This window comes from Astyanax mexicanus, chromosome 19, assembly GCF_023375975.1.
Source record: "Astyanax mexicanus isolate ESR-SI-001 chromosome 19, AstMex3_surface, whole genome shotgun sequence".
NCBI lineage: Eukaryota > Metazoa > Chordata > Actinopteri > Characiformes > Acestrorhamphidae > Astyanax > Astyanax mexicanus.
In genome coordinates, this window is record NC_064426.1 from 3,055,912 (window position 1) to 3,200,090 (window position 144,179).

General features: G+C 37.9%; 6 protein-coding genes across 7 annotated transcripts in view; 2 read left to right on the top strand and 4 right to left on the bottom strand.

Moving 5' to 3' along the window:
- The first annotated feature begins 37,760 nt into the window (after nt 1-37,760).
- atoh1b (atonal bHLH transcription factor 1b) lies at nt 37,761-47,664 on the top strand. Its single transcript, XM_049468258.1, has 3 exons — nt 37,761-37,851; nt 43,892-44,353; nt 46,121-47,664. Exons 1-3 carry the CDS (start codon nt 37,761-37,763, stop codon nt 46,696-46,698), a joined length of 1,131 nt encoding a protein of 376 aa, XP_049324215.1. The 3' UTR covers nt 46,699-47,664.
- Nucleotides 47,665-47,845: 181 nt separating this feature from the next.
- Nucleotides 47,846-65,873, bottom strand: dok3 (docking protein 3). Its single transcript, XM_007245598.4, has 5 exons — nt 63,845-65,873; nt 60,451-60,744; nt 55,350-55,440; nt 52,153-52,322; nt 47,846-50,559 (listed from the first exon to the last, which is right to left on the bottom strand). The coding sequence occupies exons 1-5, from the start codon at nt 63,899-63,901 to the stop codon at nt 49,357-49,359; spliced, it is 1,815 nt and encodes a 604-aa protein (XP_007245660.3). The 5' UTR covers nt 63,902-65,873; the 3' UTR covers nt 47,846-49,356.
- Nucleotides 65,874-66,191: 318 nt separating this feature from the next.
- LOC103035623 (DEAD (Asp-Glu-Ala-Asp) box polypeptide 41) lies at nt 66,192-81,241 on the bottom strand. Its single transcript, XM_007245597.3, has 17 exons — nt 81,064-81,241; nt 80,186-80,278; nt 79,847-80,000; nt 79,682-79,756; nt 79,010-79,070; nt 78,431-78,567; nt 77,612-77,684; nt 77,353-77,506; nt 76,117-76,253; nt 74,529-74,691; nt 73,107-73,238; nt 72,107-72,178; nt 71,115-71,211; nt 70,263-70,412; nt 68,767-68,838; nt 68,051-68,161; nt 66,192-66,635 (listed from the first exon to the last, which is right to left on the bottom strand). The coding sequence occupies exons 1-17, from the start codon at nt 81,088-81,090 to the stop codon at nt 66,499-66,501; spliced, it is 1,845 nt and encodes a 614-aa protein (XP_007245659.3). The 5' UTR covers nt 81,091-81,241; the 3' UTR covers nt 66,192-66,498.
- A 3,630-nt stretch (nt 81,242-84,871) lies between these two features.
- On the bottom strand, nt 84,872-100,296 carry fam193b (family with sequence similarity 193 member B). 2 transcript variants are annotated; one of them, XM_007245596.4, is made up of 10 exons: nt 99,934-100,296; nt 97,278-97,553; nt 92,309-92,495; nt 91,291-91,485; nt 90,276-90,690; nt 89,095-89,281; nt 88,477-88,710; nt 86,570-87,695; nt 85,664-85,739; nt 84,872-85,520 (listed from the first exon to the last, which is right to left on the bottom strand). In XM_007245596.4, exons 1-10 carry the CDS (start codon nt 100,075-100,077, stop codon nt 85,424-85,426), a joined length of 2,937 nt encoding a protein of 978 aa, XP_007245658.3. In that variant the 5' UTR covers nt 100,078-100,296; the 3' UTR covers nt 84,872-85,423. The 2 variants fall into 2 exon arrangements, with proteins under 2 accessions (XP_007245658.3, XP_007245657.3); XM_007245595.4 differs by having other exon boundaries at nt 91,291-91,488; nt 99,934-100,292.
- Nucleotides 100,297-103,040: 2,744 nt separating this feature from the next.
- LOC111194308 (natterin-3-like) lies at nt 103,041-105,776 on the bottom strand. The gene is made up of 2 exons (XM_022678013.2): nt 105,679-105,776; nt 103,041-104,268 (listed from the first exon to the last, which is right to left on the bottom strand). The coding sequence occupies exons 1-2, from the start codon at nt 105,743-105,745 to the stop codon at nt 103,148-103,150; spliced, it is 1,188 nt and encodes a 395-aa protein (XP_022533734.2). The 5' UTR covers nt 105,746-105,776; the 3' UTR covers nt 103,041-103,147.
- Nucleotides 105,777-135,431: 29,655 nt separating this feature from the next.
- The window catches only part of LOC103034575 (catenin beta-1), a 21,440-nt gene continuing 12,692 nt past the window's right edge, over nt 135,432-144,179 (top strand). The window contains exon 1 of the mRNA XM_007245593.4: nt 135,432-135,597. The gene's annotated coding sequence lies outside the window, so the exon portion shown is untranslated. The remainder of the gene's footprint in view (nt 135,598-144,179) is intronic.

A 144,179-nucleotide genomic window follows, 5' to 3' on the forward strand; every position in this document is an offset into this window, starting at 1 on the left:
AATCACTTTTTACTGTTTACTATGTAATTCCATATGTGTCCCTTAATCGTTTTCATGTATTTAATATTAATCTACAATGTAGAAAATAAATTAAATAAATGTTGAATGAGAAAACCTTTGACTATTTGTACAGTATATCAATGAACCACTGTGTGTTTTGTTTTTGCTGTTGAGCTGCTAGTGAGGAGTAACCCATTTTTTTTACACAAATCTAAATTCTTTCTTCTTAATTAAAGACACATATTTGCAAAACACAATTACGCTGAATTGCTGTGTTCTTATGCTGCAGTTTGAACTCATTTGGTAAGCTGTTTGTTTGTGTGTCTGGGCTGCAGATCTCCAGCAGAAAGCACAAGTGGTCCTCAGTGAGGCTGGAAATGAGATTGCTGCTTCTCGCTAAATAATTGCACAACAGCAGGAGGAAGATCCAGCCTCCCAGTGGCGGCAGAACAGAACCACATCTTTACAGCGCTCACGTTCTCATACAATCACCAAGATTAATTAGTAATTCAGTCAATTACATTATTATTAACATCATTATTACTATTATTATTATTATTATTATTATTATTATTATTAAATTCAACAATGTTTTCTTCATTCTCTGGCAGGCAAAGGCTTTTTAGAGTACCGTATACCATTAAAATCTATTAGATGTATATACAGCTCTGAAAAAATTTTAAAACACTTAAAATTATGAGTTTCTTTGATTTTACTAAATTGAAAACCTCTGGAATATAATCAAGAGGAAGATGGATGATCACAAACCATCAAACCACCAAACTGAACTGCTTGAATTTTTGCACCAGGAGTAAAGCAGCATAAAGTTATCCAAAAGCAGTGTGTAAGACTGGTGGAGGAGAACATGATGCCAAGATGCATAAAAAAACAGGGTTATTCCACCAAATATTGATTTCTGAATTCCTAAAACTTTATGAATATGAACTTTTTTTCTTTGCATTATTTGAGGTCTGAAAGCTCTGCATCTTTTTTTTTTTTTGTTATTTCAGCCATTTCTCATTTTCTGTAAATAAATGCTCAAAATGACAATATATATTTGGAATTTGGGAGAAATGTTGTCTGTAGTTTATAGAATAAAACAACAATGTTCATTTTACTCAAACATAAACCTATAAATAGCTAAAGTTTTAAGAGTTCAGAAATCAATATTTGGTGGAATAACCCTGGTTTTTAATCACAGTTTTCATGCATCTTGGCATCATGTTCTCTTCTCTCCACCAGTCTTACACACTGCTTTTGGATAACTTTATGCTGCTTTACTCCTGGTGGTAAAAATCAAGCAGTTCAGTTTGGTTTGATGGCTTGTGATCATCCATCTTCCTTGCCTTCATCTTGACTTATGATTTTTAAGTGGTCTCTTATTTTTTACCAGAGCTGTATAAAGCCATGAATAAAAAAATATAAAAAATCATTGCAATTGCATAAGACTGCACAAAATATATTAAGAAAGAATGCTTTATATAAAGGAAATGGTACTGTACATGCATAATGCTTATTTTCCATAGTAAATTAAATGTCATGTTTATCCTCAAAATATACTTTTACATCGACAGACACTAAAAACGCATGTATGCATATAGTGTTGGGATTTTTCTACAGTGGTTCAGCTTCTCCTGAAGACCACCCGGGCTTTACTGGACACACACCAGCCAGGCCTGATAAAAACATCGGGGATGACGGCTCGTCTGCGTCTCATTCCCAACGCAAGCCTGTTTAAATAATGTTGCACTTCACAATTAGCATGTAATTACTCCCAGATCTCCGCTGACATGTGTTTGTCGTTTTCTTCCCGTCTTTCTCGCCGTAAGGATTTTACAAGCGCCCTTCTTCCCGTTCCGACACGACTGATGATCTTTCACACAGCATTAGCGACAAAGATGGGAAATATGACAACTTCACAAAGCATCTCCAGCAGTGTGTCCGCCGGCTGACGGAATCACTTTGCGGAACTTCATTTAGGGAGGTGATTTGCATTCTGATGTCGTTAGATAACAACCTTTCAGCGGAGGCTCGCTGAAGACAGGTGATTAGGGCGTCTCGTACGCTCGGCGGCGGATGAACCGGGGCTCGTCTGCGCTCGGTGCTTTTCTTAGAAGTCGTAATAACAGCATGCTGTAAAGTTATTTTCATTATTTATGACTTGCTGAAACAGAAAGCGCCAAATAAAAGTGTGCATCGTATCATTTCAATCAATCTTACACTGATCAAGCGTAGCACGCAGCATTATTTCCACATATTTCCTTGTTTTTCGTCCTATAGAAAGATGTTTCTACCAGTGGATCAGATATAGCAGCAGCAGCAGTGCTGCTGGAGTTTTTAAACACCTCAGAGTCACTGCTGCACTGAGAACTGCAACTGAGACTACAACACTTAACTTCCTAACTTTATCTACAAGGTGTTTCAGCTGTAGGTAGGAGTGTGTAATAATAGAGTGGAGGACAGTGAGTGATGAGTAAACACATTGTTTAAAAACTCCAGCAGCACTGCTGCAGTATCTGATCCACTCACTGTACCACCAGCACAACACATATTAACACCTCCTACGCCACCACTATCATGCTAATCAATGATAATAACTGCAGTTCTGAGAATAATAACGACCCACCACCCAAATAATAATAATAATAATAATAGCTGCTCTGTGGTGGTTTTCTCTCCTGTGGGTTCTGAGTATTAAAGAACAGAGTGAAAGGAGGATAATAATAAACAGATTGTAAAGAAACAGATACAAAACTAAAGTCTATAATTATAGAACTAACAATTAGGGCTGCACGATACTGAAAAAAAAAAACTATATTGCAAATATTTGTTTTTGATGATATATATCTCGTGATGTTGAACAATGCAGGGCCCATGACGCCAACAGCCCTGCCCCCACCCTCACGCTTCTCAGGCAGCAGCAGCCTGTCACTTACACAGACACAGAGACAGCACTGTGTATCAGTTTTGTCAAGAATCGAAACATTACAATCCGACGTGTTTGATTTATTTGCCTTAAGTGACATTGCACATCCTGCGATGTGACTACTGTGCATTCGCACAATGCTAAACAACATTTGTTATATACATTCAACATAAAAAAAAATAAAAAGCTCCACCCATTCAGCTTTTGTCTTGATGGAGATGGCTGAAAGTTGAATGGGGTTTGTTATAGGGCTGTGAATCAGGATACAGTGGTTATGATTCAATGTTTTGCAGTATAATGCGATACCGTAAATAACACATCATACAACAGTTAGTTCTGACCTCACAATCTGATTGGTTGAGAAGTGCTCTAGCCGTGATGATATTTCGTGATAACATCACGGCCTTCTCACACTAAACTTGTATCTCTCCGCCGGCGCGTTGCCGAGTAACGGCGTATACACACAGGACACCCGCAGCAGCGTAAGCTTAGCACAGACTAGCGCTCAGCCGCGGCACACAACGCTGGCTCGTCTTTCGTGGAAAAAAGGGAGCGAAAATCGCTTGGTTAACGCTGTCTTACAGCCAGAACGCTAACCAGCCAGGCTAGGCTAAGCTAAGTTAATGCTGAGCTAAAGCAAGCTACGCTAACCTAACCACAGTCCAGCCAGCTAGCTAAACCAACACCACCCAGGAAAATAAGCAGAAATGCTAAAATTCGCAGCTTTCACCTGAAGACGACTCCACGGAGCAGGAGAGGAGAGTATTAGTGTTATTTCACGCTCCTAACGCTTCCATCTTCACTTATTCCCAATTTAGATTTCAAGCTAACTTTCGTGGTGTTAGTCTGCCTGAACCATACACTGTATGTAGTTAAGTTGTGGTGGAACTACTTTTTGGCGGGAGGCTCAGTCCATATTAAAGCATATTCAAACCGAATTTCTTAAAGTTTGTTGATTTATTTTCTTTATTGATTTTGTAAAAATAAACTGTTGTATAAAAGCAATAGAACACTCGAGGTCGTGTGTTATCGCGAATAACATCACGGCTGTGATGATCTACAGTACTCGCCTTCGGCTCGTGCCTGCGACCAAATCACAGCCGTGATGTTATTTCGCGATAACACACTCCCTCTCGTGTTCTATTGCTTAAATATATTGCAATTCTTTTAAACTGATTTTGGTATTAAAAAACACAATTATACACAGTGTATCTTTTTCATCCAATCAGAACACTGGATGGATCTTATGACAGAGTACACCAGAGTTCACCCTCGTGGTGTTTGGGGGCATCACTAGTGATCACTAGGGGGAGTCTTAATGAGTGGGTTGGGTAATTGGCCTTGTAAATTGGGGAGAAAATTAAATAAAATTAGAAATAGAAAAATAAAGATTGTGATACTTCTATATATCGATATTTTCTTACATACCTAGTTTTTAATATCATACATTTAGAAGGCCTGGTGTCACCTTTAGTCATGATTACTAACACTTTTACAGTCCAACGTTACGTTAATGAGGTTATGCAAACAGTTTCTTAACATTTTCTGAACTATTTCAACAGGACAATTCCCATCCCCATACTGCTGTCCTCTCAAGAGCATGCCTTAAAAGACATTAAAGACACAGACAGATGCTATATCACGTCCTACTGCATCTCCTGACCAATCCCTGGCCTGTTGCATTATTACACATGTATTACACACTATTTGTGCATGTGTAGCTCAATAAATATGACCAAGAGTTCCAACATCAGTCTAAAATTCTTATCAATTATAGTTCTTTTATAGTATCTTTTGTCCTCCTTCAGAACAGCACTACAATCCCACACTTCCTCTGGGTGCAGTGATGTTGTTGTCAACAGTAAGTGTATTAAGCCTAGGACAAAGTTGTGTTGGTTGGTGTCCCTATAATGGCTGGCAACCAGTATTGGCTATTGGTCAACAGGCAGATGGTGGCCTTGGTTGGTGTTCCTTTATTTGGCTGGCAACCAATTCTGGCCACTGATCCTTTGGCAGACAATGGGCTGATGTTGGCCTGAGGTTGGCTGATGACCAGTGTTTGCTGACGTGTCTACCCAGCTGGCCCCCATGTCAACGGGGGCTGATATCTGGTTGAATTTATGTTGTGACATTGAGTGAGCAAACATTAACGTCAGGAATGAGGTATATTGCCAACTTTAATCTAGTGTAAAACAGGGAAAGACAGTAATAAACGGCCTTCACATTAGCAACTGACATTACTGTGTTCCCTAGTGAAAAAAGTCGATTAAAGTATATTAAGTATTGTTTCCCTGGTTACCCTGGGTATTGAGAAATGTCTAAATATTTATGTACTTACATAAAATATATTAAAAATACATTAATATTATGCTTTCATCAAGTGTTTGAAAGTAAACTTTGATCATACTTTTTTAAGTACAATATAATTTTAAATAAAAGATTCATTATCTACTCTGAATGATTCATTATCTACTATGAAAGATACAGTATCTACTCTGAATTATTTATTATCTACTCTGAATGATTCAGTATCTACTCTGAATGATTCAGTATCTAATCTGAATGATTCAGTATCTACTCTGAATGATTCAGTGTCTACTCTGAATGATTCAGTATCTACTTTGAATGATTTAGTATCTACTCTGTATGATTTAGTATCTACTCTGAGTGATTCATTATCTACTCTGAATGATTCTGTATCTACTCTGAATGATTCCGTATCTATTCTGAATGATTCATTATCTACTCTGAATGATTCATTATCTACTCTGAATGATTCTGTATCTACTCTGAATGATTCAGTATCTACTCCAAATGATTCAGTATCTACTCGGGATGATTCATTATCTACTCTGAATGACACATTATCTTCATTATCTACTCTGAATGATTCAGTATCTACTCTGAATGATTCAGTATCTACTCTGAATGATTCAGTATCTACTCTGAATGATTCTGTATCTACTCTGAATGATTCAGTATCTACTCCAAATGATTCAGTATCTACTCGGGATGATTCATTATCTACTCTGAATGACACATTATCTTCATTATCTACTTTGAATGATTTAGTATCTTCTCTGAATGATTCATTATCTACTCTGAATGATTCATTATCTACTCTGAATGATTCCGTATCTATTCTGAATGATTCCGTATCTATTCTGAATGATTCATTATCTACTCTGAATGATTCAGTATCTACTCCAAATGATTCAGTATCTACTCGGGATGATTCATTATCTACTCTGAATGACACATTATCTTCATTATCTACTCTGAATGATTCAGTATCTACTCTGAATGATTCAGTATCTACTCTGAATGATTCAGTATCTACTCTGAATGATTCATTATCTACTCTGAATGATTCATTATCTACTCTGAATGATTCTGTATCTACTCTGAATGATTCCGTATCTATTCTGAATGATTCCGTATCTATTCTGAATGATTCAGTATCTACTCTGAATGATTCAGTATCTACTCTGAACGATTCAGTATCTACTATAAATCATTCAGTATTTGCTAAATATATTTCAGTATTGACTAGGAATTATTGAGTATTTATTCAGAATTATTAAGTATCTACTACAATTTATTCAGTATTTACTCTAAATTATTCTGCATCTAATATGACTTAGTATCTAATCTACTATTAATTATTTTATATTCATATTCAAACTAATATGAATTATTTGTAACTGTACTATAGTGAATCAACTGTTAAAATACTAGAGAGTTTTTGCTTTAAGTTCTTTATTAGGTATTGTAAATGATTCAGTATCTACTATGTAATATTTGTTAACTGCTAAATATTATAATTGCTGTAAACTTCAGAAGGTTTTTCTTTCCTCGGTTGAGTTGCTAATTGTGGAGATGCAGATGTCTGTAAGTGATCAGCGTTCCTGTATCCGCTCGGGGATGTTTGAAGGCCTGTAAGAACAGCAGCAGCAGGAGCGGCGGTCAGCGTTCGGCTCGTCCACGCAGGAATACTGCTAAGCGAAAGCTGCAGGAGCTGCTGCAAAACAGAAATGTCTGAATACTTTATTTCACAATCCATTAATAATTTCAGCTCAGTTTTCGCCACAGCATGCTCATCATTTTTACAGGAGAAGCAAAGCGAAAAAAAAAAAGTAAAATAAATAAAAGAAGTGCGAGGAGTCGATAGAACATCGCAGTTCCCATACCAACAGCGCCGGGCTCTCCTCCGGGTCTACCTGCGCCGAACCTTCACGCCAGAACGTTCTTCAGAGCAGCTTCATTCCTCACATGTAACGCTGTCAATATATTCCTACAGCTCCAGCTTCTCTACACTCTAAATAAGTATTATTGCTACACTCATAATTGTGACGCCTCACACAGCATGGTGTTTACTGTGTGTGAGACGCCGTTTTTCTGCCAGAACTGTCTTCAAAAACGTGGGGTTGATAAACAGACCACAGGCAGGTGCTTGTGTATGGTATAGGGACTTTGAGGAACTTACTAATATAAAGAAAGATGCTGCAGAGGGTTCTTTACACAACGCCATAAAAAAAAAACACTGTTGCTCAGCTAAAAGCTACAGTCAAAAAAGAACACCCAATATCAGTCCAACATAAGCCTAAAACATCAGGCCAACATTGCAACCCAATGTCAGGCTAACATACTGTAGACCCAGCCTCAAACATTGGTTGACACCCAACATTAGGCCAAAGAAAACACATCATCAAACATTAGTGGACACCCAATGTCACTCAACCATATGCCCAAGGCCAATTATAGATTGGCACCCAACATCAGGCCAATGAAGGCCTAATGTTAAACATTGCTTGACAGCTAACATCAGTCCAACGTAGGCCCAATGACATACATCAATTAACACCTATTATCAGGGCAACTAAGATGCGCCATGCAAAATGACATCAGGCATCAGACAAATATACCTCTAGACCCGGCTTCAAACATTGGTTGACACCCAACATTACGCCAATATATGCCCAACATCAAACATTAGTGGGCACCCAATGTCACTCAACCATTTGCCCAAGGCTTTTGACATTCCATGTGAGGTCACTGTAGGCCTCAACGTTTGGCACCCAACATCAGGCCAAAGAAGGCCTAATGTTAAACATTGCTTGACAGTTAACATCAGTCCAACGTAGGCCCAATGACATACATCGATTAACACCTATTATCAAAATGTCAATGGCCTATCTTAATTTGCGAGTCTCATGCCAATGTAACATTAAGAGACACTGTTGCTCAGCTTAAAGCCACAGTCAGAAAAAGACACCCAATATCAGTCCAACATAAGCCTAAAACATCAGGCCAACATTGCAACCCAATGTAAGGCTAGCATACTGCAGACCCGGCTTCAAACATTGGTTGACACCTAAGATTAGGCCAATATATGCCCAACATCAAACATTGGTGGGCACCCAATGTCAGTGAACCATATGCCCAAGGCCAATTATTGGTTGGCACTAGGGCTGGCCCGAATAGCGTTTTTTGAGCTCCGGATATTCGGCACTGATTCGAAGCGAATATTCGAATATTCGTTTTTTTAAAAAAGAGGTAAAAAAAAAAAAAAAAAAAAAGCAAATCACGGCCCCTTTAATCCACTGAAAAATGTTCAATTTGCTCTGACCGACGAGACATATTCACCCCGGATTTTTGGTGTTTTTATCCCGGATTTTTGTGTTTTCACCCCATATTTTTTCTGTGTTTTTAGCCCAGATTTCTTTGTGTTTTCATCCCGGAATTTCTGCTGCCCCACACCGAGGCTGCTGCTGCACGGTTTCTCCGCTGCGCAAGCCAGCCCAGTAAATTGCTGTTTGTGTTTTCACACTTAGGTTATTTGCTTAAAAAAACAAACAAAAAAAAAACGTTTGTTCAGGAAGTATTTTATATTCTTAAACATTGTTGATTATATTAGAGGACAGTCATTGTAAACTGTACTTGGTCTATTTCGGTTAAAGGATTGTGCAGGGCATATTACTGATTTTGTATTTTTGCACTTGGGCTATAAGCTCAATATTAAATATTTCGTTTGTTTAGAAATTATTTTATATTTTTAAACCATTTTAAATTATATTAGAGTAGAGGAAAGTCATTGTTAATGACGTTATTGTACTTGGTCTATTTCGGTTAAAGGATTGTGCAGGGCATAGCCGTATTACTGATTTTGTATTTTTGCACTTGGGCTATAAGCTCAATATTAAATATTTCGTTTGCTTAGAAATTATTTTATATTTTTAAACCATTTTAAATTATATTAGATAAGAGGAAATTCGTTCAGACATCATTTTTGTAGGCCAGGCTTTTGTAACCGATTTAGCCCCTACTGTTGCCACATTACCCCTTACGTTTTATTATATAAATCAGTTTCGAAGAGCCTGCATTTTTTTTTATCATGTATAATAGAGGTCTGCGCGAGACTGATTTTTAAACCCACTCTTCCACGCTCCCGCGTTTCTGTCTCGTTACCGCGCCGCAAAAAAATTGCTTCTTTTAATCCCGCGCCCGCCCGCCACATACACATTTCTGCCGCTCCCGCCCCACGTTCCTAATATAAATTAAATAAACTACATTTAATGCTTCAAATTTACTTATATATTTATTAAAACAGCAGCGCTGAATAGTGTGGTCCCGTTCCTTACCCCAGTCCAAACACCATCGGTGTGTGCGTGTGTGTCGGTCCATCCTGCGCGTTGAGAGTTTTCTTTAGGTTTTTTTTTTTTTTACAATTATTACAGTTTTCTTAACTATTTATTAATTTGCTCCCGCATCGTCTGGATTAAACTCCCGCTCCAGCCAATAACAGTTCAGTTCTGTCCCGCGCGCAAGATATTCTGACGGGACCCGCGAGAACAGAAGTGGTTAGAGTGAGGTGGAACTCTGGAAAGGAGAAAAAAAACTAATATCCGAATACCAAAATTAAAAACCGAATACCTACTCAACGAACGAATATCCGAATACCCGAATATTCGGGTCCAGCCCTAGTTGGCACCCATCATCAGGCCAATGTAGACCCAACGTCAAAGATCTTTTGACATTCAATGTGAGGTCAGTGAAGGCCTAATGTTAAACATTGGTTGACAACCAACACAAGTCCAACGTAGGCCCAATGACATACATTGATTAACACCCATCATCAAGGCAACTTAGGTGTGCCAGGCAAAATGTCAATGGCCTACGCATCTAAAAGTAAGTAAATTGGAGTAAAGTCAGTATTCTGAAATAAAATAAAATAAATAAAATTTGTCTTATGAGAGATTGCATGTTCTGAGATGTGATTATTGTAAATGCCCTTGTAATTGTAAATGATACCGATGCTGAAATGATAAATTGTGCAGCTCTGTATTTTGTGCCGTCTTTATTTTTAAGAGAGCGGAGCTGAATTCTATCGACCGAGCCGTCGCCTAATGGTCTTTATAATTAACAACGTCAATTTTCCAGCGCCGGAGCCCCTGTGCTGAGTGTACAGTGGGCTACAGCCGGATTGAAGGTTGACATTTCTCAAATTGCACTGGATTGATCTTCTCCACCCCACTGTACTCCTGTAGAGCGGATGAAAGGAGGCGGAGGAGAAACTCCCTCCTTCTGCTGTTCAGAGAAACCCCTTTCAGCTCATCAATTAGACCAGAGAATTACTCCTTTACTGTGACTCCTTCAGAGCTTTCAGAACTACACATCTATACAACTACACAACTACACATCTACACAACTACACAACCACACATCTATATAACATACAATTAAACCAAAGAATTACTCCTTTACTGTGACTCCTTCAGAGCTTTCAGAACCACACATCTACACAACTACACAACCACACAACCAAACATCTACACAACTACACCTCTACATTACATACAATTAAACCAGAGAATTTCTTCTAAAGTGTAAAGGCGAGTGCTGTGCTGTTGTTTCAGAACGTAGAGTCTATTAATTAAAGAAGTCTTTATCCTCTACTCACATCTACTGTTTTTCTGCACAGAGTAGAATATATTCTATATTATCCCACAGTTTTTTACTGAGCAGAAACTGTCGCTGGGAATTACAGGTGAAAATCTGTCTCCACAGCGATCGTCTGCAATAACGGGGGGATATGTTTCTGATGCTTTCGGTCAGGCGAGGCGTCTCTCTCCTGGGCGTCTCGATAACATAAATCAAGGAGTATCCAGCCCATTACAGCCCGGCCGCGTCCGTCCCTCGCCGCTGCTTTGAGCCGCGTTTTCAACCTCCGACCACATCATCCTCCCATTAGCAACCCAAATAAACGCAGACAGGCTAAGCAGACTTCTGCATTCTGCCTCATTAAAACAGGAACTAATAAAAAGGCCTCCGCTAATAAGGTGATGAAGCCTTTAGAACAGCGTCCCTCCCGTTTGGTTAACGAGGGGTTTTGAATGTGTGCGATCGCAAATACCAAGCGGTGGCCTTGCAGTTGCTTAGCACAGGGGAACGCTGGCTTCCAGACAAAAAAGGAGCCTGTGCCCGAGCACAGTGTGGGCATACAGGAGTGCCCGGCATCTGAGGACTCGTTTATACTTCACAGAGCCCCCGAGAAACGGTTTCAGGGTAATTGTAGCTTGCAGATGAACCACCATGCCGAATAAATACATCTTGAAAACCTGCAAACTTCAAAAAAATATAATAAATAAATACACACCTCCAAAATGTCAGCCCACACCAGACTGGCTCTGGATTTTTTTGAGGCCTTAGGCATGGTTCCTCTACTATCAATTACCAGCCATCTCTGCCTCAGATTTCATAATACAACTTTATTTGTCCTTGAGATTCACTTGTGGAGATTTGAGTACGTAAATTTAGTAGAAACTTAAAACTCCTCCTTCTCCCAATTCCACCATAATATCTAGTAAACTAAAGTATAGCCATGAAAAAGTGTCAGTAGAGGAAGGAGAATTAGCCAAGTAGAGGCTAAAAGCACTAAAAAGAACTATAACCATACAGGAGACAAGCTAGCCAAATAGGAAACAGGGAACTGACTGACCAAAGGCTAAAACTAGCCATACAGGTGTAAAGATAGCCACGAAGGACAAAGGAAAATGACTGGTGAGAGGCTAAAAGCTAATGCAAGCCACACTTAAAAAGGAGAATAGCTATTTGAAATATAAACAACAGCTCTATGGCTTTATGTTAATGTTATGAGCAAATACAATATTTTGGTCGAACACTGTACTAGTATTATAGCGCTAATGCTATAACACCCCGCTAATGCTAATGCTAATAGAGCAGGAAGTGGATGATTAGCTCTTCAGCCGTTGTTAGTTAGAGAATTCAGCAGCATGTTTCCTGTGGGCGTGTCAGACAGGCGTACAGTACGGACTCTCACACACAGAGCAGAGTTTCTCCCTCTGATAAAAGATGTAGCAGCTGCTTCTCGGGGAATGAATGTGAAATGAAGCAAGCTGATTTGCTGTCTTCCTCCGGACCCCAGACTGACCCGCATCTGCCCTCTTTCCCCTACGCTAGCGCCAGAACCGCTACCCCAATCCCTCCTGGGTCGCAGGCGCTGACAAGATATCCCAAGATGCCTTTGTGTGTGTGTGTATGTGTGTGTGTGTGTGTGTGTGTGAGAGAGTATATCCAGGATGCTTTAGCTCAGGATGCTCTATATTAGAAAGTTACAGTATGTTTCCTACACCTTTTAAACTTATTAATAAAATAATTAATTGTACTTAATTGTACATATTGAGAAATGTCTAAGTATGCTGTAAATATACTAACAAATGTATGTACTTACTTAAAAATATATATATATTACAAGTACATTAATAATTAGTCTTTTTAAAAAGTACAATATAGTGTATTTAAAAAAATAGACAACTATGAAGAACACTTTTAGTTTAATGTAACTAAATATATACTTCTTAAATACTTAATCCATAATTTGATGTTGGTCAACATCAGTCTGCAGTGCCCAGCACAGATTGTTGTCCATTTGATATCAGAAAGAATCCATCCATCCATTCATCCATCCATCCATCCATCCATCCATCCATCCATCCATCCATCCATCCATCTATCCATCCATCCATCTATCCATCCATCCATCCATCCATCCATCTATCCATCCATCCATCCATCTATCCATCCATCCATCCATCCATCCATCTATCCATCCATCCATCTATCCATCTATCCATCCATCCATCTATCCATCCATCCATCCATCCATCTATCCATCCATCCATCCATCCATCCATCCATCTATCCATCTATCCATCCATCCATCCATCCATTCATCCATCCATCCATCCATCCATCCAATACTGTGTTGAAATTCAGCATGTGCCAGCAAGCTGATTTAGTTTTTTTGTCAAAATATTATCTATCAATGTAATGACCTTAAAGTACTGTATAAAAACCTTGTCTGGCTTATTCTTCTCCAAAAAGAGAAATGCGTCAGGTTGTAATTATTTCAGCACAAATCGACGCCCACAGTAAATTGGCTCGAACCCTTGTCCCTAAGAGGGCAGATCTAATAACCTTCTCCTGCTCTGCTAATACAGTAATGAAAAAGGCCTTCAGATGGACCCCTGAGGTGAAGCGGCGAGGCCGAGTTGAGGGGGATTGTTAGGGCTGCTATTGAAGCGAGCGGCTTATGTTGAAAGAAGAATGAAAATCAATAGGAATGATTGTTACTACCTAGAAACAGAACAAAGAGAGTTAGTGAGTGGCATCGCTGGCAAAGACCGAGCCCGTTTCACGAGGAGGGAAAAAATCATTTCACACCGCATTCGGAACACCACACAACTAGCGTATGACTAATCGCGTGACCAGCGACGGGCCAGCAATTCTCAGGAGTGAGCGAGCGGGATCCAATTTAGCACTCCCCATAGAGATATCACTCCTATCTGCAAGAAATACAGCCACTCGTTTAAAACTGCAGTAATCTGGGCAAAAATATATCCGCACTGCCGTAGGTAAATGGGAAAATGGGAATTCAGGAATGGGAAAAAGCCTTAAATTTAATGTATAGCCATAGTTTTTATTGTAAAGTAAATTTAGGCTGATTTATTGGTCCATATTTTGTGACAAATCATTGCCATAAGATAATCTAAACATTTTTGAACACCCACATGTAAGCCTTTAATCTTTATAATCTACTGTACTTTAGTATTATTGTCCAATCAAAGTCTCCAGCAGCATTATTATATATATATATGTTTTTTGTTAGGACATTACCTGCTAAGGATTACCTGGTTTTACAATCATTGTTCTGCTTTTTTATATAGGGTCATCCATAGTACTTTTTTTAATTATATTTTTCTGTGATGTATGTTGTAAAATTAAAGAATGGTTCCAAAACTTGTCATACTGTCATATTCTGGTCCTGTTCTGTGTCCTTCCTAGTCTGTCTTTGTCGTTTCGGCCCTCCTGTCTGTTTATTTTCCCTTGTTTTCATGCAGGTGTCTTTAGCTCCGCCCCCTAATTACCTGTTTCCCAAGGTGTTTTTTTTTTTCATTTGCGTTTTCCTTCTTGTGTATTTATACTCCAGTGTTTCTGTGGTTACTTTGTCTGTCTTTGTTTATTGTAGTTTCTATTTCGTTATCGTTATCTTGGTGATTCTCCCGTTATTCTCCTTTTTATTTTCCCAGTTTATTTCTTGTTTGCTTCTTGTTTTGAGGTTAGTTTTAGGTTCTTCTGTTGTTTTTTTGTTTAATACATTTTTAACCTTTTTACCTGCATTTGTGTCCGCTCTGCATCCTTCCTGATGTATTCCTGACACATACAGTGTGTACTAATTTTAACGTTAATGTTTTAGGGTTAATGGATTTAGGTGAACATTAGTTACCTACTTTAATCCAACTAGAGTTTTAGGATTTGCTCAATTTTAGTCACAAAAGGGTTTAGTGTAGCTCTATAAAAGTCATTTCATGCAGAAAAACACAACAATTCACTTATGTGGAACCTCTGTCTGGGCTTATTAATTAAGCACATTTAGCTCATTTAAAGATTGAATTTTTTGTAGTGCTGTTTTTTTTTTATTGCGGGAGCCGGTATGCTGGTTCAGGAAGCCGCTTGATGTGGTTTTGTACGAGCAGCCCGGCTGTAAGGTGGGTGGTCTGAGAATTTCATGCACGTCCACATTTCTACATCACTACTTCACAAACCGTTTCATTGCATTCACAGAGCTTTCCCGCGCCGAAACGTCCCTGAGAGGGAAGGCAGTAATCAGCGCAGCCACAGAGACCAGCCGTGCGCCAGCCTCCCGCGTACAAGAAACAAAGTGCCGGCCCTAATAACTAATGGTGCAGCTATGGCAACCTCGTTCTGCTGCCAGCCGCCGGACTCCCTCCCTCCCCTCGAGTGTTCGCCGCCGCCGCAGGAGGAGCTCCTGCATTATGGGAGCTTATTTTTCTCCAACTGAATCATCGCTACTGTAAGTCCATCGCTTTAGCGCTGATTGCTACAATGCTACCGCCGCCCGATGTTGACTCAAAGCAATTTCCTGCTCTGTATCGGCGTCCGGCTCTAAGTAAGTTGGGTTGGATTGGTGGGCCGGAGCACAGCAGAGCGGCGTGGTGTGGCGTGGCGTGGCGCGGCACGAGGTGCCAGCCGTGAGCGAGTAATGGCTTCCTCATTAGCTTTAGACCTGCGGAGATGCCAGAGAAAGATAGAACTCTTCCTCAGCCATTCCCTCTGATGTATCTGCCTTACCTCGAGGCGAGTCAAACCAGCAGATGAAAGGAACTGGGAAAGGTGAAGCCCCCCGGGACCTGTTAAACTACCCTGCCTGTACTAGTTACGCGGGGGTATGTATACACAATGGATCCCAGCGCAGGAGGTCTGTTTAAGGGTCGTGATGGTCATTATCTACTGTACTGAACAGCTCTGAAGACTCTGAAGTTGGAAGAAAAGAAAATACTCAGATACTCAACAAACAAACCCTCAAAAGATCAAAGTTAAACACAGTTAAATACTGTAGACTTTGGGCTCTAGCTTACACATGTTGCACAAGCTGCGTTGTGATGCTCATTGCTATCTTACACCCAGACAATAGTAGCCAATTTTCATTCTTTGCAACTGTATAGTTTAAACAGCAATGTTTAAATGAGTTTACAAACATGTCTACACAGATGGGAAGTGAGGTGTGTTCAGATACATTTCTGGCGTATTGCTATCTTGGCAACGCAAAAAAAAAAAACACACAGGTGCACCACTGACTGATTAAAACCCTGACAACAATCAACAGTCAACAATCAGACAGTCATTACTATCTAGTTAACACAGGCGCACTGGAAAAGGAAATGCCGCAGTGCACAAACTCAACTTTTACATCAACAATAAACTAAACAGAATATTAAATAATATAACGTTGCATTTCCCCTAAATGAACAAGTAATTTGTCAATAATTTTAGCTAGTTAGCTATGTTAGTTTGTTCTTAGTAAGCTAGCTTGTCAGCTAACTAGAATTCTACAATCCTCTACCCACTAATTTCCAATCATTATTGGATCAATTAAATTAGTTAAATTTCTCCTGAGTTGTTTAGGTTGTTAGTATCGATCTCTTGTGCTTTTATCTATCAGCATATGCTATTAATACAGACTGATACACATCGCATTATAAGAAAAGATACATCATCAATAAACGTCTATTTTCTTACACAAGACACACTGGAATATAAGGTTCTTGTTTGTAACACTTGTAAGGAACAGGGGTGTCCCCATGTTTTTCTTCTAATTCAGCAGGTCTTGCCATGGGGACAAGAATGGAGAGATCTGTAAATTAAGTAAACAAATCTGTAATTTAAAAAAAAAAAACATATCAGACCAGCACCAGCTGTTAATCTACACAGATTTCTCTACTGAAAACTGTTTATTTGGGTGAGTAAAGCGTTTCCGTTTTACAGAAAGCTTACAGTATTAGCATTAGCAGCTAACTGCTAATAGGATAATGCTAATGCTGCTCCAGCAGTGCTAGCCAGGGGTTAGAAGCTGGCTCCAGACAGATAATTCTCACCTCTGAACGGATAAAAAAGAGCTAGCACTTAGCATTGTTAGCAGATAATGCTAATATCGCTCAAGCCTTGGGGCTGGAAAACTAAACTGTACTTCAGTGGAGTGGCTTAACTGCTCCTTAATACCTGAGTACTAGATTATAAGGCACTCTGATGATTTTTTGGACAAAAATTAAAAAAATTTAAGTGCGTCTTATAATGCGAAAAGTGCAGTACATATTTTATTCAGAGTGATACAGAACAGTGTGTTAATGTAGTGTTAATAAGATGGAGATTTAAAACATTTTGATCACAATGTAACTGATGTTACAGCTTTTTAAGCAATTACATTAAATGTTTATATGAATACTTATAAATACTTAGTACTTTAAATATTTTGTTTGTTTACACATGGTTGACAATACAACATAGCTTAGCATTTTACATTTATGATAAAATAAGATATTTTTGAGAATATTTTATAGTGCAGCATGTATTTATCTAGTATGTTTTCATGCATTTAGCTCTGTTTAAAACACACCCTTGGCTGAGTATTCCCTCCAGCACCAGACGTTTCAAGCGACTGGTCAGTATTTACATTTCTCCTGTTTAAACCCACAGCTGATTGTTTTCTCATCAGTTAGATGGCTGCTGGCATGAAAACAGCTCTCCATACATCAATGCAGAGTTCTCACACTGTTCCATAGCAACCAGCACATCTCATAGATTTACAATCAGCCTGGAGCTACCACCACACTACCCATTCAGTTCCCATCTCACAGCTAACAGCTCAGCTCAGAGCAGCACCACACAATTACCAATAAATACATGCAGAGGTTTGATTACTTGATGTATTTATAGAATAACCAAAAATAACCAGCAAATAAACACAGCTACAGCAATCAGCCTTAAAGGGGACATTATATGATCTCTTTAACACAAGCTAGAATAGGTCTATGGGCTATACAAAAAAAAACATGTTCATAAAGTTGTTTGCACACAAAATCACTCCCACATAAAAAGATTCAGTCCTTTTTAATATGAGCCATTTAAAGGCTTTGTCACTTTTACGCAAATAAGCTATTGATGGCACAGCAGCACATATATTTGCGCTAAGTGTTCACCACAGGTTAGTTTAAGCTTGCACTGAACAAAACATAAACCAGCTAGTTCATGTTTAACAGTGAAACACGGACAGTAGGTACAGATTCCTCCCTCAGACAAAGTCTGCTGGCTAATCCTGCTGTGTACTGTGTGTCTGTGTTTCTCAACCAAAATTACAGAAATGGAGTTTCTCCAACTAGTTTAGTGTGTGGGCTCTGGTGAGTTTGACAGGTGAAAGGTGGAGCCATGGTGGTTCAATGTAGGTTTCATTATTGTGATGTCACAATATGGGAGGAGCATCCAAACGGCTCATAGAAGCCAAATTAACCCTTTCAGACCTGAACTATATTCTAGTGATGAAAAAAATATAAAAATGTTGTTTTCTGCCTGCAATGCATACAAAAGAAGAATCTAATTATTTAATATAAAGTCCAGCTAAATTTAAATAACTAAAATATTAGATCTTTTTTTATGTCCATTGTATTGAAGGCCTCTGTTTAACATTTTTTTTTTAGATTGGATATTGATCTACACAGTAAATATAATAAACATGAAAGGGTCTAAATCACATAAAATTAGCAAAATTTGTTTTTTAATTCTTTGCCCTGTTGGCTTGAAAGTCCTACCATGATGCTCTAACGCCTGAGCTGCTGTTTTTAAAGTGGGTGGGACTATGCTATTTCATGCTGTTTCATTAGCTTGTAGCTTATTCATTGGATGGTTCATGCTCTATTCCGATGGACAACAGTGAGTATCAGTTAGTATTATGTGTGATTCAACATTAAAAAAAGGGTTAAGGGAGTTAGGTAATAAAGTTAGGGTAAAGGTAAGCTCTACAGCTCATGTTGTTCTGCTTCGCCACAATGCTAGAGTTTGGCATTTGCCACGTTCTGCCAAACCCTGTCATCACCCTTTTCTTTCTCTATTCTCCATCTTATACTGTCAAACCCTCTTTTTCTTTCTCCAGTCCCACATTATGTATCTAAAGCAGGGCTGACGTTTGAGTGACGGCGAGATTCAGACAGAGTCGGAAATGCGAACTTCAAGAGCAATTGTTCTCCGGGTCTGCGGTCTTTGTAGCGCACAACAAGCCTCGGCGCGCGAAAACCAAAGCGCACGCCAGCCGACACCACACTTCCCTTCAGAGGAAGCCGGGGTTTGATGTTTGAATGCGTGGCTTTACAACGACTCCATGAAAAAAAAAAAAAAAACGAAGACATGCAAAAAAGAAAAAGGAGAAATCGCAGTAGTCCCGGGGAGCTGCCGCGGTTCTGTCTTTGGGTCGACCATCGTAAATTCGGGTTTTTGGTGCTAAGCGATGCATAAACGGTCGCGTGAGTCATTATGTGCGGTAATGTGAAGTAAAGATTGAGGTACTACAGCAGTATTAAATCCTTCTGGATGATTGAGACGCATCCATGCAAAATGGAACAAACGTATTCTAGTCCTTTTATTTTTCCTGCAGATTTTTTCCCCAAAACTCAATATAGAATAGCAAAGACCAAAAGACTCTGATGCTACCTTAAATATGCATGCAACTTTCTTTTTTTTTTAGCAGAGCTGCCTCCAGCCAGCATGGTCTGCAGCTAACATATCCACTTCAGCCTTGACACAGTAATCATCTGCTAAATATACACACACACACACACACACACACACACTGCCTGGTCAAAAAAGGTGACAACCTGGATTTAACTAAGCAAATAAGAAAGATCCTCCCATTGGATAATGATTACTGCATAGCTGGCAACAAGTTATATAACCCTAGTTGATGCAGTGAGTAGCTTCTCATTTGTTAAAAAAAAAACATTAGAACTGTCCAACTGTCCAATAATCAGATAAACGTCTTAAACGACAGTGACCAGTGATCACTTAAATGTTTGAAAAATATATAAATGGGAAAAAAAATCAACATTAAAACTAAAGCATTTGTTTAATAGTGAAAGTAAGAGCTTTACCACACACACACACACCATATAGTGAAGGGAACTCAAGGGATTAAATGGACTAAAAAGCTGCATAGTGTTAAGAAAATAACCTTCTATGCTTTTTATTTGTTCATTTTCTCCCCCCAAAAATATTATAGCATAGCAAAGACTCCCAGACTCTGATGCTTCCTTAAATATGCATGCAACTTTTCAGCAGAGATGCCTCCAGCCAGCATGGTCTGCAGCTAACATATCCACTTCAGCCTTGACACAGTAATCATCTGCTATATATATACACACACACACACACACATATATATATGCATGCTGGCAGTTCGGTTTCCACCGGATCTCAGAGCTGCAGTGTTTCTCTTCTATAATCCATCCCAATCCATCCGTAAAATTGTGTTTTACATAAAGACACCATGGTGGAAAAGCTGGCTCTCCCTCCTGAACATCCTCTCGCTGCGGTGCTACGACACTGCGCCGCTTGACTAATGCCACCACGGCTTTAATTATTCTATTTAAAACCAGCGACTTTGTGCAGAGGACACTTTTCCAGGATCTTCGGTGTCCGTGTGTCTGTCTGCGTGAGGCCACCAATTAATTCAGCTATAAGAATGTGGGGTGAGAAGCCACAGAGACTCGCAGCGGCGTTCATCATGCGGCGTGATGCAGTGCTCAGCCGCAGCCGGCAGGTAAGGACAGGGGACATGCGGCTCAGCACTGTGATCATTCTTACCTGGAAAAGACTTCTAGCTCTGCAGCTATATAGGGTAGTATAGGGAGTAAATGGTAGTAAAGGACAGTATACTCAGTAGCAGAGGGTAGTATAGGCAATAAAGGGAAGTATAGGGAGTTAATGGGGGTATGGGGTAGTATACTAGGTTGTAAATGGTTATATAGGATAGTATAGGAAATAACGGGTAGTGCAGGGTAGTATAGGGAATAAAGGGTAGTATTGGGTAGTATAGGGAATAAAGAGTAGTATAGGGTAGTATAGGGAATAAAGAGTAGTATAGGGTAGTACAGTGAGTAAAGGGTAGTATAGGGTAGTATAATAGGTAGTATAGGACAGTATTCTAGGTAGTAAAGGGTAATTTACTAAGTAGCAAAGAGTATTACAGGGAGTAAAGGGTAGTATAGGGAGTAAAAAGTAGTATGGAGTAGTATACTAAGTAGTAAATGGTTGTATAGGTTAGTATAACGAGTAAAGGAAAGTATTGGGTAGTCTACTAGGTAATAAAGGGTAGTATATTAGGTAGTATAGGGTAGTATAGTAGTAGTAGTACTAAAAGGCAGTATGGGTAGACAGTAAAGGATAGTATTGGGTAGTATACTGGGTAGTACTGGGTTGTATAGGGTAATATACTCGGTAGTGAAGGGTATTATAGAGTAGTATTGGGACTAAAGGGTAGTATAGTGTAGTATACTAAGTAGTTAAGGATAGATTTGGGCAGTATACTAAGTAGTAATATAGAGTAGTACAGGGAATAAAGGGTAGTACTGGGTAGTATAGAGAATAAAGGGTAGTATATGTTAGTATACTAGATAGTGATGGTTAGTATAGGGTAGTAAAGGTAGTAAATGACCGCACAACTTATGTAGTGGAATGTATTAGAAGGTTATAAAGAATAACAGAGCGCCCCCTACACTTTAAATTGTGTCTTACAGTCTGTCAAAATGAGACAGTGGATCATCACACTTCTTAAATTACAGAAAGAATCTGTAGCACCTCGTTCACTTTCTCTAGTGCACCTTCTCTGTCAGAGATGTTGAGAAAGTGAAAAGGTGGATCATATGAACACCACAGAGCCTCAAAGTGAAATCGACACTTTCTACCACATTAAAAGTTCTGATTGAAATTGATCCCTCTAGCTTCATTAGTGTTGCACTATAAAAAGAGTGACGATTTAGTTTAATAAGAAGAGCTGGAAGCAGAAGTGGAAAAGTGACCATTTGCTTTGTCAGTGTTTATTTTGATATTTTGAGTCATAATGCTAGTATTACAATATATGTTGAAATATATCTATATATTGTGTGGTTTTTGTATGGTTGTATCCAGTACACAGCTTCAGTCCCTACAGCTTCATCACTGCTTTGGAAAGTGGAAGTGCTGCACACTGACTCTATTTCAGCAGCTGTACTCTAGCCCTCGTGAGGACGTCCATTCAGCAGTGAAATCAGGATTAGGCAGGGCTGGAAGAAGACCTCAGCAGCTCACAGTCCCTCACACACACACACACACACACACTTTCACACAGCGCCCGTCTGTGCGTGCAGAAGTGTTATGAGTAATTAAGCCTTGGCTAGAAGTGGTTTGGTCCACCAGGGCACTGTAACTCTACACTTTCTGCTATTGACTGCGGCTGCTGCTGCCAAAAGGTTAGACGCATTACACGAGGCAAAAGAGCAATAATAACACAACGCGGAAAATCCAGAATTAATTTGGCCTCCTTTGGTGCCGCGGCTGCAGGAGCTGCAGGAGCTGCCATCGCGGCGCCGGTCGGCTAGAAACGGGCCGAACTCTGTCCTCAGATCAGCTCGTTCTGCGCGAGAGGGCCTTCAAAGGCTGAGCCTCACTGAGTTATAAAGTGAGGAAATTACGCCGCTCCCGCTTCGCCTTTACAAAGACATACTGGAGAGATCCTCAGCTCACAAGGACAGAAATGAAGCGTCTCGCTAGACACCAATCATGAGCTCATCTTAAGAGCGATGGCCTATTTAGCGCTAATGCTCCATACGTCTTTTCCAGTTTGACTTCCGCATACGGGCTCAGATCTGTCACTTTTAAGAGTAAGAGGCTGAATCATTTACATTCAGCGGCTCACGCTCTCACCCAAAGCACTTACATTATAGAAGGGCAGGGGCACTCCCCCGTAGAGCAGCGGAAAAAAGCTGAGGAACAATGGAAGCAGCCTTCAGCTACGCCCGACCTCACGACCTCTCGCTCATAAAACGTTCAGAGCGTCGGGCTTTAGGAGACGAGAGGCGGCGAACTGAATTTAATTCAGCGGGAACAAAAACACTAATTCAACTACAGCACAATAAAAAAAAAACAGAGTGACCTAAACTGTAAAGCTGTGACTCATTTAATGACTAGCATTTGACTAATTTACCAGTTTATACGAACCATTCTGCAGTAAAACAAGAGACCATATCACCCCCTACAGTTTCTCTTATATATTGCAACTCGTCAGAATTCTTTGTACACTTTTTAAATTAAACAAAAACAAAGCAGTTTTAGCACCCCTTATACTTCCTGTAGGGTATTACAGTCTTTCAGTAGAGCGAACGTGAATCAAATAAACATTATAGAACTTTTTAGAGCACTTCTAAAATAAAGAAAATATAATCTGTATTTCCCTCTACATTTCTGTGTTGTATAACAGCCAATACAATCAAAGAAAGTGGATTATATGGATTGTTAAAACATTATTGAGCATTATAGAGCACTGTTATGCTCATCCCCTTTTGTCTAGGGGTGAGGAGGAGTAGCAATAATGCATGTGATGAGGAGGAAGTGGGAAGACAACAATTGGCGGTAAAACAAAAGAATATTTATTACCAAAGTCAAAGTATAAATACAGAAATACAATGGATCAGGAAATAAGTCAACAAACTTTCACTTAAAGTTTAAAGAGAATAAAGCAATTAGATATATTGATAACAAAACTAGGTGTATCTTAAAGAGAAAATAAATCAACAAAAGCTGTAATGCCTAAAGGTGGACTAAAGGACGGTGCTAACAAAAAGAAAATAAATAAAACCAAACTAAACTACCTAACCAAAAACTAAACTAACCAAAATACAGAAGTACATCAGACAACAAAGCACACGTAACAAGCACCCTCAATGATTCATGCAGTGTGGTACACGGTCTTTCACAATGACAATATGAACTATATGGTTCACATTAAAGTAAGAGTATTATAGAGCAGTTCTAACAGAAAAAACGCTTTCTCTGTGTTGCACTCATGCAGAATGAGTATCTGGATCAGGTGGACATCACACAGCATTATAGAGCCCCCCCCCCTAAGCCTTATGTAGTGTATTACAGTCGTACAGTCGTAATGAGTGCTTCATAAAGCATTCTAGAGCCTTTGCTGTTGAGTATTACAATGATCCACATCATATAATCATTATAGAGCATCATAGAGCAGTTTTAAACTACATTAAACTACACTGATGCTTTTAAAATTAACGAAAGGAGATATATCGCCCCCTACACCTCCTGTAGTGTATTACAATCAGTCAAAATGGAACTTGTACTTCGCTAGTCACAGCATTATAGTGATCTTTTTAAACTTTTTTTAACAAAATAAGTAACTTTGCCCTCTACACATCATGTAGTGTATTACAATCTATGAGAATACTCGATGTACATTGGGGGTTGGCAATAGGCAAGCATGAAACATCTGGCCCATGAGGTTGTTTGAACTATAATGAACGATAATGGAAAACAATACGTAATAAAATGCTTCTCTGGTGAGCTTTTGTTTACAATCCTACCCTGTCTCTCTGATGCATGACTTTAGTTTTCACCCGTTCTCGATTTTCCACCAGTTCTTGAGCTCCCTATTTCCTTATAAGGGCGTTTTTTCCAGGCCGTGTCTCAAATCATTGGCCGGGTAAGCGCTACTGTATTGGACTGCGACCCTGACGACACAGGTTCGATCCCACGTAAGGAAGTGATGTGTTTATTTATTTATTTTTTCCTTTCTTCTTGGGTTTACCTGCTTTGAGATCAGCTGTTCTGCAATTGGGTTCAACAACCCTCTGGGCTGGAGAGCTACTAGTCTGTAGCAGCACTCCATCCCATTACACTTCATTACAGATCTGGTAAAACCAATGTTCAATAATTTTGCATCATCCTATTTTTTAGTACCTTTACTTCATATTGCAAAAATACTAGTTTTCTAAACGTATCAATGATTTAAGACAAAGTTTTGGGAGTATTGGCTTCAGCGACAGCTACACTTCACAGAACAGGCAGGCGTCGGGAAATAGCTCCTCATTTACACTCAGCAAATATGTGCTTAACCCGGGTCCAGCCGCCGACGCGCAGAACAAAGCGCCCGAGCCGAGGTCCACGATTGATGCCTGAAGACTCCCTGCAGACATCGCCGGCATGATATGATTTACAACGTTCATATTAAACGAGGGAGATTAATTACAGGAGTGTGATGCATCGCTCTACCTCTCTCTCTCTTTCTTTCTCTCTCAGTATCTCTCTCTCTCTTTCTTTCTTTCTCACTCTATCTCTCCGTCCGGAGGGCTTCTGAAGGGCACGGAGCTGCCAGCTCCTTACTACAGAAAAAGAGAGAGAGAGAATTTGAGAAGAAGGGAGAAGGAAAGTATGATAAGAAGGAATACAGAACAACAACAGGAAAAAAATAAAGGATGCTCCATGAAAAACCGCATATGTAAATATAAGTTGTTGGAATAAAGCTTTATTTATATGTGTGTGAATGTAATGATGATATATGTAAGATATATGTAAGAGTAGACCCTATTGGAGCTTCTACTCTGGATATAAGTTGAGATTGACACAGTTTGAGCATGGAGGTGTGTACAGTAAGTTCTATATGGATCCTGCATCATATTTTACCACAGATGTTGCTGCAGTTGGGCCTGTAGATCCTGTAGCACTACACTTGTAGATTGAAGCTAAAGCTGCAGCATACAAGCTGCTCCCATAAATGCTGGATTGGTGATAAATCTGGAAACCAGGCATTCCTATATTCCTGGGAAACAGGATTCTAAAGTGGTGCTGCCCCTTTGATCAGGAGATTGCTGTTTTTACTTTGAATCCCGGTTATGCAGCTTGCCGTCAGCTACCGAAGCCCTGAGAGAAAACAGAATCATATGGCCTTGCTTTCTCTGGGTGGGTAAAATCACTCTAAAAGGGTGATGTCAATCAGTACAAAGCATCTGTGAGCTGCTGTATCAGAAACCGAGTCACTGAGCTTTCCTCCGAGCGTGTTGTGATGCAGTTCAAAAAGAGGCGTTGATTGACTTCAAGGATTCAAGGATTTGAGGATTCAAGGATACTTTTTTGTCATTCGCATCACATGTGGTACATGAGGTGAAATTAAATTGTGATCTCACAATCCAGTTTACACCCAAGAGCAGTTGTTTAAATAGATAAAATAAGATAACAAAATAAAGGAACACAATAATAAAAAAAATAGAACGGGCGCCGAGTGGTCCAGTGGTATAAAGCTCTGCCACTATGAGCAGGAGGTCGCAGGTTCAAACCCCCACTCATACAGCTTTGCTATCAAGCTGCTGGCGCTCAGAGGGAGCAAAATTGGCCTTGTTCTCTCTGGGTGGGTGGGTACAGTAGATGGTGCTCTCTCCCAACTCCAAAAGGGTGATGTGGATCAGCACAAGGCTGCGTCTGTGAGCTGATGTATCAGAACCGAGTCGCTGCGCTTTCCTCCGAGCGTTAGCGCTGTGATGCTACTCAACAATGCTACAGCAACAGCAGCAGTTCAAAAAGAGGCGGAGTCTGACTTCACATGTGTCGGAGGAGGTATGTGCTAGTCTTCATCCTCCTTGTATTGAGGCATCACGAATAATGGGGGATATACAGCTGCCCATATAAATTGGGGAGACGAAGAAAAAAAGAGAAAATTAGATATAAAAAAAAGTTTTTGAAAAATCTCTCTACAAGAGGTCCAAACAAAGAGACCAAACAAGGCTGATTATCATGGGAGAGTCGGGAGGAGAAGACCGATGCTGTCAAAATAAATATATAATAAAGGCGAAGAGGATAACTGAGGACACTGAGAGCTAATGAGACTGGAGCGAGAGAGAGAGAGTGAGAGAGAGAGAGAGGATGAGCGCTTGTGCCAAAAACACAAGGAAAATAAACACATCTTAGTCTCTGAGTGGTCCATAGTGGGCTATGGCACTGTCGCTTTATGATCTGAGGATCATGCTGCTTCTCCATCAGCAGCTGGAGTCCGAGAGAGCACAGTTGATACTGCTCAATCTAAGTAGGTACAGCAGGTGGCGCTGTCTTTCCACTCTCCTTTTTCAATCACTCCTCGTGTGATTTTGATTAGTGCAGGCAAAATAAAAGGTAAAATAAAAAAATATATATTTAAAAATATATAAAAATGAACGCAACTAAAGCCTTTAGAAAACCTGCTGAGCCATCTGTGCAACCCACGGCAACCATTGCCTATCAATCCACTTGAGCTGGAGAACAGGCTGTTAAAAATGTAAAGTTTATACTATTTGTTTGAAGTAGTGTACAGTACAATATTATGGTAAAACATTTAAGTTAAAATCATATTATATAGTATAAATGAGGAATATACATAAATAAGTAGCTTAGTACTGTAATATAGACAGATATATATATATATATATATATATATATATATATATATATATATATATATATATACACTGCTCAAAAAAATAAAGGGAACACTCAAATAACACATCCTAGATCTAAATGAATGAAATATTCTCATTGAATACTTTGTTCTGTACAAAGTTGAATGTGCTGACAACAAAATCACACAAAAATCATCAATGGAAATAAAATTTATTAACCAATGGAGGCCTGGATTTGGAGCCACACACAAAATTAAAGTGAAAAAACACACTACAGGCTGATCCAACTTTAATGTAATGTCCTTAAAACAAGTCAAAATGAGGCTCAGTATTGTGTGTGGCCTCCACGTGCCTGTATGACCTCCCTACAACGCCTGGGCATGCTCCTGATGAGGTGGCGGATGGTCTCCTGAGGGATCTCCTCCCAGACCTGGACTAAAGCATCCGCCAACTCCTGGACAGTCTGTGGTGCAACGTGACGTTGGTGGATGGAGCGAGACATGATGTCCCAGATGTGCTCAATCGGATTCAGGTCTGGGGAACGGGCGGGCCAGTCTATAGCTTCAATGCCTTCATCTTGCAGGAACTGCTGACACACTCCAGCCACATGAGGTCTAGCATTGTCCTGTATTAGGAGGAACCCAGGGCCAACCGCACCAGCATATAGTCTCACAGGGGGTCTGAGGATCTCATCTCGGTACCTAATGGCAGTCAGGCTACCACTGGTTAGCACATGGAGGACTGTGCGGCCCTCCAAAGAAATGCCACCCCACACCATTACTGACCCACTGCCAAACCAGTCATGCTGAAGGATGTTGCAGGCAGCAGACCGCTCTCCACGGCGTCTCCAGACTCTGTCACGTCTGTCATGTGCTCAGTGTGAACCTGCTTTCATCTGTGAGGAGCACAAGGCGCCAGTGGCGAATTTGCCAATCCTGGTGTTCTCTGGCAAATGCCAAGCGTCCTGCACGGTGTTGGGCTGTGAGCACAACCCCCATCTGTGGACGTCGGGCCCTCATACCATCCTCATGGAGTCGGTTTCTAACCGTTTGTGCAGACACATGCACATTTGTGGCCTGCTGGAGGTCATTTTGCAGGGCTCTGGCAGTGCTCCTCCTGTTCCTTCTTGCACAAAGGCGGAGGTAGCGGTCCTGCTGCTGGGTTGTTGCCCTCCTACGGCCTCCTCCACGTCTCCTGGTGTACTGGCCTGTCTCCTGGTAGCGCCTCCAGCCTCTAGACACTACGCTGACAGACACAGCAAACCTTCTTGCCACAGCTCGCATTGATGTGCCATCCTGGATGAGCTTCACTACCTGAGCCACTTGTGTGGGTTGTAGAGTCCGTCTCATGCTACCACGAGTGTGAAAGCACCACCAACATTCAAAACTGACCAAAACATCAGCCAGACAGCATAGGTTCTGAGAAGTGGTCTGTGGTCCCCACCTGCAGAACCACTCCTTTATTGAGTGTGTCTTGCTAATTGCCAATAATTTCCACCTGTTGTCTATTCCATTTGCACAACAGCAGGTGAAATTGATTGTCAATCAGTGTTGCTTCCTAAGTGGACAATTTAATTTCACAGGAGTTTGATTTACTTGGAGTTTTATTGTGTTATTTGAGTGTTCCCTTTATTTTTTGAGCAGTGTATATATATATATATATATATATATATATATATATATATATATATATATATGTATTACAGGACAGTACAGTTAGTTGCTATAGAGTGTCTCTTTGTAGAGACAAACAGACAGACAGATAGACAAAGACAGACAGACAGACAGACAGACAGACAGACAGACAGACAGATAGATAGATAGATAGATAGACATTACAAAAGAGGATTATATATATATACATATATATATATATATATATATATATATATATATATACATTACAGTTAGTTGCTATAGAGTGTCTCTTTGTAGAGACAGACAGACAAACAGACAGACAGACATACAGATAGATCTATCTATCACAGTGAAGTTATTCAAGTAAGAATAGTATGATACAGTCCTAGAGCTATGAATACCATTCAATACCATTTGGAAAATATTGTGATGCTGAATTTTGTAATTTCATATCGTCCAGGTCTACAGTGCAGCTGCGTCCGTCTCCAGAACCCCACAGAGAGCTGGAGTCCAGCAGCTGATGCCGTTTGTTCTGAGAGCGATGGAGGGATCAGAGACGAGCGCTGGGGACGGATTAGGTGACTCACGCTCTGTGCCGTCCAGCTTTTAATGGTGTGGGTCGGCCCATTCAGAGCCCATTCAGAACCCATTCACAGCACTGTGGGTGAGTTTTGGAGCCAACCTTGAAAAGAGCCGGCGCTCCTGATTTAATCACAGCCTCTCTGTTGACTTTTTCACAGAGCAGGTTATTGATTAGTGATGTCATCCTGATAGACCGAGGGAAGAAAAAAAAAGAAAACGACAGAAATGGCAGCGAAAGACACACAGGAAGCTCACCTTCCTCTCAGTCAAACGAGGAGGGGGGTGTTTAGAGAGAGAGAGAGAGAGAGAGAGATAAAGAGAAATGCAGATAGAGAGAAAGAGCATGAAAGACAGAGAAAGAGTGAAATACAGACAGAGAGAGAGAGAGGTAAAGAGCGGATGAAAGACAAAAAGAGAGAAATACAGACTGAGAAAGCGAGGAGAGACCCTTCTCCCCAACTCACATGACTCCTTAACTCACCCCATCTCCTCAGCTCACCCTAACTCATCCCAACTCAACCCATCTCACCAACTCAATCCATATCCTCAACTCACCCCATCTCCTCAACTTAATCCATCTCCCCAACTCAATCCATCTCCTCAACTCAACCCATTTTCCCAACTCATCCCGACTCCCCAACTCAATCCATCTCCTCAACTCAACCCATTTTCCCAACTCATCCCGACTCCCCAACTCACTTCATCTCCCCATTTCACCCCAACTCACCCACGACTCCCCAACTCAACCCATCTCCATAATTCAACCCATCTCCCCAACTCAACCCATCTCACCAACTCACCCCATCTCACCAACTCACCCCGACTCCCCAACTCAACCCATCTCACCAACTCACCCCATCTCCCCAACTCACTCCATCTCCCCAACTCACCCCATCTCCTCAGCTCTTCTCATCCAAATGTACTGTACTGGATGGCAGCGAAAGACACACAGATCAAAGGATTCTCACCTTCCTTTCAGTCAAGGGTGGAGGAGGTGAGGAGTGTTTGAAGAGAGAGAGAGAGAGAGAAAGAGAGAGAGAAACAGAGGGAGAGAGAGATGAACAGAGGGAGAGGGAGGGTGAGCGAGACAGCTTTGAATGTCACTTTGATTCTCATTATGATCCTGGTCCCACAGGAAATGCACGATGACACCGACTAATAAACAATCAATGGCTGCCAATTAAAAAACTGCTATAAGTAATTGACAGTGTGATTGTAGCCGATGAAGTTATTAAACCCTGCGCTCATAACACCTTAATGGGGTGAAATATAAGCATCATTAAATGATGTAAATTAAACGTATCACACCCCTCGTACACGCCGAGCATCCCGAAACAAAGTAAACAGGATGGGATCGCTATTCATCCGCCGTTACATCAGTTTGCGTTAGCGCTAATTGCGCCCCCGGTGAGTTCCCACTGTCTGTCAGGTAATGTAATGAGGCTGTTAAACCATCTGAATCCAGGACAGAAACGCAAGACAAATTATGACAACGTAGGACGCGGGAGGCCGCCCACCTCCTTCCCCAGCACTCCCGGGATCAGAGGACACGGAGGGCCGGCTTCCGCCGCTAAGCCGCGACCTGCGACGCAGACATGCGCTTAGAGAGCCAGCGGCCGCACCCGTCATGCATCTAAATTTCAGGAACCAGCAGGACATTTTTCTTACCAAGCATTTAATTACTGAGGTCAAAAACAACAAAAGATTTACAATCGCAGACAAACAAAGAGCACTACTGCCCTCTGCTGGCTGCTGCTGCGCTACACACACACTCACATATTCACACACACACACACACTCTCAAACACTCACACACACGGTTTTCACTCTAATGAAGAGCAATGAACCACTTTATAGGACTTAATATGAGTGTAAGATATGCATATTTGAATTTAGCAGTTCAGCAGTTCATTTTTTGCACATCATTATTATTATTACTATTAATAGCTCACCATACGCAAAAAGAGTAACAAAACCCCTCTATTTATTCAAATATTATTCAAATGCACTGATTATAGTTATACGCTATTAAAGGTAATTGAGTGATTGCCAGTGTGCCAGGCGTTTGGTTAAATGATTGAGATGTAAATAAAATAATTTAAAATAGACTTTTTTTTAGAAAATTAGAAAATCCTTCTAATTCAGATTTCTGTACCATATCAAATTGCTATTTTATTTAAGATGGAAAGCCTTTACTGAATTCTAATTGTTATATGTAATATTGAATAGAATTAAATAGTGTAAAATCTGACAAAACTAACTTCTCCACAGGAACTATTTTGCTGCACATCACTCTACATGTATCCTTCCATGATATTTACACAATTAAAATGTAATTTAATTTTTTTTTCTTTTTTCTATAATTGGGCTTATGGGAAGGAGAAGAATTTAACACAACAGACAGCTTTAAAACTTACAGCTGACTGTAAGAAAGCAAGCGTTGTCCACCAACCACCAGTAGAGGGCCTGGAGACTGCATTGGAAGAGTTGGTGGATCTGGGCTAAAAAAGTAGCCTACAGTTCTGCAATCGAAAATTAGTGTACTTCAGTCAAATTTGATACCAGAACATAAATTTTGTGCAGACAAATTAAAACTGATTAATTTTTATGTGTTAAAGTTATTAAGTTAAAAAAGTTAAAAAGTTTACTTTAGTTATGTTAGCTTAGGTAAAAATAACTTTAACAGCTGCAGCAATTTTGCCAATTTTATATATATGTCACTCCTCAAAATGAATGTGACGTTAAATCTACTGTATATTTTAATCAAACTTAATATGTTTTTAAGCTACAGTTGGACACAGTTCACACAAATATACTTGAATTATATTAAATAGTGGCGAAAATAGCATATGACTGTTATACTCAGCATAAATTTAGTGCAAATTCATATAATTTTAATTACAAACAAGTAGAAATTATGTACAAATTAGTGCAGTAATAATTTAAGTATATATATTTTTTTCTCAGATAAAAGACGAGTAGTTAGTTATTTGTAATTTTGTTTTTCCTGTAAATGGTTTATTAAATGTATTAATTGTCTGTTGAACTGGGGCCTGTGAGCTCGGCTGTGTTTGTCTGTGTGTTAATGAAGCTCTTGAACTGCGTTTCTTTGCTTGTGGCACAGACAAATTAGAATCAGCACATTTGTACACAGGCTACATATCTATAATTAATCACAAGCAAATATTACATTTATTCCTGAATTCATTTCTGCTTTAGTCTGGAGCTGAATGCTGATGCATCAGTTCCATCTACTGGTTGGAGGGGGAACTGCAGGTGTTATTTAAAGGTCATGCTGTGTTTAATGATAAATTACACTTACTTATTCTTATAATATTATTATGATTATTAACAGATAAATGCTACAGTTTGTCACATCAGGTTTTTTTTTTTTGAAGGTTAAAGAGAAAGGCCATGTAATATATAATATTTATGTATTTAAAATAAAAACTGTGAAATAAAACAACATTATTGTGTTATTTCTACAAGAATTTTAATAAAAGCTTTTTAAAACAGCATTTGAGCAGCATTTTTGCATTAATCTAAAAAAGACCAAAAAAAAAGTTTTTTAAAGTTCTATAAATCAGTGAGGTATAAAGTTGATGGAGACAATTTCTATAGTTTAAGTTCTTGACGTTTATCCATCCTCATCATTAATCACTTAATTAAACAATAATATAATTTCTCTCATTTTTAATTTTTCTTTTAATGAAAAACAGCAGTTTATTAATTATTAATTAATTCTACAGCATTGCATCAAACACACTTACCCTGAGAAAAAAAACTGCAGAAACTGTCCTCCAGGTGAATCTGGAGAAACATCTGTTCACAGAATCGGGGAACACCTGAATCTGATTAACGTCAGATGCTGCGTTAGTTGATGCTCACGTCACTTAAAACTGCAGGGATTCAGAATAAACTCTTAAACACACAGCTGCTGCATAGCGTTCTTTAAGTGATGCCTCAGAAGAACTATTTATAATACAGAGAGATATAATAGTGCATACTTCTATACATGGGCGTGGTAGTGGGGGGAAAAGTGGACCTGACTACCCAGGGCCCGAGTAGGGAGAGGGGCCCATGAAAATCCTGATTTTTTTTTCGCTCACTTTCCTTTGTTTACTGGCATGGATAGGGGCCCATTAACATAGAGGGCGTACAGGGCCCAGAATTTGCTGCTACACCCCTGCTTCTATAGTGCATCTATAAAAATAAATAAAAATAGAATATTTTAAAAGAACAATTGGTAGTGGGCAGTGTGCCAAGACCTGCTGGAAAATGAAATCTGCATCTCCATAAAAGTTGTCAGCAGCAGAGGGAAGCAGTAAGATATGAAGTGCTGTAAGATTTTGTGGAAAAACAAAACTGCACTGACTTTAGACTTGATAATAAAACACAGTGGATCAACACCAGCAGATGACAGACATGTCTCTCCAAACCATCACTGATTGGTGGAAACTTCACACTAGACCTCGAGCAGTTTGGACTGTGTGTCTCTCCACTCTTCCTCCAGACTCTGATCCCTTGATTTCCTTTAAATGAAATGTAAAAATTACTGATGATCAGTGATGGTTTGGAGAGACATGTCTGTCATCTGCTGGTGTTGATCCACTGTGTTTTATTATCAAGTCTAAATTCAGTGCACTTCATGCTTCCCTCTGCTACTGACAACTTTTATGGAGATGCAGATTTCATTTTCCAGCAGGACTTGGCACACTGCCCACACTAGGCCAAAAGTACCAATTGGTCTTATATCAAAATAAAGTTTATTTATTTCTTTTGATGTTGATAATCATGGCTTACAGCTAATGAAAAGCCCAAAAGTCAGTATCTAAGAAAATTAGAATATTATATAAGACCAATTGGTAAAACATTTGGCAGTATGGTCAGTGTGCCAAGTCCTGTTGGAAAATGAAATCCTATAAAATGTCTTGCTAGAAGCTGCACTGACTTTGGACTTGATAATAAAACACAGTGGATCAACACCAGCAGATGACAGACATGTCTCTCCAAACCATCACTGATCATCAGTAAATTTTACATTTTATTTGTAAATAAAGGGAGCAGAGTCTGGAGGAAGAGTGGAGAGACACACAGTCCAAACTGCTCGAGGACAAGTGTGAAGTTTCCACCAATCAGTGATGGTTTACAAACATGGTTGGCATCACTTTAAGAACCCTGTGTAATAGCTTCATAGTTGTATATTATATATTTATATGTGAGAATCACCTTTAATCCACTGAAGAACCTTTACATTCACGTTTCTTAAATTTTTAAAAAATGTTCTGTACTCTTTAGTAGCACAGTAGATAAGGTGTAAATGTTGCCGTCTGCAGAAGAATTGATTGATTGAACATTATGAAGCTGATATATTGTGTTATTATTGTGTGATTATAGCTGCTGTATATCACTCCCCCCCCCCCCCCCCCCTCAGTGACTCTGGGGGGGGGGTGGGGGGGGGGGCGTGTCCCCGCTGGGCTGTTTGGTCACAGTGTTGCCGTACACGCGTTCGTCCCGCCAACCATATGCCGTCCCGAGCGTTCAGACGCTTACCCAAACACTCACTCCCTCACTCCCTCACTCCCTCCATCACTCACGCACTTCCTGACCTTTACTGCAGACCGTCTGACTGAATCCGCCACGACCGCTGAGTGCTGAGGAATGAAGCTCATTAAACAGACAATATAAGATCAGTTATTGATTAACTTCTGCTTAAATACACAGAATAAATCTATAAATCATCTATAGATTGTTTTAGATTGCATATAATTAGCTCACGATGTGTTGTAACAAAGTAACTGTAAAACATTAATTCAACAATGACTGTAGAAAACATGTCATACAACCATAATTCAGAAAAAAAGAAAACAGAAAAACAGAAAAAACATTTGACAAATATTTGATTGCATTTGTTATTATTAGTGGTGTCAATCAATAAAACAAATCTGATCAATCACAACAGTATTCTGTGATTAACTGCCATTAACTGCACTTGTTCTTCTTAAGACGGAAGTTTTTTTTATAGTGGATAAAGTCTTTAAATGTAAATAAAGAAATAAATGTAAGAAATAAAATGCAATTATATTTATATTAGTGGTGCTCATTAAAATACTAGTATATACTTGTATATTTGAAAGGAGATAAAGCTGTAATTTGGGGCGCTGGAATAAAGAATGCCTGATAAATTGGATACAGTAAACATTTTTGTTACTTATTTTTACTTACTTTTTTGCTGAGTCATAAACCCGTAAAAATGCGCACCAATAAACCATGCGAGCACATCGTCTCCTCTGATTGGTCATAGCACTGAGCAGTGAACGCTGCACATACCATGCTCAGTGTAAACAGCATGGAGCAGCAGAGACAGCGCTTGTTCATAGCAGTATATTGTTTGGCTAATATGTCAAAAATTAATGCAGAAAATTACGTTGAGAATTTTTCTTTAAGACTGTTAGAAGCTGTTAGAGCTGCAGAATAGACCAAATGCATTTTAATGTCTATGGGTTACAGTGTAAATTCTGTTTCCTGAACTTAAAGACCTGAGTTCGTCTCGGCTCCTCCCAGCAGATTAGCTCCAGCACTCAGAGAGTGTCAGGGCTCTGTGTACAGCTGGACCGGTTCTGAGCGGTCTCTGAGGTCAGTGTGGTGACTGGACCCGTCTGACGCCCCTGTTTAATATTCCAGTCACTGCGGTGGAGCCGTGGCCTTCACCATCTCCATCCGACTGCAAGTTCAGACAGACTGGAAGAATGGAAGTGCTCCCGCTGTGCGTCGGACTTTTACTCTCTACCCTTACACACACACACACACACACACACACACACACACACACACACACACAAACACACGCACACACAGTGCTTGATTGATACAGAGCTGGACTGGGAACACCAGTATCAAGTATTGGCATGACCATTCATAAACTTCTCTGATTTTGCTATTTATAGGTTTATGTTTGAGTAAAATTAACATTGTTGTTTTATTCTATAAACTACAGACAACAGTTTTAACAAATTCGAAATAAAAGTATTGTCATTTAGAGCATTTATTTGCAGAAAATGAGAAATGTCTGAATAAACAAAAAAGATGCAGAGCTTTCAGACCTCAAAGAAAACAAGTTCATATTCATAAAATCAATATTTGGTGGAATAACTCTGGTTTTCATGCATCTTGGCATCATGTTCTCCTCCACCAGTCTTACACACTGTGAAAATTCAAGCAGTTCAGTTTGGTTTGATCATCCATCTTCCACTATATTATATTCCAGAGGTTTTTTTTTAATTTGGGAAATAAAAGACACTCATTATTTCAGAGCTGTATATATGAAAAATATAGATATTTCTTTCTATTGATATCCATCCAGTTTCTATCTAGCTTACCAAAGACGATAATCATTTAACATGTGACACAATAATTACTATTCATGTTTTTTTGTTTGTTTTGTTAATTGCTCTATTGGGTTTTTCCTAGTGCATGTGCATCTTTGGCTGCACCAATAAACAACTTATTAATCACTTGGATCAGGTTCTATTTTCACTCATTATGGCTAGTTTATATTAGAACTAAGTAAAAAATATAATGAAACTGGCACTCATCAGGACTGCCTTAGGAAAGGGATAGCAAGAGTTTCCTCTGTTGCACAGGATAAGTTCATCAGAATTACCAGACAAGTTAACAGCTCTTTTGGTTTGTTTGACAAATGTTTTTTTTTTATAATTAAATTACTACATTACATTTTTAAGTTCCTTCATAGACTATATCACTTCACTATTTATTTATAATGTAGAGAACATATATAGACCCCTGTGCTGTTGTTGCTGTTGTTGTTATCAGCAGTGTGATCAGCTCTGGAAGTGGGCGGGGCTACAGTGAGGAAATGTTTGTCTGTTCTCCATTTCCCCTCCACACTTCACCCCTCAGTTAATGAAGGGTTAATAGTGATTATAACAGCTGATCAATTACCCCCACACCCCGTCTTACTGTAATGATCCCCCTGTCCCTCCCACTTCCCAGATTAATGAGCCTCATCCTTTCCTTCTTCATTTCTGGGTGAATCTGCCCCGCGCGCGCGGGTGAATGGGGGGGTAATTACACAGCTAAAACATCAAAGGGCCGCGCGCGAGACCGCCGCGTCCTCCTCTCATATAGGCTCCATTGTGTGGGAGGCGGAGGCGCGCGCTCCTTAACGCTCCTTAATTAACTTAAACGCGGAACGCACGAGAGCGCGCGCTTACACGCAGGTCTCTGGGCTCGCGCTTCAGTGGGTCTCGAGGAAGGATGCCCCCCGGTGGGAGACCTCGCGCCCGGGGCGGACACGGGGGCGGTACTGCGCGTGGCCAGAGGCGCAGCATGGTGCTGAAGCGTGCTCGTGCGTGCGTGCCTGCGCTGTTTCGGACAGGGGCCACGGGCCTCTGCAACAGGTGCACCTGAGCCAGTGCTCACCTGATCAGAGAAGCCCCCCTCCCCAGGACTGGGCTGTAGGGGTAAGAGTACTTGTGGGATGAAGCGGATGAGTGCTATACTGTCTAATCAGACTGATCACTAATAACTTCTATTATAATAGTTAATAATAATGGTAATAGCCTATGGTTTAATCTATAACATTATACCACAGTTAATTCTGGCCCTGCAATGTGATTGGATAAGAGGCCTTTTTAAGAGTGCTGTTATCAGCTGGTAATGCACTGTAACTAAAGCTCTCTAACTTGCAAAGTGTTTATGAACAAACAGATTATATCTTCTCAACCTTTTTCAACTTATAACGTGTAATATTTTCACTGCACCACACCTACGACTGCACCACAGCAGTGCCAATATTACGCATTATAGCACTTCCTCTCGTGTATTATGGCTTAAATAATAATAATGATAATATGCATAGCATTTTATGAGTGGAGCTTTCAGAGCTTAAATAATGTTAAGAAAACATTCATTCATTCATATTCATAAAGTTTTAAGAGTTCAGAAATCTATATCTTGGCATCATGTTCTCCTCCACCAGTCTTACACACTGCTTTTGGATAGCTTTATGCCGCTCCTGGTGCAAAAATTCAAGACGTTCAGTGTGGTTTGGTGGCTAGGGATCATCCATCTTCCTCCTGATTATAACTACAGTCAGAGCTGCAGTTATGCAGACATGAGAATCGACAGGTTGGACGATGACTGACGAGACAGCAAATTGAAAAAGAAACTTTAACCAGGCTAACAGTGCTAACATGCTAACGTGCTAACGTGTTTCGGGCCAGTTTGAAGGAAGGAGAGGGGCTTGATTCTCCCAATCGCAACAGTGCATTGTCCCGAATCATGGGACGCCCCTGTTCTGAGATTTGTGTTGAAAGGTCTGAACTGAGCAGATATCTGACCGAAGCCCGAGTGACTTATCGAGCGCTCCAGCCTGCAGTCTGTCGGGCCGTGGCTCCGGCCCAAGTGACCGTCTGCCCCAGTGTGCTCCAGCAGCAGCACCGCGGGGGGGGCGGGGGGGGGGGCGGACTGACCTTTGATGTGCTCCTGACACCTTCCCCGTCAGCCCCCCCCTCGCCGGTCCCGGGCCACAGCAGATGGGAAGTGTGTGCCAGGCTCCTCATTCTCTATGCGGCAGGGCTGCAGGCTGTTGCGCCAGCAGTGGGCTAGCGGGCATTAAATATGCATGGAGAAAAATGAATGGAGGGAGAGCGTGGCCATTTATTCAGCTCGGCCAAGCCTCATTAACCCTCTGACGGGGTAGCAGGTCACGCTGATTTCCTTACTTACACTTAATATTTACTGCCTGTCTAACACACACACTCACACACACACACACACTCACACACACACACCTCTGTATCAGTGTTTAGAAATGCAAATGTCCCTTAAGTAACTCTTCACACTTCAAACTCTTCAAACCCTGAACCATCAGATAAACACTAAAAACTTTCTAAACAAATATCTTAATTAAAGTAGTAAAATACTAATTAATAAACTAGAGTAAACATTAAATTAAATAAATTAAATAATACTTTGCAATAATAATACTTTACAAAATTACTTTTTTGTTAATAATTTGTATTATATTTGATAATTTTTTTTAAAACAAATTAAAACATACAAACAAAAAATACTATAGTTTGACCCATTTTGTTCTGCATGAGTTGCCAAGAAGTTATAAAGTTGTTATTAAGAGTAATTATGTGAATCTTTTATTTTATTTTTTTTTAAATATGCAGTGCACTTCAAAAAATAATACTTCAAAAAAACGAATATATGTATATTATTTTTTGTCTTTCTATTTATATCATTATTTATATATAATTAATAAATCATTTATATTATTATATATTATATATCCGCACTTTCACTATTATTATACATTATATTGTATCATTATACTGATCATTTTTAGAAATATTTTTTTAACACAAACATATTATATATAAAAATGATATTGGCATATCCATTAATGATATATCCATTATATCAAATATATCATTATATTGATCATTTTTAATCAATATTTTTTCACACAAACATATAATCCACCAAGAAACAATTATTATAGTATTTATTAATTAAGAATTATTATTATTATGTATGCACTTCATCATATCATCAAATAGTCATTTATATAGTATTTTATAGGTTTTTGTTTTAAATAATCACACTGATGACGTAGATGTCTCAAAAAACTAAAATATGAAAAAAACTGTGTTAAAATGTTAAGAAAAACTGTGAAATTAGCTTTTTAGTGAATTTGTCTGCATTATTAGGAGCACCTGCTGAATGTGGTAAATAAATAAAGCATAAATGGCATTTTATAATAATTAAAATTGTTAATAGTTAATAGTGGTTCATAAATAAATAATTAATAAATAAATGTATTTATTATGTTCTATGTTTATTGATTTATTTTAAACTATCACGCCAGTAGATATGAATAAACATTATTATTATGAATATTATAATGAGCCATAAACTGAGATATCTTGGCGATTTTCCCAAAAACAGACCCGAACCCCGTGGCCCCGGGGGGCCGTGGCCCCTCAGCGGGGTCTCAGTAGAAAGCAGTGAATCTGAAGTGTGTTTAGTGTGATTAACTCTTGGTCACGGCTGGAGCCGGAGTTAAACTGTCCCCCAGCGCCGGACGGCATATGGGAGACGTGCCGGGCCCCCGACCGAGTGACGGGTGCCAGGGGACAGCAGCCGCCGTGGCTGAGGCTGGCCCTCTATTCATCTCTCACTGAGAGACACCAGCAATGCTGGGGCCCACCAGCGTCTCCGCCCACCAAACAACTATCCCCACCCCCCAGCCATGCCACCCCTCTTCCAAATCACTAAAACAAGGCCGGTCTCTGATGCTGCTACTGATGATGATGATGATGATGATGAAGGGCCGGGTCTCCTATCTGCACATCTGAATGGAGATGCCAATACAGAAAAAAAAAATAAAGCAGTTTCTTTATTTATATATTTAACCCTCCTGTTATGTATAAAAATTAAAATTAAAAGGTAAAAGCATTTAAAACAAAAAAACTAGCAAACAGCATAATATTTAATTAAGAATAAATAAAATAATTCAGAATAAAATGATAAGTGGACAGGCTAAAATGTAAAGCAATAAAATAAAAAGATAAATAATTAGGATAGTAAAAAGGTATAAAATAAATGAAATGAAAAAGTAAAAGCCCAAAAATAAAACAAGGAAAACAATAAATAAAAGAAGAAAATGAATAAAATAAATAAAATGAAGAAAAAGGCTAAAATGTTAAACAGAAAATTAGATTTAAAAAAGAAATAATGACAGGTAAAAGAAAAACTCGACTAAAACTGACTAAAATGATTTAGTGACTCCAGTGAGCTGATTTTTTTGAGTTTTAGAGTTTTTTGTATTGAATGCTCTGTAGCTAAAAGCAGATTTACCCAGTTCATTCTGTTTAAAACTGTAGGATCCTAGGAATTTATACACTGAAAATAATCCGGTAAACACTGTAAAAACTTAACCCAACCTTACAAAAGTTAAAAATGACTTTTCAACTATTAAGGTCATTCAGCAAAAAAAATTTCAGAGCAAACAAAATGTTTTTTTTTTTTTAAGTAGAATTACCAAGAAAACATGTGTGGAAATACGGTAAAATTACACTTGGTAACGTATTAGCAAGTATAAGTAATTAGTAAGTTAATTTCCTTTATCATTTTCTTTTTTATAGCTTACTTCTAAACAAATGAACTTGTTTTTAAGTTTAAGGTTAATATATGTTTTTTTTTGTTTGTTTCTGGCCAGTATCAGTATTTCTAGATCATTACAGTTTTTTTTCAGTTGCTAACACGCTAAAATGAGATGTATAGCACAATTATTTAATATAACATCTTCTCAAGTCTCTTCTCAACACATTTTCTGTTTTACTCACATTTTAAAGTTTCAAACGCTCTTTTTTCTGCATAACACACAACAATCTGACATGAAGTCACAAGTTTCCATATCAAAACATCAAAAATCTGCCATTCAGAATCACACAGCATGAGCTGACCGGCCAATATATGTGCCAGCTGACCATAAACACCTCAATGGCTAATTGGTACCAGTTCAATCAGGAATTAAGCACTAAAAAAAAACACAGAAGAACAACAAGAAAGCATCTGTGAAAAGATGATAAACTTGTACTAAGTAATTAATAAGTTAATGTATTTTATTATTCTCCTTTTATAGCCACTTTTAAACAAATGAACTTGAAATCAGGGTCACTGATCCCGCAGCAGTCTGTTGTGACTGCATCCTTTACGACTTCCCCACGGTGGCCACGCCCCCTTCATATTATTCACCAAATATTGTTGCCATGAATGATTCATTGCTTGCCTGGAGTAAACTCAGGTGTGTGACAGGTGCGCTCCACCCGTACCTGCCTCCCACCTGCTGCTTTTACTGCCGCGAACAGGACACTCACTTTTACAGTTTATTTGAGAACAGATACAAACACACACACACACACACACACACACACACACACACACACACACACACACTGTTCTCTCAGCTTCTGTCTCAATTTTACTGCTCGCCAATTCCATTGCGTAAGCATAAGGAAGTCCTAACGAAGATTTGTTTTATTTTTGTATTTAACGCTTATTTTTCCTCTTTTTTTTAAACAGTTGTTTGTTTATCTGTAGTTTTGTTTAAGGACAATATATGTGTCTTTTTTCTGGCCATTATCTGTATTTCGTCGCTGTCCAATTAAAAACAAAATGAAGTCCTATCAGGATGGGATTTGTTTCTCAGTGGGGCGTCTGTGAAAAATATTCAACTTCTACTTCTATTCTAGTGATAAAACTCCTGCATCCAGACTGCAATTGAAAAAACAGGAGGAGCAGTGAGTTTTTAGGCTTTTTTCTCGGTCACATGACATCGCAGCGTTCAGTAGCTCCTCCATTTCCACTCGCTGTTGTGTTTACAGGGATCTCCGTGGAAACGGGCAGCCGAAGTGCAATTATTAAGAAATTATTAATTAATTAAATTAAGAATTAATTATTAAGAAAAACAGTAGATAATTCAGTCTGTAATTTTTTATCTCAGAGGACGTCTGAGAAAAAACATGTACATGGTCGTTCTGGATGAGAATAAAATCACAGAGTAAAAAAAAAAAAACAATAAAAGAGAAAATTACCTCAAAACCCCCTGAGAAACTAATCCCGTCTGGACAGGACTTTTCAATGTGCCAAAATTTCTTAATGAACTATTATGAATGAGAAATATAAAAAAAATACCCGAAATAAACTCTTTTTACATTGACTTCCATTGTTCCAAATTAAAAAAAAATAAGAGACCACTTAATGAAGATGACTTAATTGAAAACCTCTGGAATATAATCAAGAGGAAGATGGATGATCACAAACCATCAAACCACCAAACTGAACTGCTTGCATTTTTGTACCAGGAGTAAAGCAGCATAAAGTTATCCAAAAGCAGTGTGTAAGACTGGTGGAGGAGAACATGATGCCAAGATGCATGATTCCACCAAATATTGATTTCTGAACTCCTAAAACTTTATGAATATGAACTTGTTTTTTTTTGTACAATTATTTGAGGTCTGAAAGCTCTGCATCTTTTTTTTTTGTTTGTTATTTCAGCCATTTTTTGTTTATTTTCTGCAAATAAATGCTCTTAACTACAATATTTTTATTTGGGATTTAAGAGAAATGTTGTCTGTAGTTTATAGAATAAAACAACAATGTTTATTTTAATCAAACATAAACCTATACATAGGGTTAATCAGTCAGTCACTTATCTATTTAACTCAAGCTTTTGGGGGGATGTGGTTCGATCATAATGTAAAACAGTCCCTGAGCAGAACTTCTTACCTTCTAATTTAGGAACATCCATCAATCACCAGAGAACAATTGTCATCCTACAGTGTGAAAACACAGATCCTCCTTTCTTCCAGGGCCGGCGGAGAACTCCTGCTATTGGCTGCACCTCCCAGGGGAGGGGGTGGAGGTGGTGGGCGGGGGCACTAAAAAGGCAATCAAGGAACCTGGAGGGAGGCAAGACAGGACCAAGAGGAGGCAAGACAGGATCTCAGGAGGCTTCATCTTCACTGCAGGATCAGGAGCTGAGTTCCTTCAGAGAGTCAGAATCAGATCAGGCTGTTTTCTGTATTTTCTCAGTGTTAAAGTTCAGGCCTGGACATCTGTGGAGTTCACAGATCTGCTGCGTCTGCTGCTGTTCTTCACACCCTCTGCAGGAATGACTTCCAACACTAAAGTCCTGAGCTGGTCAGATGTGAACATGCCCAAACAGCTGGAGGCTTTCTCTCTGTCTGAACATCCCAGAGTGACCTGCGCTGACCTGCGAGGCTGGATCAGCCCTGCTGGACACTCCTATACACCCGCCGGACTGCGCTCAGGTCAGTTCACACAGAAACCCCACAATTTTTATTAATCAGCTTAAAAAAAGACTTTTTTAAAGAGATTTTGAGAGAAACAGACTCAACTCTAACCCAACACTAATAAAAACACTGATTATGACTATAATAATATATATAATTCTTAGTTCTAAAGGTAAATCATATTTTTATACATTATTCTGGGTATCAGAAAAAAAATCTGAATCAGTATCAGTATCTGAAGATCATTAAACACAGAAATCCCATGATTTTGATTAATTTCAGCTTAAAAAAAATACTTTTTTAAAGAGATTTTGTGAGAAATTGACTCAACTCTAACTCAACACTAATAAAAACATTGATTATGACTATAATAATAGTTATAATTCTTAGTTCTAAAGGTTTTTATAGTGTATGAGGAATGAACTGTATGAATTTTTAGTATTTTATAAGTTATTTTAAAATTATCAGTATTTGTAGATCATTAAACACAGAAATCCCTTGATTTTTATTTATTTCAGCTTCTAAAAAAATACTTTTTAAAAGAGATTTTGAGAGAAATTGACTCAACTCTAACTCAATACTAATAAAAACACTGATTATGACTATAATAATAGTTATAATTCTTAGTTCTAAAGGTTTTTATAGTGTATTAGAAATGGATCATAGGATGATTTTTTTATTATCATTATCATAAGTCATATTTTTATACATTTTTCTGGGTATCAGAAAATGATCAGTATTTGAAGATCATTAAACACAGAAATCCCATGATTTTTATTTATTTCAGCTTCTAAAAAAAAAAAAAAATACTTTTTTAAAGAGATTTTGAGAGAAATCAACTCAACTCTAACTCAACACTAATAAAAACACTGATTATGACTATAATAATAGTTATAATTCTTAGTTCTCTTTTTATAGTGTATTATGAATAGACCATATGATTATTTTTTTATAATTATTGTGATAAATAATATTTTATACATTTTTCTGGGTATCAGAAAATGATCAGTATTTGTAGATCATTAAACAGCTTTTTTTTGTATATTTCTTAAGGTGAACAAACCAAAATTGGAGAAAAAAAAACTAACATAATAGATATCTCGCCTCAAAGTATCGCAAAAGATTAATGTTAAAGTTTTTTTTTTCTTTTTATTATTATATAATATAATAAATACAGATAAAACAGCATGAACTATATTTTAAAAAAGACATATGCAAAAAATGAGGTACTATTATGACATCTTATTTTATTCATTAATTTTTTATGCCCACACAATTGGAGAAATTAATATTGTATATTGTATCGATATCTTGCATCTTGCAAGAATTGTAACATATTATTTTATTATATATATATTCGCCCATTCTTGCATTTTGCACCTTGTTTTTTTTATTTTATTGCATACTGAAAAATAGCCTTTTAGGATTAAAATAAAAACAAATTAAATCACTGCATTATGATTAAAGTTGCATAAAAGTAATAAAAACACGATTATGAATTATTAAAACACCTAATTGAACAAATTGTAGTATCAGAACTACTGTATAATAAATGGATACGCTGCAATGTAATAAGTAGCTGATGTCATAACAGGCTGCTTTCTCATTATTTTATTTTATTTATTTTTTTTGTGGTTCATAAATAACAGTTTTTTTAATCTATTTTACAATTTTAAAGTAATTTTTCATTGCAAAAAAATCAAAGAACCAAATATCACAATAGATATCTTGCATCAAAGTATTGTGATGTTAATTTTTTGTTTTTTATATCGCCCACCCTCACAGTGTACACCCACGCCTCGTTGGACGTCACGCTGGATAAATGTGCAGGAAGCCCCGCCCCTACTGTTCCAGAAGAGGAAAACAACAGAGACAAAGAGTCCGGGGCCAAACAGCAACAGCAGCAGCACCTGAGCGCCCCCCAGAGGCACCGGCGGGTGGCGGCGAACGCCCGGGAGAGGCGGCGGATGCACGGTCTGAACCGGGCTTTCGATAAGCTGCGGAGCGTCATTCCGTCTCTGGAGAACGAGAAGAAGCTCTCCAAGTACGACACGCTGCAGATGGCCCAGATCTACATCGCCGAGCTGTCCGAGCTGCTGGAGGGCGTGGTCAGGTCCGAGTGCAGGAGCCCCTATCAAACGGAGCGGATCATAAGGACATGTCCGGTGGAGACGCCCACTCTGGCTCCGGCGTGCCTCGAACGAGACGCCGGCGTCCCTGAGGGACGTCTGCTCATCCTGTCCACACCTACTGTCCACTACAGTCCAGAGAAGAAGAGCGAGGTCATCACACTGTCCAGCGCCAGCGACGGAGAGTCGTCCCACTTCAGCGACGCCGAGGACGGACAGTCCAGGGGGTGCTGACCCGGTGCATAGTGGTGCATACGTGCGAAAAGAGGCACTCTTATGATGATGTCATCTGATCTGTCTGTGTTTTAGTAGACGTTAAGAGGGACCAAATAGTGCGGGTAGATGTTTAGTAGACTATTGAGAATTATTACCTGAGAAAAATGGACAAAAAACTAAGAAAAAGAAAAGAAAAGAAAAGACGAACAACCTGCAACGGCACACAGAATGTTAACCATGGCTGCGTCCCAATTGCATACAATACACTTAGTCTGTTTTACATAAAATTGGATACTTCTAAACAATACTCAACTATATATTTTGAGTTAGTTGAACATTTGTGGGCACATATACTGTACTATTCAAACTGAGATCTTTGAGTTGAACCAACATGTTGAACCACAATAGTGGCAGCTTCTTTTTTTCATTGGCGTCCATTGGTCACAATCTATTTGCATACTGGGTGTGTCCAACAGTTTCTGACAGACTAACACTCACCATCAGTGTGTAGTGATTCCCCCTGGGCTAACTTAGAAATAAAAATCAACTTTCCCTTTAGTTGTACATCAATAACTTGATGTTCTAAGTTGTGCTAACTTTTATGTACAGTTTTCATTACCCCTTAACTCACTTTTAAGGCAACCGGTTTTCTCAATATTTTAAAAGTAAATTAAACTTATCCAGGCGCACAGTGTAATACGATAAAGACTATAAATTGACACTAAACTCATTTATTTTCTCATCACTTTTATCCAAACTACACTGCATACTTCATACTCCAACTAAATCCTAGCTAGTCTTACTAATTTGCTAATTCGTACGCATTTGGGACGCAGCCCATCTCTTCTCCAGGCCCTGTAGCTGCACTTTATTGGCTGAGCATAGCCTGCATTTTGATTGACATTTCCTTTTTTTTTTTGGATTTAAGTCAACTGCAAATGAATCAACTGCTATTTATGTACGTTCTTTGTATCTGTTTTTTTTATTTTTATTTTTAACAGGAAATGTGTTTAATAAAAAATAATTTAATAGTCAAAAAGCATTCACTGGTTTATTGTTTACAACATACAGTATATAATATATATTATATTTATTTACTCCTGGTCATCATGCTATATCATCATACACATACAGTAATAGAAAATGAGCCAACGCTGAAGCAACCTGATCTGTGCACTATGTGGACAGACATATGGGGACTCTTAAATTAACTTAAATTAAAGAGTATTAAAAAGAGTTTATCATAGTTTTGTTTTGTTAGTGAGGTCAGAATGTTGAAGGATAATCACCTCCTCAACTCAACCTACTGTTTTTTATAGGTGCACCTTATCATAAGGCTTGGTAAAAAATATATATATATATTTCTTTCAAAGTCAAACAAGCACTGGATATTAATCTACACAGATTTCTCTCCTGAAAACTGTTTATTTGATTGAGTAAAGTGTTTCTGTTTATTTACAGTAAGCTTAGATTTCCAATATTTTGTCAAAGGGTGAGTTTTCAGTAAAGTTTCTACAGAACTAAGGCTGGGTGAAGCAGCATTAGCATTAGCATAAGCCACTAACTGCAGCGTTTAGCACTAGTAAATGCAGCCTGATAGCTCTACACTGAGGAATCCTGATTGTTCATAACTTGTTTTAACACAGCAAACATGTAGACTACAGTCCAATATACTCACCTCTGAGCGGCGAAAGAGCTAGCGCTACAGTTAGCAGCTACTGCCTATATTGCTCCAACCTTGGGGCTGGAGAAACTTCACTAAGAACCCACCCTTTTATAATGCTGTACTTCAGCAGAGTGGCTTTACAGCTCCTTAATACCTGACTGATATAATTCATACATAAGACACAACAAATTATAAGGAGCACTGACAATTTTTTGTGGGGAAATTAAAGGATTTTGAGTGAGATATAGTGCAGAAAAATATGGTATTCTAAATTAGTGGATGGATCTTCATCATTCCACCTGTATTGTTTGAATAGCAACGGTGCGTACCTTCACAGCGTAAACAAGTTTCCTCTGATAAGAAGCGTTGGACACGACCAGGTAACTGCGCCATTAAAATAGCAATCTGCCAAAGTCAGAACTAACATGATTCTTTAAGGGAACGGCAAGTGACATTCTAATTGGTTTATTTCATGTTACGCCCAAACCACACCTACAGCTCTTTGATTTTACCAAATTGAAAACATCTGGAATATAATCAAGAGCAAGATGGATGATCACAAACCATCAAACCAATCTGAACGTACACATATCAAAATGTTTAACTGGCACGTCGCTACTCAGGTGTTATGTCTTTTCCAGCATTACTCTCAAAAATGGGCAACATAGATTGAGAGTCCAATGAGATGTTTTTGGAAATAACGTACAAATGTAAATTAATGTTTGGCCAGAACATTGTGAGCTTGCACGTGACATCATTTCCATTTCCGACCTCATACAAGTATCAGAATGTTTAGCTGAAACTGTTTAACTGGAATCAACGTGTGACACCAGAGAATTTCCCAGAGAAATTATTGACGATAAATAGTCAATAACGAAATGCATGCTGCAGAATTGGCCTTTATTGACTCCACTTATTGCATGACCATCTAAAAATGATATTATCATATCCATGTTTTCCCAAGTAGGCTCTCTTAATCTTCTGCTACGAAAAGTCAACACAACACAAGTTCATTTCGGGATATCGCAGTAATCCATATCGTCCAAGTCCAGTTTCGCTAAGTGATCGCTGCTGCCTCCGTACGATCCGGACGGCGTGATCCGGGCGAGGTCTTTGAAGAGGACGTTGGAGAGCATCTGTTTGAAGTTGGCTTGCATGTCGGAGGGGCTGCTGGCGGCAGTATTGTGGCTGGGTTCGGCTTGGTCTTGGCTGGCCTCCGTGTTTTGTTTGGTCCTGTTTCTGGGTGGAGGCACTACTATGCTGTACAGGTCCTCAATGTTGGGAGTGTCCTGGCACATTTCGGAGCCCTGCTTCCAGTTGCAGTAGTCGGAATCGGGGTCTTCATCGCTAGGGGATGAGTTATAGTCCTTCGTTTCCTTCTGTGGCTCCCACTTCTGCTTCGGCTGGGGTGGGCTGTAGCTGGGTGTGACGGGGAACTGGGGAATCTTTGGAGGGGCAGGCTTTACCCTGGGCTTTGGCTGAGGTTGTATGGTGGCGTATAGGACTTCTTCAGTGGTGTTGGTACTTGTCGGGGGTTTGCTGGAACTTGTTGGGAGGTTGCTGACACTCATTTGGGGTTTGCTGGCACTCTTCTGAGGTTTGCCGGCACTTGTCTGGAAGTTGCTGGCACTTGTCAGGAAGTTGCTGGCACTTATCGGAAGGTTGCTGGCACTCATCTGAGGTTTGCTTGGACTCGTCTGAGGTTTGCTTGGATTCGACTGAAAGTTGCTGACACTTGTCTGTGGTTTGCTGGCACTCGTCTGAAAGTTGCTGGCGCTTGGCAGTGGTTTGTTCCTCACTGCTACTCGTTTGGGGACGATCGCTGAGGGTTTATTAAAGGTTGCAGGAGGTGCTGGAGGTGCTGGAGGGACTGGAGGAGCTTGAGATGTCAGAGGTACTGGAGGTGTTGGTACAGGAGGAGCTGGAAGTGCTAGGTTTCGCCGTGAAGGCACTGGGTAAGGCCTGTCATGTACGCCCCTGGTTGGAGAACCTTGAGTAGCCTTTGCTAGGTCATTGATTGCTGGTCTCACTGGAAGCTGCTGGGTTGTCAATTCTTTTACTTCAGCAGTAGCTTTAGACAGAAGATCTTGAACACTCTGGTGCATGATTGCCTCCTCAATGGCCCTGTAGATCTGAGTTCCCTGCTTGGACAGGAAAGCGAAGTGGCCTTCACCTGTTTGACAGCGACGACCCGCCTCTATGGTGACGCCTTCCTGCAAAGAGATGAAGGACAGAAGAATTGTGGATGTTCAACCTTTACTAAAATTTACTTAAAGTGGCAGTCCATATTATTTAGTTTCTAAACTGAAAGCAAAGGCATTTCTGAGTGGAGAATGGATAAAATATTGTGTTTAATGGTAACGGTGTATTGAAACGACCATCCCTGCTAAACCTAATACTCTATAATCAGTCTAAAAACTGGGATGTTGGTTGCTTTTCGCGTGAGTTCTTCTTCTGGCCACATCACATACTTACGTCACATGTACAGCCTCTAAAAGAGGATCCGGATCAGTTTTACTAAATGCGAGTGGCTGGTGGAGCAATGGAGACTTCAGAAGGGGAAACTCAGAATCAGATTCATCTGCTCTAAAAGGAGACCGCATCACAACCGCTGTTTAAATTGATTCTTCCGCATGCTCTGTGCAATTACCCTTTCTCACCACAGAGGCACTAAATCCCCTAAATCTTTACAGACATCAGTTTTAATTATTATATTACACAAGTTGCACAATCAACCAGCTAACCAAATTTAGCGGCCAATTAAACCAGACATCTCCATGATTGATTACTGATGGCCCTGTTGACTTAAAGCATCAAATAAACAGACCTATACACATGAATAGAAACTATAAACATGAACCTATTGGCACCTATTGGCATGCCTAATGTCGGGTGGGGCCTAGAGGGCTATAAACCCCCCACCCATTGAGCTGTGGATCTGTGGAAGTGTGCTGGGAAAAGGTTTTGAGGTGAGGTGGTGACTATTGAACATCCTCTTGAATCTCACTTATTAATTATCTTTTTTGCTGAATGCAATCAGATGCTCACAGCAATGCTACAGACTATAGTAGAAAGTTTTCCTTGGACAGTACAGACAGTTACTCCAACAAAAGCAGCATAAACTCCTTTTAATTCCACAGAATTCATAAGAAGAAACAGCAATAAATGACCAGATGTCCCAATACGTTTGATGACATAATGTATGTGTGTTAATAAATTGCTATTAAACAGTGTTGAATAAGTCGTGACTCATGCAGGAAGTCAGAAAATAACTAAATGAAAACCACTGATGAGGTAAAAGTCTGACATAAAGCCAACACAGATTTAAACTAGATCATATTAGGGGTGTAACAGTATACAAAATTCATATTTCTTAATGTTATTTATTTATTTTCCTACATTGTAAATAAATACTAAGTCATCCAGACTATGAAGAACACATACGAAATCATGTAGTAACTTAAAAGTGTCAAACAAACCATTTAGGTTGCTCTAATCTGTGATCTGGGGAGCTGTTAACTTACAGTTTAAGAGCCTGATAACTCTGATTAACTCGGGCCTGATGAGTGCCAGTTCCATCATTTTAACATTTTTGATGGTCTTTATAGTGACTTGTTTGAAAAACACATTCAGAAAGATCTGATGTCTGATGATATAAATGAATGCAGTGTTGTGAAGTGCTTATAATTAACATTAATAAACTAGCAATAACTAGCATTTATAAACCCTTTATAAAGGAGCTTTATCTTAAAGTGGTACTGGAATCTTAAATAGATGCTCAAAGTTCTACAAGGACTTTTTCTTACCTTTATTTGTCCAAATCTGCGGAGGAACCGATACGGCCAGTAGAACACAGTCTTCCCAGTCCTCAGGTCCAGGAGACACAGGGCTTCTTTCTCCGGGGACAGCAGGTACGACCCAGACATGCAGCACCGCACCGACGCATCAGACTTCTGCACTGTTACCTGGAATTTACCTGCAGTCAAAACAACATCTCATGAGATACCATAGCACATGCAGTTCACCAAACATACCGTATTTTTTATGCACTATAAGGCACACTTAAAATCCTTTAATTTTCCCAACAATCTACAGTGTGGCTTATAATCCAGTGCACCTTATGTATGAATTCTACCAGTCAGGTATTTAGAAATGCAGGACTTTCAGTGAATTTTCTCCAGCACCGAGACTAGAGCAGTATTAGCACTAGCCAATAACCATGCTAAGTGCTAGATCTTTTGCCATTCAGAGGTAAATGTTACCAGACTCTAGCCTGCTGTTAATCTCGGCTAGCTTTTTTTTTTTTTTTAAGAATTAGTTTTATTTTAAAATGCACCTTTTAACCGGTGTCATTTCTCTTTAAATTCTATGTAATAGACAGTGTGCACATTTCAAACAATTACCTTAAGAATTAACAAAAAATATATAAAAATGTATTAAAAAAAAGTAACCAATCCATTGGGCAAATGCTGACAGACCTTGACTGTAATAGTTTTCATTCAAGTCATCCAATATAATCATCATTCCATCCAACATTCATCCTTATGGAATCTTGGGACATGATACTAGATTCTGTCCCATAACATTTGGTATATATGTCTTATAACATAGTACTAAAATATGACTCACAGTTCTTCTGGTAATGTGACACACACTCATTATCAGAAGCAGATCTTACTGAGCGTGCTGCAGGTTTTTGCAGGTTAATCTCAGATTGATCTGACCAACTGCACCACAGCCAATGGAAACTAACGTTAAGACATATCCTTTTGTAGAACACTGATAAGAATGATGCAATGATGAAGCCAAACCCAGATAATTTACTGAGAACATGTTCTCCTAGAAACAAAGCAGCTCCCGTCCTGCAAGAACTGAGACTAAATATAATATAACGATGAAACTCTAGACTTGTGTTGTAGTCAAGACCATGAAAACTGAATCAGATCAGAATTAAAACCGAGAACTGGACATGTCGAATCAGAGACAAAACCAGGATAGTAGTCAAGTCTAAGTCAAGAGCAAGACCTGGACAAATCGAGTCTGAATCAAGATCAAGATCTGGACAAATCGAGTCTAAATCAAGACCAAGATCTGGACATATTGAGTCTGAATCAAGACTAAGATCTGGACATATTGAGTCTGAGTCAAGACTAAGATCTGGACATTTCAAGTCTGAATCAAGTCCAAGATCTGGACATATCGAGTCTGAGTCAAGACCAAGATCTAGATATATCGAGTCTGAGTCAAGTCCAAGATCTGGGCATATTGAGTCTGAATCAAGACCAAGATCTGAACATATCGAGTCTGAGTCAAGACTAAGACTTGGACATATCAAATCTAAGTCAAGAACAAAGTCTGGACATATTGAGTTTTATTTAAAAGCAAGGTCTGGACATATCGAGTCTTAGTCAAGACCAAGACTTGGACATATCAAATCTCAGTCAAGAACAAGGTCTGGACATATCGAGTCTTAGTCAAGACTAAGATCCGGACATATCGAGTCTTAGTCAAGACTAAGATCCGGACATATCGAGTCTGAATCAAAACCTGGATAAATCTAGTCTGAGTCAAGACCAAGATCTGGAAATATCAAGTCCACGACCAATACATTAAGCACTTGAGTCAGTACTTCATTTTTACGGATTTTTACCACTTTTCTAACTGTACATTCATTCTTTCTTTCATCTTTCATTATGCACAATATATAATAAATATATTTCATTAAATAATAAATAGAACAAAAGGCAAAGGCAACTGACTCAACTGGTTTTGACAACATCACCCCAATGTAGCAGATTATGCCAATTTTCAATCTTTATAAAAAAAATCCTCCCTACCGACTCCTCAAACCATTTCCCAGCAATCAGCAGCCATGAGCTCCTCTAAGAAGCTGCAGGGAACCATGAACATTAACATAACTGATGCCCTCAAAGCAGCAGCAGCAGTTTCAGTCTCAGTTCATATTTTAATTAGGAAATGGCTGTTATCTGGAAGAGCTGAGGTTAATTTGGGGACCGAGAAAACTTTCAGAGAGAACTGATCATAGGATTACTACTAAGGCCATTCAGAATAAGTGTCTGAAGGCCCTGCAAGGTCAGTACTACTGAACTACTCAAATAAGTAAAGAAAAAATACTGAGAAATACTCATAGAAATGGAGGTCAGTCAATCTGAAACATTTAAAGATATTCTTAAGTGCAGGCACTGCAAAGACCATCAAACATTATGATGAAACTGGCTCTCATCAGGACCGCCCCAGGAAAGAAAGACCAAGAGTTTCCTCTGTTGTATAGGATACGTTTACTGGGAGGGGATGTAGTTGTTGAATATGTTTTGGAGAGACAGATGTGTGTATATATAAATACTGGAAAATACTGGGGAAAAAATGGAAAAAACTGTAAAAGACTGGAAAAAATGAAGAGAGCACTTCAGTTTCTGAATCAGTTTCTCTGATTTTGCTATTTATAGGTTTATGTTTGAGTAAAATGAACATTGTTGTTTTATTCTATAAACCACAGACAAAATTCCTCCCAAAGTACAAATAAAAAAAGTCATTTAGAGCATTTATTTGCAGAAAATGAGAAATGACTGAAATAACAAAAAAAAGATGTAGAGCTTTCAGACCTCAAATAATGCAACGAAATTAATTTCATATTTATTTTATGTCATAACCCTGGTTTTTAATCACAGTTTTCATGCATCTTGGCATGGGCATGTCCTCCTCCACCAGTCTTACACACTGCTTTTGGAGATAACTTTATGCTTTTGCTCCTGGTGCAAAAACTCAAGCAGTTCATCTATCTTTCTCTTGATTATATTTCAGAGGTTTTCACTTTCATAAATTTAAGAAACTCACAATTTTTAAGTGCTCTCTTATTTTTTCCACAGCTGTATATAAATATATAAATATATATGATCAATAGTAGCAGCCCTAGTTTTTTTCCTTTAGCTGAAGGCGTGGCTGATGCTTGGTAAAGCAGGTGCGGCCACACCCCACACCTCACCTGGACTCCAGGTGGAGTAGAGGTCGTTCTCAGACATGGAGGTGTCGTCGTCTCTCTGCGCTCGTCTGGAGTCTCCGCCCCCCTCGCTCCTCTGTGAACAGAGAGAGAGAGAGAGAGAGACAGTTAGAAACGGTCTGCAGCGGTAATTCCTCTTTCTCATACCTGCTGCTGCTGCTGCTTTATTAAACCAGATCTCAGGGCTTTGAAGAGCAGCCAGCAGTGGTCTTGTGCAATCAGACAGGAGATGTGTAGCAGAGATGCGGGTTATCAGCACTTCCTCATACGGCAGCAGCTTCAGTTATTGCGCAGGAACTCGGCCCAACCTCCCCTGCGGTGCAGTCAGCATGACATGACCTCTGAGACTTTCTGCTGTGTTATTATTAGAGCTGCTGGAAAAAACCGTCTGCTTACGCTTATCTGAGACGTACCAGGGTCCTGCACTGAAAGAAAAGCTTCTGCTAATGAAGACGAACGGACCAGGTTTATAGAATAAGGGCGTTTTCACACCTGTAGCTATTTTCTCTGGTATTAATCAGCTTGTGAGTTTGTTAACTTACAGCATTTTCCCTCTCGGTTTGGTTTGTTTTCACACAGGCACAAACCTAAATGCACCAAAGTGCACCCCAAACAAACCACAAAACCACAAGAGCTTGAAGTCTCTTCTGATTGGTCAGAGCATGAAAGTAAATACAGAAAGAAGGTCCTGTGTTCCAGACCAGCATGTACTGTATATTTGTGCAATGTGACAATGCTTTTACTGTGAATGCAGAAAATTTGCACACCTTTTTTTTTTTTTTAATGGCATGCATGGTGCGAATTTCTGCACAGTTGCATCAATAAGCAGATTTGCACACAGTTGTGTTCAGTGTAAAACAGCTCTGCAATGAAGCAGCAGCAAATATACACTAGTTAATTCTTCATTCTTTACATTATCGCCTCTCCAACCTTACTTACATTCAAGTACATTGGGTATTCACATATTCAACTCTCAGAACTATTTTGTAACGCATGCATATTTATTTTTATATTTCTATTCATTATTTAATGACCATTAGCAACATCTATTGCACTGCTTCGTATACAGATAGATCTTTATCTTGTATAGTAAGTGTTTTATAGCCTTATCTATCTATCTATCTATCTATCTATCTATCTATCTATCTATCTATCTATCTATCTATCTATCTATCTATCTATCTATCTATCTAGTAATTGTTTGGGTAATAAATCATGTTTAACTGCACCTGAACAGCCGTTTAGCTCAAACATGAGAAGTCAGGTTGGGTCGAGGTCAGATCACATTTTATTAGATCACATTAGTTTATTTGAGACCATACTGAGACCACCTCCTCTCACAGGTCTTGGTGCAGTGATTTTTGTCCAAACCATAGTGAGTTATTGTTTTCACACCTGCCCAAATCAACCGCAACAATAGTTTGCAAACAAACCAGAGTCTGTTTAATAGGAACAATAACATATTTTTGGTGCAGAACATCTGTAAAAATTTAGGTTTTCTGTTCACACAGAACAAGAAACTTGAGTATAAGTATACATGAAATGGGAGTGGCTACTCGATTTATGCACTGCCATTGCCTGAATGCTGATGACGAAGCAGCATAATAGGTCATTAAACTGGCCATCGTTAGATTATAATAAAAGGGCCTTATTCCACTGGATCACGATTATAAACCCATCCTATTATAGATGCACTTAAAGTAATAATTAACGTTTATTCTGAAAATTAGCAGCTACATGTTCATGACATGGCTTTTCCCACTCCTCCATGCAGAACTCTTTCAGCTGTGTAATGTGTGCTTCAGCTTTGGTTCAAGCTCTCTTTGATAAAACAAATCATTTTTATTAGATTGTATGTTGGAGAGCCTCCCAGGCTCTCTTTCAAATCTGCCCCAAACCATGATACTTTCACCCCCATGCTTCACAGATGATACCAAACATTTGTTTTATCACTGTGCTCAAATCATTTAACTTAAGACTAATCTGTCCAAAGCACATCTAGATGTTCTCTGGTAAATTTTAGTCGAGCTCTGAGGTTTTCTGGGGATTTTGATGTGTTTTTATTTTGTGGTTGACAGAAAGGGTTTCCTCTTTCTCTTGGTTTATGAATGTTGAATTTTAATTTATTACTCTTGTGGTTTGACCTGGGGCAGAACTTGCTATAAATTAAGACAGACAGACACCCAGAGCCTTTCCAACCAGGCTTTAATTATCTGTAGCTGACGTGCTGCAGTTCATCTTAATTTCACACACTTTTAGTAGTAATAAATAGCAATAGCAATTTTGAATTTCTAAAATTATTTTAGTTGCTGTGAAATTTTACAGCGACAGGGTGGACATCTTAAGCTTTATCTCTTTAAGCTCAGTGTGGAGAAATAAATAAATAAATGAATAAAGGAATAAATAATAAAGTATTAAAAGTCCTCCAAAGAAGAGGGATGGTGGGGAAAAAAGTATAAAGTATTCATTCTATATATATATATATATATTGTTACATATAGTTTGTATGATATTTAAACATTAAACAATATAACATTAAGCATGTTATATTGATACTGTCTCATATTTACAGAACCAGTCAAAAGTTTGGGCGCATCTTCTCATTCAATGTTTTTCTTTTTTCCTACATTGTAAACGATGAATAGTGAAGTGACGCAGTCTAACTTAAAACTGTCAAACAAACCAAAATACATTTAGGTGCTCTTATCTGTGCATTGTAACCTGTATAACAGAGGGAACTCTTGCTCTTCCTTTCCTGGGGCGGTCCTGATGAGTGCCAGTTCCATCATAAAAACGTTTTTTGATGGTCTTTGCCGTGACTGCACTTTAGGATACATTTTCAAAAGCGCTTATTTTTGTTAGTTGAGTAGTTCTTGTTTCATATAATATGGATTTTTAAAAGGCTAGAAATTCAAGTAATTAACTCTTGACGAGTTCAGCACAGCTGTTAACTGAAAGCCTGAATTTCAGCTGACTCTACCTTATAAATATAAAAATATAAAAAATATAAAAATTGATCATCTAAGAAAGAGCTACTTTTGTAGAAACTGTTTTTCTTCATAGTTTGGATGATTTTAGTATTAATCTACAAAATAATGAAAAACTACTGAATTTAGTGCGTCCAAACTTTTGACTTGTACTCTAAATGCCTCAAAATGATGGTCAGGGGTCATCAATCTTACTCTTGTGGTCTATTTGTAAAGATATAAAGGTGGAAATGTCCTTTGATCATGGTAAGTATGGTGAACAAGGCTCTGGTATTCACTACTGTTTGTTTGTTTGTTTGGCTGATTGCACTGAACAATGAATCCAGGGCTGCTTATCTCCTGTTGTGGGGGGGAGAGGTCTTTTCCAGTCCAGCCCAGTTTGGGGAGTTCCCTGCTGGAACACACTTGACATTCACTTGAGATGTTATCAGTAGATTAGTGGGCGTGGCTGACCTAGGAAATGACCAATTTGAACTGACTGAACCAAAGACCTCATTGATTCACTTACAAGCACAATTGTTGCAGGTCTGGGGGGGCAGTGGTGCACGAGCCAGCGGGGGGTTAAGTGCTTTGCCCAGAGCCACAACTACCAATACCCAGTCAGATCCTGGAATTTACAGGACAACTCCTAACAGATCAAAACTACAGCAGTTTTAGTTGGGGAATCTGTTAAAAAAATGTGTATGTCAACCATTTTTTTTCAGAGTGTCCCAATCGAAAATTGGAATAAGAGCGTTATTTTGAGGCCACTAAAAACTCCCATAATGCACTGCAATTTATGGTAAACATCACTGCATACTAAGCAAACTGAATGTTTCCCAGAATGCATTGCAAAGCCTCACTACTAAGCAACAAACAGCCGAACAAATGAAGTAGACAGCGAGCCACAAGGGTTGCCAGATTGTTACAGTTGGATTCAGCTTAAACCAAGTCAACCAGATAATCAAGTTTCAAATTCTCCAAAATGCAAAGAAAACCACCCAAAAACAAAAGAGCTGATTTTCAGTATATCAACATTTTTTTTTCAGAGTTTATTCCAACATGATCTTAAATAAAATACATTAAATACCCTAAAGATTACTAATTACAAACAAAAAAAAATACATTTAAAATGATTTATTTATTTATCTGAATGTGTGTATTATATATGTGTAATTACATAAAAACAACATAAAAATACAAATGCACTTGCAAGCAATCAAAGAATAAATACTCAGAGTTTTATAACCAACACAAAAACTGCTCATTTAAATTTCCATCAGCAGGACTTAGCTAGGACTTCATAGATGGGACATTTTGCGACATCACAAATACAAACCCTGAGCTAAATTAAATTGTGCAATTGTGTTTACATCATCAGTCCCGGTGATGTCATTGTGAACAGAAACCTCAAAAGAATATAAATATCATGGTGTTATTTAAACAAAGTGATCATAATAAGAGGGTGACATCATAAGAACATTTCCCAGTGGAATTAAGGAATGGCATTGTGACGTAACAAAGCTGTTGCTCTGCTCAAGTGACATCATCAGCCCAATTTCCAAGATACAATTGATGCCAGTGATACATTAGTGTGACATCACTAAAATATAATCCCTCTCAGCTTAATTTAACTGATGCTACTGTGAGCAAAGCTTTTAGTGGAGTAGTGGTGATTTCTGATCATCAAATAGATCAAAGCGATCAATCCGATGTCCCTCATTAAAGCGTGTTTATAAACCAATAATACACTCAAGGTTCGTGCTATAAGGTGTAATATTGGCACTGCTGAAGTTTATTTAAAGATTTTGTTCAAGTTAAAGACAATAAGATCTTTTTAACACTTGTAATACAAGTCTGTTTGTAGCTGCGCTGTTTGGTTCGTAAGCGCTGCATCATTGCTAGGTTGGTTACCTGTATGCAGCGGAGTAATACATGGAGAGAGCTTCGGTTACAGTGCCATTACCGGCTGATAACGGCACTCATAGAACGGCTCTCACATTGCCAATCACATTGCAAAGGTGGGAACTAACTGTGGTATACTACTACTACTACTAATAATAATAATATTAATATTGATGTCCAGTAATGAATGCTTTGGTGTTGCTTTAGACTGTTACCTGAAAGGCCAGCTGGCACAGGGTGGGCACCCACTCGTCCTGCGGGGGGTTTGCCAGGGTGTAGGTGCGCTGGGTGGTGTTCAGGTAGAAAGCGGCACAACCTGAGGGGCAGCTCTCCCCCGGGGCCGGAGTGATGCTCAGACAGTCGGTCAGCCGGACCACTCGCTTGTCGGCCTTCTTCAGGCCCGTGGGTTTGGCTCCTCCCCCTCCGTCTCTTATGTCGTACATCTCTATTCGTCCGATGCCCATGGCCGTGGGCTGGAACAGGATCACCCAGGTCTTCCTCCAGATCCTCTACAGGAAACAGAAACAAGAGCAGCAGTTAGTTATAGAGAGAGAGAGAATGAGCTCAGGGGCGACGAGACGCTTTACGCTTTAATTCAACATCGTTCGACATCAAACAGCCCCGATCCGCCGGGAACCGCTTCAGCTCCGGAGGTGAGCAGCTGAGAGGCAGGAGGCGCCGGAGAACAACCAGCTCCGCCCGCTCTCACATGCATGATTCATGCCCTGTAAACGCTGCCACGCTAATGGAGGTACCTCAGGTGGCAAAACAGCTGCGGCATTTCCTGTCATCAATAATGCAGAGTGTTAATATCACCCTGATGCAGCAGTTCTCACAGATCGGCCTGAATAATTTAGCACTACTTTAATTTCTGTGTGTTTAAGCAAGTGGATTTATAAGGAAAAAAAGAAAAACATACAACAGCGTTCCAGAGCATTCAACACGGGTACAATTAAAATGCCAAATATAAAACAAAACACTGTTTAAAACGTGTAAAAAAAAATACGTTAGTGCCTTTACATGCACTACATAATCCGATTACTGCATCTACTGCATCAGAACATCATGCACATGATGCACACAATAATCCAATCAAATCCAATCATCAGATAATAGGAAAACATGAGTACTTTATAATGAGTATCGTTAATAACTGTGTACTTACACAGTAATAATTATGTAATAACAGTGTAACTACTGGTAAAGTATGCATTGTTATAGAATATAATGGTCAGTTAGAAACAGCAGATCATTATTTCTTTTTATAATTACATCCCAGTACAGAATCTGTGACAGAACGTCTCAACTAACTTCACTAACTATTAATTGACACTAGTTAAAACATTATTAATATGTTTTTTTTTAAATAATGTCTCTATTCATTATCGATTAGAACATTTACAACAAAGCATAAAAATGTAGTAATGTTAAATAACATCTTAACTAATGTTAATTCATCATTATTTGAGATATTAATTTCAAAGCATTTAACCATTTTTATTACTGTGATGAATAACATACATAACAATGTTATTTGTGAGGAATGTAAATTAATTGTAAACTCAGAACACTTCAGTTTCTGAATCAGTTTCTCTGATTTTGTTATTTATAGGTTTATGTTTGAGTAAACTCAAAATGTTTCCAATTAAAAAATTCATTTAGATCAGAAATCAATATTTTAACATTAAGTGGAATAATCCTGGTCCTCTTGATTATATTTTACACATATATATATATATATATATAAACCTGGTCCTGTTACTTTCAGTCCTGTAACTCTACCATAAAACCATAAAAAGAAACAGGAGTGAGTTTCAGTAACAGGAGCGAGTTTCAGTAACAGGTGCCACATAAGTATTAATTATATGTTTATAATGCTTTATAAATGCATAATAACGTGTTATGTTAGCATGTTTATAAGGTATAATAAACATTCAATCATTCATTATATTCTAAGATTTTTGATATGAGCCACTGGAGCCAGATCATCTATTTCATTCACTTCAACTTGCAATGGTTGTAATGTTATGGCAAGAGCAAAAAAAAAAAAATAATTTAAAGGACCTTAATGTAATAAGATTAAAATCACTTCTTTTGTTCTGCTGTTTCCATTAGAGAGTATATACAGTAGTAATATAGAGAGTATATACAGTAGTAATATTAATATTTAATATACACCATACTATAAGAGGTTTGATCTAAAATAAAACTGGAAAGCTCACAATGAGACTAAAAAATCACTTCCTCTTTCTGAGTAAGTGAGAACTTTTACTTTTACTAGTTACCAAGATTGTTGCCAGATTGGGCAGTTGCATGCCAAATTGGGGAAAAAAAAATACATTTTTTTTAAGAATACTGACTTTTTTTATTATAATAACTAAATGACTATTTATGATATTTATATGGTTTTAGACTACATAAAATCATATTTTCCAGTTGAATATGTTTTTTTTATTATTATTTATTAAATTTTCTGTCATGCATGCATGCGTCCACCCTGTTATGGCAAGCTGCACAAGAGGGTATACAGTTGTATTTGCATTTAATTGCATTTGATGGAAAAGTGGTTGATCTAGAGCTGCGGACACGTTGAATTGCTCATGGTGACTGTTTGTTCTTGTTCTGTTTCAAACACACATTTACATTTTCTAAAATAATATAAATTAAATAATTATATATACCAATTATCTTGGTATTTTACCTCGACAGGGTGGACTAAAGCTTAAGTCTCACCTCTTTATGCCACTGTTAATTTGAAACATTTTAAATATTATTATTATTGTTGTTGTTGAATGTATAATTAGAATAGCACTGCTGAAGTACATTCATGATTAGAACAGCAGTGCCAAAGTTAAGTTAGAAAGTAAATTCATTATTAGAATAACACTACTGAGGAACATTTATATTTAGAATAGCACTGCTTAAGTAAATTCTTGATTAGAATAGCACTGCTGAAATAAATTCAAGATAAGAATAGCACTGCTGGGGTAAACGTATAATTAGAACAGCAGTACCAAAGTATAGTTATGTCGGAAAGTAAATTCATGATTAGAGTAGCACTGCTGAGGTAAATTCATGATTAGAACAGCAGTGCCAAGGTTAAGTTAGAAAGTAAATTCATTATTAGAATAACACTGCTGAGGTACATTTATATTTAGAATAGCACTGCTTAAGTAAATTCTTAATTAGAATAGCACTGCTGAAATAAATTCAAGATTAGAATAGCACTGCTGGGGTAAACGTATAATTAGAACAGCAGTGCCAAAGTTTAGTTATGTCGGAAAGTAAATTCATGATTAGAAAAGCACTGCTGAGGTAAATTCATGATTAGATTAGCAGTTCTGAAGTAAATTCATAACAAGAATAGGACTGTAGGCCATTTAATTTGTGCAATGGTGAAATAAAAAACTAAATTTTTAGTTTTACACTTTCACAGTCTTAATTTGGACATATATGCGCATATAAAACCAACTCTTTTTGCCTTGACCTCCACTGAGAACTAGGATGTATTTTTATCTTTCATTAACATATGCAATTAAAATTTTCTGAAACGTTTTGTCTCTAACAAACCATTTTTAGCAAATGATATAATTCAAATTAAATACTCACTTTTCCAAATTTGACCCCCTGCAGGAACAGGGAGCCTTCTTTAGCGACCACATCCATCACCCTGCTTCACTCCACCTCCTTCAGCTCAGGTTCTCACACTAACTACACTCTACTGAGAGAGAGAGAGAGAGAGAGAGAGAGAGAGAGAGAGAGAGAGAGAGAGGAACTCAACTCTGCGTCATGAAGTGGAAGTTGAGTGGAGAGACACACAGTCCAAACTGCTTCTACAATCAGTGATGATTTGGAGAGTAATGTCTGTCATCTGCTGGTGATGATCCACTGTGTTTTATTATCAAGTCTAAAGTCAGTGCAGTTTTGTTTTCCCACAAAATCTTACAGCACTTCATATCTTACAGCTTCCCTCTGCTGAGAACAACTTTTATGGAGATCAGGATTTCATTTTCCAGCAGGACTTGGCACACTTATAGAATATTATACATTTCTGAGACACTAATTTTGGGGTTTTCATTGGCTGTAAGGCAAACCATCAACAATAAAAGAAATAAACGCTTAAAATAGATCACTCTATATATACACAAACACAAGTTTCACATTTTGAACTAGAGAGAGAGAGAGAGAGAGAGAGAGCGATACAGAGAAAGAGAGAGAGAGAGGTAGAGAGAGAGGTAGAGAGCGAGAGGAGGGGAAATCAACCCTGCGTCATGAACTAATGGTCAAAAAAAAAACTTGCCTGAGTTTCCGCTACCTCTAAAAACGGTTACATCTCAGGCATTGCACCATCCATCAGACCCATAACCAGAGCACACCGCTTCCGTCCATCATAATAATCAACCTGGTTAAAACCACTTACTGAAACAGAGTATTAGTTTACATGGTTCTTAGTGGATTGACCATCATCTTTTTAGCTCCACTGATCATACAGAGCACTCTGTAGTCCTATATCTAAATCTCTGAAGTAGATTCTCTGTTTTTAGTAAGTAGAGCATTAAAACTGGGCTTTTAAATGAACATCTTGGGGCCGTTTGAATGAGAGAAATCTTATATTGTTAAATAACATTGCAACACTGAAGAAGCTCAGACCTAATAGAACAGATCTCCGAAAGATTAAAACACAAACAATGTGAACAATGATCCACAGCATGATGTCTGAATGACTTTCCTCTAATCTAATACAATTTAACATGGTTTAAGAAAAGATTCAATTAAATCAAATTTATTTCTAAACAAATTCTAAACAAGTGAAAGTTTTATATTGAGCTTATAGTCTATGCAAGTCAAGTGCGTAATACGGACAGTATGCACAGCGCACTTGTGCAACTTTTATTTTTAAAAAATGTAAAGGCACTACAACTATGATCAGGAGATCGCCAGTTCGAATCCTGTTCATGTAGCTTGCCATTTGCTACCAGAGCCCTGAGAGAGAACAATTGGCCTTGCTCTCTCTGGGTGGGTACAGTACAGTAGATGGAGGTCTTTCCCCTCATCACTCCTAGGGTGATGTGGATCAGCACAAGGCTGCATCTGTGAGCTGATGTATCAGAACTGCTTCAGTAGCAGCAGGAAAAAAATTAGACTCTGACTTCACATGTGTCGGAGGAGGCATGTGATAAGGGGAGTCCAAATGAGGGGGTTGGGAAATTAATTGGCTGTGTAAACTGCAAAAAAATGGGAAAATGCAATGGATTGGCAGCCTGTCCAGGATGTATACTGCCTTTCGCCCGATGGGACCCTGACGGATAAAGCAGATGATGATGGATGGATGGATTAAAAATGAGAAATAAAATTATAAAAAATAAAATAAACAAATAAAAAGTAGGGGGTCCAATATGTGTGTGAGAATGATGCACAAAGACAGATGTATGATGCGTGAGCAGAAGGTAGAAACGGTATTTATTGGAGGTTAGTTGTCCACCAGCATTGTGGACAACCTCACCCACCCCTCACACGGACTTCTCAGTCTGATACCGGAGCATCTGATCCTCCACTACCAGACTCTGCAACTGCTTCTTCCAACAGGCAGTCAGACTCCTCAACTCACAGAGACAGAGCTGTACTTTACGTTGCACTTTGTGTTCTCTGTTCCGGAGAAACATAATTCCGTTAAACTGTGTACCTGTACTCAGATGTAATGTCAGTAAAAGCTTCTTGACTTGACTTGACTTGAGGATGGGCTTGAGACATGTCCTCACTTCCAAAATGTTTATTTCATAACAGCAGTGAACACAGAAGGCATCGCTAAGTTCTTGATTTTATACATCTGAGGCAATGGGACTGAAATAAACATCTGTATTGAGTAACAATGATTCCTCCGGTCTCAGCGTGATTTTTAAGTTTCTTCTTGATCTGAGTGAGTCGTCTATTGAGAAAACAAGCCCAATACAGCCCGCATTGTGCTTTTGTTTTAATGATAATTACAATCTGCACTAGTAAGTTACAGACGCAGGACACAGAAAAGGAATAAATATATACAAGAAAAAACAGCTTTCAAAATAAAACTGATACGAAACCATCTATTCCTTTCCAATTTTCCAAAACATCAATATTAATCAAAAATCCATTCCTGTACAAGCCTGTAAAAGTCCGTAGTAAAAGCAGAATTCTTCCTTTGAACATTTTCTGACATCTGCCAATCGCTGGTCATCTCCATCCATGAAAAAATAAAAGTCCAGGCAGCAGCAGAAGAGTCCGAATGCTCAGAAATCCATGGAGCTGTTGGCCAGGCAGTCTCTGCGGCTGATGTTGGCCACCTGCCTGGTCTGCATGGTCTCCAGCTTGGGACAGTCTGTGATACGATGACCCAAACCACCGCAGAACGCACAGCCTCTCTCGCCTTATAAAGAAGAAGAAAAAAACAGAAAACAGGATGTTATAATGTGGAGAATTTTGAAATACATATAGAGCTCCATTTATACAGAAACTGAAAACTGTTCTAAAATTAGCTTTTGAATTGATGTAATCTGTTGTGTTACAGAATATTTTATATAATGTAGCATCGTCTCCCTGCATATGAACCCTTTGATGCTGAACATGAGTCAAAAATGACCTGCATTCAATTTTCTATGTTAATTCATATATGGCTGAGGGTTTCTTTAGCACATTTTTTATTTTTATTTTTATTTCCTTCCATCTTTTTTCCATTTATCTATCTATTCATCTATCCATCCATGCATTTTTCTTTCCATCGATCCATTCATCCATTTATTCATCTATCCATCCATTTATTTATCCGTCCATCCATCGATCTCTCTTTCTAACCATATAACCATCCATCCATCTCTCTATCCAACCATCTATCTTTCCATCGATCCATTCATCATCCATCTTTCTTTATTTCTATCCATTCATCTTTCTTTATTTCTATCCATTCATCCATCCATCTATTTATTCAACCACCCATCCATCCCTCTTTCTAACCATCTAACCATCCATCTATCCATCCACCTCTCTATCTAACCATCCATCTATCCATCCATCCATCTTTCTTTCCATTGATCCATTCATCCATCCATCTTTCTTTCCATCGATCCATTCATCCATCCATCTTTCTTTCCATCGATCCATTCATCCATTTATTCATCTATCCATCCATTCATTCATTCATCTATCCATCCATTCATTCATCCATCCATTCATCCGTCGATCCATCAATCTCTCTTTCTAACCATCTAACCATTCATCAATCCATCTCTCTATCTAACCATCTATCCATCTATCGAACCATCTTTCCTTCCATCTATCCAACCATCTTTCTTTCCACCCATCCATCCATCCATCCATATTTCTTTATTTCTACTTATTTATATCTATCTATCTATCTATCTATCTATCTATCTATCTATCTATCTATCTATCTATCTATCTATCTTTCCTTCCTTCCATCCATCCATCCATCCATCTCTCTATCTAACCATCTAACCATTCATCCATCCATCTATCCAACCATCTTTCTTTCCATCCATCCACCCATTAGTTTATTAGTCACATACATTTTTATACACAGTGCAGCTAGTAGTAAAATGCTTTACATTGAAATAAGACAGTTAAATAAAGGGATCAAAAATAAGATTTTATTTAATTATAATTAAATATGTAGAAAAACATAACAAAAATGTAATCTATTAAAGTGTTGAATAGAGTGACGCCTGGACTTTCCCTTTATTGTAATATAAAGAGCAGGTAGCGTGCTCACGAATGGAAATAAGAAAGCTGAGAGAGCACTGTGAGGCACTGAAGTGAAATTCTCACCTCCGATATCCAGCATGGCTTCATCCCCGGTCTGGAGGACCTGCAGCGGCAGAGGAACCTTCTGCTTGGCTTCAACCAGCAAGGCCTTCAGATCCATCAGCACGGACTCCTCTGTAACAGGAAGAGGACAGCAGAAAGACAGGGATTAGGATGGGAGGGGAGTTGTTTAAAATTCATCAAACAACTTAACATGCGTCAATGTGTTGCAAAGATGGCCGAACACCCCTTTTCCAATTTTCTTGTTTTTCATTTCTGCCCTTCACAATTTAAAATGGCACAAAATAATTAAGAAATATGATTTTATCCCCCAATCTGAAGGTATAACCCAACCTATTATTACAAGATATAAAAATGGAAAATTAAAGAATTGAGTAAAAGGTTCATTTTTTTCATTTTCACATTAAAAGCAAGACAAAAAAAGAAAATCCATTTAGTCTGATAAGCATTACACTGAACAATAAACAGCAAAAGTTCTTGATATTATATTTTTTTATATAAAAGGTTAAATACTAATGATACTGAATTGTTTTCCTAAATATATTAGTAGTTTTAAACATTCCAGTAACAATATTTCTCATTAGAGAATATTGTAATATATTTCTGGTTCTGCCTCATAACAGGAACTTCTTTAACTGTTCTCTGGAACAGCCAATAAAAAGAAAGTGAGCTCTGTTTCTTCTATTTCTAATGAATCTGCTTTTATACTTCATACTCACCACATCCTTTATTGATGAAAGTTGTGGCGACTCCAGTCTTGCCTGATCGACCCGTCCTACCGATTCTGTGGACTGTGGAACAGACAGTAAAAAATACATTTAAAATTAACTTATAATCATGAATAAGCCCCAAAACATACACATAAAAACACCTCCTAATAATCTACTGTCATGCAAAGGAGTGGGCGATATGGCCCTAAAATAGTATAACGATATTTCAAGGTATTTTTGCGATAATTATATATATATATATGGAAATGACAAAACATAGAAAAATATATATTTTTATTAGTTTTAGTTTTCAAATCTAAGCTTACTGTGAATAAACAGAAGCTCTTTACTCACTCAAACAAACAGTTTTAGAGATAAATCTGTGTAGATTACTGTGCGACACCTTTATTCCTTACTATTGCTACTTAAAATGCATCTTATAAATCACAGTGCGCCTTATAGTTCATAAAATACTGTGATGTGATTATTATTAAAAAGCCATTAAAGTTATTTAGAATAAATATAAGCGTTTTATACCTTTAGCACAAAACTAAAATATTTTTTTTCCATTTCATAAACAGTAACTTACCAATAAAATAATGTAATATAAAAAAACTACCACAAAACAAAAGTGCTGCATATTTAGTGCATGAAAACGGCAAACAAACAATTAAAATAATTAAATGAAAGTAAAACCAAAATTATTACAAAATAGAGGCTTTCAAGAATTTTGACTTTTTTAAGATATTAATAAAAAAAATTGATAACAACAAATAACCACAAAACAAAGGTGCCGTATATTCAGTGCACTGAAATGCAAACAAACAATTAAAATAAATATAGTTAAAAGCAAAATATATACAAAATAGATGCATTCAAGTATATACCACAATATCAAGATATGACTTTTTTTCCACTGTCAAAAAAATTAAGCTAATATTGCATGAAATATGATACAGCACTAGAGTTGGGCGATATGGCCCTAAAATAATATCATGATATTTCATGGTGTATAAAAAAAAAAAATAATTAAAAAATATTCAAGAATACACTACTGCAACTAATTTAAAATTCAATTCTACTACTGCATATATAAGAATATATAATATATTTTCTTATATATGCAGGAGAATAAAATATATTTAAGACATTAAGAAATACAAGAATTTTATCAGATTTATAACAGTCAAAAGTCAATGATTTAGAATGTCAAGATACTAATAATTGTAATAATACCCTAAAATATCTCCATATATCCAAGATTAAAGTAAAATAAATGATACTGGACAGATATAGTCTGTAGATATAGATATATGAAGGGAAATGAGAACAGTATGATAATTAGGGGTAGGTAATATGACGATATTTCAGGGTATAATATCGTTCACGATATTCAAAAATGTTTGCAATATTATTGTGTACGACATAATATTGCACACCACTATTAGGCACATCCCTAAGCATGCATTAATGCTGTGTGTTGAAGCTGAGAGCGTAACTCTTACCGTAGTTCTCGATTTCCTCAGGCATGTCGTAGTTAATCACGTGCTGGATGGCCGGGAAATCCAGACCCTTGGACGCCACGTCCGTGGCCACCAGAACGTCCTTCTTCCCCTCCTTAAACGCCTCGATGGCTTTCGTTCTCTCCTCCTGATCTAAAAAAACATCACCAGAGCATTTTCATTTACATGTGATTTATACTACATCAGCTGATTTACGTCTGATTTAGATTATTTAAGTATACACATTTTAATATATCCAGATATGGAAAATTAGAAAATTAAGAGAGCACTTCAGTTTCTGAATCAATTAATGAATTCTCTGATTTTGCTATTTATAGGTTTATGTTTGAGTAAAATGAACATTGTTGTTTTATTCTATAAACTACAGACAACATTTCTCCCAAATTACAAATAAAAATATTGTCATTTAAAGCATTTATTTGCATAAATTGAGAAATGGCTGAAATAACAAAAAAAAAAGATGCAGAGCTTTCGGACTTCAAATAATGCAAAAACATAAAAGTTCATATTTATAAAGATTTAAGAGTTCGGAAATCAATATTTGGTGGAATAATACTGGTGGTTTTTAATCACAGTTTTTTTCATGCATCTTGGCATCATGTTCTCTTCCTCCACCAGTCTTACACACTGCTTTTGGATAACTTTATGCTGCTTTACTCCTGGTGCAAAAATTCAAGCAGTTCAGTTTGGTGGTTTGATGGTTTGTGATCATCCATCTTCCTCTTGATTATATTCCAGAGGTTTTCAATTTGGTAAAATCAAAGAAACTCATCATTTTTAATTGATCAATTTTTTTTTCAGTGATATATAGATGTAATGGGAGCTCTCTAGTACCTTTTCCTCCGTGGATAGCCACTGCCTCCACACCTTTCAGCAGCAGGTACTCGTGTATGGCATCCACGTCTGCTTTCTTCTCAGCAAATATTAACACCTGGAAGTGAAAGACATCAGGAGGTGAGAGAAGAAGTGTGTGTAAATGTGTGTGTGTGTGTGTGTGTTGGGTTATAATGGGATCCTTCCTTTTTCAAAAGAACATATTCTGGACACTCTAAAACAGAAGTGTACCATTAGAGATCTATTTTTATTAACTGACTAATAAATAGTTCCCAGTTTATATGAAGGTATAATCTTAACAGTTCACAGGGGAAAAAGCTTAAACCGTAAATACACATTCTTTTTTTTACATTTTAGAAAATGTATGTATGTATTTACTTTAATATTAAGGGATACAGGGACTACTGAATCTATTTGTCTGATAAAAAAAAGAGATAAAATAACTACTAAATATATATATTTACATTGTGCTTTGTTGGTATGTCAGTTAGAATGCTACATTTGTTTCATGTGCACAGTATCTGGCAACCTGTTTTGACCTATATACATAAGATGGACTAATGTGGATTAGACAACTGATAATGACCCAGTTTGAAAACAATTTAATTTTTAATTTTATACTGTGATTTACATTTGTAAATGTATTTATGCACTTATATATGTGCTTATATAATCGTGGTTATATTTATATATTATCTAGGGATAGAGCTTGTTGGCCCTTCATACAGAGATTTTTCAACAGATTTCTTTATTGTAAAATGTCTAGACTAACTTACATCACCAGAAGTTTTACCAGGTTTGCTCAAACCTGTATTACGTCCTTTTATGTACCTATTACTAACTCTTTGATGTGGTGATGGATAACAGTAGATATATGTACTCTGTATCCTGACAGACGTTATTTGACCAAAAATCCCCACAATATTACTCTCATTCTATCAGTCATCACTTTCTCTCCAGCACACAGTGTTCACTGAAGTGATGCTACTTACTGGTGGTGGTGTTTTCTGCAAGCACTCCAGTAGATATACCATTTTGGCTTCCTCTTTAACATACTCCACTTCCTGTGGAAAAAACAACAACTTTTTTTAACATTCGCAAGATGTAATGATAGTGCATGATAAAGCCAAGCCCATCCTCTTTTATCATCCTCAAATTCTGATATATCAAGAAGAAGTTGATTTTTGGAATGTATTAATGTAATAAAGCTTTATATTAGTAAATGTAATGATGATATATTAAAGTGATTACAATTTTTTACTGGGGAAAACTGATGATAGCTAAAACTGAAAGGAGGCCCTAGTTTAGACCCCTTATTTAGGGGTGTCCTGATTCTTTATAGGCTGGAGGGGTAGGTTAGGGGAACTTGTTAGCCTTTCATACAGAGATTTTTCAGAGGCACACTTCAAACCGAGGTCTATGAGAATCACTGGTAAGATGACGGAACAAGCAACCAAAGAAACCCACAAATATAAAAAGTATTTTCCTTGTTGAAAGTGATGATTAGCACTATTTTACCATAGTTTAATGTGCAGTTTCAATGTTTTATGGCTGAATTCTTCATAACAAGCATAAAAAGCTAGTAATTTGACTCAGTAGCTTGCTTACTTTCCCGTTTCACCTTAAATGGTGCAACAGACAGTAAGGGCTGCAGCATTTAAGGCGGGATTAAAAAAATAAATAAATAAATAAAAATAAAAGCTAATCAAAGCTAATTTCAGCTCGCCATCACAGAGGAATTCAGGAAAGGACAATAATAATTCATTTCTGCAGCAGCTAGGTTACTGAATTTTAGCGCTCCTGATGACGTATTGTCAATGATCTCTCACAAAGAGGAACACTACCCCAAAGAAGCCTGTGGGAGTCTTTTTTATAGGGCAGCAAACCCAGTGTATAATCAGACCCCACCTGTAATGGTATACATACCTGCCTGAGATACAACTGAGTGCCAATGTCTGCAGCAATATATATTAGGACATATAAAGGTTTTACCTGAATGACGTCCAAGCTCGCAGCTCCAGCTCGGCCCACGTTGATGGTGATGGGTTTAACCAGCGCACTTTTAGCAAAGTTCTGAATCTTTTTGGGCATGGTGGCACTGAAGAGCAGCGTCTGCCTTTGACCCTAAACCACAAACACGTCAACAAATATTGAGCATTACTCATCAGAGAGAACCTTAAAATACAGAGACGTCATTCACCACAGGCTTTAACCAGCAGTTTAAGATCTATTAGCGAGAGGCAGACTATTTAAAAGTAGCTTCTAAAAGCTTTTAAAGGGCAGCATGGAAAGTGGTCAGAGCCCGTGTGTTATCAGACCACATCTGTAATCAACATTTTGCAGCAGTCCAGGGTGCATTTTTAGTCTATAAATGAAACTCATTCACCACAGGCTTGTACTGCACGCTAGGGGTAGGCGATATGGCCCTAAAATAATATCACGATATTTCATGGTATTTTCTCGGTAATGATATTCTTGGCCATATTTAAAAAAAAATTTAAATAAATAAATAAATAACATACTCCAAAAATACACTACTGTATTAACAAAATGCAAATTAAATTTTATTATTGTATACAATATGATATGGCACACCCCTAACTGAGATATAAAAAAATATATAAGAGTAAACAAAACAAGAGATTTGTAACAGAAGTCAATGATCCAGAATGTCATGATACTGGGGGTGGGCGATATGGCCCTAAAATAGTATCACGATTTTTCATGGTATTATCACGATAACGATACTCGTTACCGATAACGATACTCGCGATATGACAAAAAAATAAAGATATTAAAAAAAATACAAGAATTTAGCAGATTTGTAACAGAACTCTAAATATCTCCATATATCCAGGATTAAAGTAAAATAAATGATTATATATAAGATATAATCTGTCTTTAGTAGAAATTTAATAGAAAAAGTGAAATGTGTGAATTTTTCTTTTGCTTAAAACAGCTTTTAAAAAAAAAAAAAAAAAAAGTAGAACCCTGATGTGAGGGTATAATATCGTTCACGATATTCAAAAATGTTGGCGATATTATCGTGTAGGATACAATATGGCACACCCCTACATGATATAATTATAATAATGCACTACAAATATCTCCATATATCCAGAATTAAAGTAAAATAATTGATACTGAACAGATATAATATGTATCTAGTAGATATATAATGGGAAATAATGAGAAGTGTGAATTTTTTATTCACTAAAAACAGCAAAAATGTATTAGCCTGATGTGATAATTAGGGGTGGGTGATAGGACACGATATTTCAGGTTATATCATCGTTCAAGATATAAAAAAAATTGCCGATATTATTGTGTATGATACGATATAGATAAGATACGACACCCCTACTGTATGCTATCATTAACGTAAACAAAGACAAAGCACCATCCTGCTGTTACCTTAAAGTAAGAGAAGATGGTCCTAATGTCCTCCTCGAAGCCCATGTCAATCATCCTGTCCGCCTCATCCAGAGCCAGGTAACGGCAGATGTCCAAACTCACCATCTTCTTATTCAGCAGGTCCATCAGCCTGCCTGGGGTGGCCACCATCATGTGCACCCCACTGCAAAACACAACAGTACACTGAGTTATTAGGGCTTAATAAATGTATGCTCATTAACTGGCCTTCATATTTGAGTCTTAGCTAGTTATGTGGTAATCCAAATAGCCTCATTTTTCAGTGTCAGACCACAACATTTCATATGTGGCAGCCTAACCCACTTCCCCTGAAAGCTTCTGCAGGAAACAAAGCCTCAGGCTGAAAGTTGCTTCACATAATAGCAGCTGGTTTGTGCCTCTCTGAGCACGCTCTATATTGTGTGGAAGTGTTATTAAGTACAAACATATTTATTAAGAAAAAGTAGTAGTATTAGAACAAACACAGATTTTATTAACCTGATTAAAAAAAGGTTAGAAATATTGTTATGAAACCCAAAAATCAGTGTCTCGGAAAATAAGAATATCATACAAGATATCATATAAGGTATTTCTGGCACTAGTGTGTGTGGGCTGTGTGCCAAGTCCTGCTGAAAAATGAAATCCGCATCCCTATAAAAGTTGCCAGCAGAGGGTTTAGACGGTTTACTTTTTTTATCCCACAAAATACGACTTAAAAAAAACCTTAAAAACAGAGAGAGATATGCCAGAACTTCAGCCAGTATTTTCTTATTTGAACTGTACAACTCATGTGACTGTACGTCACAGAAAGCTGCCATTCCCTCAATTTTTCTAAACTCAGGGTTGCCAGGTATAGACAACAGCAGGTGAACAGTGTGCTGCAGTCATGAAAAAGGGAGATCTGGCTATTTTTATGCTGAACAAGTAATCACTGAGCTTCAGGAAGGTTTGCTAACCACAGCTGGGTAATTTACCTCTACGAGTATTTTGGACAGTAAAACATATAATACATATTTACTGATCAGCTCTAGAGTAAGACTCGCATGCCACTGCGTGTCATTCTGGCAACCCATGTGAGATCGGCATCTGGGGAGGAAAACTGCAGCCGTTTCACTAAATCATTTGCCTTTATAACTGATTGTTCCTTTAGAGTATTACAATGTTAATTGGACCAAATTCCCTTGGTTCACCAATTAAAAAATTAAATATTTCAAATGTCAATGTGGATTATTATTATTATTATCCTTCCAGCTCCAGTATTAAAGTACTCAGGAGGACCATACTGCTCTTATACTTAAGTACTTTCACACCTCGTTTCCAGCATTGTAGGGTGTTTTTTTTAAATGTTCTTTTTAGATTTTGATTTTTTCCTTTGTGTATTTTTACATACTAATGTACTACTAATGTACTAATGTACTAATCTACTAATGTTCTTATACACCTTCTTAGCAAGCCGTCATTAAACCTGGGGCCACTTTATCAGCAAATCTATATAAAAGGGTGGATTAAATAATTTGAGCTCATCAGCCGGACCTACAGCCCTGTAATGATCTAAATATAGAGTAAACTGCCTCTCAGGTTATAGACTTACTGCTTAACCACTTCCATCTGCTCTTTGACCGACATGCCTCCGATACACAGAGCCGAGCGCATCTGCGGCGCACCTTCATCCTCCAGCAGCTTGCAGTAATACTCTATGATGCTGTGGGTCTGCCTCGCCAGCTCCCTCTGCGGGCAGAAAGAGACACGGCAACAATCAACACCAGACAACTTTTAAAATTACTGTAAACAGCAATACAAAAAAGGAAACCAATGTGTCCAAACCATTGTGTTTACATACAAATCAGAAGGCAATACCAACCCTAGAGACACCATACATATATACATATGTATACATATAAAAAAACATAAATGAAATAAAATAAAACGTATTGGGACACCTATTCACTCACTGTATCTTCTGAACTCAAAGATAAAAAAAAAAAATCTCCAGGTTTTGTTGGAGTAACTGTCTCTTCTGGCAAGGAAAGTCTTTCTACTAAACTGTAAATCATTGTGAACTGTGAGGAGTTGACTGCATTCAGCATAGAGATATAAATCTGTTTTGTTGCTGTTATATTATATATTGCTATAATATTGCTATTCTATTGTGATTAGAAGCCTAAAATCACTGTACAGTATATGTATACAGGATATCTATATGTTTTAATTTTTAAAGTTTTAAGATTTTTTGAGATAAGAGTGTTATTCCTACTTGAAATTTACTCTAATATATGTGTATTTCTGTTATATTTATCTGTGTGTGCAGTTCATATGTATTTACTACTTTTTATTTTATTTTAATATGTTAAAATGATTTATTTTGCTATGTTTGTACTAAATGTTTAAAATGTTATACTTGTCCTAAATACAACCTTTATACTTTTTTTTTTTACTTTTATACAGTATAAATACAACTACAAAATTTATTTTGTGGCGATAGTACGTCATTACATTTCTTATTTTTTTTCCAATTGTCATTAATTGCAAAAATACTTTTGTATTTTACAATTATTTTAGCCATCCAGCATCACACTAAGAGTGATCATGAGGGAAGAGAGAACCATCTACTGTACTTCCCACCCAGAGGAACAGCATGACCTATTGTGCTCTCTCGGACTCCGGCTGCTGATGGAGAAGCAGCATGTCACAAGACTTGAATTAGCTAATAACTGATCTTTCTAAATTAATGTACCTGAACTTTTTAAGACTTTTGAGGATCCACAGGCACCCTGTGTATATGTGTGTGTGTGTGTGTTTGAGTAGGTGTGTGTGTTGAAATGCTTACAGAAGGACAGATGATGAGTCCATAAGGCCCCTCCCTCTTGCAGAAGGGCAGCCGCTTCTCCTGCTCCAGACAGAACATGATGATGGGCAGAGTGAACACCAGAGTTTTTCCCGAGCCCGTGAACGCAATGCCAATCATATCTCTGCCTGACAGGCTGCACAAAACAGAGAGACAGAACCCGTTAACTATTTACACGAAACACACACACACACAGGCTGTCTCTGCGTCGGGTTAATGTTCGGGGTCGAGCTGATCTTACATGGTTGGGATTCCTTGGATCTGGATGGGAGTTGGATGGACAATTCCTTTCTTCTTCAGGCCTTTCAGAATCGCTGTAAACAAAAAAACATTTAGTTTTAGAGCAAATATAACAATTAATAATATCAGTATAATTTTTTAATTACTAAAAAATACATATTGTTAGTATTAGTTGTACTCTGCCCTTTACTCTAACAAAATGTGCTCTAACATAAGGGTATTTTTGGTATATTTCTGTGTGTGTGCAGTTAATTTGCAAGCCCTAAATATTCTACAATTTAGTGTTGTGGTAGATTTTTTTAAGTTAAATGATTTTTTACTGTATGTTACAATTATTTATTTTGCAAGTTTTAAAGATTTTTCATTTGTTTTCCAGTTAATCTCAAAAATACTAAAAAAAAAGAAGAAAAAAAAAAATATATATATATATTTTTTTTAGATTAAGTGGAATACAAATGATAAATAAAAATGAAAATAACTTAACTTAATCTTAAATAATACAGAAAGAGAGATAGCGTAGGTCTTTTCTTGTATAACAGATGCTGCTCTTAGTAGTCCATTATTTCTACTATATGCAATAAAACTATTTACTTTTCTTTACTTTACAGTATTACTGCTTTAGTGCTACACTATGTGCAATATCTCAAATCACAATGCACAACATAATCTACAGCAACACTCGTAATTCTAATTTTCTAGAAAAATATATTTTTTTCTATATAGATTATATTGTATATTTCCTGATGTTTGTGTTCTGTCCTCTGCGCTGCTGAAACATTACAAATATTATATTATATTATAAACCAAACTCATGCATTACCTTGAGGGAACTTCATTTCTCTGAAGCTCTTTATAGGGGCAGGAATGCCGTCTCCCTCCACCAGGATGTGGTACTTCTTCCGCACTCGCTCATGCCTCGCTTTCGGCATGCTTAATATGTAGCGAGGAGCTTTCCAGCTAAAGATACAGAGAAACCATTACTTTCAGCATGTGTTCTTTATATAGCATTGACATTTTTTTTAACTATACTGTGAGATGGTAAATAAGAATCAGGGGAAGAAGAAGAAGATAAGCATGGTTGGAGAGGATGTGGGCGGAGTCTTTATGTCTTATTATTTAAAGCTCAGACATTATTTCGGGTCCATATTGTTCACAGGAAGATCAAATGTCCTAAATATTTAAATCTGTTCTAAATCACATGGGATTCATGGGGTGTTCTAATTATCTCACAGTACTGTGGCTGATTTACTGCATTTACTTAAAGTGTAAATAAATGTCCATCTAAAAATATACTTAGCTCAAAGTAAAAGCATATATATTAGTGTTTATTACACTAGTGTTAGAGTTTTAACACCCTCTGGTGTAAGGATGCATGAAATACAGCACGAGACTGACTTACCTTGTTTTAATTGGGTCTTCATATGTGATACCTTTGGCCATTTCCTTTACAGACATTAAAGCTGGAGGAATAAATGACAGACAGACGCGTTACAACACTGAGTTCTATGCATATTTATGTATGTAGATAAAACATTGAGACAAATTTAGTTTTCTTTTTTTTTTATGCATTTTTATTTACAAACTAGGCCTGTCTTGATAATTACATTCTTGACCTATATATTAAACTAAAGACTTTATTTGCAAAAACGGACAAAGAAATGTGTAAAGAATAGCACTTACTTGGTTTTGCAAATTAACAGTTACATTATTTACTTTAAAAGAGTTGTACTTTCATTATTATGTTATAAAAATTGTCTAAAATTACAATGTTGTTTTTCCACAGTAACTTTTTTAACAATATATGATTCAAATAATAGTCATTGTGACAGGCTTGCAATTATAAAAATGATGTAGTAACAGTAAAATGTTATATTATATTATAGATATAATACAGTATCTAATCATATACAAAAACTGACTCATTGGTTTAGAATAAGAGAAAATGTTTCTGATTCCATTTAATTATAATATTAACTGTTTCTGTTGCTTTAATGTTAAAGTAAGATGAAACACTGTGTATCTTATAATGTTAATGTTATTTTATAAAGTTAATCAACAGGTATATACTCACCTCTGCCTTCAGCCACGCTCTCCAAAATCTTCTCCTCCTCCTTCAGCTGTTTCTCCTTCGCCGACTCCTTACGAGCTACAAAAATAAAATCAGCAGATTTTAGATTAGATATCTAACTAACAGAAATACATTAAATAAAATAAAAACAGAAACTGCAGAACATACCTTCAGCTTTCTCCTTAAGGTGCTGGTGCTGATCCAGCAGGCTGACGTTGGATCGCGGCCCGAGACCCTCGTCCTCATCTTTCTGTTCTCCTCCGCTGTCCTTCTGCTCCTCCTCAGTCAATCCCTTCCCTCGCAGACGCATCATCTTCTGCATCTGAACCCAAAAACACACCACAGATTAACAGCAGAAATAAATCTTGAAATGTTTTACATTGACTGATCTTCATTTTTTTGAGTATTTTTTTTCTTTACTTATATATAGTTATATAGTAGTAGTTATCACCATAATATGGATTAAAACATTACTCACGTAACTGTAAGATAAAAACTAGAATTTACCATCTGCTGTTTTCTGATCTTAACAGGAACATATGGAACATAATCGTCGTCTTCTGAAGGCTCGGATGCGGACCTCTCTCCGGAGTAACTCCGCTGAAACATTAAATATGAATAATGAGATATTTGTAATTTACTACATGTCCAAAAGTAAGTATCAGTAAATTTTACATGTCATTTGAAAATTAAGGGATCAGAGTCTGGAGGAAGAGTGGATAGAAACACAGTCCAATCTGCTCGAGGTCTAGTGTGAAGTTTCCACCAATCAGTGATGGTTTGGAGAGACATGTCTGTCATCTGCTGGTGTTGATCCACTGTGTTTTATTATCAAGTCTAAAGTCAGTGCAGTTTTGTTTTCCCGCAAAATGTACAGCACGTCATGCTTCCCTCTGCTACTGACAACTTTTATGGAGATGTGGATTTCATTTTCCAGCAGGAAATTGGTCTTAGTAAGCCATATTTATCAACAATAAAAGAAATAACCGTCTAAAATAGATCACTTTGTGTGTAATACATCTATAATATATAAATAAGAGTTTCACATTTTGAACTGAATTACTGTAGTATAGAGTTAACTAGTAAAGCTACCTAAGTTAGCAAGTTAGAAAACAGTATAAACTAAAGTACTGAACATGTACCTTGTATACCCACATTAACCTATGTTACCTATTATTTAACTGAATTCATTTCTGGCTTAGAGACCTGAAACTTTGATTAATTTAATCAAGTTTAGGTGTTATCTCGCTAAAGTGGACTGTATCACAGTTAGTTAGCTAATTAGCTTAGCTGTTTGCTAGTGTGTATATAAACTAGCCTATTAGCACTAAAGCTAACCGCTGTTGCCCCCGCTGATAAACGGTTAAAGCCCGGCTGTAGCTCACCTTCCCCGGCCGGCTCTCCGCCTCCATGCTGCGGGCGGATGGTGGCTGTAGTGCGGGGCTGTGTTAAAAGAGGTTATTCAGGTTAAACTGAGTTAAAAAGGAGAATCTCCAGCTGCTAATGTTTACAACACCAGCGAAACAGCAGAAGCAGCAGCGCTCACCAACACACTACGCATGCGCTACGGCGCGCGACACGAGCCAAACCGCGAGACGAGAACGAACAACACGTGATCAAAAATCTAGCTTTTAACAGTCAGGCCAGCAGGGGGCGCTGCCGAGAGAGAGGCTGAAATTAGGCAAAATCAAGCAAAATCATATAAATAATGTATATAAATGTTTAATAATTTTATACAATCCGTGTGTCATGCATTCTTTTGAATTTCAACTGAAAATCCAAAATCGGAATATGAAAATATATTTTTATTTTTGGTTTTACTTAAACCACTCTTTAAAAAATCACTAAAAGAGTTCACTTCAAGAATAAGAAGTCATAATATTACAACATTAAAATAATAACATTAAGAAAAAATGAAGTCATAATATATATTGAGGGAAATGTAGTTCTAACTGTTGAGCTGCACGGAATGAGTAAAAGGAGCATTTTCTGCTCATGATCTGTTACAGGGCTGCTGTGATTATCCTCAGTTATCTATATTTATAACCTACTGATTTTTAATGCTCTAATGTTACAGTTCGATAACACAATGGTCAGATTTTGCTAGCTATATAGGCTATATTGTTACTGTCAGTAGGTTAAAATGACAATAATATACGTTTTTTTTTTATTATTTAAAAATATTTTAAGATTTAATATATAATCTTAATAAATTGTATTGTCATCACAGTACATTAGTTTACTATTTGGATACCTCAGCGTTTATAATATGCTTTGTATTGTTGCTAATTTTTTTTGTCGGTTTTTAGTTATTACATAATTTGGGCACAAACTGTCCCTTACACTCTCTCAATTTGGTTATGAGTGGATCAACAGAAATGATCCAAAATTACCTTAAATTAATTTTAGCAATTTTTACATTGACTTCCATTGAAAATTAAGAAGCTTCTGTTCTGGAGATGCATTTTTTCATTGGACAACAAAGATATATATTATTTTTGGCATCAATACAAGATGTGTGTTGGTTTAAAATAAAGTATTTAGAATTGTGCAGTCTCATTTTCTAAAATGAATTACTATGCTTAAATTACTGACATAAATCCAATATGCATGTATTTTGCAAATTGTTTGCAATTATCGAGGCGATTTTTCCCACATGTGGGGTTATTTTTTATTTTTATTTTTTTTTTAACCTAAGAACCTGATTAAACTTACCTTTATAAAGACCCTCCTGCACCTGCCGAGATTAAACACTGAGCACAGAGAAGCTAGAAAGCAAACATGACACTTTTCTTTTTTTTGTCAAAACTGTAATGTTTTAATCTTTCTGAACGAAAGATTTTCACAGTATCAAAAGTGAATAATAATAATAATAATTAAAAAGAAAAAAAAACAAAAAACAAAAAAAACAAGCAGAAAAAAAAACAGAAAGCCAACATACACTTGGCCATTAATGGTATAGTATAAATCTACATTCCAAACGTTTAAGATAATGTCTCCTAGTTGAATATAACCTGGATAGCATCAGAGATGTAGAATATGAAACAAAAAGCTCGAACAGATTTTTAAAAACCCATCTTAGTTTTTCATCTCAATACTTCAAAACAAGAAAACAAGTGGAAAAAAAATGGTACATCATTTCTCATCATATTCCCATTCGTCCCACTTCCCAACAGAACGCTTCAGGGTTATATTTCGGATTTGGACAGGGATCGGGGGGGTGTACGGGAGAGTACGTGCAGAGCGATGTCTGGGTCGGGGTTGGGGTCGGAAGGTCGTGGGCGCTGTAGTTGTACCATCGGGGGCGAAGCACAGCAGACTCCTCACATGTGAACAAAAAGAAAAAGGGGGAAATTGAACAAAAAGAAGAACGGTATTCCATACCAAACTGCAGAGACAAACATCAGGAAAGAGAAAGAGCGGAAAAATAAAGGGAGAAACAGAGAACATCCCATCCGAACTTGGAATTTGGAGCGAGCGCAAATGTCTATCCAAACTACACAAGCAGCACTACGGAGCGCAGCTGCAGACCAGCATTCCCGGCCTGCCGAAAAAACGGAAAACTACTGCCAGCTACGGAGCAACAGAGCCGGAAAATACGGAACTACATCCACAGGAATACGGAGGAGCAGGATTCTGAAGAGCACAAAGAGACAAGACTTCACCTGAAGTCGGGGAGAGTCAGAAAACTCTTCTAATTCTAACTGTCAGTACTGACCTGTACGGAAAAAAAATACGGAAAAGACAGAAAAAAAAAATACGTCAAAATTGGGAGCAAATCGGAATTGTGTCAGTTTCGAGCATGCAGGAATAATCTCGTCATTCTGTCCTCTATCAGAGGACGTCATGTAAATACATGTTCAAGTGTCAGAAAGTCGACTTAATACAGTTTTAAAAACCATAGCATACATTAGTGTTCAATTCTTCGCTGTTTGCATTTGGAAAATTAATAAAACGGAACCATTTCCGCTAACGTCGCAGATAAAAAATAAAATATTCCGTAGGTAAGCATTACCACAGTGTGACGTTCAGCAACTAACTCACACCTGGACCCATATTTATCCTACTTATCGTGATCTCAGAGACGTCAGATAAAATCAGAGCTCAGAACAGTTCACTCTACTCTGCGGCAAGAAGGATATAAAAAAAATAAATTGATGGAATTCATAAGAATTCAAGAATTGTAAAATGTGTCAGTGAATGTGTTTAAATGCACCTCATAATCTGTGGTCAGTAATCTGATTAACACGCTCACATGAACTTGGGTAATCAGATAAAGGGAAAACTCCAGATTTTATATAAATTAGGCAATAATCATATTTTTGTTTTGTAACCAGCTAATAAACTCATTTAATTAAAACATGATAAAACCTGAACTTTATGCTGCAGCTTTTTTAACACATCGAGCTGCAATATGATCATACATCAACTAGAAGATTATATAACTCCTTCAGTATTAGTGTCACTTCTAAATTATTGCGGGTGCTGTGCTGATAACTGCTGCTTGATTATTTCCGCTACCACTGTCTGTTTTCACTTATGCACAGACTGAGACTTCCCAGAACCTGATTATAAATAACTGCAGTACTCAGATTATAACTTTAGTGATCAGATTATAACTGCAGTACTATATTTTTAGCACTATGAAGCGCACTTAAAATTCTTTAATTTTTCCAAAAATAGCTGACAAAAGCTTACTGTAAATAAACTGAAGCACTTTACTCACCCAAATAAACAGTTTTTAAGAGAGAAATCTGCAGATTAACATCCAGCGCTCGTTTGACTTTAAAAGAGAGTCTTTTTATTACAGTTTTGTTTACTTAGCTTAGCTTTACTTAATTTACTTTACCACCACCACTAAGCGGCGAGACCTACTGAATTAGAAGTTCTTTTAAAATACATGAAAATAGACATTCATTATTCATTCATGAGCCATATATTACGAAAAAGACGGTAATCAGATTATGAACAGATTTTTGAGTGCATATAAATGCATTCAGTATGAACAGTATGAACTGTATCGTTCTATTCTGCATAATCTGGATCTGAACTGGCCTGTAAAACAGCTTGTCGGAAAAAAGTACCTTTTGGAAAAACGTAACCGTACAAAACAGACAAAAAAAAAAAAAAAAAAGGTAAAGTAGAATTAAAAGGAAACACAGAATGGGGCCGGGAGGTCAAAGCGTGCCGTCGTTCTGATTTAAAAGACTTTTATTGTAAAATAACTGTTTACATACTACAAGTGAAGTCAAGAACTGGAGTAGTGGGAGCAGTGTTCACCAAAACACAATTTTGGCTGCTTACTCCAAAGCAACACAGAGAGAACGAGAGAGAGAGAGAGAGAGAGAGAGAGACAGAGAGAGAGATAGACAGAGAGAAAGAGAGAGAGACAGAGGGGAAGCAGGCTGACCTGCGATCAATCCAGCTCTACCCACACGTACGAAAAATAAAGAAAAAAAGAAAAAAAAAAAAAACGGAAGAAAGAAAAGCTCTGATGGATGAACATGTAGACCGAGGTCCCGTGGCTTTAGTGATAAAACAGGGCATAGACAGAGAGTGACGTCCAGCCAAATCAAGTGTTGAGCAGAGCAAACTGGCCATCGGCCAATCAGGTGTCGACTACAGTGACCAACCACAGGCCAATCAGGTGTTCAATACAGTGAGTCAAACGTGTGTTGAGCAGTCTTCAGAGTCTCGAGTCTCAGGGAAGGTGGGTTCTGGTTCTGATACCATCGTTCACGTGTGTTACTGAGCTGCGTTTGAGGGCATTTTCTTCAGGCTGAAGTTGGACCAGTTCACGGCCACCTTCTGTCGAGTCTGTTTAGCCGAGTCGAGGCAAAACCTGGAGATAAAAACGAGAGAAAGAGAGAAAAAGAGAGAAACTGTCGTCAGCTGGAGAAGTGCAGGACGTCAACAGAACAACAAGATATAGACGCAATTAATAATTCATCACAGATCTACGCTCTGCTATCGACCGGGCTTCACCTCTTGAAGTATTCCACCTCGCGATCGATCTCGTCCATCTCTGTTGGATCCACGTCTTTGGGGAGGAAAACGTCATCTATTAAAGAGAAAAGGAAGCAAAGCTTAAAGAGATTGTTCAACTTTAACTGAAGGAAGGGCAGGAGATCGATAAGCTCTTCTAACTGTAGATTCTCTCAGCTAAAGCAAAGCTAAAGCAAAGCTAAAGCAGTACTGTAGTAATGCTCGTGGGAATCACACCTGCTTTGGGTTTTTATATTCTTTTAGTTAGCAATACAACCAGAATTACTCACAGCTCAAACACATCTCATTCCAGTCCCCAGTAATTACTCTATTAAAATGTTTATATATATTGAGCGAAGTATGTTGAAATTGGAGCCAAAAGCTGTTGTGAACAGTTACTTCTGCAACAATTTCTGCAATATAAAGAGATTTTTCAGGAAGAGACAGGATATTAATATTGCGATACTTTAAATCGTTTGATTCTTTCCTAAAAACATTCTTTCTCCAATAAGACTAAGTAAAGTTACTGTTTTATTACTCCACAGGGATGCGCTATAATCAAAAGAATATTATATAATTTAATAAATTAATTTATATAAATTATGTGAAGCAGACACCAATAAATGCATAATTCCTGGTATTTTATCCTCTTCACTAACACAGATGCTGTGTAGTATCGTATCAAAAATATGATATTACTAATCAGAAAACAGTTATTGGATTATGCATCTAAGCAACAGGTAGTTTCTCCTAATATCTGAAGAGGTGAGCAATATGCTACACTGATGCATCACTGATTTCATTTAATTGTACACATTTCACAGCTGCATTCCACAAAGCACCTCGAACAGAGTCATGATACCACTGTAACGACTGAATTAAGACAACAGTAAGTAGATACGTTACCAATAGCACTACTGGACTTGTCCGTCTTGCCTTTGTTCTTCTTATTCTTTCCTTTTGACTGTTGCTGGTGCGAGTTCAAGTTTGCTGGAGTGTTGGAATTGGTTTTAGCTTCTGTGTCGTTCTCCGATCGGTTTCCTCTGGAGTCTGCGTCGTTCTTCCCTCTGTGAAAGTTGGACCCTGGATGGTGGTTCCCGTTAGCGGCACCGTTAGAGGTGTGCTTTGAGGACTTGCCTTCCTCCGTCTTTCTGTTGGCCGTTTTCTGATTCTCGCCGTGCTGCTGACTCTGCTGGCTGGCTTTGGATCCTCGCAGGCCTTTCTCAGGCTCTGAGGTTCTGCCCTCTTGGGTTTTCTCCAGGTTTGCAGGAGTTGCTTTAGTAGACTTGGAGACGGGAAGCTGCTCCTGTAAGGCATGGTCCTGTTGTTGCTGATGCCTCTGCTGCTGTTGCTGCTGCTGCTGCTGTTTCTTGCCCTTCTTCGTCTTTGCTCCGGCCCCTGTGGCGTTCTTGGCGTCGGGGGCCTCGTCTTTGGGTTTGGGCGCGTGGGCCGAGGTGGGCTGCGTGGCCTCAGAACCTGGTGGTGAGCCTCGTTCTGGGGAACGCACTCGGATGAGCTTGGAGAGGCTGGGAGTGGCGTGCAGCCTCTGGACGTCTTTGGCCGTGGCGGCGCTGATAGAGGAGGAGGAGTTGTTGTTGGTGGTTGTGGTGCTGCTGCTGATGCAGTTGTTGTCCTCCCAACCGTTGAGCGTATCCAGGTCCCTCTTGAAGTTCCTCAGGGAGAGCGGGGAAAGGTCCAGGTCGATCTGCTGCAGGTCGGACGAGCCGTTGAGGTGAGACAGCAGGTGGTTGCCCTCCAGCGTGGCGGCCTTCTTGGGGAAGTCGTTGACGTCCAGGTTGAGATCGTACATGCTGAAGGAGGCCCTGATGGAGTCTTTGATGGTGTTCTTGATCTCCTCCAGGCGGGAGGTGAGAAAGCTGTTGACGCGCTCCAGCTCCAGCTGAGGCCACTCCAGGAGACGCCCCGGCTCCCCGTCCGGAACAGACTCCTCGTCGGCCGGCTCCGGAGGAGGGGAGGACTGCTGATCGTTGCAGGCCGAATCCGCTGCACCCTGCTGGGCACGTTCCCTCTCCTGAAGGAGCCACAAACAAGGACACAATGGTCAGCAAGTAGTAGTAGTAGTCAAGCATTTCAAAGGTTAAAGAATTTACACATACAGTACCAGTCAAAAGTTTGGACACATCTTCTCATTTAATGTTTTTTATTATTTTTTTCCCCTACATTATTAAATCAATACTGAAGTGACCCAGACTATGAAGGAACACATAAGGAATCATGTAGTAACTTTAAAAAAAGTGTTAAAACAAACCAAAATACTCATTAAGCATTTAGGTGCTCTTATCTCTTCTAAACTTGTGGTTTCTGTGGCTAGTAACTCTGATAAACTTATCAGGGGGTAGCCAACAAAGTTAACGAGCTAAGTTAAGCTAAGCTAAGTAAACAAAACTGTAATAAAAAAAAAACTTTCTTAAAAACTTAAGAGAGCGCTAGATGTTAATCTACACAGATTTCTCTTCTGAAAACTGTTTATTTGGGTGAAAAAAAGGCTTCCATTTATTTACAGTGAGCTTAAGATTCACACATTTCTGCAGTACTAAGGCTGGAGCATTAGCATTAGCGGCTAACCGCTGCAGCAGTGCTAGCCGGGGTTAGGAGCAGGCTACACGCCAACAATACTACAAAAACTCCAGGCCCGGTGCTGGAGAACTACACTTAAAATCCTGAATAACACTGCAATTCGGCAAAACGGCACACAGGATTAAAAGGCGCAAATATTTGGAAAATTAAAGTATTTTAAGTGCTCCTTATAGTGTATAAGAAAAAGATACAGTAGCTAAAAACACTGACAGTACCTTCTTCTTCTGTTTGTGCCGCGCGCGCTTGGCTGCCTTGGCGGTGTTGACGGGCTTGGGTTCGGAGCTGTTGATGAAGTCCAGGAGCTCGTCCACGTCCCGGTGGTCGATAGCACTTGGTGTGGCCGGGTCCAGGTCTTGTCTTTGAGGCAGCTCCTCTTTACGCCGAGTGAGCCGGGACCGGAGCTTCTCCCGGATCTCTGCATAGTTCCGACTTGTGGGGGCTGCGGGCGGCTGAGGGACGGGAGAGAGGAGTTTCAGTAGTGGCTATGGTTTGTATTTGTGGCTTTTAATTTGTATCGTCTGTATTACAGACTTTTATTTTGACATGGTCTGTTTATGATGTATTGGTTAAATGGCAAGACTGCATAAAAATATCATGCAATAATATCTATATGCTTTACGTTTATGTTTTAAGTGTATGGATATAATCTAACACCCTAAAAAAGATCCACTGTGAAATATGTATGTATATTTAATATTAATTTTAATTTAATGGTACACCAAGATAATCTTAAATTAAAACAAATGCTGGAAGGCTACCGCAGTGCACTACAGTAAGAAAACAGCAGAGAACCCTGAGGTACACCTGATCATTATTAAGCTCAGCTGAATTACCGCATTATGACCGAAGAACTCGCAGTAGCAGCAGTCACAATATTTCCCGTCCCGCTGATTGGTGGATGAGGATGCGCAGGAGCTGCGCTCCGAGCTGCTGTCTTCATCCTCCCCTTCCTCCGGCTCACACGCCGCCTGCTGGCACGTCGAGCCGTTCACCAGCTTGTGCCCTTTACACGCTTGGTCCCTGAACACAAACAAACACAAACAAACAAACCTCAGTTATAAATACTGCATTAAACAAACACAGTGTGTTAATAACATACTTTTTTTTCTTTACAGAGAGAAAATGCAGAAATTAAACTTATTATTTTAATAATTCTTGTGGCCAGCCTGGTATGAGGAGGGTATCGAACCCACAACCTGTGATCAACAACCTGGCAGTCTAACAACTCAGCCATCATTGGCCAACAACTAAAGTGTTGCTTAAATGATAAATAATATATATTTCATAAGAGAGATTACTGAAACCTACAGAAACCATTAAAAGCACAAAAATCATTATTTGAAAGCATCTCTCTCATCTGCTGACTTGCTACGGACTGTAGTTCTAGATCCCTCCCTCAGAGAAAGTCTACTGGCTAATCCAGCTGTGTACTGTTTGAGGTTCTCAACCAAAATGACCAAAATGCCCAAAAGACTGTTTCTTCAACTGATCTAGTGGGTGGGTTCCGGAAGGGCTTAGTTCTATGCACATTTCCTTATTGTGATGTCACAATAAGAAAGCCATCCAAACAACACATAGAAGCATATGATTCCTGACACCAGGACCCTATCATGTTGCTATAGCAAACTTGCACTCTGGACTTGCTGCCACCGGCCTACTCTCCCTATTTTTGGGGTATTTATCTTGATGTCTATTTTGTTCTATTGTATTTTATTGTGTTCTTGTTTTTAATTAATTTTATTTAATCTATATTTATCTATTTTAAAAATTGCTCCTCGGTGTAAACTGGATCGTGAGATCACAATTTCGTTCCACCTCATGTACCACATGTGATGCGAATGACAATGAAATTTCCTTGAATCCTTGAACCAAACTCACTAAACTTTTAACTGCATCCACAGAAAACAGGTCAATAGATTTCTTTGCACTTGAAGTGTTTATAGAAGACCCAAGTGAAAATACAAAAGCATGCAAAACTTGTACATAAATGCTGCATCAAACAAGCGAAACCTACCTGCAAGCGGTGGACGCTAGATGAGCTGCATTGGAGGAGGCTACAGTTCCACCGCTGCTGCTATTGTTGTTGTTGTTGTGCCCGTTGCAGGGGTGGCTACAGCCCATCAGCGAGGCACCCACCTTCCCGTGCTGGGTGCCAGCAGGTGGAATGTGAGCGTTTTTGCAGGCGCTGGACTTGTGCAGGGTAGCGGGGCTGTCCGGACCACCCGAGTGCTTGGTGCCAGAGGCAAGGTTGGGTGCCAGCGGAGAGAAGGGGGCGTGTGCAGCGGCGTTGACGTGGACGTGCTGACTGGAGGTGGGCTTGGTAGCAGGCAGCAGAGTGGAGGAGTTCTGGGAGGAGAGGCCCGTGGGACTGTTGGGCGGCACTGACAGGTCTGCAGGCTGGTGGTGCTCGTTCGGGTGGAACGCCTCACCTAGAGGACAGAAGAAGGAGAATAAAGCTACTAGTTCTAGCTTAGCTTCAGAGGAGAGCATTTATTTAAATACATTCCTTATTTTTATTTAAAAAATGCAATGAAATCCAACTATTTTATAACTGGCGTATTTTGTTTAAGGCCAATGTAAAGCTATAATATCGCTTCCTGGCAGTTAGCTGGCAGATGCAGCTACATGCTGCTACTCTAGGCTTTAGAAATCAGTATATAAGCAACACAATCACATAAAACACACATCATATCATATAATCTGGACAGTGCCATCAACCTGTCATCCAGTATCAGTGAGTAATCCAGCTCAGAATACAGTTAGCATCACAGCTAACCTGTTCAAACATAGCGAGGCCTACTGTGGCATCAGTTAGCATTACAGCTAGCCTGCTATTCTACGGTTAAAACATAGGCTTAGTAATCTACATCCATGCATGCTGGTGCAGTCTCCTTTTTAAAGCAAATTAATCTGGTGATTTTAGTACAGACACTGTTTTTTTTTATCTCTCCAGGTCTCTACAGTTTCCTCCTTTCCTCACTGTGAAAATGTCTGTACAGTCCAGTCATCTCGAGTGTGTGAGTGCGTACCTGGAGGAGTTGGTCGCCTACACATGGTTTTGAAGTGCTTGGGGGTGGTCTTGCAAAGGTCGCCGGAGGTAGACAGTGGATTAGCGGGGGACGTGGCACCGGGGTTGGGGGACGCTGGGTGACTGTAGGGACACACTTTGTTCCCGGATCCCTCGTGAGATCTTTTCTCATGACAGGTTGGTCCCGCCGTCCCGCCTGCTGTAACCACAAACATCACACGATATAAGAGAAGAATGCATGCATTAAATATGCTGCACTTCTTGAAAGAAAACTACAAAATCAGTTAAATGTACACTAAATTCAACTTTAATAATTATCTCGTTGCAGTAGTATATGCTTGCTATTAATAAAAAAATATATTGCCAAGAAAACCGTTGTTGCAAAAATACCCTGAAATATTGTGATATTGTTTTAGGACTAGAGAGAGAAAGAAGCAGAGAGACAGCGAGAGAGAGAGAGAGAGAGACAGAGAGAGGGTGAGAGAGAGAGAGAGAGACAGAGAGAGACAGAGAGAGGGTGTGAGAGAGATGCAGAGAGAGAGACAAAGAAAGACAGAGAGAGAGAGAAACAGAGAGACAGGAAAAAGGTAGAGAGATATAGAGAGAGTGAGAGAAAGAGAGAGGGTGAGAGAGAGATGCAGAGAGAGAGACATATATTTTATATATTTTTTTGTTTTGTTTTTTTTTACCTTTTGTATCCTAACTACTTCTTTTATTGCTTTGGCAAAAGTTGTTAATTGCAATTAATGCCAATAAAGAGAGAGAGAGAGAGACAGAAAGAAAGAGAGAGACAGAGATAGAGGTAGAAAAAAAGACAGAGGGAGATACAGAGAGTGAGTGGATGAGGGAGAGATGCAGAAAGAGAGAGAAAGAAAGAGATGCACAGCGAGAGACAAAGAGGAAGAGAGGTAAAGAGAGGTAGAAAGAGAGCGAGTGAGAGACAGGGAGAGAGAGAGAGAGAAAGCGAGAGAGAGAAAGCGAGAGAGAGAGAGAGAGAGAGAGAGAGAGTCAGGTCTGACCTTGCTGAGAGTGAGTACCGGCTCCGTGGGTGCAGTGAGCTCCTGTGTTTGAGTGAGCCGAGTTCCAGAGACCCGACAGTTTCCGGGCCGACAGGAAGGAGCTGGGGTCCCAGTCTACAGAGCTCTGCTCTGGATAACCATTCCCACAGCTCTGAGACTTACACGAGGACGAGTGGGACAACGGCACCTGCAAAACAAACGATACACAGTGTGAAATCGCTGACTCCAACAGATACATATTACACCCAAAAAAAAATAAAAAAGAAAGCCAAATAACAATTAAACAATGTGTAATGCATAGAATATGAATAGAAATGATTTCTATGTGAAATATAATTTTAATAAAAGCTCCAGGCCCAGCTCTGGAAGCAGCAGATGTAACACATTTAACCTACTGAAAACAAAGTAACATATTTAACAAACAGTCCTGTGCAAGACTGTACAAATAAAACAATGGGCTTCATTCACCATCATTGTTTTTATAAGAAGAAATTCGTTTTTGATGAAAAATAACTTTTTTTTTATTTGGAGTTTTTTAATATACAAAGACACTAATTATTACCCTACACTAATATATATTAATTTACGATACACAGCATTTACTGTAATCTATTTTTTTTTATATATATATCAGACAAAAAAAATAAAAATAAAAAGTTGAGATTGTCATAAAACGTTCTGACACAGAAACACGCAGTGTTTTAAGCATTGATGATATCCACAATATAAAAAAAATAAACTGTCCATAACAATAACCAAAATCATCAGGATATGATAAAATAAAGTCATATTGCCCACATCTTGACAAAAACAGACTTTATGACACAGACTTTTTGTTAAAGAACAAAATTAAATCATAGAAAAATATTTTCACATAATTTCAGGGTATTTTTGTGATAATCTTTTGGCCGATATGACAAAACATTGAATTAAAACAAAATTAAAGAATACACTACGACAACAAAATTAATATTGAATTTTATTTGGTGATATTATTGATCATATCGTTTTGATATGATTATGGGACACCCCTAAATAAGATTTTTACCAGATTGTATAACAGTCAAAGCCAATGATCCATTACTTTAAAGCATGATATTAATAAGGCTCTCTGTATTAATTACACCGGACAGATATAATCTGCTTTTAATAGATATTATTAAAAGGAAAATAAGAACAGTGTGAATTTTTTCTTTTGATATAAACAGCAAAGAGCAAAGTTGTACCCTGATGAACCATATGAGTCTAAAATAATATCACCATATTGCAGAGTATTTTTGCAATAACGATATTTAATCATTTTGGCGATACTATTGTGTACTATACAATACAATATGATACAACGAGGCCCATTTGCATTTACCTTTACAGCATTAATCTTACAAGGTTGTTCCTATTACACAGTTCGGCCAAAGTCTGGTAGTGTTAGGAGTCTTGCCCAAGGACTCCTCTTACTGGTGTAGCTACTACATGATGTAGTAGCTCACTGGCAGGAGGTGGTGTTATTCACTGCACTAAATTAAGTACTATATCATCCTAGTTTAACACTACAGTCCCTCCTCGGCTGACAGAAACAGGCCTCATTCCTCTACAAAACACAGAAACTGACAGAAACGCAGCGAGGAGACGTTTAAGATTTTAAGGTCACGGTAACTGATCGAGTCGCACCAGAAGCTTTTATGAGGTCAAGCGTTTGAAAGGCATCCCAAAACAAAGCTAAACGTTCAGCCAGACTGAGCCGGTCAGAGCCGACCGGACTGGTACCTTGTATAAATAAGAAGTGGAAACAGCAGACGGATGTTCAGGCTTTTTTTCACTGAATGGGTTTATGTGTAAATAATCAGAGCAGGTTCAGGAAGAGAGCTCTGGCCATTGTTTGCCCTCGTTCACCTAGTGAGAGGCACGTCCGTTATCAGGCTCTTTAAACAGAGGGAAAACACTCGCACTGCTTTACTGCGTGCGGCTGTGGGAAGATTTATATTTAATAAAACATATAACTCAGTATGTGAAAACAAGAAAATAAGGCAAGAGATTACAAGATGTCGAGAGACGGCGGACAAGTAATCATAAACGAATAAATAAATAAAAAAGAAAATAATCAGACGCTCTGCAAAATTACTAGTTTCAAAATGCAGACAGACACGCCTCCTCAAAACCCTATTTCCAGACTCAGAGCTGCCTGAGAGTTTCTGGTTTGATTGACAAGTGTGTCGTTTTCATACAGGATGAATAATTTCTAGAACTGTTTTCAAAGCCATTCGGCCCAGCAGTTTGCAGCAGCCTGTCATTCAGACTGATGGCACGCCTACAGCAACAATTCAAAAGCCCTGCAGGTGTGATGAACATCTGTGGAAAATCAGATGCTCACATAAAGTAATCCACACCTGTGTGTGTGTGTGTGTGTGTGTGTGTGTGTGTGTATATACAGCTCTGAGGGAAAAAAAATAAAGATTTCACTTAAAAATGATGAGTTTCTTTGATTTTATCAAATTGAAAACCTCTGGAATATAATCAAGAGGAAGATGGATGATCACAAACCATCAAACCACCAAACTGAACTGCTTGAATTTTTGCACCAGGAGTAAAGCAGCATAAAGTTATCTATCAAAAGCAGCGTGTAAGACCGGTGGAGGAGAACATGATGCTAAGATGCATGACTGTGATACTGTGATTAAAAAAACAAGGTTATTTCACCAAATATTAAAATATTGATTTTTGAACTCTTGAAACTTTATGAATATGAACTTGTTTTCTTTGCATAATTTTAAAGCTCTGCAACTTTTTTTTTTTAATTATTATTTCAGCCATTTCTCATTTTCTGTAAATAAATGCTCTAAATGACAATATTTTTATTTGGAATTACAAGTTCATTTTACTCAAACACAAACCTATAAATTGCAAAATCAGAGAAACTGATTCAGAAACTGAAGTTGAATTGGGGAGGCGAGTCTTGGGGAGTTTAGAGCGCATAGGTTTCAATAAGAATATTCATATTTGATGCCACACATTGATGCAGTATTGTGTAATCAATATATATTGTCCTATACCTAATACTAACATTAAAAAGTGCAGATTTCATGCTAAGCTCAGAAACCACATATTGTACAATAAGGTAATAATGTAATAATAGACAGGTCTACACCAAACCCAGAAGTACATTCAAATAAAGATCCCAACAGCATTCATCAGATTGGAGCACCTCAGCACATTTGCTTCAATAAGCACAATTACCATCTATTTAAAGAAGTGGGAAGATGATGAAAATAGATGCAGTAAACATTATAATCCAGACAGTAAATAACAGGGCCAGTACACAAGCCTGTCTGAACTGTAAATAACAGGGCCAGTATGCATGTTAGTCTCAACTGTCAGGGTAAGCCTGGCTGTATATACAGCTAATAGCTTTTAGAAATGGAGCCATATGGATAACCTGATAACAGCAAGCTATCTGAGTCAGTGCGCTATTCTCTATTAGCAGGTACTCAGATGGATGTAAGGATACTGTCCTAGAAAGCGCTTCACAGTAAGCAGAATTTATTGCGATAATCGATATTATTGTAATTTAAGACCATTTTATCATTTTATTCTGCAAAAATAATGATTTAATTACTCAGTTTAACAAAGGATAGAATAGTGAACTTTTATTATTATTATTTTAAGAATATTCAGACTGAAATAGTACTTTTATGAAACATCCTAATAGTAATAATATTAAGTAAAATAAAACTTGTTTATAAAAAAAAAAAAAAAAAAAGCTGATATTCTGGTCAAGGTCACCAAACATTTCTCCATATATTGTACGATTTATCATCTATGTGATTATCACGACAGGCCTAAATCTTATACAAATTAAATAATAGAATATTGTATTTTATAACTAAGTTGACATACAGTTTCACATTAATGGACTGCACGACAAGTAAAATTATTGAGGGTCTGTCCATTTATTGTACGATAAATCGATGTAAGTATGTTATTATTGTGACAGGCCTACTTCAGAGTTATTTTCTACACCAATCAGCCATAACATTTTGATATAGAATGAATGAGAGAAATTACTTTAATACAAAAGTATAAAAGGAAACTATGAGCGAAATATTTAACAGTCCCTGCAGCTCACTGGAGAGTTCAGCATCAGTTCACGTCAAATTTGTAGCTTTTATTATGAGCGTGGCAGCACCGAGCAGCAGTTACGCTCATCATGTACCAGCGCTCTTTTATGTTGGTGTATTTATGCTGTAACAAAGTGACTGCTGCTTAGAACTAAATAAAAAAAGTTTTTTTTTTCAAAATGTAGGACATGGACAAAAGTATTGGGACACTTTCTTGCTTCTGTAATGAATGGTTTATCCTGCTTTTGTTGGAATAACTGTCTGTTCGGTCCAGGAAAGGCTTTTTATTATATTTTCATGCATTGCTGTAAGAATTTGATAGCATTCAATGATGAGACCATTAGTGAGATAAGGACATTACATAATCTCAAAGCTTTGTGTCAGCAAGGGGTTTAGCTTTTTTTTCATTTCTTTTCTAATTATTTCTCAATTTTTTCCCCAATTTACAAGGCCAATTACCCAACCCACTAACTAGGACTCCCCCTATTACTAGTAATGCCCAAAACACCAGGAGAGTGAAGACTAGCACACACCTCCTCCAGTACATGCTCCAGCTCACAGATGAAACCTTGTGCTGATCGACATCACCCTAGGAGTGATGAGGGGAAAGAGCGCCTATCTACTGTACCCACCCAAAGAGAGCAAGGACAATTGTGCTCTCTCAGGGCTCTGCAAGCTGTTGGCAAATGTGTTCAACTTAAATTAGCTGAATAAATAATTTAAAAAGGATTTCCACAAACATGGGGACAGTGTATGATTATATCTGTAAAATGTACCAGATCCACAGCATCACAACAGTCAGAGAGTTGAAATTTAGCAGATCAAGGCCCAAAAATGAGCCGGGCACTAATACTCACGGGTGCACTCTGCTCCTGCGCCGGCCTCCTCTCCTCTTCCTCCACGCTCTTCCGGCAGCTCTGGCATATCCAGAGAGGTACCTCCCCGAGCAGCGACTGCGACAGCGAGGGCACGGCGTCCGCTAACTTGCGACCCGGGACCTCCCTCAGCAGTGCCTGGGACAGAGCCGGGACCGCCTCCGACAGCTTGGACCCGTGGCTGGGGAGCCCGTTAGCCAGGCCTGCTCCCCAGTCCTTAAATTCCCGATGGCACAGCAAACAGCAGGTGTGCATGGACTGTGAAGAGAAAGAGAGAAAGAGAGAGAAAGAGAGAAAGAGAGAAAGAAGGAGTATGGTTAGTGCTGAACGTTTGTGTATTAAACATGGTTCTGAGACAACAGACATCTGAAAGTTAGAGAGATAAGAGATATGTTGCGTACATTTACAAGCAATTGGTTTGGCCGGAGCTCAATTAGGAGCAAAACAAGAGTTAAGAGGAGGGATGCCAGTATTTCAGATTGCTCCCATGTCTATGTTACCCTCTTGCTCTCTCTCTCCACTTAGTTAGGCTGTTCTAGTTAAACCTGTCAGAATCTTAAGCCACACTGTCATAAACATTTCACATTATCTGTTCTCTATAAATCCAAATAAAATGTATTTAATCTCTGAACTATATTCATTTTTTTCTAATGATTACCTGTTCAACCTGACACTGATAAAAAGACTGCCCACCAGGCTTTCCTGCAAATCAAAGATTTCTTGTCCTATTGGTAGATTCTTGTAAAGCTGCTTTGTAACAAAAGGGCACTACACAAAATAAATGTGACTTCACTTCCAGAAGATCTGTATCTGTACGTCAACACAATTGACAAGGTCTTCACTACTAAAGCTGAAAACATCCGCAGACTCTAAACATTTAAAAAGCCACATCCATTTCCAACCAGCAGGATCACTTTTACAGATCTTCACTCCTGCAGCTTTACATGAGCTGCTGTCAAAGCTAGGCTGAATAAACTTTGGCAGACACCAATATATTGGCTGGGTCCAAATCTAAAGGACCTTCAGAAAGGGTCCTACAGAGGAGACCAGCATGTCCAACTGGTTTAAGGTGGATTTATTTATTGTTTTGTTGCAGGAAAGTACAGATGAACTGTCCTTCACAGGCCCGTATCTAATGTTCCCTGAGGTCTAGACTATGTCTAGGTACATAACTGGTTTAAAAAAGAAGTCATGTGGGGTTCACCTGGCTGGGGTGTGTGCTAGGGGGGTTCCAGGTGGGCATGGGCTCTGAAAGGGTTTGTACAGTTTTGTGACAGGGATCCAGCTATGATCACAGTCGTTGCTTCACAACTACAGCTAAAAACTGACACAAACTCCTGCAGCTTTGTATGGGCTGCTGTCACAGATAGATTGGATAAACGATGGCAAGCACAAAAAAAGTCTGGGGGCCCAATATACCACCTAGCTGGATACAACTCTATGGTCCAGTTCGGAGAAACAGGATTAGATCTAGTTGATAACTGGTCTCAAATAGGGTTTCAAAAAAGGTGGTCAGAGGAGTCATATCTTCCCTACTCAAGCTAATAACTTTTCAAACATTTTCTCGAAGGCAAGTTATACAATAGCAGGAATATCCAGTTAATGACTAATTAGCTTTAGTTGACAAGTGGTTTTAAAAAGGTCTAATAGCTAAAAACCTCCACAAACTCCAAATATTTAAGCTCAAGTCCATCTTTAACCAGTAGGTTTACTTTTCTATAACCACATTGGTCACAACCGTTGCATGCTGTTGCTAATAAGTGTGGTTCTGAGACCACACTTTTTACCACCTTAAGATGTATTAACCTACATATGTTAAACACTTACACAAGCAAAGTAAGGAAGGTAAAAGAAAGGTGAAATATTCCACAAACTGATGAAGCTCAAGTCCATCTCCAACCAGCAGGGTCACTTTCACTGATCTTCACTCTTGCAGCTTTGCATGGGCTGCTGTCACAGCTAGACTGGATAAACTCTGGCATGCACAAAAACACATACAAACCTCTGGAATCCAATAAAGCACCAAGCTAGCTACATATCTGAAGAATCATCAATCGAAGTGTCCAACAGACGCTTCTAGATGCGAGATGATTGCCGGAGGACCTGCATTAAGGCTCCTGCTCTGCAGGGCCAGCTGAAAGGGGTAGATAGGTTAGCTGGCTAGCCTCTGTTAGCTAGCCAGCTATCTGCTAGATTACCTGCCACGGTCCAGCACCGTGTATCACGTCTTATTTATTTATTTTTTCACTTATTATTTTTTATTCACTGTAAGGAGCAAGGTGCTCCGCCCGACCATATATAGCTAGTGGGAATGGACAGCCAGCTAGCTACGCTAACTAGCTAGCGATTGCTACGTTAGCTATCTGGCTCAGGTAGGTAGCTAGGTATGTTACGTTAGTTAGCTTAGCACAGCTCTGAACCAGAACACCGCTCTGTTTAACAATTTTCCTGCAAAATTCACAGTTTGCAAAAATGCCAAGTTCCAAATTACAACCCTCTATAATATTCTCCCACCTTTGGAAAGTGAACCCATGTTCAAGCAGCTGCATAAACTGCATACACTGCTAAGCTAACCTATATATACACACATACCATAAGCTTCACTAGGTTAGCTAAGCTAACTAACAGCTCCAGCTACCTGGCTGGTCCTCGGCGGGCGGTCCAGTCCCGCGTCCCCGCCTCCGGCTGCAGCTCCGTCGGCCTTCTTCTCCGCGGCGCTCCGCTGCTGCTGCGGGTCTTCCTTCTGCCCCGCTCCCGCCTGTCTGCTCTTCTTCCTCGCCATGGCGCGTTTTCACTGAATTATCTCCAATCTGCCGGCGCCCGCTCAGCTCGCGACAGGTCCGATAAAAACGGTGCAGCTTCGGTTTTAAAAAACGAGCCTTTTGGGGCTTTTTAATTTTAATTCCAAGCGCCGTAAAAACACTTTCTGTTTCTCTCCTCAAAGACAACAGTCAATATGGCGGAGGGCTGGCTCACACACGCCAGCGCCAGGTCGCGGGGTCAGACGGAGTGATGGCAAAATGGCTTCAGCGCCATGATGACTGTGGGCAGGCCGCGGAAACCACCGCGAGATACCGGATAAACCACCGCGACATACTGAATAAACCACTGTGAGATACCTGATAAACCAACCATATACTCAGTTGTTATTTTGAGACACTACGTTGTTAATTTAATATACTAAATAATTATTTTGAGATACTCAGTTGTTAGCTTGAGATACTAAGTCATTCATTTGAGATATCAAGTTGTTATTTTAAGATACTCAAATTTTAGTTTGAGACACTACGATGTTATGTTGGGGTGCTAAGTTGCTGTTTTGAGGTCATTATTTTGAGATACACAGTTGTTAAATTATGTTTTTGCTTTATTTTTTTTCTTTCTCCAGTAGAATAATCCCATCACTATCCCTGCCATCCATATGTTATCATATCTAAAAAGCTGGTACAAAAATCCCATTCAACACACTTCTGCTGAGCTCATATGGGTTGAATATGGGCTGGGTGAGTCTCTGGGAGGCAGTGATTAGGTTTGTACATGTTTTATCAACTGCCCAACTGGTTTAGAGGGTGTTCATGTGCTATGCAGGGTCTATATGTAGTGTTCAACCCAGATTGTGCCAATGTTTAACCCCTCCTTGTCCCATTCCTGAGCCTGATGGGCATCTGGTGGGCATATGGAGCCAACATTCGGAAGCTGTGGACAAAACATCCTGGTTCCCTGCTGCTTAGGGACGTTGTGAAATGGAATGCAGACATACCCTATGCAGGTCAGTCAGCTTGTTTGTCTGGTTAAGCTAGTTAATTAGCTTAGCTTATGACTAAGATATGTTTTTTTATATGAGTTTGCCTGGTTTTGCTTGTCTATCAGTATGATCAATATAATGTTGGTCAAACTGATTGACTTGCTTGGTCATATTGGTCATTCTATTAATACAGTTAACTATCAAACTGAAACAAAAACATAACTTACGCTGGTCAAGGACCAGTATGGTCTACAAGTTTAACCAGTTTAAGCAGTTTGAGCTGGTCTGTGTGTTTTTTTTTAGCAGGGACGTATGCTCTTTTGTCTGCTTATGTAACCAGTTTCGTTTCTTATGAAAGGAATTTTTGCTGCAGGAATTTCCAATCAGCTTGAAAATCACGTTGTCTTTTTTATCTGCTGTCTGCTAAATCATTCCCACATGAAATAACTGACCAACACGACCAGATAATACAATTCCAACAGATTCAGCCCAATATCAGATCAAGAGATAAATGAAGAAGACTTCTACTATTTAGCTTTAAATATCTTCACAGACCCACAGGTAGACTTTACTCCAAAGCAGCTGAAGTTGAAGTACTGTTCCTAGCACTGAAAATATATCAGATTTCCAGATATTGGAAGTGTGCAAGGAGGAGAGCCTTAATGTCCAAAAAATTTCAGGTCAGAAATAGAGGTCTTTGCTAAATAGAACTTCCTCTTTCAGTTCAGTCCTGCCAGTACATTTCGAGGTGTGAATTACCTGAATGCTTTTCGTGTAGATGTTTAGTCAGTCATTTCTCTTCTTTAGGGTGGCTTTCCACTCTTTAACAGAGTAATTGTGATCATTCTAGTTGACAAAAAGTTGAATCCCTTACACATCAACTCCATCACTTCTAGTCTCTGCAACAGCTTCTTTCCACAAGCCATTAGACTCCTCAACACATTGAAAAAAAAACCTGACGCCGGAACATGTCTCTTTTCTTCTCCGCACTTCCTTCTTTTTGGAATTGATGAGGCAGAGACGGGTGCAAAAGACATATTGGAATCTGATCTGAGTTTCCACACTGAGGTTCATCTGTACAATCTGATTGAATTTTCGTAAAAATCTGATTTTCCAATCAGTCTAGATATGTCTGGATGTGCCATAAATTGGATTTAGGCTGGCCATCTGAACATAGCCTTAGTGTAAATATTCAAGTTAGCTTATGTCTTCATTCAAAGTTTTAAAATCCCTGAATCCACATTTTTATACATCAAAGTTAAATGAAGTGTTAAATGAAGCATTCAGCAAAGTTTAGATAGAAAACACAAAGAATATAAATATGATAAAAAAAAATTCTCTATAATCGACAAAGACTTAATTTATTTAGACTGCCAGCCCATATTTGATTAATATATCTAGATCGAAATGTAACCAAAATCTAGATTGATTTTTGATAGTCTGGACAGCCAGAAATCACATGAAATCAGATTTTTGCAAGTTAGATTCAAAACACATTTGCAGCGGGTTTGAAATATGATTTGAATAAAAAGAACATTTCAGATTTATCTCGGTCTGGATGGTTTGGTATTGAGCTCAGTGGATCCAGGAGGGGGAGCCATTGTGTCACAGATGTCATTATGCTCAGTGATAAATTTCTATTATCATAGTTCTATAAGCAACTGCATATGTGTACAGATGTTTATATTGTTCTATAATATATACCAAATACCAAATATATACCAAAATCAAAAACTTCTGTAATATAATCTAGAGGAAGATGGATGATCAAAAGCCATCAAACCAAACTGAACTGCTTGGATTTTTGCACCAGGAGTAAAGCAGCATAAAGTTATCCAAAAGCAGTGTGTAAGACTGGTGGAGGAGAACATGATGCCAAGATGCATAAAAACTGTGATTAAAAACCACCAGGGTTATTACACCAAATATTCATTTCTGAACTTATTAAACTTTATGAAGACTGTTTTTCCACATATTTTATTTATTGTACTGTTTTCAACATTTTAAAACATTCATTAACAGTTTATAACATACAGTTAAAAAATATACATACAGTTCATCACATACATTTAAAAGGTTACCATCTGTTATAGGAAATTTAACTCGTTCAGTGGTAGTTGAACAGCTGTTCTCCCTCGATCGGCACACACTTTTCTGCTACTGCTTTGATTTCGCCGACCTGTGTGCCGTGGTAAACGCCCGTAATCATGGTCGTTCTTTCGTCGCCGTTGTCGTAGATTCTCTGCTGCTTTGCGGTGAAGGGGATGCTCGCCTTGTACTGCTCTCCCACCATCTTCACCTGACAGGTGTATTTGGGAGGAATGTCGATCTCGAGGGTCAGCGAGTGGGCGTCTGTCTCCGTGACGGAGTTCGTATTCATGTTGGTGAATTTTTTTTCGAATGAGAAGCCATAGGTAGCAGAAAAGAACAGCATAACTCCAGCTGTGATGGAGCTGGTGATGGACAGAGAGGTGGAATCGGTCGTCTGCCATGTGTTCTGCTGCTGGATGCTCTTAGCCAGGTTCACGGTTTTCTTCAGGATGACGTCGCCATTGTTGGTGACGGACGTCGACGTCACAATGACAGAGTCCTTTGACTCCATGGACAGCTTATCTATGTCATAGAGCACATCGTATATATGCTGAGAATATTCGCCAGTCATGACCAGCACCTCGAAACCCTCGCTAAGAACTGTTTCAGTGCCTTGCCAAGGAACATAGAACTGAGTGAACGGCATGTAGAAGGTCCCCACACCGTGGGAGCTTCTCCCAACTGCGTTCTCTGTTGAAATGTGAACAGGGTTTGGTGGAAAAGCATCTTCGGAAACTTTAACCCACTCTAAATTAACTGCACTGTTTTCATTCACCAGCACATCGAACGTGGAGCTTTTCTGCTCCTTCCCGTGGCACGAGCTGCGGCACACGGCGTCCCTCCCGGTGTTGTAGTACCCGACTGCCCAGTTGCACCCAGTCACTGGAGCGCACACATAGTCCAACCTCTTGGTACGTTCATTTTTCACCTTCACCGCCCACCTGGGGAGCGTTCCTGACCACCTGACCCATTTTAAAGAGGGAAACTCTTCATAGACGGGTCTCTGGGGGCCTGACCTTTGACCTCTGCGTTGTGACCTTGGGTTGCTTTGTCTCAATTGTGGTTCTCCTGTGTTGTTGGAAGTGGAGGGTGTGATATGAGGAGAATCATCAGGAGGAGAAGCCGTTTGGATCATTTCTAAAAAAGGGAAAAGAGACACCAGTGTTTGTTGCTGATTTAGGAACGTCTTTAAGTGCACATAAAGAAGAAAAAAGCACTCAAATAAGCATTTTTGCTTCAAATATGTGTATTTAACCATCACATTTACCCCTTTATACCTTCCATGGGGATTAAACAGTGATCAAATGTGCTCAGAGCAGTGCTCACTTGCTCAAGGGCACTTAAGTCATGCTCTGTTGGTTCAGGGGCTTAAACCAATGGCGTTACACAATATAAAATATAAATTATACTATGAAATGTAGAACAAGGCAGTAGAATATTTAAATCTGATTGACTTGTATCTATGCAACATGTTTTATATTTCTGCATTGAGTGCTTAATATATTTTTAAAATAATTTAATAACACTTGATTATTGTTCTGTTTTTCTTTGTATACATTACAATTACATTTAAACTACTAAAACATCGAGAAGGGACTTCATTTGCTGTATAGCACACATTGAAATTGGGTAAACGTAGTGGCCAAAGGCACTATTCGACAATGCCTATAATAGATTGCTCAAAGAACCATTGAAAGTGTTTTTTTTTTTTAGAAAAGTTTTATCTACACCAACTACTTTATGTAATACTACCATTTTGATGAATATATGAAATAAGCCAATAATAATAATTATGTAACAACTAGAGACATGTTTTTACTTCCTTAAAGAGCCACTAAAGCCTCTAAACCATATGTTTTCCATTAATAGCTGAATTGTGTTCCTTTTAAGACATAAAAACATACCAGTCCTGCTGAAAATGTTTGTTAACATTTCCTAACCTTTCAAAAAACACTTTAATTGTGGTGATTTTTGCCTCTGCAGCGCCCTCTCAGGTTTAACTCTGCTATAGGCACACTGCTGCTGCTGCTGCTGCTACAGCTCATCCAATCAGCTCTCCTTCCTGCCCCACTACCACTAAACCCATACATCACCCAGTGACTCGCCCAAACTACTCCTTCCATTTTTTTTAGCCCTTTTAAACCAAAATGAGCTGAGGCTGGAATTAGCATAAATCAAAGGGTTTAGTGTAGATTTAACATAATTAAATCTAGAAGTTCTTAATGGTTTTCTAGCTGCATTTTGGAGAAATACAATCCCATAAGGATGTAAAATTCCAGAAATTCATTACTAGATAAACCCAGCACCCTGGATTATTTTTGGAAAGTCAGTTGATCTCTGGTGCCCACCTAAATAGTTGTTTGTTTGTTTTTGTTTTGTGCCAAAAACAACATATTCAGCAACATATTGGCTATATGGCATCAACAATGTTCGTTACTTGAGCATCACAGACCTAAATCAGTTTCTTTATATGAAATACTTCCAGAAAATTAAGTATTTTAGCTGGTGGAAATTTTTTCAAACAGTTCACCACCTAAATGAACGCACCTTGTTCATCCTGTTGCACAATCCAGGCTGTAGTCAGTATCGGACCAGCCTGAGAGAACTTCAGCATGAGTACCACAAAACACAGCAATCCACCAAGCAGCATCTGAAACACACATATATACATATATACATTTCATAAATACCTATCCAAAAATAACATAACTGTAATATAGAACTGTAATATGTTACTTTTAATATCACCTACCATGACTGGTCTTCTGTGAGCTTTCACTTTTCCTCTCAGACTTAACTGCTTTATATTTAGTTTCCAGCTGGGTGGGGTTCATATATTTTCCTCATAGATTATTAATTATACAGTTAAATATGTACAAACTCCTCTCATTAATCATGTCTGTTATTTACTGGTTAAGAATAGCAGCCGGTTTGCAAACAATCAGGGAGTTTCCCAGTAGTTTCTCACGTGTGCAGGTGGATAAACACTATTGAAGGTGCTCTACAATATTTAAAAAATACATTTATCTTGGCAAAGTGTAACAATGAGTTCAGTACATGGAAATTTAAACTGTAAACTTTAATCTCTGCTGTTCCTCTATCAAAACAACATCGAACAGGACCAAAACAGAGCTGGAAAACATGCTAGTTCCAAACCCCCAAAACTGTTACATCACAGTCTTGACTCATTACATTATATTTAAACCACAAACCATCACTGATTGGTGGAAACTTCACACTAGACCTCGAGCAGTTTGGACTGTGTGTCTCTCCACTCTTCCTCCAGACTCTGATCCCTTGATTTCCTTTAAATGAAATGTAAAATTTACTGATGATCAGTGATGGTTTGGAGAGTCATGTCTGTCATCTGCTGGTGTTGATCCACTGTGTTTTATTATCAAGTATTACTCTGCTACTGACAACTTTTATGGAGATGCGGATTTCATTTTCCAGCAGGACTTGGCACACTGCCCACACTGCCAAAAGTACCAATTCGACTTATATAATATTCAAAGTTTCTGAGATACTGATTTTTGGGTTTTCATTGGCTGTAAGCCAAAAAATCATCAAAAAAAAAGAAATAAACGCTTAAAATAGATCACTCTGTGTGTTTAACACATCTATATAATATATGAGTGTCAAATTATGAACTGAATTATTACTGAAGTTAAGTAACTTTTTTAATGAGATGCGCTAATATAAGTTCTATAATTAACTGATGTCGTAGAAGAACCATGTTTTTAATATAAACGGGTGATCATTAAGAACCTTTAATTAATATTAAGATTATTTAGAAATGCGTAAAATCATCTCTGTCATGTGTCTTACTTATATATTTTTTATTTACCAAAATTTCTTCTATGAACTCTTTCAAAGAACCATTTGTAATGCCTTTATTTTTAAAGAAGCTTTATGTAAGAATTGTCATTTTTTTCTTGCTACTGGGCTCCCCCTACAGGCATGAAGTGTAATTGATGCTTTGAGCCGCTACTAAAGAACATGCATTTCTGGACAAGCTGAGAGATACAGATCCCTCACTTTACTATAGTGTTACATAGTGCTTTTAGCAGTGTACTGAGCCCAGAATAGCAATAATAGCACCACTATTTTCCCTAATACAGTCAGTGGAGCATCAGCATGATCTAAAGCTGCTAATTTAAGGTAAATATGGTACATAATGCTGCTTTATGACTGTAGGCTGTATATTTTTATGGAAACCTGTAAAGGGAAGTGACCCCAGTTAAATAGATGACCTATTTATTTTCCCAGATCATGAAAACAGTTGCCCTGATTAGCATTGAAAACTGATAACGCTGTAAGTTTCATTTTTAATCACTGATAAAGCAAATACAATGCAGTGCAGTTAATATACTGTAAGGGTTAAATGGTGAAGTAGCTTTCGGTTTATATACTGAACTAAGCTTTTGTTCTCTTTCTCTCTGACACACCTGCATGCAGTTCACGAGGTTGTCTGTGAAAAACACTAGTCAGACACTGCATTACAAAAACAAACAAGCAAGAAAATCTCTAGAATATACATTTTTACTGTTATATAAACTTTATTTTAATGTATATTTTGGTTCCACACTTCCATTTTATCTAAGAGTCCCAATACATCCTGAAAACCTGAAAAAAATGTGTGTTAAAACTGTATAAATATATTTAAAATGTTCAGGATCAATTAACCAATATTTTATTGTGATTGTAAATTGTACATTTTTAATAAATGATACTGTGATGAAAATCCAACCCTATATAAAACTCTAGTCCAGTTTGAGATATAAACCAAAAAATGGTGGAAAATATCAACTTTGTTACTGGTTTACATGGTTTAAACAATTAAATGAAAACATACATCCACTATATTGCCACTATATAAGTATTCGCTCACCCACCTAAAACATTAAACTCAGGTTCCAGTCAATTCCCTGTCTACAGTCTGCCAATACGATAGATGAGTCTGGATTTGGGGGTTGCCAGACGAATGGTCCTCATTCAGACTGCATTGTGCCAAGTGTAAAGTTTGGTGGAGGGGGGATCATTATGCTGTGGGATTGTTTTTCAGGAACTAAGCACAGTCCTGTAGTCCCAGTAAAAATAACTTTTTTTTAATGCTTCAGCAGACCAGAGATTATGGACATTGACATTAACTCGCCTCGACATGCCTTTTGCCATCATTTAGTCCCCCGTGGGCGATGCTAAAATCATTAACACTATTACACACTTTACAGCACACTCTAAAAAACAGAGGTACGATATGAGTACTTTTTTGTACTCAAAGGTACACTCTTCATAATTGTACCATCAAAGGTACAATATTGGTCTTTACAGGGTCAGATTTGTTCCCTCTGAAGTACAAAGTCATTTCTAACAGCAATAAGTACAAATTTGTACCATTTAACCAGCCAAAGGGTACATTCAGTATTCTGTATCACTGTACTAATAAACAATATATATTTAAATTGCACATTTTTTATTTGAAAGCCAGACAATTTTGTATCATCAAGTTTTTGAGCCATATTTAGTTGATGATAATGTTTATAATCTTTATGATTTTTACTGCCACAAAAACCATGGGTACAAAAAAGGACTTTCACCGAAAGGTACTTTTTTGTGCCTCAATATAAGGTACAGCCCCAGCGACAAGCTTTGTACTCTTTTAAGTACAAATCTGTACTTATATTTCTTAGAGTGCAGGCAAGACTTACTTTTACCAGACATGGATACACTTTAGAGTAGTCAGAGGTGAAATTTTGAGGTTTTGACGGGAGCCATGATGCTCCTGAACGCATCCCTTCTAGGAGGGGGAAAAAACACTGCCTGCCCACACTAAAAATTGATTGGCTCGTGATTTTACTTTCAGAAATGAAGGAAATAGGTACAAGAAGTAGTGAGGTACTATTTTTACTATTTGCTGTTTAGCTCCGGTCCATTCACTCCCATTCATTTTGCACTCACTCGTTGGCTCCTTCTAGCGGTTTGTAGTCATTTTCTAATTTACCGGGGGAGAAAGGAACTTGATCTGCAGATAGACATTACTGGCTAGATGTTATACTAGATGTTGTAACTCCTCAAATTGTCCACTAGAGAATGATATGAGCCAGGCTTGGGTATTTGATGCATGTAGTTTACCTGGACTGTCAGTAGGGGGCTGTTTCTCCTCTTACTGCAGTGATCCACTCATCTCACAGGGTTATTCTTCAAAATGAGCTTCATTATTAGCTAATAATTGGATAATTATATGCATATAAAGTACCAATCAAAACTTTGGACTCTTTCTTATTCAGTGTTTCTGTATTACTTTATTTGATGTATTTTCTATTTTAAATACATAAAAAAACAATTAATATTAAATTAAAAAGTGTTTGTCCTCCACAATAATCCTGTGACCTAAACCTGAAGAACTGAATTGGTGATTTTGGATGAGCTGGAGATTCACAACCTGATGTAAATGCAGCAACTATTATTCAGCACCTCCATATATATATACATATATATATATATATATATATATATATATATTATATATGCACAATATTGCAATGTATATAATAATGTTATGTATATAATATGTATATAATAATGTATTAATGTAATATACGTATAATGTATATATCATCTTTTGGAACTAGAAGAGAAGATAGAGATGTTAATTTTGCTTGATTTTTTTCTTCTCTTTCCTGTGTGTGTGTATGTGTGTGTGTGTGTGTTACACTTTGTCAGTTTATAGGCAGGAAGCCAGAACAAGCTGACAGGAGGCTTTAAGCTGACCCATAAAAAGAGGTAATGCACACACACACACACACACACACACACACAGAGCTACACACCTACGCATACACTGGAGTTTCACTCTACGCTTAATCACAGTGTGCGTGTGTGTATATGTGTGTGTGAGTGTGTGTATGTGTGTGTGTGTGTGTGTGTGTGTGTGTGTGTGTGTACTCTCTCAGATGATTCAGTGCGTTGTTTGGGTATCAGGTGACGGCGGGGGTGTAAACCTGCTCTGATGAATGGTGGATGTGATCCATTGATCTGAAACTGCTGATTCAGCTCCGGCCATTCTGTAATATAAACTTTAACTGACCTCTGGACACAACACTGACCTCACCAGGCCATTAACACAAGAGTAATCCAATAGAGAAGCACTGACCAATAGTATTAGATGCTTGGATCATGCTCACATAAGCCTAAAGCACTATATATAATAATAAAATGTCCCATATGTATTATATATGGTTTATTACGTGATAACATGTCCCGTTTATATTGTAATAACATAATTGTCTACATGTCATAACATATATGTATATAACAAGTATGTACTTTCTTAGATATTATAATACAAAGCCCTAATGATTAATAATGCCAGGCGTGGGCTAGAGGGGTATAAAACCCCCAGTGTGGAGCAGTGTTCTCTGGAATGATGGAGCTCTATCCAGTACCTAATGGAAGAGCAGGTGTCCCAACACTTTTGTCCATCATCTGACACTGAATTTGTTCACTTTCACAGTCAATATGTTAATTACCGTCCTCACTGTCGCTATGTCATGGTGGCTCCGCCCACTCGCTGGGACAGTTAATTGTTTTTGCTGCCTGTGCTTCTGTCACATTAATCGCACACCATGTTAATCAGAGAGGAACGAGTTAAAACAGAGAGAGAGCTATAGAAATAGAGTGAAAAAAGAGCTATAGAGAGAGAAAGAACATAAGAGAGAGCTATAGAGAGAGAGAAAGAAAAAATGAGCTATAGAGAGTGAGAAATAAATAGAGAGCTAGAGAGAGAGAGAACTAAAGCTATAGTGAGAGAGAGATAGAGCTACAGAGAGAGGAAGAAAAAGTGAGCTATAGAGTGAGAGAAAGAAATAGAGCTATAGTGAGAGAAAGAAAGAGAAAGAATGAGAGACGTAGAGAGAGAGATAAAGAGCTAGAGAGAGAGAGAAATAATGAGATAACTATAGAGACAGAGAAACAAAAAAGTGAGCTAGAGAGAGAGAGAGAGAGAGAGAGAGAGAAATAAAGCTATAGAGAGAATGTGAAAGAAAGAGCTAAAGAGAGAGAAAGAAAGAGAGAGCTATAGAGACAGAAAGAAAGAGAGAGCTATAGAGAGAGAAAGAAAAAAGTGAGCTATAGAGAGAAAGAGAGAGCTATAGAAAAAAGAGAGAGAAAGAAAAGAGACCATATATAGAGAGAAAAGATCTAGAAGGAGAAAAAGAACTAGAGAACTATTGAGGGAGAAAGAGAAAAGAGAGCTATAGAGAGAGAAAGAAAGATAGAAAGAGCTATAGAGAGAAAGAAAAAGGTGAGCTATAGAAAGAGAGAAAGAGTAGAGAAAGAGAGAAATGGACAGATAGTAAAAAAAAATAGTGGGCAAAGGAAATGCAGGAAGAGTTAGTCTGTATATGTGTGTGTGTGTGTGTGTGTGTGTGTGTGTTTGATGGAGAGATGGTGAGGCACTGAAAAATTCATCCGGCTGTCTCCTCTCTCTGCTGGGCTGCACAGCGGGGTCCCAGCTTTGATACGTCTCTTTACTGGAGACTCCATCAGCCCTGCACACACACACACACACACACACATAAACAGAGTTTTGTGCAGTCATTTGTCGGTCATTGTGCTTCACTGGTCTGATTGTGTGTGTGTTGTGTGTGTGTGTGAGGGAGTAAGTTAATTTTATCCTTGTCTGAGTGCCATGCTCATACACGGGGAGCATATATGTGCAAGTGTGTGTGTGTGTGTGTGTGTGTGTGTGTGTGTGTGTGTGTGTGTGTGTGTGTGTGTGTGTGCGTGTGTGTGTGTCAGGCTGGGCACATTGATGATTTGCTCAGCAGGGGGTAAGCCGCCTGGATTTTTGCTCTTTCATTGAGAATCTGCCAATGGAATGATAACGAGACATAAGAGAGTCAGTTTGTCCATCACACACACACACACACACACACTTACTCATGACTTACTTGTTTTAATACTCTGTCTATATAGGCGTCTTTTTTAATTAATACTATACACAGACATAATATATGGACGAAAGTATTGGGAGGCCAGCTCATACATTGTTTCTATATAAAAAATATGAGAAAAAAGAGTTTAGGCTGCTTGTATTGGACTAATTATGGATAATTAAGGAATTACTAGGTTTGATTTCGATTGCATTCAGTAACAAGGTAAGCAAGTCATCCTGTAGCCCACACTTGGCAAGAGGTTCATGATTGTTTATCTGCTTCAGAAAGTCCTATTCTATTGGCAATACTTCTCTACAGCCACAGTAATTGTCTGTTTAGGTGTATTTGAACATTTGTGTCAGTGGATCAATTTGTGCAGCTTAAAATAGCTGAATAAATACATGAATTTATGTATACAGAATAGGAATTTGCATTAAGCAACAGTCTGTATGTTTTGAGGATTTAAGGACTTTTGGGGATTTGGAGACCTCTCTGGTGAGAACATGTAATTGCACACAGCATGTTGTAGAGTACTTTTAATGCAGGTTAATGTAAATAAATTGCCATCATTTTGAATATAGTATTGTTTTGAGTTCAATTTTTAATTTAATTATGAAATATGTCACATTGAAGATATCATTGATAACCAACAAACCTACCAGACCACCGATTTTAGAATAAATATTCTAAATCCTATATTCTTCCCCGACTCAGGAATACAACTGATTTTTAGTTTAAAAGGAAAAGATCTTACAGACTGCTGCTTTAAGTTTTCTTCTTTTTTTTATCTCTGGTTTTGTTCAGAAAATATAGTAAAACAAGCACACACACTCACACCAACAGTCTGTCTGTCACACAGCTGAATTTAGAGTGTTTTAAATAGCATTGTGTTAATTATAAATGCAGGGATCTGTCAGGTTGTGTGTTTGGGAGCTTATCTGAGCTCACCCCACTGATCCTGTCATGAGAATGTGTTTGTTGACGCACGTGTTTCTTTATTTATTTATATATATTTATTTATTTATATATTTATTTATTTTCGACGTTGCATTAGTGTTCAGCACACAAATCACAGATAAATGCTTCTCCACGCCGGAACGTCGCAGCGCCGGCGCAGCCTGGCAGCCCGGGCGACCCCCTGCCGGCGTGTCAGCTCGTCCCCTTCTCCAACTTGGCAGGCCGCTGTCATGGCAACACAAACTCCAAACACGACCTTGCGAATCGATATAAATGTCAGACGGTGAGAAACGCAAAGGAAACGAGTCGCCTTATCTGACAACACACTTTAAACACACACACACACACACACCAGTGCAAGCCGTGATTTATACACCATATCATTTAGCGCCAAAAGCTAATTTACACAGTTTCTTCTCTTTCTACGAATGTAGTTTCTCTGCTAAAGAAAGTTTGCTCTGTGGAGAGGAGCTGGTTTTACACTTAAGCTACAATGCTAATATATGTTTTAGTTGGGCTACAACGATCATATATGTTGGAGTTCAGCTACAAAGCTAATATATGTTGGAGTTGAGCTACAATGCTAATATATGTTGGAGTTTAGCTATAATGGTCATGTATGTTAAAGTTGAACTTCAATGTGTTATTGAGCTAAAATGTTAATATATGTTGGAGTTGAGCTTCAATACAAATATGTGTTGGAGTTGAGCTACAGTGGTAATATAAGTTGAAGCTAAACTGCAATGCGTATGTTTGCAAAAGTTAAGCTACAATGCTAATGCATGCTAGAGTTACGCCATAATGCTAATTCAATGTTGAAGTTGACTACAGAGCATTAGCTACAGTGCTAATGTATGCTGGAATTAAGTTAAAATGCTAATGTATGTTTGAGTTGTGCTACAATGCTAATGTACGCTAGAGTTAGGCTATAATGCTTATGCATTTTGGAGTTGAGCTACGTTGCTTATAATGTATCCTGGAGTTGAGCTAGAATGCTAATGTATGGGGTAGAGTTGAACTACAATGCTAATGTATTGTAGAGTTGAACTACAATGCTAATGTATTGTAGAGTTGAACTACAATGCTAATGTATTGTAGGGTTGAACTACAATGCTAATGTTTTGTAGGGTTGAACTACAATGCTAATGTTTTGTAGGGTTGAACTACAATGCTAATGTATTGTAGGGTTGAACTACAATGCTAATGTATTGTAGGGTTGTACTACAATGCTAATGTATTGTAGGGTTGAACTACAATGCTAATGTATTGTAGGGTTGTACTACAATGCTAATATATGTTGGAGTTGAACTACAATGCTAATGTATGCTAATAGATGAGTTTAGTATTAATCTACAATGCATAAAAAATAAAATAATGATAAAACCACTGATTTTAAGGTGTGTCCAAACTTTTGACTGGTACTGTAAGAAAGGAACTGCGCTACAGAAAGGAAGTGAAGGACGAGTAAAGCGAGGAGAACAGGCGAGGCAGTATTGTGTGGGACGGGAAGCGTCGCATGCTGACAGAAAGTGACAGCCGAAAGCGCGAGTGCTGGCCTGGCTGCGCGAGTGCGGAATAAGCCGTTTAGTCGTGCCGCGCCGGACGCCTTCAGCCTGAACACCGAAAACACTGCTCTCTAATCCACTCACTCTCGCAACGGGCCGCCCGGCACGCCGGCCCACAATGCACCACAGCCTTTGGGCTCAGGGTCATTATCGTAATATTAAGGCTGAGAAGTGGAGTGTGTGTGGGTGTGTGGAGTGTTTGTAACCCCAGTGGACTGTGTTCTGTATCCGCCGCCGTGTCCCTCTCGGGGCCGTCCCGTGCTGGGGAGGGCCGGCGCCTTTCCATTACAATAGGAGCCGAGCTAATACCATGTCGGGCCGACCTACATAAAGCCGGGTGATAAAATCACGTTCTGGACCTGAATCACACAAAAGCCCACGAGCTAATGCACATCTGCTGATAGAAAACCAAGCCGTAGACAAACGTACACCTATTCTACTTTATTCTCCATTAAATCCCTGCTTTTAAATGTTTTTCACCCATATACAAATACATTTATTGTTAGATCAGCTTCACCTGAGTTCTAATTCCATTCAGCTGTTAGCTCCTGTGTAAAATGCTGTTCGTTTTTCAAGCCTGTGGCAATACACTGGAATCACAAACCCCTATCAGCCAATAGCATTCGCTGAGGGAAGCGACTCTGACCCCGCCCCCAAACTGCCAAACCACCCCTTTCAAAACTCGCGAGGAGAACTGTGGAGAATTTGAGGGAAGCTAGAAAGTGTGAAAACACGCTGGTTAATTTTCACCTGGTATTTTTATAGCCAACCTTCGCTCTCCTACAGCTTCCTGAGATGCAGTAATTTTGTGCTTTTTGCTTAGCACTCTGTACAACGGCCGTATTGGGGCATATTTTACCTTGATAAATCGCTTTTTACACAGCTATTTAGACTCAAAGTAGCTCCACACCTCATTGGTAGAATTGGAGAGCCATGACATTTAAAATGAAGCATTAATAACATTAAAAACCTCTGTTTTCATCCCATAATGCTAGCTTCATCTCTGGGCGCCACCATCACTGTACTGACAATGAAAGACATGCTCCTGGCGTAGCAGACTATGTGGAGTCTATGTATACATATCTATATTATTATCAGTATCAGTATATATTATGAGTATGTACTTTTTATCATGTTTTACTACACCTAAAGTCAATTTTACACTGGAGTTCTCCTTTAAAACCACACAGTGGTTTTTCTATACAGTGTATCCTATTTTCTTCTCCATCACTGAAGATGTTGTTTAGTTTAGTTTAGATTAGATTTTTCAAACAATGTAAAATTTTTAGTGTTGAAACATTTTTATCAGAGACTGTCAAACCTTCTGAAATCCAAAATCACAGTAGGGATGCACTCAGTTAACGAGCACAGAGAGCAGAACAGACTGTAGATGTTCCTCCTGCAGGGAATGTGTGTATCTGTGGTCCAGTGCTGGTTAAACACAGCCCGGTTCAGATCAGCTAAGAGAAAGAGGAACGTCTTTGATTTGAAAGGCGGGTTTAATCCGAGGAGTGGAGAACAAAGTTTAAATGTGTGTGAAATTAACGCTCTCGCTCTGAGTCAGGCTGCTGGAGCCTCTGTGTGAGAGCGTTCACAGCTCCAGGCCCCTGCTGTGGTCCAGACCCATGCTGTGCTCAGCTGGGGGTCAGCGGCGCTCCAAAGACTTCAAGCTTTCGGGGCGAGAAAAAGCGGCATCTTCAGCCTTCCAGCCTCATTCCCTCACTACCCGGCTTCAGAGGGAGGAATCCGGCTTTTGGGATACTGTTTCTTTTTCTCACATACTTTTATTCTTCTTTAGACCCTCAGAGTTCGAAATCTCTCTGTAGCCCGGCACAGGATCTGGGGGGATGGAGAGGGGTAGAAATGGGGGTTCAAATTTCACCTCGTGGATGTGTTGACTGATTCGTGGAGGAAAAGAACAGGAGAGGAACTGTGTTTCTAAGGTAAGTAGGTTGATATGGTTGGTGCTTGTCATTGAAACTCATTGATGGTCATCAGATGCTCTGTTGACCACCAGTTAACCAGGTGTTACGTATCTCAACAGCTGACATATTCGCTGTGTATAATGGTTACTAAGGCACTGCTGGACAATTCCACGCCGTACTAGACCCATTAGACCTGTTATAACTTCTTTTTTCCATTTGTTATGTTGCTAAATTAGGATCAGGACGTCTTACGGCATCTCATACTAACTATGAAACAGTTGTTGGTTTAGTTGAAAGCCTAATACTCGCATTGTCTTGTTGAAAAAAGCATGAATTTCCCTGGAAAAGGACATTTTAATTTCTGCATTACGTTTCTGCATCACATGATGTGTGCTGTTGCCCTGATTTCACAGATTAGCATGCTAACTTGCAAAACAAAACGTATTAACTATGCAAATAATGAGATAATGGAGAACTTTGTGCTTTTATAACAGCTACAGGACATTGCTATAGCAGTGCTAGCATGTTGGCTATCAGCCTCATCCCGCATTGCTATATCACAGCATTTGCACATTGACTGCAAGCCTTCCACAGTGCTAGCCTAGAGGCCTAGCTAGCCAATAAGCAGATTCCATTAGCAACTATTGGAACCCTTCCACAGACCAGTTCTTTTGTCCCAAATATGATTAGCTAACTGTGCTAACTCTGCTAGTGTGTTCAAAATTCTCCACACATTCTCTATTGGGTGCATAATAGGATTGCAATGCCTGTGTAATGTGTTTAGCATGTGCTTTTTCATTGTCTTGTTGAAAAATGCATGGTCGTTCCTTTGCTACCTCCTTGCTAGAATCTGGACAGCCCTGACATTTAAAACGAGTCATTAATAACTTAAAAAATGCACAAGAAGCTCATTAAAAAACACTGTTTACATTCTATAACGCTAGCTTCAGCTCCGAGCGCCGCCATATTTGTATTGATAATGTAGACATAGACATATATATACATAGACTCCACATAGCGTAGCAGCCTATGCCAGGAGGCAAGCACATACAGTAAATGGAGATTTATGGAGGGAACGCCTCATAGAAATCCTGTCACACACTGTGATGGAAGGGTATTATGAATCCATCATCTTTCCAGGCAGCAGCACCTCGTGTTCCTCACTGATTCCAGCACTGAGGACTTCTCTCCTCTGAGATGTGTCAACACCGTCACCATCTGACTGTAATTAAAGCAGCATAAGAAACCCACAGGCAGGATCAGATTGTGAGCTACTGTATCTAAGCAGGCCTGTGGAAGCCCGGGCTGATTATGAAGCGTTTGTAAATGGGGTCAGTATGGTCTAATAGAGGATTACAGACGGCAGGATGGGTCTAATCTTTTATTATCTGTCAGGAAGCAAAAATATGAACCTTGGCATTGCGGTCATGGGATTAGAGTTATGGCACGGCATGTTTATTAAATACCTGGGCAGGGTGTCCACGTATTGAGGAATCGCAGAGATTTGTGCCACTCTATTAGCCTGAGCTGAAACCCAACAAAATCAAGCATTTCCTGCAGGCACATAACAGTATTAGACGTTATGTTGAGGTAAAATTTTTGTCATCTGACGTCATGACCAACATTTACATTGAAATTAACGTCTATTGACATTGGTGTCCAGCAGGGTTTGGACATGCTTCATGCTTTTTTGCAGGTATTTGTTTTCTTTTTTTACAATTAGGAATTTCTGCATTGTAATGGAATATTGCAATTGTGACAAAAAAAATAAAAATGGGGGTTAATTTTTCTTTTTGTTAACATCTTTTTTCATAGATTTTTTGGTGCCACTTTAAAATAAGACTACCTTTATAAAGGGTTTATAAATGGTTTATAATTCATTTATTAATGGTTACTAATTAGGTTGTAAATGCCTTAAAAATCATTAATAATCAGTTATAACACATACATAGAAAGGGCAACAATATAGATGGCTGTGGTTCACTATTTGGCAAACAACAGGTCATTGTTGCCCTTTCTATGTATGTGTTATAACTGATTATTAATGATTTTAAGGCATTTCCTACCTAATTAGTAACCATTAATAAACTAAATGTAAACCATTTATAAACCCTTTATAAAGGTAGTCTTATTTTTAAAGTTTTACAATTAGGAATCTCTGAAGTGTAATGGAATATTGCAATTGTAACAAAATGGGGGGTTAATTCCTCTTTTTTAAAAGTTAAATATAGAGTATGTAAAATTTTAAACAAAACATATACATCAACATTTAAAAAAGGTTTTGCATAATTTATTACATCAATCTAAACATAATTTGTTGTCACTTTAGCACTGTAGAACCTAGCTCTTACCCGCTCCAAAATAGGAATGCCCAAAAAAGGGGAACCATCCTTTCAAGATTGATTTCTTGGCTGCTGTTGAGGCTTTGCAGTTTATTTATATTAATTTTTCTACATTTTGCTGACTAACTAATAGACTAAACACATTTTAAAGAATAAGCAATTACAAAACTACAGTTTAAATACATATTTTATTTATTTCTTTTTTATTTTAAAGCATTATATCATTTGGTATAATTCACTCTCACATGATTGATGCCCTACTTATGGCTAATTATACTGTAGTACATTTTGCAGGTCACACAAAGTGCTTTTCTTAAATTGGAGCCCAAATGTGGATCCCAGCTAAAACAAAATTCCCTAATGTCTTTTATTGAACTAAAGGCTGTATTTCTCAAAAATGTGGCATGACTGGTTTTAGCTTGGTTTTATTGCAATAGAAAAGTAGAGCTATATCAGTCTTTATTTAATGACTACTTTATGTTCACATTGCCAGGCTGAATTGACTCTAATCTGATTTTTAGCTCAATGTGGCTCAGATCTGTATTTTTTATGGCTGTGTGAACGTGCCAAATATGATTTTTTTTTTTTTTTTTTTTATCAAATGATGGTTGCGCAACAAAAAATGGCTCCCACTGTTTGCTATGGTATCCCAGCAAAGTGGTTGCTAAGGTGTTGCTAGGTGGTTGTTAAGGTGTTTCTAGGTGGTTGATAATTTGATTGTAGGTGGTCGCTAAGGTGTTGCTACCATAATAACTATATATGTGCAAGTAAGTATGGAGCATAAAATGTAGGTTTACTGTAATATAGTATTTTGATTTGTATTTTAAATGGAATCTGTTTAACAGTGGGAACAAGCTTGTGTATGTGTGTGTGTGTGTGTGTTTTCTGTGTGTGTGTGTGTTTTCTGTGTGTGTGTGTTCGTTCCAAAGGTGTGTAACTGCCACTGTTTGAATTGATGGTTGCTTTAGTGAAGCATCAGTGTGTGTATGTGAATATGTAAATGTGTAAATGACGGGTTCAGCTGTATCTCCCGCTGTGTATAATCGATACTCACATTAGCAGGGAAGGAAGAACCCAGCCTTTCCTCAGCTGCCTGTTCAGTATTCAGTCTGGCAGATCTCTGGAAAGAGCGTCAGGTTGCCACAGCTTAGAAAAGGAAACGTGCATATCGTCGCTGTCCTATGAAAAACACTTATCTCCGTTTTTGTCGATTTTTAGTTTACTACATAATTTAAACAGACAAACTGTGCCTTACACTGTGCCAAAATCTCTCGATGAATGGACCAATAGAAACTCTCCAAAATGACCTGAAATAAACTCTTTTTACATTGACTTCCATTGAAAGTTTACACGGTTATTTCTCTCTCCTGTAAAGTTGCTGTTTTGGAGATAAGTGTTTTTCATTGGACAGCGACGATATATGTATTGTACATATATGTACCAGAAAAAAGTTTTGACACACCTTAAATTGAAAAAAAAAATCAGTTGTTTTTTCTAGTGATGGGTTGATCCACTTTTTTTAGTTTCAATCCAATTCTGATATAAAACTGCTGATACTGGTAAAATAAGATACCCAGGCTCCCTAATATAGTTTATTATTATTGGTACTATGTTTGTCTGCTGTTCGAGGTTTCCAAAGTGTTTTCACATTTGTGAACACATTTCGTGTTAGTGTTACGGCAGGTTTATCGTCTAGCTTAAGCTGCGGATTAGAATATGGATCGGTAAGTGGATCGGCCCTGATAATGATATTGTATCTGATCGGTCCCATGTTTTTATTTTTTTCATTATTTTAAAATGTTCTGAATTGTAGATTAATACTAAAGTCATCCGAACTATGAAGAAAAAACCTCTGGAGTTTTTTACTTTTTTACTAAACAAAAAAGTGTTAAATAAACCAGAATATGTTTTATATTTTACATACATTTCTTCAAAGTAGCTCCTCTTGTTTAGATGATCAGTTTTGCACATCTCTGCTCTATTTTTTCAGTCAGTTTATGATTTAGAATCACCTGGAATTCAGGCTTTCAGTTAACAGCTGTGCTGAACTCATCAAGAGTTAATTACTTGAATTTCTTGTCTCTTAATAAAGTGTTTGAGAGCATCAGTTAAAGTAAAGTAGTGAAGAGGTAGAGTTACAGGTATACAGTGAATAGTGAATATTTGAGTAATGTTCTAATCCAGATTATGAGAAACAAGGACTACTCAACTAAATGAAGAAAAAATAGTTGAAGAAAGAATTGAAAGAATTCTTAAGTGCAGTCACCATAAGTACCATCAAAAACGTTATGATGAAACTGGCACTCATCAGGATCACTCCAGTAGCACAGGATTATTACATGACTGTACTCCTGTTAATATAGGCCTCTGCTGAACTTTAAACTTTATGGATCACCATTTTTAAACTGTGGATGATCGAGATAATTTAGAACTATGCTTATGTATCTGAACTGTGGTTAAAAAAAAAAATCTGGATCAGATTCCCTCCCTCATTCAAAGCCATTAATAATACAGAGCTCAGCATCTGTTAAGACAATGTCCTATTTCTGTGGTGACGAGGGAATAACTCAACACAAAACACAAAATCATTCACACTAGTTTATCCCCTCCTACTCTAAAATGATTAGAAATATGAGTCGTGATATGTTGAAAAGTGAGTGTGTGACCATATGAAGACCAAGAAAAGCCAGGGTCGAGAATCAGTGGCAGGGAATAGGAGAGATAGGGATATTACTGTGTTATAGTGTGTTATTACGATGGGTGTAGCTGACAAACACGCCCAGCTTTCACAACTCTCGCGCTTCACGCTTTCCCAAGGCTTCTCCCGGGAAGGCAATTAGCTTTTACAGTGTTGGTGGGCTTTTAATTACCAGCACAGCTTCCACAGCTCCTGCTCTACTACTGGCCTATGGAACACTTACAAAGAGTGCGAGAGAGAGCGCGAGAGGCATGTGCATGATTGACAGATGTGTGAAGAAAGACCCTAGTCGTCATTCTCTCGCGCCCCTTGCGAGAAACCGCAGTGCGTGATACCATGATTTACCGTAAACCCGTGACTCATAAGCAAGTATTTGCTTAGTATCTCAGCTAGAGATATTTAAAGGAATATTTCCATTTCCATGTTTTTTTTTACGATAATAAAATTACAAAAACGTTAATTAGAGTAGATTCTAGTTTTGATGTGCTTCCTAGAGATTGAGTAAGAACAGAAAACTTGTGGATTTGAATAAGAGCCAAAGGGAAGCTGCCAAAAAATATATAAATAATACGTTTTGTTGAAGGTGGTTAATAATATCTAATGAAATAATCAAAGCTAAGCAAAAAATATATTTTAAAGTATTTAGAAAAGGGCTCAAAAATGCACAAAACAAAACACGTGATTTTGTGGCTTGTTATGACTATAGACTATAGGCTTCCCACAGGTCCCTGACCCTCCTCCAAACTTAAATACTGTTTTTATTATTGCCTCAAACAAACAATAAATAATAAAACCATTGTAAGATTTAGCAGGTTCAGCAATGATCAGGGAGATCGCTGGTTCGAATCCCGGTCATGCAGCTTGACTTCACATGTGTCGGAGGAGGCATGTGCTAGTCTTCACCCTCCTGTTGTCGAAGCATCACTAGAGATGGCGGATATACAGCCGAGCAGAATCTAAATGGGTAGGAAAGCTCTGAAAAAAAATAATACACCACTTAAAAATGATGAGTTTCTTTGATTTTACCAAATTAAAAAACCTCTGGAATATAATCAAGAGGAAGATGGATGATCACAAGCCATCAAACCAAACTGAACTGCTTGAAATTTTGCACCAGGAGTAAAGCAGCATAAAGTTATCCAAAAGCAGTGTGTAAGACTGGTGGAGGAGAACATGATGACAAGATGCATTAAATAAAAATGTGATTAAAAACCACCAGGGTTATTCCACCAAATATTGATTTCTGAACTCTTAAAACTTTATGAATATGAACTTGTTTTCTTTGCATTATTTGAGGTCTGAAAGCTCTGCATCTTTTCTGTTTTGTTATTGTAGACATTTCTCATTTTCTGCAAATAAATGCTCTAAATGAGAATATTATTATTTGGAATTTGGGAGAAATGTTGTCTGTAGTTTATAGAATAAAACAGAAATGTTCTTTTTACTCAAACATAAACCTAAAAATAGCAAAATCAGAGACACTGATTCAGAAACTGAAGTGCTCTCTTCATTTTTTCCAGAGCTGTAGATATAATCTGGGAACCTGGCCATTCTTTGTATTCTTTATATACAGAATTCTATGATAAATGGACCAATAGAAATGCAACAAAATTACTTGGAATTACTTGTTTTGAAGTAATGATGCATTCACACACACACACACACACATGCAGGATATTTCACACAGCTCTGCACAGCAGTAATAATGCGTATAGCCTATATAACAAAATATATATCACCCTTTGCCTGCAGATTCTTTCAGCAGTAGGTTTCTCTCTCTGTATTAATATAAAGCTGAGCTGCGTTTTCTGGGCCTACAATCTGATTAGCCACGCCCCAGAAGATCCCTCCTCATCCCACTGAGGAGAAGATACCGTGACCAGATATATAGCATGTTCCCATGCGTACAGACGCAGCCCGTGAAGAATTCCTCACGTATAGAGCTTATTCTATAGTGTAGTTCACGTATTGTTCCATTCTGAGAATATGCAGCTTTAGAGTTTATTAATGAGCTTCAGCTTCCAGCCCCAGCAGCTGCTATCTATATATATATATATATATATATATATATATATATATATATATATATATATATATATATATAATACATGCATGTCTCTTTTGTTGATGTATTAAAAAAATAACTGCAATTTCTTTAGGGGTAAATAAAGATTTTTTTGTGAATTTTCAGTCCATAACTATAAAAAATGAAGAATTATTGTATTCAGTAATGTAAAATTTCACGTATGGATTTTGCAAATGCTGCTGCTTTGTAGAAAAAAAAACATAAATGCTAAATACATTTTTAAAATGATATTTCTCAATTAGTATTATTAATTTGTATTAGTTAAAATACATTGCATTTGTTCATACCTGAATTGTTTCATCTCTTTGTATATTTATTATGGCCTATATCTGAAAATATAGAGAGAATTTTTAAATATAGACTGTAATAAAAATTAATAAATAAAATATAATATATATATAATATATAATATAAATAAGTAAAGCCTATGACATAAAAAAATGAAAAACAATCAATATAAAAAAATAGAAGTAAAGATATATGTATTGCTAAGTATATGTAATAAGTTAATGCTGTTTGTAAAGGCCTGTAAAAAATAAATCACTTTTGTCATAAATACAACATACATTTTTATTATTGTTATTACAGTTAATACCAACCTGAAATTATTTAGACATTTCTATTATTTTTTTATTTTTAATATTTATCATTCGTTTAAGTTCTACATCAACATCCTTTTTACCTAAATTGATTTTTAATTGTGCACATCAATTTTATGTTCCTTAAAGACTGATCCAGCATTATAATTTTATATGTATTGTTTATATTAAACTTTGTTCACATTAAATACATATGTATTATTTTTATTCTACTATATTAGAAATTAAATTCTAATTAAAATACTAATTATTTATATTCTCTATTATTATTTGTGAGACTCACCTTTTTCCTAAAAGCATTAATTAAGTGTAGATTAAGAGCCTGAACCAATCAAAATGTTTAAATGAACATTGATTTAGTGTCAGAATTTCAATGCTAACCGATGTTTAAAGGCAGTTTTTTGAAAGAGCATTGATCTCTGACATCAGAATTCTCGTATTTGTGCATATTGATTTAATGTTATATTGAACATTGATTAAACATTGTGGTTTTATATGTATGGTTTGTACCAACATTACTTACATTAAATATGTATATCTTCTGTGTATTCGATCAGTATAGCTTGTATTGTGTTCCTGCAGTGTAGAAAGGCACATTTAAATAATAATAATTTATAATTATTTATAATATAATTATTATTATGATTTTAGAGGTTTTTCCTTAAAGCATGGTGAGTGTAGACTCAGAGCTCCATCCATTAAAAACCGTTAATATCTTTTGTTGCACATAACTCTATTCAGAAGCTGTTGTCCACCAATAACTGCACTGGAAAAATAGTAGAACATGTATTTTTTACTAATTCAATATGATTTAGAAGACTTTTTAATCATTTTTTTTATTGTTTAGGGATTATTTATGAAATAAAAGGTCAATATGAAATACACAAATTTACATACAGACTTCCAATGAAATAGAAAGAAAAAAAAAATAGTTAATTGGATGTGTGTGTTATATATATAGATATATAGATCAATGTACAGAAATCACAAGATCAATGCTGATTTAATGTATTATAATTAAAAAAAGAAATGAACGTTGATTTAAGGTGCTTTTTTACTTTTGTCTTTTGTCTATTTATAGGTTTATGTTTGAGTGAAATGAAAATTGCTGTCTTATTCTATAAACTACAGACAACATTTCTCCCAAATTACAAATAAAATATTGTCATTCAGAGCATTTATTTGCAGAAAATGAGAAATGGCTGAAATGAAATAACTAAAAAAGATGCAGAGCTTTCAGACCTGTTCATAGAAATGTTCATAATCATATTCATACAGTTTTAAGAGTTTAGAAATCAATATTTGGTGGAATAACCCTGGTGGTTTTTAAGCACAGTTTTTTTTAATGCATCTTGGCATCATGTTCTCCTCCACCAGTCTTACACACTGCTTTTGGATAACTTTATGCTGCTTTACTCCTGGTGCTAAAATTCAAGCAGTTCAGTTTGGTGGTTTGATGGCTTGTGATCATCGCTCTTCCTCTTGATTATATTCCAGAGGTTTTCAATTTGGTAAAATCAAAGAAACTCATTGTTTTTAAGTGGTCTCTTTTTTCCATGCTATCAGTTGACTAGTGTAGCTTGACTGAACTGTTGGTCAGTCTGGATTATTGGGAATCGTTCTGATCAGTCTGAGCAATTTTGGCCTTCACCATCATTGCCATCATCACCATTATCACCATCACATCATCACCCCGTACCCACGCAGGGTCTGATCGGGGGGAGGGGGGCAGAGGCCCGTCTGAAGCCTCTTTTCTCCAGGAAAATAAAAGTGTAGCTTTTTGTTTTGGGCCTTTTTGTGCCGAAGCCCTTGAACTGCTTTAATGCTGGCAAGCAAAGCGTGGCTAATGGCTCCTGTGGTGAGAAAGAGAGAGAGAGAGAGAAAGAGAGAGAGAGAGAGAGAGAGAGAGAAAGAGAAAGAAAGAGAGAGACTGATCTGGAGTGTCTTTCTATCCCCCCCTAACCCCCCAAAATAACCCAAAAACCATACAGCTTAGAGAGAGGGGCTTAGATTTTAGCGTGCCAGCCCTCCATCCAGACACCCTCACACACTCATTCACACTCACTCACACACTCGACACCCTCGACACACACACAGGACGAGCAGGACGAGCTTAAAAGCTGATAAGAGGTGCGGACGAATATGAAGAACGACATCATTTCTCCATCTCTTCATCTGTAAGTAAGTTTTCTTGCTTTTTTCTTTTTTTTTTTTGCTCCAAAAGGGGCTGCACAATATATTGTTTAAGCATCGTTATCATTATAACTATGCATGTGCACTTGTCCCATCGCAATACATGTGGTGTCATGTGCAATGTAAAATTATATATTTTTAGTTATAGTTATATAGTTTTTGTGCTGTGTGATACAAAAGCAGATTTTTTTTATGACATTTTGTATCTACCAAAGAAACATTACATATTTCCTGTATCCAATATTTCACTCCAATATTGGACACACACAGTGGAGTATTATTACATTACATGTTTCTGGTCAAATCTTTTGAAAATTTCTGCATTTATTAAAATAATTTAGTGATCCAGAATATGCAGGAACACATAAGGAATCATGTAGTAATTTAAAAGTGTTAAACAAACCAAAAAATACTCTGTGAAGCATTTAGGTGCTCTTATCTGTGCAACAGATAGAACACTTGCTCTTCCTTTCCTGGGGCAGTGCTGATGAGTGCCAGTTCCATCATTATTATGTTTTTTGTGGTGACTGCGCTTGAGGATACTTTCAAAGTTCTTGAAATTCTTCTTTTTGCTTTGACTGACCTTCATTTATAAAGTATATATTTTATCTTTATTTAGTTGAGTAGTTGTTGCTTCTCACAATCTGGATTAGAACATTACTCAAATATTCACTATTCACTGTATACCTGTAACTCTACCTCTTCACTACTTTACTTTAACTGATGCTCTCAAACACTTTATTAAGAGACAAGAAATTCAAGTAATTAACTCTTGATGGGTTCAGCACAGCTGTTAACTGAAAGTCTACATTACAGGTGAATCTACTTCATAAAGCTGTTATCTAAGCAAGAAGAGCTACTTTCAAGAATCTAAATTATATAAAACATATTCTGGTTTTTATTATCGCTTTTTTGATTAGAAAATAATTTGATATGTTTTTCTTCATAGTCTGGATGATCATAGTTTTTATCTACAATACAGAATACTTTTAAAATAATATGTGACCAAAATACATCACAGTGTGAGCTGTGTCCAGTATAATGCAGCCCTAGCTCCAAATATGATTAAAACCAGGTCAGGAGCCTCACAGGTTGTATGGTTGAGCTCTCGGTTCATCTCGGAAGCCTCAGTCTGATCATGTGACAGTTCTCAGGCCTTCTCGAACAACACTGACCACCACTGACTGTCTGCCATCAATGGACGCCTTATGAATACAGCAGCCACCTGTATATTTAACTTAACATTCAAGGTGTGTGTGTGTGTGTGTGTGTGTAAAACAGTAACAATATGTAATGTATATATTATTGTATATATGATGTATAAAAGGTTTTGATATGTATATATGTAGGTTTTAATTGTGAGTGTTGAGTGTTCGAAATGATTAAATCTGATTCATTTACATACAATAGATAGAATACAATAAAATACAATACAATATATACAGTAATTACTGCATTTTTACTGTACAGGGTTTCTAGAGTGTACGTAACTATTCAGCATGTACACATGTGAATTTATATTTGAGTTAATATATGTTAGTATGTGTTATTCTCTTTTTAGTGTGTTTTTATCAGTTGTATTACTAAATTAAGACTGTTATTTTAGACACATCTGTCGTATTAGCTGTAGTATTTCCCTGATAATATTATAAAAGAGATAATATGTCTGTTTCTATACTCTTTAGTTGGAACTGAAGGATAAGGTTAATATATAAAGGTTAATATAACGGTTTCTCTCTCGGGTGAGTCCAGTTTAACCTGTGCAGGGTGTGAAATGAAGCAGTTAGAACTGCTGAATTACTCATCGATTAGTTTCACTGCAGAGCTGATGTGTGTTTCGCTGTCGATACAGAACAAACCGAGGAGAAATAACCGTCCCGGGCAGGTCACACCGTAACGGACGGAGGGATGAGAGGAGGGAGAGGAGGAGTGAACAAAAGAGGGGAACGTGAAGGACAGATAATAATGGGAGAGAACAGAACAGACGCTGTGTATTGTGTCAATCCTATACACCCTCCCAAAAAAAAACATTAAAATATTATTTATAATGTTATTTTAATAGACATTCAAATGTGAATGAAATATGTATGTGTAAAATAATGATATAAATATAAATTAAACACGTAATACCATATGTACTTAAATCCTATAGTTATTTATAATATATGTGTATATACACATTTTATTATGGGTATTTCATTTATGTTATAAACTCATATTTATATTTATCCAGAGGTGATTTACCTCATATAAATATTCAGTTCTGGAAAAAATTTACCAAATTGAAAACCTCTGGAATATAATCATGAGGAAGATGGATGATCACAATTTTTACGCCAGGAGTAAAGCAGCATAACGTTATCCAAAAGCAGTGTGTAAGACTGGTGGAGGAGAAAATGCCAAAATGCATGAAAACTGTGATTAAAATATTGATTATGAATATGAACTGGTTTTCTTTGCATTATTTGAGGTCTGAAAGCTCTGCATCTTTTTTTTTTTATTTCAGCCATTTATCATTTTTTCCAAATAAATACTCTAAATGACAATATTTTTATTTGGAATTTGGGAGAAATGTTGTCTGTAGTTTATAGAATTAAAAAAACAATGTTAATTTTACTCAAACATAAACCTATAAATATCAAAATTAGAGACACTCATTTGGAAACTGACTTGGTCTCTTAATTTTCATTTATTTGACTTTAATCCTGGATATATGGAGATATTTGGAGTGCATTATTACTATGACATTCTGGATCATTGACTTGTGTTACAAATCTGATAAAAAAATATTGTATTTATTAAATATCTCAGTTAGGGGTGTGCCAAATCATATCGTATGCTATAATACTAATATAATTTTAATTTTGTTGCAGCAGTACATTCTTCTTCAAAAAAAAAAAAAAAAAATCAGTGTTTTGTGATATCACCAAAATACCAAGTAATATAAGTAAGTTTTAAATGATTAGAGCTGTAGATGCTTCGCTGAGTTATATACTGTTATATACTGATGTACGTGAGCAGTGTTGGTCAGGTTCATGCTTCCGGCTGGTTCAGTGCTCTCTCTCAGGGCTGTTGATTGCTGTGTGCGTAATGGGAAAAGGCCTGAGTACGCACATCACGTCCTCACTCAATCAGTTCTGTGGTTGATTGTATCCGGCTCAGAGTAGAGCTGGTGTACCACAGGAAACGCATCTCACTTTCTCTTGAATCTGCTGTTTTTACTGACGCTGCTGTTGATGCTGTTGCTGGTGTGAGTTTTGGAGGCCGAGCTCAGAGAGCGAGCTCTTCTGCTGCTGCTACAGGATTCAGCAGCCGGACAAAGACTCACTTGTGTGGATCCTCCACTCTCTGCGCACTGCTGCTGACTGCTGAATCTACCGGCCTGAAGGAGGATAACACACACACACACACACACACACACAAATTTAAATATACAGCTCCGGAAAAATTTAAGAGACCACTTCAGTTTCTGAATCAGTTTCTCTGATTTTGCTATTTATAGGTTTATATTTGAGTAAAATTAATATATTTTTAGTTTTATTCTAAAAACTACAGACAAAATTTCTCCCAAATTCCAAATACAAATATAGTCATTTAGATCATGTATTTGCAGAAAATGAGAAATAGCTGAAATAACAAAAAAGATGCAGAGTTCAAGAATCAATATTTGGTGGAATAATCCTGGTTTTTAATCACAGTTTTTTTTTTCATGCTTCTTGGCATCATGTTCTTCTCCACCAGTCTTACACACTGCTTTTGGATAACTTTATGCTGCTTTACTCCTGGTGCAAAAATTCAAGCAGTTCAGTTTGGTGGTTTGATGGCTTGTGATCATCCATCTTCCTCTTGATTATATTCCAGAGGATTTCAATTTGGTAAAATCAAAGAAACTTATCATTTTTAAGAGGTCTCATTTTTTCAGGGCTGTATATAATAAACATTAAATAATGAATTTTTATACTGAATCGTTTTTATTGTCTGTTTATTTACTGAATTTAACACACTGGGGAAATGAATATAGCAAAGTAAATACACAGTAATCTGTAGAGGATGCCACTTTATTAATGCAATAAAGAGCATCATACCAACCTAGACAGATGAAGACTGAAGAAACATGGTCTGTTCTGATAAATCTGGATTTCTGCTGAGGAACATCACACAGCTGGTTGGATCAGAATCTACTAACAGCTACTTCCAGCATGATGATGCACCATGTCACACAGCAAATGTGGTCTCAAACTGGTTTAAGGGGACTAAACCCCCAGATTTTAGCTGACTCCACACTCAAATTTAAAAATGGTAAAAACAAAAAATAGGAGGGGTAATTTGGCAGAGGCACTGGGTGATGTATGGGTTTAGAAGTTAGCCATGCTTCTAAACCCATACATCACCCAGTGCCTCTGCCAAATTACCCCTCCTATGTTTTGTTTTCTAAACCCATACATCACCCAGTGCCTCTGCCAAATTACCCCTCCTATTTTTTGTTTTTACCACAGAAACATTATCCTCGCCTATAGCACAGTTGAACCTGTGAGGGCACTGCAGAGTCAGAAATTATCACAATTTAAGGTTAAGAAAGTTTTATATTTTTTAAAAGCAGGACTATTTATGTTTTACAATTTCAAAGGAACACATTTCTTCACATTTATCTGATCTGAACGTGATTCAGATAATGAAAACGTTTCTGAAATAAATTAAATGTCTGTTGTCAGAACACTGTTGTCCTGAAAATCCATGAAAACACACACACACACAGAAAGAGAGGATGAGCAAGTAGAGCATCTTTAAACATCTTCAGAATACATATTGCCTGACTCTCAGCAGTCTTTACCTCATGCTGCAGATTAATTTGATTGATTTGATTTGGGTCATAATCTTGTGGGTTGGATCCTTGATTTTTTAATTAATAGGACACAAAGAGTGAGGGTAAACGGGAATTTATCAGATAATATCTGCTCCTCAACTGGCTCTCCACAGGGATGTGTGCTTTCACCTTTATTATTTATCCTGTATACTAACGAATGCCAGAGCAGGTGGGACAATAGGACTATTCTGAAATATGCAGATGACACAGTAATTGTTAGCCAGCTACAGGGTGAGGAGCACAACCACGGTCCAGTTATTAATGATTTTGTAGAGTGGTGTGAAAAGTCCTATCTCCAATTAAATGTATCGAAGACCAAAGATATGGTAATTGATTTTAGACGACATGACCACACACAGGAGGCTACAGTTATTAATGGTCAGATAGTAGAATGTGTACAACACTATAAATATCTTGGTACAGTAATTGATTCTAAATTGAATTTTGAAGCAAACACAGAGGCGGTGTGTAAAAAGGGGCAGCAGCGGTTGCATTGTCTGAGAAAACTGAACTACTTCCACGTTGATAAGACGATGATGACTTTATTTTATCAGGCTTTTATCAAACCAGTTTTAGCTTTTTCCATGGTTGCATGGTTTGGTAATTTGCCATTTAAAAAGAGGAAGGGCTTGAATCAGATCGTAAAATGGGCAAGTAAGCTGATTGGTAAGCCGCTACTCAGCGTGGAATCCTTGTATGGCAGACAGTTAAAGCGGGTAACTGGTGCAATTTTGGGGGATACTGCTCATCCCCTGCATAGTGAATTTAGGTCACTCCCATCTGGTCAGAGGTTTAGAGTACCAAGATGTAGAACAAAACGATACAAAGACAGTTTTATCCCTGCAGCAATAACACAAGCAAATAGAACAAATAAGGCACAGAGACTTTAAGAAACGGTAAAGATATTTGTGCTATGTGTAAGTCTGTGTTTGTTTAGCTTATTGTATGTTTTGCCTGTTTTGCTTATTGTATGTTTTGTTTTTGTTTTGCTTATTATATGTTGTGGTTGTTTTTGGTAAATTTTCTTTTTGTAACGAGATGCTGCTTCACATACTGTAAACCAAATTTACCCTTGGGTATAAATAAACTAACCTAACCTAACCTAACCTAACCTAACCTAAAGCAGTCAGATCTGGCTGTTTTCCAGTATCTAACAGAGCTTCCTGAATCAGAAGAAGCTGCTGAAGAGAGATGACCAGCAGAATAAAGGAGAGAGGTGGGTGATGGTGCTGCAGATAACTACATAACTATAGTTCCTCATAATCCTAACAATACATAATAGGGGTGGATGATAAGAACTATATTATATCATAATATTTTGTAATTAATAATGTAATTAAAAATAAAATTGCAGCTACTACTATTACTCTTGGTTATTTATTGCTAGTATTATTTTGTAGCTCTTTTTTTACTTAATCTTTTTTTGTTTTACTGTTTCTAGGTTTTATTTTATGAATAATTTTGATCATTAAATTACAGACTAGTTTTAACGTCCCTGCTATACTTATTATAGCAGGGACGTTATATATATCTTATTAAATTAAAATAATATTCTTTATAATATTATCAGGTGTTTTTTTTCTGGATATTGCACTGTTACATTGTAGGAGGATTACTTAAATTATTAAATTAAATAAATAAAAGTGAAAAGTAGAGTAGGAAAATTATTTTCAATGGCAATACTGAGGTTACTGGATTTATAATGACACTTCATTTAATTATTTTTTTGTATACATTTAGAATGTACTTAGAGTATGTTTCTTTTTATTTTTGTGTGTATGTATAATGTTGTGTGTTTTATTTAAATAAAGGTTGATTAATTGATTGATTGACTACTACTACTGTCGCTGCTACAACTATTATAATTATTATTACTTCTACTGCTAAAATTGCCATTACTACATCTACTATTAATAGTAATAAAATGTCTACTATTACTGCTATTACAGCTATTACTACTATTATTAATATCACTAATATTTCTTATACTAATAAAACCACTACTACTAATACTACCACTCTTCTACACCTACTACTAGCATTATTACTACTCATATTACTATTGTTATTACTACTTTTACAAAAATATTATTACTACTATCTATTATTATCCTACAGCTATCACTAGTATTAGTACAGCTAATATTAGTACTACTATTAGTGCTATTACTACAGTTATTACTACTATTATTACTATAAATACTATTTATTATACTATTATGACCACTACTACTAATACTGCCAGTCTAATACAACTACTAGCACTATTACTACTCCTATTACTACAGTGAATTACTACTGTACAATAGACAATATTTTTATTACTACTACCTTTTTTTTTTTTTATCATTACCACTAAGCCCCCCTCCACACACATATATACCATATATTACATTCATAGAAGTTACTGAATAATATTTAAGATTAATAACTGAGTAATATGTGATTAAAGGACATTAAATAGATTGACTTTAATCACTACAGCTCACAATATAGTGTAGTTTTATTTGGCAGCTCCAGCAAAATTGACTTACAAATCCCTAACGAATCCCTAATCCCTAATGATGTTCCCTAAACGAGGCTCAGTATTAGCATTTAGAGCTAATGCTAACAGAGCAAAACATAGTCCTAGAGATTTAGATATTTAGAGGTCTTTTACTGTCATTAGATTTACAAAAACAAGTACAGTGAACGCCATATCCCACAACAGAGTCTGTATTGTGCTATTTTTGTGAATTTCAATGTGAATTATGTATATTCTACATAGATAAATGACTTTATTGTGAGGATTTATCATCACTGTATTGAATTTTGCTGTTGTTGTTGAGCTAAATTGACGTAAATGAGAATGAAATACCTACAGAACCTGTTTCTCTCCCGCAAGGCCATGCAAACAGACCAGCCACACTGCTTTAAATTCAGTTTTTGAAGGGCCAAGGACAACATGTGAATGGGAACATCTCATCCACTGTCCTCCATCTGACACTTTTTTATCTTTGTCCTCTATTTTCTTTCTGTTTTTCCCGTTGTTACCTGTAACTGCAACAATAAAAATAATTAATTCATGAATTACAAACTATAAACGCTTAATGATACAGTGCATTTAATGCAGAAATACACAATATTATTAACACCACATTGCAGAGCATTATTATTTTGAGATAGTAAGTCGTTATTTTGAGATACTAAGTCATTATTTTGAGATAGCGAGTCATTATTTTGAGATAATAAGTCGTTATTTTGAGAAAGTAAGTCATTATTTTGACATAGTAATTCGTTATTTTTAGATCATAATCATTAGTTTAAAATAGTAAGTCGTTATTTTGACATAGTAAGTCGTTATTTTTAAACGGTAAGGCATTATTTTGAGATACTATCTTAGTTTGAGTTAGTAAATAATTATTTTGAGATAGTAAGTCATTATTTTGAGGTAGTAATTCATTATTTTGAGATAGTAAGTCATTATTTTGAGGTAGTAATTCATTATTTTGAGATAGTAATTCATTATTTTGAGATAATAAGTTGTTACTTTGAGATAGTATGTCATTATTTTTGAGACACTATCTTATTAGTTTGAGATAGTAAGTCATTAAACTAAAACAAATAACTAAATAAATTTAACAATTGCATATTTACACGCTATTACTATATGGTCGCATGAAATATCTCACATTTGGTAATACCTTAGCTTGTGAGAAATATTTCTAAAACCCCTAAAAGCTTGTTAGACCTGGATATACTTTATTTTTTTTACTTAAAGCAGTAAAACAGTAGTTTTATCCACATTCTGCTGCTAACTTGTGTGGAAGTTGATCTCCCAACATCCTTCTGAAAACACTCACATTCCAAACTAATGAATGTACCTCGCCATACCTAGCCGTATCAGCTGTACCACTCCGCGGCATACCACTTCAATCTAGGAGTTTGCCTGAAAAAACGCTATGATTTGGGCGTAAAAAGTCGGTTTATATGTTTATGGCGCTGATTTAATAATTTTGAAGTAGGAAACATAGATTTTGAAATTAAATACCACGGAAAATGCACGCCGGGTTTGGGAGGGTCTACTTTTTTGGACGCGGCGGAACACACGCAGCGCATTCTTGGTGCGAGAGCGTCCTCGGTGAGCCGCCATTTTAAGGTCCAGTTCGCAGCTCCACAGCGGCGGGGCGAGCAGGAGCGGCAGCCGGATCTGGAGGAGAGAATACCGGGTGGTCCGGCTGTTTTATTACGGTTTTAACGTTCGTACGGTGCTATTTACGTCGTGGACGAGTGTAAAAACGGAGTGTCGGTTTTTATATAAGGTAGGTTTGGGTGTGAAAACGGGTTTTAGCTATTTTTAAAGCGGGTTAAGGAGCTGATAAGTTGGTTGGGGAGGGGAAGTATTCGTCCTGCTGGTTTTCCTGCATTTACAGGGAATTCGGTTCGCGTTTTTATGAGGTAAAATTAGTTTTATTAGGCTTTGTATTTTAAGTCGGATTTATTTAAAGTAGTGCTCAGGCGTGTGGTGTGTTAAATTGACCATTCTTGTTTAATATTAGGGCAGTTTTAGCTAGATATGTGTGTGTTTATGGCTGTTGGTAGGAAGGAGTGTTGGTACTGTGCTAGGCTAGCTAACGCTAACTAACTAGCTAGCATTAACTAACGTTAGTGCTGTTCCCAATCTAAACCAATGGAGCCTTAAAGTCTCAAGCTATAACTTACAGCTCTGGGAAAATATAAGGCCACTTTAAAATTAGGAATATCTTTGATTTTGCCAAATTGAAAACCTCTGGAATATAATCAAGAAACAGATGGATGATCACAAGCCAAACTGAACTGTTTTTTTGTTTTTTTGCACCAGCGGTTTCATAAAGTTACCCAAAAGCATTGTGTAGGACTGGTGGAGGAGAACACGCCAAGATTCCGAACTCTTAACTTTATGAACTGAACTTTTTTTTGCATTATTTGAGGTCTACTAACTGACGTCGTTATCTTAGGTTAGCTAACACTCAATAATAACGTGTTGGTCAGGACTGGTTAACAAGCTAATGATTTTTTTCAGGCTGGAACCGAGTTATTTGGGCTGTATTGTGTATGAGGAGAGTTCTCTGATTTTTGTTAACTACACAAGTAACCAATCAACGTTTGCTGCCAGGATTTTATCTTTAACCTAAAGAAAACATTTTAGCGTATGTTTGGCTACACTCGTGGAAGTCATGGCGTTTGTTTGCCAACGTCTAGTTTAGCCAACCTTAGTTTATAGTTTCTTAGCTTATTTTTGTCCTTTTGAAATGCAACAACCCAATTTTTAGAATCTAAACTGTATAACGGAAGATTTTTAATTTTAAAATCCATTTTAAAAACTCTGTTTAAGCTATTCAATTTGAGTGTGGAATTGGAGTTAGTGTTTTTAAAGGGAGTTGAGTTCCTCCTGCTGGTTTTCCTTCGCGTGAGGGGGGATGGGGTTCAGGGTTCACTCTGCGACAAAAAAAAAGGCTTTTTATATAACTAGAATTTTTGTATTGTTTTAGGATACTAGAATAAATAACGTTGTGACTTTTTTTTTTTTTAAGTTTTATAGACGCCCCAGTAGTTTTATGGGTGTGTTGGCGCCATTCTGACCAATGACTCATTAAAGCCTCTCTAATATCCATTTTTTTGTGTTTTTAAATAATTATCTAATTGGAATCACGTTAGTTATAGAGCCATTGGTTAAACATAAAAGCAGTTTAGCCTCACTAGAGTAACTTTAATCTTAATCCTGCCTCACACAATGAAGCCTTTTATTGACTGTCGCCAATTTGGTTAATAATGTGTTGGACATCATGGTTCTTAAAGAACCAAAGCTGGCTTGATGGCTAGTTAACCTGATGTTCTTTAGTTAAGACTGAAACTAAGTTGTTTGGGCTGCTTTAGAGAATTTTAGATGTCTTTTACTTTGGATCCAAGCTATTTAACCCTATACTTAATGTTATCTTGCAGCATTTAGTCTATAACTTGAAGGACATCTCTATTTTAATGTAGACCTCTACCAGTTTAGTATACTAGTTTGGTCATTTTTGAGGTTTTATTGTTTGTAATAAACCCATCTTGTCATGTTTGTGCAACTTTCAGACAGGTTATCTGTCTTAACCTGTAAATTTAAGCCGTTTTCACAACCTTTAAAAAGTGTTTTTGCTTTCACACTTAACACAGCTTTTTTGCATCGATTTTCTGGACTGTTCACATACTTGAATAGTGAAGTGTCCTGAAAATTGAAGAGGATATTGTGCTTTTCTCTCCCCCTCAGTATATTTTTTGGAGGGTGCTTGGGGGTTGTAGTCTTGGTGGCGACTAGACAATCTCTCTCTCTGATCTGTTAGACATTAATTGGTGGGGGGAAAACCCCAGCAGCACCGTGGAGAGCTGCATCCGCTTTCCTTTACGACATGGGCACGGAAAATACAGGTGCAAAACATGGGTGAAAGCTGTCTTGTATATGACGGGGTTCTTGTTTTTGTTTGTCCTTGTTTTTACAGTGTAATTTTCTCCAGTTTTCCACAGAAATCTTAGCCAAACTACAGAAAACTGTGCTTATGTACTAGGACAGTTAGTATCCAGAGAATAGGCTTGACATAGTACTGGTACATACAAACAAGGTGATTTCCAACTTAAGCAAAATTATTTAGTTTATATACTAAGAACATAGATTTGCAAAGCAAATTGCATCTAAGGAATAGGCTTCTGGACATGGGTTGAGGCTAAACTTGTGCTAAAATGTACTGTATGCTTAATCATGCTCTACTGTTGGCACTGCACCATAGACTAGCATTTAAAGAACTTGAAGTTCAGTTTAATCACTTTTTTTTTGTATTTATTTGAGTAATGTTCTGAACTGAAAATGTTAAAATATTGTCGTAAAACGTGCTTAATCTTGTCCAGTGGTGTTTGTTTTCTTTATGGTGCATTTCACTGTAAAGGAGAACAAACAGATTGGCTGCTTTTTCTTTGTTTGGCCGTCTTTGCACCAGTTTTTGCCAGTTTTTCACCCTAAAGACTAGGTTTAATTAAAGATTTTTTTCTATAGCCTGGAGCAGTTGATGTGTTGATCAAAAACTAAGAGATAGTACTCATGATATCCAAACTAACCAAGGTGATGTGCAAGTAGAGAGTAGGCAAAGTGTTTCCCAGGTGTTCATGAAGTCTTAAAAATAATGAAGTACTTTGCCTAACCAGTTTCTCTGTTGGGGGATAAAGGGGGATGAAGTCATGCTCTATAGTTATTCACTGTTAGGGCTGCAGTGTAGTCTGAGATTAGGCATGACTCATATCTAGTAAATTACTTAAATTCTAGTATTATACATTTTTTTTTTTTTTTTAAATCAAAACATATTATTTCTGCTTTTTCATCTTATCAAAAACTAACATTGGACCAGTGCTTTTGTGTTTTCATTGGACTGTAGTTTACTGACTTCTAATTTACTGGTTAATCAAGGCATGTAAACAGATTGATAAAAGCAGTTTTGTATAGAAGTGGTGCCTTGGGTATAATTGTATAATTACGGTACCTGTTTTGCAGGCCTCTTTTTTTCCTTTCTTTGCCAAATTTCTCTACAGAATCTTGACTTGGTTTCTGAAATCTGTGCCCATGGCCTAGAGCAGTTGATGTTCCTATGATAGACTTCAGGATGGTACTGATTGTGTCCAAAACAAACAACCCTGAGCCATTTTACAAGGTGATGCGTAAGGAACTAGCAATTGTCACCCAGGCATTGATTCACCCGTGCAAATTGCATGTAGAACCAGTTTCCCAAGAAGTAATTAAGGCTATGGCTGTGCTTTAAAAGCATGCTCTTTATTGATTTTACATTGGCTCTGCAGTGTTGTACGAGTTGAGCTTATTTCAGTCCAGTAAACTAGATCTAGAAGTTCCTTTTAATGTAGGTGTAGACATGTAGAAATCTCATGTGGTGATGGTAGACGCTGCTTGTTTTGAGCTAAATTATCTGCAATTACTGTTTTCCTCATCTCCAGCTGTTTAAATCAGGCTACCAATGCCTGGCACAGAGCTGTCACGTTTTGCTTGGACTGTGTGTTGCTGGTTTTAGTCCTCAATAAACCAGTAAAGCAGGGCAAGTCAGGCAGCTTCCTGAGAGCACGCTTTTGAAGATGTTTCTAAATGAGTTCCATATGGACTGGGGTGGTGCGTTCGCACAGCCTTCTCTTATGAATTGCAGTGCTTTGACTTTTTTTGCTACTGTTTGAAACCCCAGTCAGGAATTGCTAAACAGCTGGGTAGTTTTGCCCCTAAAACAGTAGAGGCTTTCAGTACTTCTAAAAGTGCTGGAGGTTTGTTTGGTATGCTGTCTTGTAGCTAGTTCTGCGGTAGCTTTAGCAGTGTTGGACTGAATGGGGTTTCTTGATGTTGAGCAATATCAGATTTTAATAATTTTTATAATCAAGTCCTTCTGAAGGGCTGCCTGGTACTTGTGTTGCAGTATTTTATTGGGTATATTAAAGTAAATTAAATAAATGAATGGATTTTACATGACATCTGACCTTATCAAATAGTTTATGTAATTTTTTTACATTGCATAATAAATGTTCAGTTCTGCATGTGTGTACTGCAGTAGCATTGCTTAATTATATACTGTTCAGCTCTACCCTACATGTTGTTGTTTTTTTTTTGTTGGGGCTAAAAGATCCCTGACCAACTAACTGTATACGTTTTGTTACATTGAGTAAAATTGGTGCAGTTGTTTGTAGTGCGGTAAATTTTAGATATATCCAAGTACATAGTATGGAACAGTGTTTAACCATCTAAGGCCTGGTGTTTTCCAAAACATCAACAAAACATCTAATTGGATATTGCACTAATCTATATACTCTAAAACCCTGAACATGCCAATTTCCAATACAATAAGGCATACAAGTGAGTTAAAGAAAAATATGTACATATGTTTTGATCTAAACATATCAGCAGTGTTGCTTTCATGCCATAGAGGGTTAAAAGGCAGTTTTTAGAAATAATGGTTGTTTGTTGATTTTCAACTAGTGTAGCTTACTATTTTCCAATATTTAATGTCTGATACTGTACCATAGATCCTGTAGCAGACCCTCCAGGAGACACTGGGCTGCCACTCTTATTCATATTACTGCATTTTAATCCATTAAAAGCCAACATTATTCTTATCCTATGCTAATCAGGGTGGAAATAATCCCAGTTTCTTATTGACCTCAGCAGATATGCACATGAAACTTGCAGTGGTGCAGCCTTACTTACTTATTTTTCATTGGTCGACTGGTAATTTGCTTAATTAAAAGCAGACCAGTCTCACCAATGCAGAAAACAGTTTTCATAAGCTACCACAGCTGCCGCTGTTTGCTCCGAAAGCATTTTCGAGCGCTGGCCCCTCACCCATAAAAAGCCTAATTTATTAACTTTGGCACAACTTCACAGTGCTGCATTTCCCCTCCTCCTTTTAGACGCTTTCTGTTTAGTTTGGTGTATGCAGACATCTGAAGTGCTATACTGTACCTCCCCAGCACACACACACACACGGGGTGGAATGTCCGATGCTGACTGCAGGATGTTTTCATAAATGTGGGTTCCTGTAATTACCTGTATCTGAAAGGGGCTCTTTTTCCATGTCTCACTTTAAGCAAGGCTGTCTGTTGGCCTTTTTTGAGTTCACAGAAGCAGCTTACACTTTTACAGTGGAAACTACTGTATTTTAAACTCTGTGTGGCGAATGCTGAAAGGTTGTGGGAACCAGTAAATGTTTATGTAACCCAGGTTTAGAGAAATTGAGCTTTTTATTTTTCTACCCGAGTAAAAAATTGGAGAAGCCTGAAGTTCTGCAGACTTGTTTAGCCTGTTGGAACCTTTGGTTATGGATTAAATCCAGCATTTTAACTCTTTCTGTGGGTTCCTTGTAGATTAAGGCTTCTGAGACAGCCCTTGATGGTCTTGACTGAAATATACTTTGCAAAGCTTGTACTAGTTAATAGGCTGTGCTTACATTACCTAAGTCAATTCACACATTGATTGATTTTGTTTATGCGTGTGCCTCCTTAGAGACCTTATAAATGAGGAGAGCCTTTACTGGTTAAAATGTATGAACTGGAGCGCTCATGTTCAACACAGCGTCTGTTTACATATAAAGTCCTGCCTTTCAACACAAGTCAGTCAGATTGCTGGTTATGCCACCAATGGAGGAGGGTCGGCAGCATTCTAGTTGGTGGAAACCCTCCCCTGATGTGGGTGAGCACAGTAGTTGGATCAAAGGCTATGTTTACATTACAAGCCACACTGCTCAAATCTGAGTCTTGTCTGTTCACATTCACAAATGTAAGTGATCTGTATCCTGTAATCTGTCCCTGAAACGCCTCACATTTGTACATTTTTAATACGTGTATGAACGTTGCCTTCTCTAACAACAAAAAAACATATAAAAATATTAGGGAGAGGACTTGTAGCTTTATAAAGGGAATGGATGAGTTAGCAGCTCATATGTGGAGCATCTTTTGCTGGAGTGGAGAAACAAACAGTAAACAGCTAGTCTGAAGTACATGCTCAGGTCGAGTAGGTGAAAAAAGGCTAGGCTGTTTGCTTTTGCTGTTTTTTTTTTTTTTTTTTTTTTTTTTTTTTTTTTTTAAACCTATAGCTGCACCAAAAGATGTGTGGGTACGAGCGAGAAGCACGTAGCGCTTTCGAAAAATCGAAAAGACACGTGAATTCTAATTTGACCGTTCATGTCTCATGTCTATGGATTGGATACGTATCCGATTTAGGGCCACGTATAAAAGTGATTTAATTCTGATTTGAAAGTATTGTATTTGGCACATTCACACAGCTATGAAGGAAATCAGATCTAGGCCATATTGAGACAAAAATCGGATTTGAGTTACTTCAGCTTAGTAATGTGAACATAGCCAGACTGAAAACACTTCATATGTTGAGTGTGTTCACATGACTGGAAGAAAAAACAATGTCATTAAGGCCAAAATCAGTTTTTAATCACTTGGATATTTCAATCAGCTTGGATATGTGAACCGAGCCTTTTGTTGATACAGGCTTGCTTATTATGTTTTGATTAGGCTACAGTTGATAAAACAAAACAAATGTAATGTTTGTTGATAGCTTTATGGGCTTTTTACTGAATAGGCCTTTTAAAATCTTTGTTTTGATTGGCCGACTTCATTCAGTAGCAGTCGTCTCTGAGTGGTTTAACACCTTTACATCTACAGTGTGAACAGCTGCCTAAACAGATGGGTTTGTTTATGCTTTGTGATGTCACAAATCTTCACATATATCCTGTTGATTAGGAGGGAGTTGTATGTTTTGAAACGTGCAGTTTACACTATTTCATGCCAAGCTCTGACTAAAAAAGTGTTTAGGTTTGTTCAGGTCATGAACCCATTAGTTTTCAAAAGCAAAGTCTTGCTCAGTTTGTGTGTTTTGATTGGCCTTCAGCAGTGGAAAATAGAACAATGGTAAATGAATTAGAGGCCGACCGATCGATCGGCCAGCCGATTTAATCGGCCGATTTTTGTTATTTTTTTATCAATCGGCATCGGCCGATTTTCTTATTTGGCCGCGCCGATTTTAATCCGGCACATCTGCGGGCAGCTACTTGGAACGCAGAGCAAGGTTTCAAGAGTGAGCAAGACTTTCAACGGGTAAGGCATCCATTTTTACAATCCAGTGTCCCAAAGTCTATATTTTCTCTCATGATTAGTAATCTGTGATGTTGCTTCATTTACTGAAAAAGAATAGAATTTCAACTGCATCGGTGTTGTAGCATTTCTCTCCAAACGAAACTATGCTTAGCGTTGATGGCAGGAGTGCATTTGGAATGCGCCCTGACTATGCAAGGCAAGCCCTATCTATAAGCTCTAGTATAAAATAACTGACGTCTCTTCTTCAGAAACGAAAATTTCAGAAAAATAACAAAAAATAACAAACGAAAATAAACCCAAAATGTTGACAAAAATATAATCTAACGAATTTCAAAAAAATAAAACGAAATTCTCCACACAACCAAAGAAAATTACTAAAACTTGTAATACTGAAAAAAGCGGAAAAACGCGTCTAACGGACTAACGGACCACGAGTGCCGCGCGCTCGGCACAACAACTCCGGCTGTACAACTCCGCTGTACAACAGCGCTTATAAATAAATTAAACACGAAAATGAGGGTATTCTATCAGTAATTTCAGTTCGTTTTAGTTAGTTTTATAAACACAAAATACAGTTCGAGATAGTTATGTTTTTTCCTTTTAATTACCGTTTTTATCAGATTCAGTTAACACAAATGTTTTTCACTTTCAATTTTCGCTATTTCGTTCGCTTTAGTGAACAATAATAATTGGTTACTTAGCAACGTTGTAATTATCACACCAGAGCTTTATATAAAATAAAAATAGGAGCCTGATTTCGGGTCGGTCCTCAGGTCAGGTGGGATTCGGGCAGAGAATCTAAGCTCTAAAATAGAAAGCAGCAGCACCACAAAAACCGGAGCAGCTAAAAAGAGCTTAACGTCCTTAATTCGGAACTTGGGTTGTCCACGGCAATCACTGAATTGATTAGAGCACGCAAATCGTCACAATTGTGCCTCACTTCACCACGCCAAACCACAGGCACAGGGGCCAGAAGCTCAAGTTCACCGGACAGAGGAGGGGTTAACCAGGGCAAAGCGAAATAAAAAAAAAAAGTTCATAGAGCTGCTAAAGTAAGGTGCAGTAACGGGGTGTCGGAAATAGTAACGGCGTTATAGTTACAGTCAGAGTAATTAGTTAGATTACTCGTTACTGAAAAAAAGTAACGGCGTTAGTAACGCCGTTAGTTTTAACGCCGTTACTCCCAACACTGTATATAAATAAGCTTTATTGTAAACGAATTAATAAAACAAATAGTTTCTAA

What these genes read in the sequence shown, in the direction of transcription:
- atoh1b (XM_049468258.1), top strand. Translation starts at nt 37,761, where the DNA reads ATGCCCCCCGGTGGGAGACCTCGCGCCCGGGGCGGACACGGGGGCGGT. An exon ending in CATGGTGCTGAAGCGTGCTC is followed by an intron (nt 37,852 to 43,891) that starts GTGCGTGCGTGC and finishes CCTTTCTTCCAG; the next exon opens with GGCCGGCGGAGAACTCCTGC. An exon ending in ACCCGCCGGACTGCGCTCAG is followed by an intron (nt 44,354 to 46,120) that starts GTCAGTTCACAC and finishes CCACCCTCACAG; the next exon opens with TGTACACCCACGCCTCGTTG.
- dok3 (XM_007245598.4), bottom strand. Translation starts at nt 63,901, where the DNA reads ATGGATGTGGTCGCTAAAGAAGGCTCCCTGTTCCTGCAGGGGGTCAAA. An exon ending in CTACTCCACCTGGAGTCCAG is followed by an intron (nt 52,323 to 55,349) that starts GTGAGGTGTGGG and finishes TTTTGACTGCAG; the next exon opens with GTAAATTCCAGGTAACAGTG. An exon ending in GCAGATTTGGACAAATAAAG is followed by an intron (nt 50,560 to 52,152) that starts GTAAGAAAAAGT and finishes ATCTCTTTGCAG; the next exon opens with GAAGGCGTCACCATAGAGGC.
- LOC103035623 (XM_007245597.3), bottom strand. Translation starts at nt 81,090, where the DNA reads ATGGAGGCGGAGAGCCGGCCGGGGAAG. An exon ending in AGAAATGAAGTTCCCTCAAG is followed by an intron (nt 77,685 to 78,430) that starts GTAATGCATGAG and finishes TTTTGTTTACAG; the next exon opens with CGATTCTGAAAGGCCTGAAG. An exon ending in GACTCATCATCTGTCCTTCT is followed by an intron (nt 76,254 to 77,352) that starts GTAAGCATTTCA and finishes TTCTGCCCGCAG; the next exon opens with AGGGAGCTGGCGAGGCAGAC.
- fam193b (XM_007245595.4), bottom strand. Translation starts at nt 100,077, where the DNA reads ATGGCGAGGAAGAAGAGCAGACAGGCGGGAGCGGGGCAGAAGGAAGAC. An exon ending in CGCAGGAGCAGAGTGCACCC is followed by an intron (nt 92,496 to 97,277) that starts GTGAGTATTAGT and finishes TTTGTTTTGCAG; the next exon opens with GTGCCGTTGTCCCACTCGTC. An exon ending in GAGGTGGAATACTTCAAGAG is followed by an intron (nt 85,521 to 85,663) that starts GTGAAGCCCGGT and finishes TTTTATCTCCAG; the next exon opens with GTTTTGCCTCGACTCGGCTA.
- LOC111194308 (XM_022678013.2), bottom strand. Translation starts at nt 105,745, where the DNA reads ATGCTGAAGTTCTCTCAGGCTGGTCCGATACTGACTACAGCCTGGATT. An exon ending in TGTGCAACAGGATGAACAAG is followed by an intron (nt 104,269 to 105,678) that starts GTGCGTTCATTT and finishes TCCCTTTTTTAG; the next exon opens with AAATGATCCAAACGGCTTCT.